Below are 115540 nucleotides of genomic sequence, written 5' to 3' on the forward strand. Positions count from 1 at the left end.
GCATCAATCATCATTGCTTCACTCCCTGAGTTCCCGACAAAGAACAGAGACGTTGATTATGAGGTTGTGATGATCTGGAATGTTGAGTTACTGAGTAACAAGCTGCTGTGAAGTCATTTCAAATTGAAAGATGGCACCAAAAATAACCCTCAAGTATAAATCACTGACTTTTCTGTTTCCTGGTGGTAAAGCATGACGTTATTTCTGAGGAGATATAACAAAAGATGACCACATAGGTTTCAGGTTGCTTTAGTAAATGGCTGTAAATACCAGGGTCACACCTGGGCAAAGACAATGATGCTACTCACTCCCTCCAATGGTCTATGGAGAGGCGGGAGGAAACCATGTGAGTGAAGAGGAAACAAAGAAAGACGTTTCCAGAGAAATGAGAAGTGTCCAATGTACATGTGGCGACCATCACTGAGTCATGGGTTGTCTTTCAATCAAGTTTCCTTAAAGACGTAAAATCCCGTAATTTAAGGAGACAGATGAATCAAAAGATACAGACAAAGGGAGTGGAGTGAGAAGGTGCTCTGTGCAGTAGGCTATATAATCTCTACCTGAGAACAGCTTGAGCAGTATCCAGAGCCAGGACTCACAGAGAGAGGAGAGGAAGATTTAACAGCAGACAGGTATGGAGAAAATATACTACTTAATGCAATAGTTACTTGACTTGTGAGCTTTTACAGGACTAAATACAAACAACTAATGCCAACTCTAAGTGTCAGTAGACGTAACATCTAATGGACTCGTTCAAAGTCTAAATACTGCTTATGTTTTAAAACTGAATTTTTTTCCCCACATATTACTGTGTTGTGTATTTTTATCTTAATCAAGTAGATTATGATTGGGAGAATATAACTGTTTCTTCACTGTGGTTTGAGGTTTTTATGTTATAAATATGAAGAAAAAAAAAAGTTGAATGTTGATATTTCACATGTTCATGAAGGCTACAGGACAGTTCTCCGTCTTTGCTTTGTCCATTGTGATGAAAGAAATTCTCTTCTCCTGACCTGTTTTAGACCTGTTTTCCAGCAGATCTTCTAACTTAACAAAGAGACTCTTAACGTGGACGATAGACTGCTTCACACAGGCAGTGAGGTGTTGTCACCAGGGTTATATTGGTCTTATAGAGCAGGTGGAACAAGGTGGTGTTCAGTGCGACCCACCTAAATGTGGTCAGATGTTTTCCCCATCAGGTCAGGGCATGCTCTCTCTCTTTTTTTTTTTATGTCTGCATATACAACTAAAGCTCAGCTAGATGGAAAACACAATCTTAGAGGGTATTTATTTCTGCCCCCTAACTTCCACCTCCGTCGCAAACAGACAATTCTCAAAGCAGAAGCCCCAAGGAATCATTCAATAGAGATGTCTACATCCACGGTTAAACTGCAGGACACCTACAACCAGCAGGGCTTCCTCTCAGCGCTGCCTGTGTTGAGTGACATCGAGCTGAGGGAGGCCAAGAACGCCTTTTCTGAGCTGGAGAGGGAATTTGGTAAGTGCCACTGGAGGAGTAAGGAGGATGAGGAGGGAAGGGGTGAACAATTAGACAGGCTAATGAGCATTAGTTAATAGATAATAAGGGCCTCATAAGAGTCCTTTTAAGATGCTTTTAATGAGTGAATAACCGAGGATTCAGTGCACAAGTAATGAATATAGCAGCAGGAGAGCATTATTTTTGTTCCTGTACTATTCTTCAAGGATTTTTAGAAATGTATGGGATTTCTAAAGGTAACTACTCACATTAGCTGCTGCACCTCCTGCGCATTGCCGTCATGGCAGGCAAAAAGTGTCGATCCCCGAGTGCGACCTGACAGGCACGCTCGAGGAGCGGTTCACCATTACTCTCTTGTCTGTCAGGTCGCACTCTGGGATCGACACTTTTTGACTGCCATGACAGCGACGCGCAGGAGCGCAGCAGCTAAAGTGAGTAGTTCAAAAACCTTCTTTTTCATAAACTCTGTGTACACAAACAATGTTCTCAATGCTCATGTTCATGAGTAGAGACCCTAGTGATGCTACGAGCAAAGTTTCATGTTGTGTCGAGCCTTCTTAGTGTTCTAAAAATAGCGATTTTGATGCTAGCATGTCCTGCCCCATGCACTCCCGTTCAAAATTAACTTGCCCAAAACCGAAACTATGGTAAATCTTAAAAGTGCCTCTTTCGTCGTAATTATGCTTTCACACGAAGGTTTGACTCATATTCAATCCCAAATAAAGCCTCGGTTGCTTTTTGGCGAGAGTTTCGCTTTAAGTTATCAACAGAATGTCAATGATAGTTTTGATGTTATGTCTATGTCTTTTGTTGCAAAGATATATACTGAAGTTAGCATGCTAACCAGGTAGCCAGACAGCTAATGGCAGCTATAGTTAGCAGCATTTAGCTGTCACTCTAGTGATATGTTGATTGAGTATGAAATCAACAGGTGGTCAGTTCCTACATACTGCACCTTTACTAATGATGGCCTTATTACCTATTCACTAACGCCTTTTAATTACATAAAGCGTTACCTTTTGGATGTTGTTTCTTGTTTGAAGTGTGTCCATCTTTCCATGAAACTGGATCAAATTATGGTTTATTATGTGTTTGGATGTTCTAGGTGAGGAGTACACCCAGTACAGCCTCCACAATGTTCACCTTCAGTATCCATGGGTGAGCGATCTGACCAAACACCCTCAAATCTTACAAGTGATCAAAGCCATCCTGGGCCCCGACGTCATCCTGCTGGACTCCCGCTTCATCTGTAAATACCCGGCACTCAAGCCTGATGGTAGCAGTGGAGAGAACAGACTACCGTACGTGGCCTGGCATCAGGATATGAGGTAGATTTACACTCTAAAGGAACAAAAAAAAACTTCAATGTTTTGTTTTGTTTTGTTTTGTCTGAGTGTAATTGTTTTGTTCTCAGGTATTGGGGTATTGATGGCGGCCCTGTTCTCTCTGTGTGGCTCGCTTTCGATGACTCACTGGAGGAGAACGGCGCCCTTCGGGTCATCCCAGGTACCCCAGCTACTCAAGCCTTCAGTCACTGTCCTGGTTGGACCTTAGCTCAATACAAGCAGACATCAAAAGCTTTTCCTCTACTCCAGCAACAACACCATTGAGTGTTTTTACATATACTTTCCATTGTCCTGCAGGTAGCCACTGTGCTGGCATGTTGCCCCATCGCCAAGCCATCCGCGCGGGAAACATGCTGACGGTCAACCAGGAGATCCCAGACGAGCTCGTGAAGGCTGATGAATCTGTGCTATGCCCTCTGTTAGCCGGGCAGATGTCTGTGAGTTTATTTTCTCCTTTGGGAGACGTCACATGTTTTGTTTAGAACAGGTGTGAGTGTGAGAATGGGTGAGTTAATTAGTATCATGTATTTGTTTTCACAGATTCATGACGGACTTCTTGTCCATGCCAGTGACGCCAACACATCCCAGAAGAGGCGCTGTGGCTTTGTGATCCGTTATGTTCCCACCTGTGCATATCCCATAGAGGTGAGGCGAACAGGAATACAGATGTATCGCTTTATTTAATGCCAGTTATAATTTCACGGTATTAATCCTGATTATTTCTGTTGTTGATAGGATCCTGATCGTCCGAGGAAGTTCCATGCAGCAGAGTTGGCCTGTGGAACGGATCAGTTCAACAATTTCTCCAATTAAACCATCTGAGAACTTCCTTCATACTTCCCAGTTACTTACACCCTTTACAGGGATATGTCTCATCTTCAGACCATATATACACTCTTTGTTTATTCATGATATAAGTTATTAAGATATATGTGTTGTTTATTGTCTTATTTTTACTATATTATATTCATATAGCCCACCTGTGAATTAGTGATTGATTAATAAAATGTTGTTTTAATGTCCAGAATGTTTTGAGATTTTGTTGTGTCATTTGGAGATCTAACTGGATTGTGTTTAAACCGCCTATAAATTGTTAAAATAACCTGACACTGGTCACTGGTTTACTTAAAATATGTAAAATATTCAGGGCTTTTAGAGATTTAGTATTGGTACACTACAGAAAAATAGAAATATTATCTAAAGGTTGGTACAAAAAGATACTCAAAATCCAACTCCTCTGTAATTTGAGCACAAAAACAGACTACCCTTTCTCCAAAAAGAAAATTAGGTTGGTATCAAAACTCAATGTCAACTCGACTTCAAATTTCAACTTTGGATTGAATTTTGGATAATGAGCACCATGACTTAAAATCAACAAAATATCAAAATCTGACAATGTTAAAATTTCACGTTGTGAGGATGTTAATTATGATGTTGGGTTTGGGTCACCGTACCTCACGACTAAATGTTACATCAATCCGACGTCGGCATGAGACATTTGGAAGATGCTGGATTTTGGATTCTTAACACCACAACTTAAACCAATAACATTATGTTGAATATTTGTCGCCCAGTGTCACGATCTACATTCACCCAAATATTGTCAACTAACAACACTGGTGTCAGCTGGGTGGTGTGAAATCTGTAAAACATCTTCTGTTAAAAGAGTAATTAAAGTGACTCGAAACTTTAACGTATTAGTTTCATGACTCACTCATATGTTATTTAGACTGGACTTGACAGATGTCCAATTTCTTACCCAAAGCATTGTCCCACTTGAAGTTTGTCCACTTGAAGTTTGTCTTCTTGCACTCAAAAGTTGTCCAAATTAAGCAAAATGTACTGTATGATATTCAGATATCTTAAGTAGGAAGATTCAGTATCAATTTTAACAGTACCATGGGTTATCTGGTATGACTAAAAGTGTTAATTGCCCTGTGGATTTTGAATTTGGCCTATTGAACCTTTCAGGGGACTCAAAAATCATCTGCCCTGTGTGATAAATGTTTTTAATCTCCTACATTTTGGATGGAGACCCAATATTCAGTACATATGATTGTATGAGAATATTATGCCACAGTAATTATATTGTGGATTTTTTAAATGATTTTCATTGTTTTATTTTTCATAAACACCGGAAAACATGAATTCAAAATTACATTTTGCTAGAAATAAGTGAATACAAAAAAAAGAAATCTTCCAATAAAACAAGTGACAAAAAACTACAACTCATCTCACTGAAATTCTGCTTTCTACATTAATATGTCTTTTATTAAATTAAATGAAAAATACCGACAACAAATTAAACAAATATGTAAGAATTATTTTGTGGTGAGGAATAAAAAATAGCCAAAGTATTATTTGTAGGAACACTTTTATTTGAATCTTGAAATAACACATTGAGGATATAACATCAGATGAATGCTGAGAGATTGTGAAGCGTCATAATTTGATATAAACACCAAACATTGAAATCACAGACATTTTGTCTTGAAGTAAATAAATACAAACACCCAGCATGAAATGAGAGACTTCTTAAGCCAGTTTCAGTGTCTCCTTGACCATGACTCCTACTCCATCAAAGACTTTGTGGATGGGAGCATTGCACATGAATGCAGAGGTGGTGACCAGCTTGTTTTTGACATCAACGTGTGCTTTGTCCACATCTGTGTTGACATGTTTGCAGCCCATCTCCTTCATGACGCCTGCAGTCTGAGCATACGGCCACCTGAAGACGAAGAGAGAGCGGGAGTTAGAGCTGCAGATTGAGATTTTCTTCACAGTGACAAACATCTGATGATTAGAGACCGTTTCACACACTTTTCACACTCTTTGTCCTGTCCCACGGTGACCTCGCAGCCGGGCAGGATTTTGGCAGCGAGGACGGGGGAGATGCAGCACATGCCCAGCGGCTTTCCGGCTTTGTGGAAATCCTTGATGATCTTCTCCAGCTGTGGCTGGATGGTGCAGTCCTTATTCTTCACCGCCCAGTCGCTCAGGTTCTTCGCCACACCGAAGCCCCCTGAATGGAGCACACGAAGCATTTGTTCAGCTTATCACAAAAGCAGAGGTGAAAAAAAAGAAAGACGTGGCAGATTTTACTCAGTCTTATGGCTGGAGGAATCCTAACCTGGGATGATGGCGGCGTCAAATGCTGACACGTCTAACTTGGCCAGATCAGTCACATCACCCCTGGCGATGCGGGCGCTTTCCTGCAGGATGTTTCTTTTCTCCTCTGTGGGTTTCCCCTCGCAGTGGTTCACGACATGCATCTGGTCTGCATTCGGAGCAAACATCTGCACCTGAAATGTGAAAGCTTCTGTATCAGATCAACCTCTGTAGCTATTAGGACTGTTTGTTTAGGTCAGATGTATTGCTACACCCCTCTATGTGGGTCTGGATCCAGATATTTGACATCAAATATCAGGTAAATACTCTGTAATAAGTTTTCTTCTCTTACCTTTGCTTCCGCACGACTCAGATGGACAAGGACGGCGGAGGCCTCGTGGATCTCTGTGCCGTCATAGACGCCACAGCCTGCGAGAATAACTGCGACACGCTTCACCATGGTTTCCTACAAAACACGCATAAAGCACATATGTTTACCTACAGTTTCCTCGGTTACAGAGCTTTTCTTCAATTTGACATCAGGAGGTGTTTACCCCCTATTCATTTCCTTATCAGATATGTGGATCGCTGCTCCTGTTGCACACGTTAACATTAAATATTTACAGTGCCAGGGGACGGAGGAGTGCGAGGAGTGAAGCTGCTGCCAGGTAACACATTCAACACCAGTGAGGAGAAATTACAGGAAGTGTTGATAGTCTGCTCATGTCCATCTCAGAACTTGTGTCTAAAATCAACATGTGTTCCTAAAGCATCAGGAAAAAGCATTAGATAAGTTTAGAGAATAGAACAGACAGATCTCACCTTGTATGCGTAGATCACCTGGCTTGACTCTGTGTGTGTGTGATGGAGCTGCTCAGCAGAGGTGGAGGTGTGCCTGCTGAGCTCTGAGACTCTTTTATAGCCCTGCCTGCCTCTCTGTCTCCACCCACAACCTGTTGTCCAAAAACGCTGACATCATTATCATCCACCTTAACGGTCACCAGGAACTCTGTTGAGGTGAAACGCTGAGTCACTCCACACAGTAATTTAGTTATCACTCAACAATGGACGTGACATAATGAGGAAATGTGCAAATATGGCCTCAATGACTTCTTTATTTTATGTTACACATTTACAGGCCCATTGTTTCCTTTTGGAATAATTTGACAGATAAAGACACATGCAATTATTTAGAATAAATACTGAAAAATGATCATATAAATGTCAGTCATTTTTTATTCATTGCATTTAATGGAGCACTGTTGAAGGAAAAAGATATAGAAGATATAAACTAGATAAATCACTTAATATGTGTTACTCAAATTGAATTGAAATAGACAGTTAAAGTATAACCTAGTTAGCATTTCACAAGAACAATTAGCGTTGATATTTAGACTAAATTGCGACAGAAATATGTCTTATCAGGTGTATTTTATTACAATCTAGGAAATATATCTGCCTGTATATTATCGGCTGTGGACGTGGAGTGGAGGTCACTTCTCAGACACGCTGCTTACGTGCAAGATTCTTTTAACAACTCCTTTTCTTTCCTGCTGTGACGGGCTGGACGGTTTTCCCCAGTGAGGGTGCAGCAGCAGCAGCAACATCTCAGCCTCTCGGCTCAGGTTTCACCTGCGTGCTGACGTCACACGCAGCCGTATAAAGCCAGCGCAGCCTCACGTCCTCAGATATCTCCTGCCGCTATGGCTCAGCTGCAGTCTCTGCATGTGTCCGTCGGTATTCTGAGCATCTCTGGCGGTAAGATTTAATTTCGTGTGTCGGCTACGATATTTTGAGATGCATATTTTTGTCTTTTACCTTCTGCTGTTATTTATGTTTTAGTTTGATAATTTCAGCATGATTATCCTAAAAAGAAAAGAAAAAAAGTTCAATCCTACGTTTTGGTGTCAAGAGCGTCTTGAAAATGTATTTTTTCTTTTTCCTTTTATAAATGTTTTTGTGTATTTCTATAATTGTTTTTTGTGGGTGTTGTTTGTTATTATTTGACGTTCGTTGTAATTTTCCCAAATGATGTTATTTTTATTTTTAATCATCTGATTTTATCTATCTAATTTGTTTGGGAAAAACATACAAAAAAATGACAGATCACTAATATTAGAGCCCAGATCTTTTCTTCTTAATAATTAAATGTCATGAAAATATATATGAGAATTAAAGTGATATAATAATAATGGTATCAAATTTTGAGTAGCATGTGATATGTGTTTGAAAGTGTAAAAACTTTTTTTAATTAAATTAATAATAAGCTTAATAAAACATGTAATCATGTGATGAAGTTAAAACAGAATACTTAACACCATGATAATAATAATAATAAAAATAATAATATTAATATAAGAGTTAATGATTAAAACATATGCATTTCAGCAATTAAAAAAAAAGGAAGTTTTGTTCTGCTTGTTTTTGTTTTTTCTCCGTGCTTTGTCATAGTAAGTGGTCTTTTTAACACCATGGTCCAGGGACTACAGATAAATGTATTGTCCCTACTTAAATACACTAAAGAGACAATACTGTGTGAATGCAAGTTGAAGTCAAACTGATCAACTAAGAAAGAGGCAGCACATGGGCTTACTTCAGGCACACTCGTGCCAAAGACTGTTATTTGTTTGGACACATCAGAGTATAAAAATGAAAAATGAAAAAATGTCAATTAGTTGTGATTCCCGATGAAGATCCAGTGCCTGACGTAAGCACTTGTGTTTCTTTTTTTGATGAAAACTTCTCAGTTCATCATATGTGAGGCTGACGCCTGCTCTTTCTATCTTAAAAGTAATCTTCTAAATGTTCATAAAGAAACTGTTGTAGCGTGGTCATGTATATTTGTTTTGTCTGACTTGTAGGTTCTCTCCTGCTGTTGGTGAACGACTATGCCAGCTCACCTGAAAGACACTTAATTCCCTACACTGCACTGGGGGTTCTGCTCCTCATCATTGCAGCCCTCTTAGCTTATGCAGGTTGGTTTTGATGAATGTGTGTCACAAGTTTTGTTTAAAGTGTGTAAAAAAAAAAAAAATCTCAATCCTCCCCCTGATCCCTTTCCTCTGTTTACTCTTTGTCTCGCAGGTATCCGTCGCAGTCTGTCCCACGCCCAGCTCTTCTCCACTCTGTGTCTCACTGTCTCTGCCCTGTGGTGTGGTTCAGGTCTGGTGTACATCCTGGTGGGGCAGGGTGTGCTGCAGACCACAGAGCTGAGAGCCTCTCTGGTCCCGGGTCTGGCAGCATTCACCTTAGCCCTGCTCATCATAGGCAGCGTAGCGGTCCTGGTAAAGAAAGCAGTTCTGTCTCTCATAGCTGTTGGCATTAGCTTAGCATGTGCCCATCAAATCGCAGGTTTGTCTGCTGCAGGTTTTGGTCAGTCTGCCACAGCTGCCAACTACCTTCTTGTCTGTGTGGTGGGTGTTTACTTTGGTGTTGGACGCCTACTGTCCACCATCACTCGAGGCAAAGTGGAGCCTCCAGGAACAGTCCTGAAGACCAAAGCTGAGGTGGGAGCAGAGCAGAATCAGGGCTGCACTGATGCACTGTCGGTAGGTCTGGTGATGAACCTGTTGTCCGCCTCTGTGCTAGCCTGTCCTCTGTTAGGTGTGGTCCCCCAGCTCTTCGTCGGTCATGTGCCCTGGCTGTGGACAGCTGGAGTCTTCCAGCTCGGCATGTGTGTCCTCTTCTACCGGGCCATGGACACACTAGCCGCCACTTTTTATGGGTTCACTGCTCTGCTGAGGTTTGCAGAAGGCTACAGCGCTCTCCTGTCGTTCTACTCCATTCAGCCTTACTCCCCTGTTCCCTTCCCTGTCGTCTTCTCTGTGCTTTTCTTCATCCTGGCTCTGTTCAGCTGTCAGAAGAGCTTGCTGGAGGGGCTCTACCAGCTTTTCTTTGTAGCTTATTCCATTGCCATTGCAGCCCAGCCTCAAGGCTTCTTCCAAGGGGGCACACAGGGTGTACAGGCAGCCATATTTGTAGTCTCTGCTGGCATGCTTTTAGTCACCACATTCAATATGGTGTCCAAGACAATGATTCCCACAGGGCAGGGTTACTTTAAGGCTTTGGTCACCAGGATGCGGGGTCTTACCCTCAGAGCCCATGATAAAGAGCTCCATTCACCTCACCTGGGTTACTCCAAGTATGCAGATGCAGAGGTGTTGGGCCATGCCTGCAGTGTGCTGGCTGCCTTTGCCATCACAGCCACAGTGGGTGGCAGAGATCCTCTGTCTGTGCTGATTCTGCCCTGGGTGGTGGTGGCTGGAGGGGCACTCACGCTGCTCTGCGGCTCAGTAGCTTTTGCCCGAGGTAAAACCTTTGAGAGCACAGTTTTTATTCTCTACGGGGTGATGTGGACGGTGTGGGGGCTGACACGATACGGCGGCCTTTATGGGGAAACCAGAAGCTTCGATGTGGCTGTCGGGATCATCAGTTTCATGCTGTTTAATGGTCTAGTGACAGTTGCGGCGCTGTTTTTAAATGTCGCCTGGTTTGCTTACGCCCTCACCTTCCAGCTCATTCTTATCAGCTTCCTCCTGGATGCAGTAGGTGCCCTGCCTTTTGGTTATGATATAGGAGTCACCATAATTTTTGGACTCATTAGTTTTTATTGCTTCCTGGCACACATTTTCAACAGCACCTTCCAGTCCCCGCAGATCCCCTTAGGAAAACCTCTGATAAAGCTGAGTGGGGTCGGGGGAGGTGCAGATATCTGTCCACACCTACCTGCACGCAAGGCCACGTCCGTCCAGCAGATTGCAGGTAAGAATCTGTCAATGAAATCAATGTCGATTTTAGAAAATACCCAGATGTTTTCATCCTAGACGTGAGTTTCATTTTTCTTATTCTTGCACCTGCAGAAATCATGAAAAATGGTGGTGTATGTGGAATGCCTACCGACACTGTCTATGTGCTGGTGGCAGCTTGCAACAGGCCTGAAGCAGTCGTCAAAGCTTACAAGTAAGTTTCCATTTCAAGAGCTTGACAGCCTTATCAATATCTGTTTATTGATTCAGTCTCATCACTCTCTTATTGATGTGTTCAAGGGTGAAGAAGCAGGCGCAGGACCGACCCATGTCCCTGTGGATCTCCTCCATCAAGCAGCTAGAGTCGGTGCGACACCTGCTGAGCCCTCTGCTCCTGGACTTCATGGAGGCTGCGTGGCCCTCCTCCATTAGCATGGTGATACCCAGAGGTGGGTGTGCATTTGTGCATGTATATTTTTTGGTACCTGCTGTTGCTTGAATGGGGTGTCATGAGCATTATGTTGATTTCTTGGCTTCCCACAGGCCCGTGGATGGACACCTTTGGTTTAGGAGATGCTGCCAAACACATAGGGACTCCACAGAGCATTGCCATCAGAAACCCAGACTGTTCTGTGGCCACACACCTCATTAATCAGGTAAGGGCTCTGGAAATGAATCACTTAAATAAATCACCTAAAGGAGACATATTTTCATTTACAAGTGTGTGCTCCTACTGCTATAGGTTTAAATGCTTTAATACTCAAAAAACACACCAGTTTCCTTATACTGTCCAGCTGGCAGGCCCCTGTCTGAAATGCTTTGTTTTAGCTCCTGTCTCTTTAAGACCCCCCTCCTAAATACCCAGTCTGCTCCGATTGGTCAGCTCACACATGCCTGAGCCAGTACCAGTACTGACAACAGAGCAGCTGTGCTAAAATAAATATTATGAGCCAATTTTTGTCTTGCAGGTGGGGCCCATCGCTGTAACCTCAGCCAACCCCACAGGAGAGGCAGACACGACTCACCACAACCAAGTTTATGCCAAACTTGGCAAAAAGGTGAGCACAATTTTTCGGTTTTATTAAACACAAGAGGTACTTGTGTTCTCATTTTTAGCTGTAAACTACATGTGCATTTTATTGGGTTAGGTTGATGGGGTGTTATGTGATGGAGCCTCTCCTGAGAACATCGCATCTACTGTGGTCGACTGCACTAAGATCGAAACAGGGCATATTGGATTCTTCAGAGTGGGTCTCATTCCTAAATCTAAGGTAATATAAATATCTCTTCTTGTTCTGTTTGCTCTTAATAAAGAATTTCAGTTCAGTGTGTGCTTACACTTCAACCTGCTGCTTTTGTTTGTTTGCCTTGAAGGTTCTTCAAATCTTCGAGGAGGTTCAGATGCGGCACAGACAGGGGCAGACGAATCCTGCTTTTGAGTACAATCTCGATCCGCCAAACACCCAAAGGGAAAGAAATTCAGATGAATCAGAGTCAGGAAGAGGAAGCGGAGACACAACACCATCCACAGCTTCGCCTCAACAGAGTCCAGTCCTCAGAAATGGGTCATAGAATGAATGTACTGTTTAAAAATGCTGCAGAATGTAACATCAATTCAGATACACACTAAAGGCGATTGTTCAATGAAATATCTATGCACAGTTGGAAATGTGATAGTTTCCACACTGGTGTTTGGTCCACCATTTGTAAGGACGACCCCACAAGCCCTTTACGTTTTGATGTTTTCAGCATGTTTGTCTGTTTATCAAAATTATTTTTGGAAGAGTTAACCTTATATACATTATGGTGTGGAATTTCTCTAGGACTATAAGACTAAAAACACTGTAATCACTTTTGATATAACTATCTGTATACATTAATTTATATTTCATGCTGTGTGCAATATATTGTAAATTATAAATTGTAAAATATTGTAAATTGAGGTTTTTTTTTTACATTGTCTGCCCTCTTTGTCTGAATATTGCAGTATTTTAATATGTACCTGTTTTCTATATATTTTTCATGATAAAATATACATTAAAATGACAATTATTTCTACAATGCTGTTAATATATCATTGAATGTGATTTCCACAGTTTTTTTAATAACTGCCCAATATGAAAGTTGACTTATTGCACTGTAGCTGCATATTATGTGAAATAAATAGTCAGTTGAAAGGAGCAGATGCACAACCACATGAAGTTTATATTACTCTTCCAAAATGAGAAGCACATTAAAAAAAAACATAGATTTATTAAAAAAAAAGTTTCTACATGATAAAATGTCAATTTGTGAAGCTGGACACCTTGTTGTTTATTGGAGCACAAGGGGCGTAAATAACATTTTAAAAATTTTACAGGAGAGCTAAAAAAAACTTTTCAATGATTGTAATGACTTGATTGAAAACAACACTTGTATGAATCCTTTAGTGCACTAAAGGTGTAAATGCACTTGACCTGCACTTATGCCTTTTGTGCGCCAAGCTCAGTGCACTTACGCCTATTTCGCTCCAAACTCAGTTGGAGTTTTTCACTTACACCTTTTTGTTTTCAGCCTTTATTTTAAAAAAATAACTATTATTGGGACCATATTTTTTACCATTGGATAGAGCTCATCAAGACCTTTAAGATGATGTATAAAACTTATTTTTGCCCATGTCACTTGTGCTCCAAACCATTGTGCACTATATCAGTTTTGAGGTAGTATCGTATGCCTGTTATCAGTGTCAAAATGTCATTCTTTGGTCAGCCCGTGAACTCATAATAATGATAATAATGACCAAATGTAAGATCAACAGGATATTAAAAAGTCCTATAAAGTCCTATATGAGTTTGTTTTTAAGTAAACTGGTACAGGTTTTCTTTTCCCATGGAACCCTGTAAAGATGCGCAGTTTGGGAAGTATTTCGAAGGGTCACCTTGAGACATGCTGCCTAGTCATTCACTTCTCGGTCACAGTGAAATAAGTTCAGTGGCGGTTCTAGACCAGTTTTAATAGGGGGGCCAGGTTTGGGGCGGCTTTTTTGTTAGGGGGCACACACAACCCGGAAAAAAGGATAAGTCCCTCATTCAGACAAAGCAGTGTTTACAATTTCAACAATTTTGATTGGGTAGTAAACTGCTGAGACACTTTATTTCTGCCTTTCCCTTCAGAACAAAATCATTGCAAGAAATCTGTCATTGTATTATTAATGCAGACTCCCTGTCAGGGGAGCCACAGGGGGGTCCAGACTCAGAGTTACGGGGGCATTGGCCCCTGTTGGCCCCCCCCCCCTAGAACCGCCCCTGAATAAGTTAGTTTCTCATGTTTCCAATCGACACTCTCTGGCTGAATAAAACAGTCACCATCTGGATTTAACAAAGCAAAAAGTTAAGAGCCTTCCATTGGATGATTACTGCTGTGATTGATATGTCTCAGCTGGCAACAGCTAACTAACTGATGCAGTGAGTAGCTTCTCATTTCTTAAACAACCATGTCTGACGACATATCCTGTGGTCATGGAAAACAACTAAGGAAGATTGCTGAAACTACTAAAAATCAGGTTAAGAACTGTCCAACTTGTTATCAAAAACCTGGAAGGATAGTGGTGAAGCGTCATCTTCGAGGAAAAAATGTGATCAGAAAAAAATCTTGAATGATCGTGATGGCAGTGCTCTTAAGCGGTTGGTGAAATCATGTCGTAAAAGAACTAACAAGTAGAACGCATGGCAATGTTTGATAGTGAAAGTAAGTGCAGTTTTCATGGGCACAATGTGAAGAGAACTCCAGGGATTGGGACCAAACAGCTGTGTAGCCTTAAGAAAACCATTATTTATCAGTTTCAATTGGCCTCTGCAGCGATGGAAAAAGGTCATGTGGTCTGATGAGTCTAGATTTACCGTGTTCCAAACTGATGGGATCACATCAGGGTAAGAAGTGATGCACCCATCATGCCTCGGCCTACCGTACACGCCTGTGGGGGCAGTGTCATGATCTGGGGTTGCTTCAGTTGGTCAGGTCTAGGTTCAGAAACGTTATGTGCCCAAAAACTGATGATCGAATACACTGAATGGCCAGGTTTTTCCATCAATGGATTTTTTTCTTTCCTGATGGCACGGACATATTCCAAGATGACAATGCCACGATCCATCAGGCTCAAATCATGTAAGAGTGGGTCAGGGAGCACGGGACATAATTTACACACATGGATTGGCCACCACAGAGTCATGACCGTAACCCCGTTGGAAATCTTTTGGATTTGCTGGAGAAGACTTTCTGCAGCGTCCCGACTCTCCCTTCACCAATACAAGATCTTGGCGAAAAATGTTTGCAACTCTGGACAGAAATACATGTTGCAACATCGCGTAAGCATATCGAAGCGATACCACGGCGAATGCATACAAATGCGTGCGAATGCATGCCGAACAGCTAAAGGTGGTTGACAAAATATTAGAGGGTGTGACCTTTTGTTTGACCGAGCATATCAATCATGTAGATTAGGATGAAGGTTGTTGATTGACAGACACAGACAACTCAAACACTGACTCTAGAGGGCGCCTTTATCTTTTAATCTCATGTTGCAACCACACAGCTAGATACCACCAAATCCTCCACACTGGGACTTTAAAGCAACTGTCAGGTGCCCACATGAACAATGGATCTTGCATTGTTTGCTATAATCATTTATTGATATTACAGCTGTAGGTTGAGCCATGACTATAATGTCCATCAACTGGCTTTGAGGTGGTGAGAAGGGTGTTGATTATTTGCAATTTAGGTGGAAACTCAGTCGCGTCATTGGTACATTTAAAAACCCGATTACGCAAAACAGGTGTCTATTATCAAATGATAGATGATTATCACATATCATATCATCTGACTGAAAGTCAATAGGTGTTCCCAGAAGAAACACCTACAATACAATAAAAATAATGCAACCCTAATCACTCCTTCTTGTTTCCTTCTGTAGAAACCCTGAGCAAACATCATATTCTTCCTCGTTCTATGCAGAGAAACCATTCTCTAAATATTTCCTGACTCTTTCGGACCATTTTCTGTGCAAGGATGTGTCTTTCAGGAAGTTATTATTTCCTCTCTCAGGGAGTTGTTGTGTAAGCAGCCTGTCTGAGCAGAAGGCTACAGTGTGTCCTTTGGACACTGTTCACTGGGGCGGCGCAGGGCAAGAAGACATCAGCACTCAGAGCCTCAGACTGTAGCCTGTCAGAACAATGACTCTCTCAGATGGGCTAAGGGTGTTTATGTAGACATGTGTCAGCACTTGCCATGCATGTGTAAATATTTGAGTGTGTGTTGACAGTCCCACCAGCTCTTACATTTTCAGACTGTGTGCAGGTTTGTTGCACTGCCACCAGAACACGACCGAGCATTTTCAAGTCCATGTTTTGCATGGGCCTGCAGCATGCCAACTTCAGGAAGTGCAACACAAAACAACACTCAACATGATATCACATCTATGATTTGAAGTCTTATGAACCTGGTGAAAGGATTGATATGTTCTCTAGCAACAATGAACTATCTTGAAATGTATTGTTCAACACTTTATCAGCCAGAGTAAACAGTTCCTGGTAATGAGTTACTCTTTAAGAGCGCTCTTTTATGTTTCATCACGTACCTATATTGATTCTTCATCAGGGAATATCTTAGTGTCAGTTTCACATTCTGTGTTTACTTTGCTTATCGTCATGGTAATATAGATAAATAACCAACAACTGGGAAATATAGGGATGGTTCCTCATTGCTGGACTGATGTTAGTGTCTGGAGAATGAATGACTTCAATAAAAGGTTTCTGTGTTCTGTTTAGGAAAACTTCAAGGACATGTCTTTTCATTAAATATATATTCCAAAATGACATTACTTTCTAGTGCCATATTCTCTATGGAAAGAGTGACACTACAATATATAATCAGACATTTTTCCTGATTTCATGAAAGCCTTTGATTGGATCAATTGAGATCTTTTTTGTTATGAGTTAATTTGCTCAGGTATTGATGGTAAATGTTGTAATGCCATCAGAGCCTTGATCAAAGACCTGTTTCCCTGTTGACAGTTTTCAGGACTTGATTTCCTCGTCCATTTGGGGTAAGGCAGGGTGATGTGCTCTCCCCCACTTTACTGACACTATGAATTTTGGTGTTTGTTATACGGCGTTGAATATGCTAGAACCTCAAATAAATGATCACATCAAAGAGATTATGACACAGAACCTTCTGCAACAAATTAATCTAAAGTGGTCTCTTTGTATCCAGTTATGAACGGGGCACATTTGGATTCATAAAATAGAGTGATACTGTACACACACTCCATGGACAGTGACTTACCGAGTCTCGATCTCAAATCTCTTATAGATAGTTTCACAACACATTATGTAAACAACAGCCTATGACTAACGGTACTCATCTTTCATAATGAGATGTGTTATTTATTCCACCACATCATTACCCAGAAACTAAGATTTCCCAGAGGGAACCTGAAAACTGAGCTTCCTTTGTAAGAAAATCTATTTTTAGACTTTCCACACACCTTACAAGATGCCACTGTTTTTGTGTCACCATGACGTTGAATTATGTCAAGTTTCTAACTTCCTTCCAGGATTGCAGCTCCTGATCTGAACCCTGACTCACACCTCAAGACATAAAGCTTCCTAGCATAGAAATCATTGTGTCAGCATTCATTAAAGTGTTACTTACTTGTAAAACTTGCAATTTTGTTCATTTCTGGGGCTCTAGGGATGACAGTGTGAGTCAGTCAGTCAGTCCAACACTGTAGTTTTAAACAAAACACCTTCCTAAACTAATGACATTCCCATCAGCCATGCTACCTGTTTGGTGCTAAAAGGCAGACGCTGATAATGTGCAAAACTAAGATTTGGGAAAATCGAAAGGCATTATACCACAAACCACTACATTAAATAAAAAAGACACAAAGTACACAGGTCCCTTATATAAAATGTAATTAAAAGAGAGGGCAGAGGTCCCTGTAAGATACATGGGATACAGCAAATGTACACTCTTCATGTACAGTGACGTGAGATACCGTCTGATATAAAACAATTTTTTTATTAAGGTGACATCTTGTCATTGTTAGTTATATCACCGTTATGTGAGGAAGCACCTGTTGCAACAATCACTCAACTGTAACAAAAAAACATACCATTGAAGTTAACTCAGATCAGCTATCAAAAGAGAGTGTTATTCAATCCACCACACCATTACCCAGAAACTCAAATCTCTCAAACTAAAAAAACTGAGCTTCCTCAATTCCTCAAGAATTACAGTGTCCGGATGTCCGGCTCTTACATAAACTCACCTTTGAAAAATAAAACTAAAATAAAACTGTTGATTTTTTTCCCAACTCATCAAATACCATCAGTTTCAGACAGAGGCCGAGCCGACCTACAATCCCAAAGCGTCAGTATTCGATGAGTTTGGAAACCCAAAGTGACAGTATCACTATCTTACCAACAGCAGCTGCAGGGTTGGCACAGGTGTGACAACCAGCAAGAGAAGCAACTGGTCATTTTAAAACAATACTGGTGGCTCCTCACGAGGGTAGCCTAGCTTCTATAGCATCAGTTGTATCAGGACGGGAGAGTATATTTATTTGAAAGAAGAGCAAAGAACAGCACAGTTCATTTTTCTTACATAACATGTTAAGTAAGGAGTCACCTGTTGCTATACTGTCTCAGTTCTGATAATAAACCACGTGTCAAGGAAGTTCTCAGATTGGCTATCATAACAGATGTGTAATTTAATCCGCCGCACCATTACTCGGAAACTCAAATCTACCGCAAGATGCGTGAAAACTGAGCTTCCTTTGTAAAAAGAAATTCCAATCAGAAGAATTTCCTCACTTACACAATGTCACCCTTTAGTTAGTGCCACCATGACGTTTGATTATTTCAGGTTTCCAACCGCTTGTTCAGAATTGCAGCTCCTTATCTGAACCTATCTTCACAATACAAGATATAACGTTTCTTAGAAAGGAAAGCAAATGTCGCCACTGAGGAAGGTTGACTTGAAACTTATGTCAGCTCTCATCAAATTGTCTACTTACATAATTACTTTGTGACAACCGTGCAATTTTCTTTTTTACTTGTTAACTTGGATGACTGGGGAGGACAGTGTGAGTCAGTCAGTCAGTCCAACAACTTGAGATACCATCTGATATAAAACAATTGTTTTATTAAGGTGACATCTCGTCATTGTTAATTATGTCACCATTGTGTGAGGAAACGCCTGTTGCAATAATCACTCAACTGTAACAATAAAAACATACCACTGAGGTTAACTCAGATCAGCTATCAAAGGAGAATGTTATTTAATCCACCACACCATTACCCAGAAACTCAAATGTCTCGGAAGAACCTGAAAATTGAGCTTCCTCGGTTACTCAAGAATTACAATGTCCGGATGTCCGGCTCTTACATAAACTCACCTTTGAAAAATAAAACTAAAATAAAACAGATAGTTGATTTTTCAGTCTCATTCCCAACTCATCAAATACCATCAGTTTCAGACAGAGGCCAAGCCGACCTACAAACCCAAAGCGTCAGTATTCGATGAGTTTGGCACAGAACTCTTATATAAAACTTAATTTAAAGAGAGGGCAGAGGTCCCTGTAAGATACATGGGATACAGCAAATGTACATTCTCCATGTACAGTGACCTGAGATACCATCTGATATAAAACAGTTGTTTTATTTAGTGTCTTGTTATTGTTAGTTTTGTGACCATTATGTGGGGAAGCGCTTGTTGCAATAGTCACTCAACTGTAAAAAAAAAATAAATAAATAAATAAATAAAACATACCATTAAAGTTTACTTTAGCTATCAAAACAGAGTGGTATTTAATCCACCACACAATTACCCAGAAACTCAAATCTATCGGAAGAACCTGAAAATTGAGCTTCCTCAATTTCTCAAGAATTACAGTGTCTGGATTTCAGGCACAAAAATAAAACACAGTGATTTACTTTCAGACAGAGGCCGACACAAACTACAACCGCAAAGCTCTTGGAAACCCAAAGCAACTATATCACTATCTTACCAACAGTCAGCACTAGCAAGATTTCATTGGAGGGATCCATTTTGTGCCAGGTGAACAGAACATCAGTGCAAGATTGTAGATTGTAGATTTCACCACAAAACCGCAAAACTGATGACATTCCCATTAGCCTAAGAGATGAGCTTAGTGCTGATTAGCAAATGTTAGTATGTTTACGTGCAAAATTAAGACTATTGAAAATGGTAGACATTATAGCAAAAACCATTATATCAAATAAAAACGGTAACTATCATGGATGGCACCAGGATTTTTTCCCTGCCAGTGCTGAGGTGGGTGACCAACACATGGGGGGCTCAGAAAATTGTCAATTAGAATGACTTCAGAGTTACTTTATTTGGAAATATTGAGTTTTTTATTGTGCTTGCGTTGCGACAATATCAACAGAGTAGCTACATTCAAAATGCAACAATTAAAAGTCAATTTGTTGCAAATGCATAATCACAGAACAGTGCATTTGTAATAATGTTCGGATGTTGGATATGAAAATGCCAGAGACTAAGTTAGTAATATCCATAGTGCAGCTACAATAAAAAGTGGGTGCAATACTACATCTTTAATGAGGAAAACATGAGTTATCCTCAATTAGCTGCAGTGATCCTCTAGTAGCAGCTAATGTGAGGGCATCCTCTGTGCGATTTTATGCAGAACGATTTTTTCCCCCAAAAAAACTGATTCTTAAAAAGAGAGAAAAGACAGAGCACTGTCAGGTCCATCAGTGACACCTGAACCAAGTGAGTTTTGTGCACATCATATGAACTGTGCTGGTATGTTGTTGAATACCTAGTGGTGCCTGATGGCAGCTAAGTTATGAACATAAAAACAATGTCCTCTGTGGTCTTTTAAAAAAAGAGGATCATCGTTGGTCAAGTATTTTCTTCCCCTATCAACGGCCTCACTGCTGCCTGTGGCCCTGTGCCTGTAATGCAGTCAGGGATCAGATGTGGAAAATAATGACTAGTTATGAACTTTTAAATAGTTTTTTATGTATAATGATTAACATCTGTTAATCAATGTAGTGACATTCCCATCAGCCTTAGTAATGTGTTAGCAACATGCTCACGTACAAATCTAAGATCTGTGAAAATGGTAAACATTAAACATCCCTGTTTTAACATTGTCACTGTGAGCATGTGAACATGCTGATGTTAGCATTTAGCTCAAAGCAGTGCTGGGCCCAATCGCAGCCTCACAGAGCCACTAGTGTGACCAATAACTACAAACTAAAAGTTGAAATGACAGTACAAGTGAGGTCACGTTAGCTGCTCAGTTGTTTTGTTTTTCCTTCCTTCTGTCTCTCTTTGTTTACTGAACCTATCAATTGTCAACTTTTGAATGCTACTATTGAATCTTCAAATGTATCTATTAAAACTTACACTACTGGTGACGTCATTATTTTGCTTTTATACACAACATCAGTCAATTTCATTGTTTCTTTTCACAGATTTATTCAGCACAAGATTGTTTAAATACATACAGCAACATGAGACTTTTGTGTTCCACCTTAAAATGAGCATAAATGCTTAAATCAATGTTAAAAATGTTAACACACGGTATAATTTAAATGAATAGATACATATCAATACAATCATTTACTATTTACAAGTCATTTCATAAAAATATTTGGATTTTCTTATAACTAAACATATATCCAAATTATTTTGTATTTGTTATTCTGTTGTAACATTTGCCAAAACCTCCACAGTTATACACACTGACAAACACTAATTCACTAGCTTTCATTCCGTTTTTCTCATATTGTTTATCAAGAGTCCCTGAGCTCACTGAGGGAGGCCGATCTTTTAGGGAACCAGGCACAAGGAGGCTCTCTGAAGAAACGAGGTAGGAGACAATCACACCATGGCACTTTTCACTCTGTCAAAGATCTGTCGGACTTTTACTGCAGGGACACAGCCTTCTCTCACAATGGTGATGGTTCCTGTGAAAAGAGGGTGACAGGCTTGAGTTAGATTCTGTTAAAACATAAAAAGAGAAAATGCAATGGGGATATTTTTGCATTTTACCTTCATCAATCTTTAGGCAGTTGACCACGGTGGAAGCAACAACTTCATTTGAGTTCCCGTCACACAGAACACCTTGGATCTTGTGTCCCAGTCGACTGTGGCAAACGAGATGGTAGGAGAGGGTGTGTGACTGAATGTGCATGTAGTCGCTATCAATTAACAAATTAACAACATATATTGTGATAGATGACGCTTTCCACACGAGGACGTGAGCAGAGCAGAGTTCTGTGAAGAGACACTTACTTGATGACCATGCTGTGGTGGGTGCTGTCTGGCTCTCCGCTGGGATTGGCTGAGGTAATAGCGAGGGGTCCAGTGATGTCACACAGGTGGCCGGTCACTGTGTGGTCAGGGACGCGGATCATGATGCTGTCCTTGGTACCAACACGGTCATAAGCTGGGCCCACTCCTACAAAAGATTAATTAAATGTAAGGTGAATATGTCAATGATATTTATGTAAAATAAACTGAACTAGTTCAGTTTATCAAATTGACCCCAGTAGCACAGATTTTAAGCTGCTATCAACAGTTTACCTAGTTTGAGGAGCCAGTCTCCTTTGCTGACGATGCAGCTGATGCCTCCTGGATACACATTCTTCATAAACTCCCAGAGCAGAGGACTAAAGGGAGGCTTTGCTGCCACCAGCTGCTCCACACTGGAGATGCAAATACAGACAGGCTTCTCTGCTGGTCTGTCCTGGGTGAGGTCACAGATAGCAGGTTGGTGAGTTTCACAACAAAGAAAATATTTTAATCAGCTTTTAATTATCTTTTTTTTCTTACTTTAATATTGTAGATTTTCTCTATAGCTTGAGGATTCTTGCAGGAGGCAGCCAGGGCATACACAGTGTCTGTGGGAATACCACACACTGCCCCTTCACCCAGAAGGCCAGCAATCTTCAGGAGACTGCTGGTGAGTCGTGAATCAACTGCAGGGCAGGGTAGCTCTGGAGCAGAATCCTGTTTCACTTTCTCCTGAGATGGGACACAGGGGGAGGGAAAACTCATTACTTAACACAATAGCTTCTTCTGTAGAACTGACAGAGGAATGCAAGAGGCATTTCCTGATTGGTTACCTTTATTATGGGAGGGCCCATAGGCAGAGATCTCTGTGAGAAGATGCAGTTCACCAGTGATGCAAGAGCTCCATATATGCAAATTATAGACAGTAGTGCAAGCATGGCCACTGAAAATACATAAACAGAATGCAGCGGTTAGCAGGTACTCTGGTGACATGTAGCCCCTATTTGTTTAGAGAATGAATTCAACAGGTGTTCTTACATGTTGCACCTTCAAGTTTTTCTTTTTAAAGTGCTACCCAAGAGGCTTTTTGTGCACTTACTCTCTAGTTCATACGGCAGTCGCTGCAGAGTGGAAAGCAGGAAACAGACCAGAACAACCTCCATGACCACTGTTAGAAACAGCAGAACCAGGTTCCTGTACGCAGCTGACAAACAATGGAAAGAATGAAAATGAAATGAAAACAAGCTCAAAACCGAACATAATAAAGTATGCTAATTTAAAAGTAATCTTGTCAGTCTTACCAATCAACATAAGGAACGCATTAATGACCAGGAGAGCAATGGCCCCTGCAGTAAAAGCGTAGGCTGCCTCTGTGGAAATCTGAAGCAGGTTCCCTGAAGAGAAAAACTGAGATCAGACTTTTGTGTAATTCAGTCAGAACAAGTCTCCATTTGAAACATGTTTGTGCTGACATACCTGCAAACCTAAACCAGGTCCAGGTTGCCCATACTGCTACATAGATGGATGAGATGACTGACCCAAACCGGCCACCTCCTGTGACTTGCAGCCGGCTGACATAGGCCTGGATGATGGCTCCAGAGATGAGGACCCAAGGGACAGTCAGATGAAGGAAGGCAGGATTCAAACTAAAAAATCTTGCATGAAGAGCTGAGAGAGCTGCAACCCCATTTGTAAGGTAGAACAGGGCGTCTGAAGCTTGGTCAGTTTGGGGCAGCGCATTCTGGTCTCCTTGCTTGGCCCTGCTGCAACTCAAAACCTTCTTCAACTGCTCTGTAGAGACGGGCTGCGGTCCTACAGGGATTAGAGACTTCTCTGCTATGGTGTTGATAAGACGTGAGAAGGTACCATACAGAGAGGCTGCGGTGAACAGGGAGCAAGCTACACCAAAGAAGATGTAGTATCCCTGGAGAGGGATCTGGGGGATTGTTGAGACTGTGAGCAGAACAAACAGCATGTTGTGGATCAATTCCAGGACATCTGTGTTCAGGCTTCCAACACAGAGCACCAAGCCTGCAGTCACAAAGAACCAATCTCCAACCATTGCTTTCCTGCCTGAGACCAATTCACTGTCCTCCACGAGCAGAACAGATAGCACAAACTCATCCCAAGCCTTGATGAGCCAATACGTGGCATGAAGGCCAAACTTAGTGGTGTGGTAGCAATCTTGGCGCAGATGGGCATAGTAGCTGGAGAACAGCTGGGCAACCGCAATGATTGAGACCCATGCAGATCCCAACCCAAAGGACTTCATGTACCCAAAGCTGTAGAACGCAAAGATGAAGGCAGCAATGGTGTCAGAGAAGAAACCTAAGGCCATGGGCTCTGCGTACTTTGTGTTTTTCTTCTTCTCTTGGCCAATGCTCTTGGCACTTCCTGAATTGGGGGTCCCTAGCAGGAGCACATTAAAGAGTGGGGTACCGAAGCCTTTGAGGACTAGACGTTGAGTCAGACCTTTGGCGAGCAATGCAGCTGAACCATAGATGGCAAAAAGAAGAATGAGCAACTCAAGAACTCCAGAGACCACAAGAGCCCAGGAGCTAGCTACAAGACCTACTGCTTCAAAAATTAATGTGGCTGTGATGGCCCCGAAGACAAACGGCATGATATAGTTGACTGTGGCAGAGCAGAAGGCGAGCAGAAAGGAGAGGAAGATATAGGGGACCAGACCGGCAATCGCGGACTCTTTCACGGACAGGAATAAATGGCTAATTGGGATCTCTGTGGTGGCATTCGAAGATATGTTGCTAGTCATGTTAGTGGACAGGGACAAATTGTTTATCATCTGCTGTGGCATAAACACTGTGATAGGAGTTTCAGGTAAGGCACCAAAGTAGATTCGGGTGGCACCAAAACTGCCCCACAGAGCCGCATAGCCGATGAAGGCAGTGCCACTCAAGTGATCGTATTTTCTAAAGGAAAGCAGTCCAGCCACCAGTTGGCATATGCCACCGATCAGGATGAGATGAACACCTTTAAAAAAAACCATGGAATTTAAATTACTAAGACAATTCTATATTACATTTTACCACATTATTTTAGCAGACACCTTAAAAGTTTTACCTGCAAGTATGTTCTCCACGCCCACTGGCGCAATACCAGTGCGTGCAGTATTGAAGTTCTGTAGAAGCACGAGGAACGCACTGATCCCGTTGGACAGAATGCCTAACACTCCTGGTTCACCATAGAAACTGGCTGGAAACCCATCCAAAGATGCCATAGTGTCTTTGTTGTCAGTCTGTAGTTTCACTGAGACATTGAAACAAATGATACAGGAAACATGAGAATGAATGCATACATACATGTACAACTCCCATGAAGCTGTGCAAAACATACATAAGAACAAAATGTGATCATTTTCGATACCTTTTTGACATACAATCAATTAAAAACAGTGCAAAGACAATATTTTTAATGTTGTATCTCATCAACTTTATTGTTGTTGTTTTTTAAATATATGCTAATTCTGAATTAAATATCAGCAAATTTCAAATAAGCTGGGACAGGAAAGTTGTGGAAATGTTTTTAAAAATAACACCTGTTTGGAACATTCCACATAAATGTGGTCATATGTTACAGGTGATAGTGTCATGATTTGGTATGAAAGAGGCATCCTCAAAAGGCTCAGTCATTCACAAGCCAATAAACACAGTTCATTACCCAAAATGTTTAATCCCAAATTGACTGTAGAAAAATTACAGTGTTGCTAAATTATGAATGCAATACATCGTCCAAGTTATTTGCAGACAAAGAAGTCACTGTTTGTGGATGGACAGCACAACTTGACTTTCTCAGTCTCAGGAAAGCTGACCACATACAGCAAAATTGCCTTAGTGCTTTCTATTTGTAGAGCATTGTATAAAAGACAAAAAGTCACTTATAAAAATATCAAATTTAAGGAATATAAATACACCATAAAGCATAGACAGTGACTGTTATGTGGTCGGGCTCTTTTCTGTCTCATCTCTTTAAACATTCTCAGCTGAAAGGATTCAGCCCTGCCCAGTCAAAGGTTCACACAGAATCAGGACACAGAGCAGAGTAGCTGTATTCAACTCTCCTGCTCCGATCCTGAACAGATCTCATAAATACCTTTACAATGTATCAAAGAGTATCTTTTCAACTCCTTTTAGATATTAAGCCCATGCATTTTAAAGGCTCTGCTTTTTTCCAGTTAGTAATAAAGAAAATTAAAGAGTCTTACCTGGTGAAGACGCTCAGACAGATGAACTGTTGCTCTGAAGCAGAGATGAAAGTTTGTCATAAATAAGGCCTGAGTGGTGGGTGTAGGAGGAGTTGAAAATTCCCCCACATTATCCTTACAGTGTGCAACCTGAGAGGTGACATCACCGCTCCCTACCTGAGATAACAAATCACCACTCCTTCCCCCTCCCTTTGTGGCAGACGTGATGCTGGTAATGCCAATGATGATGTTGACGATGACCACTGTGGAAATCCCTCCTTAATCTGATATGTTTTTTCTTTTGAATATTTATGTGCTTCCCTGTTCCTCCCAGGTCAGTATCAGCAGCCATTGTGAGCCCTTGACTATATAAAGTCAGGTACTCTGAATCAAAGCATCAGCATCCTTCACAAGCTGTTGACTGCAAGCCTCCTGCGTCAAAGAGAAAGAAAAGGGAAGAACAAGAGAAAACACTGACTGCCACCATGATCTCCACATTACAGGTAAAGACTTATTTATTATAGTTCTTTGTGCCTTAGACTCTAACTAAGGGCATACATCTTGTCATTGTCTGAGTAGGTCAGTTATAAATTATCTGATTAAGTGGTATGGAAGAATTTATAACAGAACTCTTGTTAAATGTTACAGCACCCGCTCAGCAGCACAATAGCTCTTTGAAAAGGGAAAAACAGGCTGAGTAACATTCATTTAAGTGATCTAATCCCCACCAAAGGGTGGTTTGATTAGATGTGAGTCTGACGAAGAAAAGGGAGGAGGTCACTGCATGTGCTCACTATCTGTAATAGATTTAAGATTTAATATAAAAAAAAAAAAAAGAAAGAAAAAGAAAGATATTCTGTATTTTTTTGTCCTGCAGAAAACCGTCAGACCAGTGTGGGCTGTCAGAGGGCTTCATAAATCTGCAGTGGAAGGTAAATTTAACTTTTTGGTACACTCAACTTTATTCAGACCTCTTGTCCGAACACAAGAAGACGTATTGCTCTCAGCCTCAGCTGTTGCAACATTTCTCCTCCACTCACTCCTGACCTCCTTCCTTCTTTCCACTCACCTCTTGATCCTTCCACCTGCAGTCCTGAAGCACCCAGCCCCTGAGGACACAGTCACGGCCAGCTATGGGAAGTTCATCAGTGAAGTAAAGCCTCAGCACTTGTCCTCCCTGGTGCTCCAGCGCAGCAAGAGAATGGTGCTCGACAGCATCGGAGTTGGTCTGATCGGCAGCACGACAGAAGTGTTTGAACTGGCCCTGCAGCACTGCCAGGTGAGTGTGACACAGAGGAAAGAAGAAAAAAAAGTTTCTACGGTCTACAGTTTGATATGAGGCAATAAGACAGATGAAAGTAATTGCGTGACCTTATACAAACAGTAGCCGTGAGTCTGTGCAACAGCTGCTTGTGGACAGATGAGACGAGGGTGTAAAAGATCACAGGTTATTATTATACTGAATGTGTGGTGACCTTTTTTCACAAAATGACTGTGTTTGGCATGTTTCAACTGAAGGGTGACATGTCAGAGCTTAAAGTTCATTTTTTGATGACACTTCAAAGTGTAAAAAAAAACACTGCTGTGACGACGCTCTGTGTTTACCCATCTCTGTCTCTTCCCCTGCAGCTCATGTATGCTGCTGACGACATCAGCTCTGTGTATGGACGTAGGGGCACAAGGCTCTCCCCGACACTGGCGGCCTTCGTCAATGGAGTGGCGGTGAGTGGAATTAGGCGGAACGAATGGGTCACCACTGCCCCCAGTACACCAGACAATTTAAGAACCCTTTACCACCGCCAAATTGCATCTATTTTATACTCTGCTATGGCACTGTCTGGGCTTCAAAACACTCGACTCCACTTTACCCCTCTGTGGAAATTTCCAACATTATGTCCGCAAACATTGCTTGGCTTCCATCCCTAAAGGAGCCACCAGGATGTCAATAAAAGGATGTCGAGTAAGCAGATGTTAGTAGAGTGCTAAACTGCAGCCAGTTGTAAACATGTTTTTAACTAGTGTAATTGCATGAAGCATAGAAACATCATGTTCTCGCTTGCAGCCCTTACTATTAATGTGTCTTCTTTTATGCAGACTCACTCCATGGACTTTGATGATACATGGCACCCTGCCACTCATCCCTCAGGAGCAGTCCTTCCTGCTGTGTTAGCGCTCAGTGACATGATGCCTGCTAACGGCAAACCTAGTGGCCCGGACTTCCTGCTGGCATTCAATGTGGGCATTGAAATCCAAGGCCGCCTGATGAGGTTCTCTAATGAGGCTCGCAACATCCCTAAGAGGTGAGTGCTACAGAGCACAAGTCAAATTGAGTGTATGTACTGCCATTCATTGGCTAAGAGGGGCATTGCAGCAGGTTTTTGCACTTCACTGGATCTCCCCAGGTGATCACTTAACAGGTATAAAGCCAGATCCTTGTTGAAGAGGTTTTATTTATATTCTATGTGGAGGACAAGTATCCACACGAGTCTACAGAGATCCGTGTTTGACTCTGCTGATCTCTGCAGTGTGGTTTACAAGAGGGCCGGTGCAGCGTAACGTGCAGCCTCTCAGTGGTGTCAATGAGCTGTGAAAGGCGTGTTATTATGTTAATCTCAGGGATAGCAGAGGCTCTGTGGGTAGTGCTTGCACAATTAGCCAGTGGAGGTAAATATCACACAGGACTCCCTTTGGCAAGTGTTTACACCACGGCAAATGTCCCACCGCATTACTTGCTTGTTTATCAAATACTGAAATGAAAAGGTTTCCTTGAACACCCTTGAAAGAAGCTGTCTGAGCATGTGGAGAGTCACGTAAAAGAGTAGCTGTTTGTGCGGACACCTAACAAGAGCAAATCATTCAAAACACCTGACCAAAGTCTCTCTGGCTCTTCCCCTCTGTTTTTCCATCCCCAGGTTTCACCCTCCCAGTGTGGTGGGGACCATGGGGAGTGCAGCTGCCTGTGCTCGCCTCTTGTCTTTGAATCCCTCCCAGTGCAGTCATGCCTTGGCGATAGCTGCTTCTCTGTCTGGAGCCCCGATGGCTAATGCAGCCACTCAATCTAAACCCCTACACATTGGTAATGCCTCGCGTCTGGGGCTGGAGGCTGCTTTGCTGGCCTCCCGAGGCCTAGAGGCGAGTCCTCTGGTCCTGGATGCCGTAGCTGGCGTGGCTGGCTTCAGTGCTTTTTATGAAGACTATATGCCACAGCCTTTAGAGTCACCCCATGATGATGGCCATATGTTCCTGCTAGAGGAGCAGGACATGGGCTTCAAGCGCTTCCCCGCCCATCTGGGGATGCACTGGGTGGCAGATGCTGCAGCCTCGGTCCATAAAATTCTTGTGGGGTTCGGCCCTGGCACTGTCTCCCCAGCTCAAATCCAAGACATCCTGCTCAGAGTCCCCAAATCGAAGTACATCAACAGGCCTTTACCTGACTCTGAGCACGAGGCACGCCACTCTTTCCAGTTCAATGCTTGCACCGCTCTCCTGGATGGCGAGGTGACTGTGCAGTCATTCACGCCGGCTGCCATGACGCGCCCTGACCTCCACGCTCTGCTGAGCCGTGTTCGGGTGGAACATCCCCAGGACAACCCAGCTAATTTCGACCGCATGTATGGGGAAGTCCAGGTGACACTTCTTGACGGAGACATGTTGAGGGGACGCTGCGACACCTTCTACGGTCACTGGCGCAACCCGCTGACCAATGAAAGCCTGAGGAAGAAGTTCAGACACAACGCGGGAGCGGTGCTTGCCTCAGAGAAGGTTGAGCGTCTGATTGATGTGGTGGAGGAGCTGGACAGACTCGGGGACTGTAGGGCCCTTCTGTCACAGCTGCAGTGAACACAAACTGAACCTATGGTACATAAATACTAGGGGTGGTGAAAAAAATCGATTATTGATTAATCACGATTATAATATTGAAGATTATGATTCGATTATTAAATTTCCAAAAATCGATTTAAAAAAAAATATATATATATATATATATATATTTTTTTTTTTTTTTTTTTGAAAAAGTAATACAAACTGGAGTCCTCCTCTTACTGGCTTCCGCTACATGGTCCACAGTCTGGAGCCAATATATGTTATTCCATCTCAGAGCTTTTTCACACTTAAATCGATTCCAAATCTTTACAAGGAGACAAACCTTTCCGTGCAAGTGTCCCTCAACTCTGCTCACAGGGTAGCAATAACCTGTGATGCCTGGACATGTGACCGTTACAGCTCATTATGTCAGCAGTTAATGGAAGCTAATGTCCTGCGTACTTCAGACGAAAGCTATGGATGATAGCCACACAAGCGCAAATATGTGTGAGTTTCTCAAAGCAATGGCAGACGAGTGGGGAATAGATAAACACGCCCTGGTTCTCGTCACCAACAATGCTTCTAACATGAGTCCGGCTGCTGAGCTTGGCAGCTTTCTTTTAACAGTGAAACACTACATTCAAAACAAATTAAAAAATAATAATTTTGATATTACAGTTACACTTTACAATATTGAAGGTGCTGTGAGGTGTTACTCAAAAGATAAGTAAAATAATTCAGCAGCTGACTGATGATAAATGGAAGATCAATAATCGTTAATAATTGAAAATCTAATTGATAATCGTTAATAATAGAAAATCGATTTGTAATCGAATCGAGACTTCAATAATCGGAATCGAATCGAATCGGGAAATTGGGCCGATTAACCACCCCTAATAAATACATTATCAGATCTTTTACTTCAATAATTACAGGAAAATGTTTTGAAAATTACACATTTGTATACAAATCAGTTCAGGAAAATATTACAAAAAAAGCAGTTTACCAATTGCACTAGATGTTACACTCATACCCCTCTCTTACCGGTGCTGACAGAGCTGTGTCGGCAGATATTTATCTGATGTACATTTTGCTAAATTATTTTATTGCATTATTCCATGATATTTTATTTTACCAAGAAATTAAAGAATTGTAAAATGTGATCTTGTTACATTGCAAAGGGAAGATGAAGGAAGATTTACATATCTGAATATTTTCAAATATCAAAATTATTCATTGAAGTAGTGTAAGGTACTGTACTGTTTTAGTGCCAAACAATGGATTGTTGAAATGTAAAAAAAAATGTAAATGCCTGATGCTTGTAATGCAACAGAATTTCCTCTTTGACATTTTAACCTTTCATTGTACAAATGTAGCATTTTGTGTATGTGTTTATGTTTTAATAAAACTTACAAAAGAAATAGAAAATAAGAAGTTGTTCTTCCTCCTCTCATCTTCACATTCCCTTTTACAACCCTGCTTCCAAAAAAGTTTGGACGCTGTGAGACAAAAGCAGAACACAATGATTTGCAAATGCTTTCTGACCAATATTTAATCGAATACAGTACAAATACAAGACATTTATTACACAGATGAACTTAATTTTGTTCTGCAAATATACACTCACTCATTCACATTCTGAATTTGATTTCAGCAAACACCCTTAAAATTTGGGACAGATGCAACAAAAGATTTGGAAACTCTGGAATGTTTCAAAACCACCTGCTTGGAAGATTTTACAGGTATACAGGTTGATTGGTAACAGGTGATAGTAACATGACTGGGTATGAAAGGGGCATCATCAAAAGGCTCAGTTGTTCACAAGCAAGGTGAAGTTCACTACTTTTAAAAAACGGTGTTGGTAAATAGTCCAACAGTTAAAGAACAATGTCTCTCAATGCACTTTTTAGAAATTACCTTTATTAAACTTGAAGATCATTGAGGGCAGACCGTCATTAAAATAAGGTTAAACAAAAACATGCAATGCAAAAATAAGACCAGAAATTAAAATTAAGTATATAATTGCAGGTAATTTAAGAATTTGACCATCTATGATCCATAATGTCATTAAAGTGAAAGCTCTGCATGTAAGGTGGATGGTTGAAAACCGACACTGAACCTGTGACTTGTGACCTTTGATCCCTCATGTAGCACTGCATTAATTAACCACCATGATTGTATAAAGGATTTTACTACGTGGGCTCAGAAACACTTCAGAAAACAACTCTCTCGTTGTTGCATCTAGAAATCTACCATGCAGAGCAAGGACCGTATATCAACAGCATGCTGCTGACTTCTCTGGGCCCTATCTCACCAAGTGTCCTGTGGTCTGTCCACATTTCAATTTGTTTTTGGAACATCAACATCCACATTGCTACCACTGCAAAGTTTAAACACCGGCATCTGTGATGTTATGGGAATGTGTTAGTGACCATAGCAACTGAAAACACAAGATAAGGTGTTTCTGTATTGATCCCCCTCAGGAAAATGTTGCAGGTAACACAGCAGTACAGAGAGAAATAAGTAGCAAAACATGCACAAATGTGAAGGCACCAGTCATTATGAAAGGTACATACAGGTTTTAGAGCAACATATTCAGCCATCCAGAGAATGTCTTTATCAAGAACATCCCTTTTTATTCCAGCAGCACAATGCCAAGCCACATTCTGCATGTGTTACAACAGTTTGGCTTCACAGTAATAGAGTGTGGGAACTCGATGGCCTGTCTGGCGTCCCAACATGTCTCCCATTGAAAATGCGTGGTGCACAAAATACGAGACACCGGACTGTTGAGGAACTGAAGTTGGACACAAATCACGAAAGATAAAAAATCAAGTTGATAAGACACAGAGGGGAAAAGGAAGTTTTTCAAATCATGTTGCAGACATCACATTTTTAAATAAAAGAATAAAGTTTATCAGTATAATTACTTTTTCAAAGTGTCCATACATTTATTCAAACACACATTAAAAAATGAAAGCACCACGAAAGGTAGGAGAAATCATAATATGCTGTATTTCCTCGGAAGAAAAGATTCTGTGGAGCAAGTTTGTGCCTAACGAGGTCACACACTGCAGCACATTATTCTGTCATAAACTTAATCACTGCCAGTAAATCATTCAAAGCCAAGAGGATGTCTGCAGCCCTGTTTCCACGATAAAGGACATACATCACCTCAGTTTGCACAGTAATCAATGTCACTTTTATGCACACAGGTGTCAACAGAAACTATTAAGGTGGAGCAGTGTCAGGAAATGGAGTTGTTTTCCTCATTCCAGTGTGTGGTCCTGAAGTTAATGTGTGGCAAGACGTCAGCAGACACAAGTCTAAACAAGCCCTAATCAGTTGAGAAGACACCAGAAGAATAACATACAGTAATGATTATTAACACTGTTCATATATTACAGAGAGAGGACTACCAGACTTTATACACTCCTCTCTAATTCAGCTTTATCTATTCAGTATTCTTTGGAAATGTTTTGGGTGAAACGACATACCAACCATTGGGATCAGGAAGGTAAAAGAGGTTCATCGTTGTTGGAGCTGCATCAGATGAGATGATGCTGGAAACTTTGAACTGAACTTTAACAACAATTGTTAGTTAAAAGCAGGGAATCGATCGGCTGTATCCACAGTGTTTAAATACAAAGAAAAGGTCAGCACAATGTTCTCAGTGTTAACAGCAGACATTATATTGCTTAAATGAGCAAAGTGGCAGAGATTGCACTCTGGTTAGTGCTCTTTGCTCAGTGTTTTCGCTCTGAAGCCGGATTGATTACAGCTAACACAGATGAGTGAGCCGCAAAGACCAGAGTTCTCTAAAAGCCAATTAGACTAAACTATTGCTAAATTTTTCCCTTTAGTTTATTGGAGTTTTTATTATTACTAATATTGTTGTTTTTATTATTATTATTATTATTATTATTATTATTATTATAAATAGTAGTAGTAGTAGTATTTTGGCCTTTGTATGGCTTTATTGATAGGATGGCTTCAGATATTAAGACTCTATTTTAGAAAATCTTTACTGCCTAATAACGATAAATGGTTGTTTATTTATAATGGAAATATTAGAGTGAATGAATGTAAGTGATCACCTATGGAGAAAATGAGATGAAAAATGTGTGTTGTCACATATTTTATCGTATACAAAGATCATCGTAACACACTTTAGGTTGTGTTTTACATGCACTGCAATTTAAGCTATTACTGTGGGTAGGTATTAAATTTCCCCATGTGGTCAATAAAACAACAAAGTCTTTCAGAATGACTGATGATATATTGACTAATAAGGAAATAAAGTCATAGATGATCTCAACGCATTTGTAATTTAGGAGAAGGAAGGTTTGTCACTGTGCATGGACATTAAAACATTCCTCAAGAATGCAGCAATAAGGAAAGACTGGAACTATGTCACGATACAATGACATGCAGAGAAGCAATAAAGAGGGCAATAAATGCAGGGACTCAAATTTCTCAGTAGCCAGGGAACAGAGAAGTCGCTCTTTATCCTATAAATCTTTATAAGCCTATGGGTGTGGTGCACTAATTTTGAAGAATGTTGGTATCATACACATCGATGGTATTTTACAAAACCGGGAAAGTTATGGTGGAAACTTCTTGTATATCTGTGTTTTATCAGAAGAAAAGACTTAAGACAAAAGACCCTGGGCAGCCAAAAATATCCCCTCAGATTTGTACCATTTCCAGTAAACTTTTGCACTGGGACACACCCGACAACAAAGGAGGGGCTACCACCACAATAAGAATGTACATTTTTCCGAGAGGACACAATAGCCGTGCAACCCCATCTGAAGGATCGGGCCTCTCTACAGCTCTATAGCTGTGACATAAATGGAGTTTCCATACAACAATGGTTGAACAAGTTGCTTTGGCCAGGTGCCAGAAAGGCTGTATTGTTGTTTAAAGTCAGAAAAAGGAGGAACGATGGTCCCTTTCATCTCATGATAACCCACCTTACATTTACAGGTCTCTCAAAGGCAAGTTTCAGAGAGTGTCATCAGTGGTGTGATTCTGTCGCTGACGAAACAGATCACAAAGATGAGAATCTTAGAAAAACGAATGTGGGAAATTGTGAACTGAAGATGTGATATTTAGTACATGGTTAGGGAAAACAAGTACCTACTGACCCCATATTTAGGCTACATTTATTGGAAATGATTAGTACTGTCACTATGTGGAGTGTTTTTTATGTTTTTGCACTGGGCATTATGTGTCTAAGCAGCAGAAACTTTTGAGGAACATTAAATATTCTCAAAATTTGGACGTAAAAATTTGCTATTTTACTGGAGGAGAAGCTGAATCATCCTGTTCAACTCATACAATGATTTATAAATAATGTGCAAAAGCTCTTTTCGGGGGAAACTTACTTACTTACTGTGTGTGTGTGTGTGTGTGTGTGTAAATATATCATAAATTATTTGAAAAGTAAACTGAAATACTGCAACAACAAATGGCTGAAGCAACCACATTATGAAGACAGGCTATAGGTCTGATTCTTGGGTTAAAGAGCAGAAATAAGAGAGCCTTTAGTACACGCAGGAACCTTTTATTTTCCGCTGAAGCCGCAGTTATTCTCACAAGTGTTTCATTTCTCTACACAAACTTAAAAAAAAAAAAAAAATCATGAGTACCCATTCGGTCAGAAAGCTCTACAGCGTTTTCTCGTATCATTAAAATAGCAACCACTGGTCAGCAGAACTTCACAGAAACACTCTCTGCACAGCCAACTGATGTTATCCACCCTGGTTGGAAAACAGTGCACATGTTGTTTGAATTACAGTAATTTTGGCCATAAAACTTCTTAGGTAAAACTCTAATTGTGCAAAGTGGGTGCAACGGGAAGGGCTGATGCAGTGACTAGATGCATTTAAGTACTCAAACAAGGCGAAAGAAGTCTCAAGAAGATCCCTCTGGTGACTGGTTATAGTTTGACACTTCTATGAGGTTGTGGTCTGGATCTCTGAAGTATAGAGAGGTGATGGCCCCCACAGCTCCACTCCGCTCCACTGGACCCTCCTCTATCTCAACCCCACAGACCTGCAGAGGATAAAAGACAACAGAAACAGACACTGAGCATTACAGCTGCACCTTAATCACCAAATGTGATAAAGTCGACCAGAGGTCAAGTGGTTTTAAAAGAGCAGCCATCTTACTGGATGAACACTGACATTAGTAATTCAAGACAATCTGGAGGAAATGGGTGAAAGACCTTGAGATGTGCAGCTACTGTAGCCAGAGGGGTTTTGGTGATGAGGCACAGGTCCACAGAGCCTGAGGTCGGATGCTTGGCTTTGGGCTCAAACTCCTGACCCAGCTGGTGAAGGTTAAACTTCTGCTGTCCGAATCCAAGAGCCTTACGATTTCCCTTGAAAATGCAGAGATGATAGGTGTGAGTGTCGCATGGAGAGCGGTGCTCTCAGCTGACACATAATCAAAGCCTGCCATCTAGTGGATGGTCTCCCAAACCAAAAGCACAAGAGCATTTCAAATTTCATTGTCTCTGTGTAAATAATGCACATATGAGGATAATATTACCATTATTAAATAATTCATATGCAATACTTAAAGACCCCCATCAGTTAAAGCATTTTCAGAGTCTCTGATGTTGAATCTTTGAGATTGACTCTGCAGAGTAATGTTTGTGCAAGTTTGGCTGTTTCCACATTCATTGTGTAGAATTAAGAATTTTCATTGTGCATATTGAACATCTGATTTCAAGACGTGGGCCTACAAGCATGACTTGTGACATAACAAATACTTTGGAAGCCAATGCTGGTACAATATTCAGCAATCACAGGTGTGATGTGGAAACTTGTAGCCTCCAGTGCACACAAAGTACTCAAAATCAGTAAGAGATACTTGGATATGTTAGTGTTACATTTGATTGTCTATTCTGTGACATAACCAAGTTTTTAAATGGTTGTGCTTTGTGATCATTTTTGGTAACCAAAGATAATGCAACTCATTCATTTGACATTTATTGCAAATCCATGCACACGCATGTATGCACCTATATCCCAATAATCCCTAATATTGAGGAGAGTGCGCTGAGAATTGAGTTTAATATGAAGTAAGACACATCCTGTGTTCAGCTGTTAAACTTGTGGAATGAAAAATATTTGCATATGAATATATTCCTGACTGTTAATGAGAGAAGGAGTAGGAGCCATTTCAAGGATTTTATTCCGGTGACCATACGTTTTTCTGTTAAAATCCATGTCATACAAATTCTATGTTGAATTTTACTGACCTATGTGTGGAGAGGAATATTGACTCTTACTATGCTCCTGATAATTAGAACACACTTTGTGTAAAGCACCTCTCATACCTTGAAAGTGATGACCTCCATGCCGAGGATTGAGGTGTAAAAGCTGACGGTGTCCGGCACGCTTTTCACTGTAAGGACCAAATGATCCAAATGGCTGACCTCAACTGGACAGGTTCTTTTGAATCTGACAACACCAAGTCTTTGGACGGAGAAGGTCTACAAGAGACAGGACAATTCAATTCAGCGTGTTTGGCGTCAACAGCGCCGCTGCGTGGACAAAGTGTACCGGCATCCTGTAAAGGTGGAATTCTCGTCTAGTTTGTTGTTATGACGTTAAGCGAAGACGTTGTTAGCCTAGCAACGACAGACAGTTCTAGAAATGTAAACAGAGCGGTGTCCTGTCGGATGTGCACATGTTTAAAGGCCGGTAGGTAGTTTAGCTGTCGTGGTTGCGATTTCTCTAATAACAGAAAGTCTAAACTGACGTTACATTGTACAGTTTCAGTCTTAAAGTATGACACGAGTGTTACCGACAATACAACGTTAGCTTTACCTAAATTAGCATTGAGATAGCTAGTTTACCTTCAAACAGTCCCTCTGAAAGCGCCACAGTCGATTCCCAGATGTCCGGAGCGCCATTCTCTTCGTCGTCTGACTCCGGCACTTCCTTGTTTTTCCGGCTCTGTGGACTGTGAACTACATGCAGCACAAGCCAGGTCGCAACACAAATTACGTTTAATGAGGCTAAATGGAATACATCTTTCAAAACATGCCAAAACGTGCGTCTACTAAATGTCACTAATGTTTGTACCTGACAACATTAACCAAAGTGAACGTCGCTTGTAGTATTCCAATCAAAACTACACTCCTTCACAGTTCATCAACTGTCCAATTAGTTCATGGCTATTCTTCTTCAATACCATGTCAATGCCTGCTGTTCAAGCAAAGATAATATCCATGAAGATAATTGTTTTTTTTATCTGACAGCTGTAAATGAAAGGGAAATTTAGAAAAATCCTACCAGTAGGGGTGCTACTAATGACACATGACTTCCCCAACTGCAGGTGTCAGTTGCCACATACAACATTAATGATCATCTCTTTGTATAGTCTCATATAGAGCACAATGTACTGATCTTTAAAGCAGTAACACTGATGGGAAGGGAAACACAGATTCCCTCTACTTGCACTTGCAGTTTAGAGGATCATGTAATGCAAAAGTCAGATCAACGCAAACATAGAAATAAAAGTATATTTGTATGGTTTAATATATAAAGGTATAAGTAATAATTACTAATAAAGTGTGCACCTAGATGCAGAATAAATGCATCCAAGAGCATAGTACTGTACAGACTGCATACCTGCAATACATTTTGAAGCATAACTTGTTTAATTCAGCGGTTAGTTTCATCTAACACCCAGTTAACATACTCCACTGGGTGGTCACAGAACGAGGCCAAAACTAAAGCATGGCCTAAGAGGGAACATACATTTAATTTACATGTTTCATGGTATTTAACAATGACAAGGTCTTGCATTCAAAAGTTCATGTCCCGCAAAGGGAAGTAATAATTGTGACAAAGTAATCAAACAGTGAAACAAGAAACATGACAGGGTGGCATTGATAGTGATGCCCTTCTCATCCTTTAGCCAGTGTTCCTGTTCATCAACAGTGCTATAAAAACCTACAGAACTTCTAAATAAAATAAAATGAACTTCAACACATTTTAATAGGTAATAAGTCTTCATTTAAGATTTTAGCCATTAACAACATATTCAATAACAACAGCATATATTTATATCATTGTTTGTGTTTCCCTACTTTCACTTTCGCATGTATTGCACTCTGATATGGAGCATCTGCTCATGAGGCAGGAGGGTACAGTGGGCAAGCATGTTGAATTTCTACTGGAGCCTTTCTAAGACAGAAGGTACAATGATGATTTTATTTTCAGCCTTTGTTAAAGTCTGACAGCCAAACCTTTGGATTAATAACTTAAGTTGTCACTTGTACAATGAGGTGCATGTACAGGTATAGTGATCTTGAGAAGGCAAGTCTACATTTAATTTAAGATCAATTTCCAGTCCTTTCATTATATGCAATACTTGCTTAGAGAGAGTAATACATCAGTCAATAATAAAAGACAATCCAAGATGTTCATTGCAAAATAAAGAATCAGGCCAGTATCTAATGGATGACAGGACAAAGTAATTATGAAATCATTGTTGTACATTAAAAAGTAAATGACACATTACATGTGGGGAAAAAGCAACAGCAATCATTCAAATTTTGACATGTCATGCCTGTTAGTATAGTATTTTTGAGGTGGGAAAATTAACATGCCAAGTACTTTGTATCAGCCCAATCTCTTCTACCAATATTGAGACATCCCTAATTTCTGGCATTAACACTAAGCAATACATTTTAATGATCATCACAATAAAGATGCCATATGACTCCAAAATAACTTGCACTTGAAAATGTAGCATGGTTGGATTAATCTTTCTCTTGTACCTGAACATTTTATTTTTAAGACAATTAAGCACACAGAATATTCAGGGTACAATGCCACTCCAAAAGTTTGTTTCTTTCAGGTGAAGAAAAAGAGTGAGTACAAGTCACACTGTAAATGGCAAACCCATTAATGTCCGATATTCTTAGACATCTCAAACTTTAAATAATTCCATTGTGTACACCCATAAAACCTATTGAGGGATGCTCTGATAGAGAGTGATTGCGGCCAACACCACCCTGATCTTCATATGAGATAATATACAATCCAAAACCAATTCACTGATACAAAGTATGATTCAAAATTATTTTTACAAGCTTATTTACAGCTAATACTTTGAACTGGTGTAACTAAGAACTGTCTTGTGTGTCCAATTCCCAACTTCTGGTACATAAAGGGCCATTCAGAGGCCAATACAAAGAGCACATGTGCCTGAACTACCTGCAGGTGTGCAGCATTTATAACCAGGGGATTCTTTAATGGACACTGGTCTGCCAGGGAGCTTGGCACAATGCAAAGAACTGCTTGGTCACCACAGGTTGATTCAAACAGCATGCATTGCTTGTGCCCAACTTTGGACTGCAAAAATAAATGTCTTATTAGAAATTGAATGTCCTGATGTCACTGTATGGAGCACCCCAAATCAAACCTGTGACTGCATTATGATCAAACTCACAAATGGTATGAAGAATGAACACATTTCCTCAAAGCCTTTTATGGGCTTGGGATATTGGATTACTTAGGTTGAGACAAAAGGCCTGTAGTCTTTCATGAGCTACACCACACTCTCTCGGTTGGCCGATACCAAGACAGCCCGGCGGCAGATGGGGCATGTCGAGTTTTCAGACAGCCAGCGATCAATGCAGTGCACATGGTACTCATGAGAACAGGGCAGCTTACGTAGCTTGTTACCTTCTGCATACTCTGTTATGCAGACACTGCAAGTCTTCAAGGCATCACTCTCACCAAAGTTACGCATGGAGAGGTTGTCAATCTGCTCTTTGGTCAGTCCTTGGGGCTGGTCCTCGTCATCATCATTTAGGAGGAAGAAGTGGGCGAGCCTCAGGAAGGGCAGCGAACTGGGCTCCTCTAGGCTTATAGGTGGTCTAGGTCGGGCCCTGCCACCAGAGGCAGGCTGACCAGTGGCAAGGCTCTCATCCACATCAGTCTCAGCTGTCCTTGCTCTGACTCCAGCAGCTACAGGTGGTTCATCAACATCAGCAGTAGGAGCAGCAGCAGGAGTAGTATCTGCATTGTTGAGAGCTTCAGCCAAATCTGCAGGTGTGTTGGCTCCACGGTTTGAATCTGAAGAATCGGAGTCTGAATCCATGAGGTAGCCAAGTTCACCAAAACCAGTCATTATCTGCCGAATCATAGATTGGAGAGCCATTGAGGTAGCCTCTCCAAGACCTGCATCAGAGATTCTACGGATAGGGATGCGAATTGTGCTGACGTAGGTCCTCACACCAGCACGCTCAGAGCGTGAGAAAGTCCTACGAAATCCACCACGTTCACTTTCATAAAGAAATGTGTTATTTGAGTTCTGAGAGCGTGAGCGGGTACGACTAGCAATGCTGTCTCTTTGGCGATATTCACCTGGGCGCACACGACGCACCTGGAGATCAAGCATAATAGTAGGGGGGCGCCGCCCCGCTGCACCCCCTTCACCCCCAGCAGCTTCTCCTTCCTGAGATCCAACGTTTGGGACCTCTGGGACCGATTCTACACCAGCCTGCAATGGCTGAACATCACTGTCAACAGTGCTTTGCCTGGAAAGAATGTGTTGTCGAGTCCGTGAACTGCCCTCCACTTGAGGCACAGGGAGGGCATTGGGGCCAGAGTTGGACCCTGGAAGGCTCTGAACATATCGTGGATTAGGGAGACCATCCAGTTGATCCAAGCTGAGAGGGGAGCGGCTCCTGGCTGTACGGGCCCTTGTCCTGCGTGGTTCTGGACTGCGGCTGCGGGGTCTCCGTTGACCTCTGCGTGGAGACGGAGAAGGTGGGGGTTGTACTGGCAGGACAGCAGGTGAGCTGGGAGGTTCCCCTAAAATCTCTTGTGACACAACCTCTTCTAGTTCAGGTTCTGGTTCAACTATGACTGCCAACTCATCTACAACTGGTTCTTCCACCACTTCTGTCTCCATGGGGACCTGTGGTTCAGCGTCTAGCGCCAAATCTTGACCCTCTGAGGATACCTCTGAGGACATCTCTGGAGCCATCTGTGAAGTCATCTCTGGAGCCACCTCCGAGGACACCGCTGCAGCCACCTCCGAGGACGCAGCTGCAGCCACCTCCGAGGACGCAGCGGCAGCCACCTCCGAGGACGCAGCGGCAGCCACCTCCGAGGACCCCGCGGCAGCCACCTCCGAGGACCCCGCGGCAGCCACCTCCGAGGACCCCGCGGCAGCCACCTCCGAGGACCCCGCGGCAGCCACCTCCGAGGACGCCGCCGCTGCCACCTCCGAGGACGCCGCCGCTGCCACCTCCGAGAATGCCGCTGCAGCCACATCCGAGGACACCGCTGCAACTACCTCTGAGGACACCACTGCAGCCACCTCTGAGGACACCATTGCAGCTACTTCTGAGGACACCATTGCAGCCACCTCTGAGGACACCACCTCTATAGCTTCATCTGGAGCTTCACCCGGAGTTTCCCCCGGTGCTTCACCTGGAGCTTCTCCTGGAGCTTGCCCTGGAGCTTCACCTGGAGCTTGCCCTGGAGTCTCCTGCTCTCCTTCAGCAGCAGCTTGCTGTTCAGCCAGGTTGCGGTTCACACTGATTTCCAGGCTGAAGCGAAAATCGCCACTGTTTGGGTTGGTCTGGCTCACTGCCCGCCATGACTGGTTTCCACGATGACCAGTTCTGGTTGTATTGCCAGTGCGCCTCACTGTGTTCAGCCAGTCCAATAGACTGTCACCACTGGCAGGATCTTCAGAGCTTTCTGGTGGCTCTGAAACACACATTACACATTATATTGGAATCTGATGGTAAATCACAATCCAAGAAAAAAAGAAGAAGAAATGACAAACTTACCAACTGGATCTTCTCCACTTTCAGTGCTGGGGGTGTTGTTCTGCGTTTCTGGACCATCTTTGATTTGCTGAAGTCTACTAAACAGCTCATCCTCTGTTACCTCGCCTGAAAGACACATTACAAAACAATAAAAATGGTCGATTATTAAAAACAAAGATACATTTTTGGTAAACCATGTATTCCTTTCTTGTAGTTTATTAAAGGTTTAGTTAACTTCCTCTTCTGTACCCTGACCACTAATGTAGGATTGGAGGACAACATTGCAGGTGCTGTATCTGTGAGGAGTTGAACCGATTTTCTGATGTATTGCATAGAAAGAGGAGAGGCTGCAGTATGGACAAACGTTAACAGCTACATATCTGGCAGGTAGAGAACGAATGTGAAAAAGTGAAAAAAAAAAAAAAACTTATTGTATATTGCAGAAATGATATACACGTGTCAGAAAAGAAAAGCGCTTGTGTTAATTTTTGTTCTGAATTAGCCCATAGAGCTGTTTGGTTGTCTTTGAACACAGCAATAGGACAATACTGAAAACCTCCAGACTTACCAGGGCATGCCATTGTCCATTCAATGCCCTCTCCTTGCAGGGTGCTCCGCTAAAGGGTGCTCCAAACTTACATTCCCCCTCCCACTGTCCTGGGACAGAAACGGATTGGGCGTCTTCAGTAGTCCATAGGATGTTGCATTTTGAGCATAGTGACATAGTTTTATTATAACCTTTAATTCTATTGGACAAGTACATGATGTGCAAAGATGGAGGCGGGCAAAGAATTTACCAATACATTTTTAAAAATGAGACGTTGATATTTTCAACTAAATTATGATTGAAAGTTTTGCCATTTTGCGTCTTGACATATTTCTTACAGGACTGGGTACAGGTAAATAATTATATCTGAAAGCTCTCCACATCAACAATATTTTAAAATCGAACAACTAAAGTAAAAAACATGTATCAGCTAATAGCTGATAATGTTATTGTGTGTCGCCTAAAAGTCTATTAGCACTTTTTGTACGTTCATGTCAGCAAGACAGTTTGAAACTTTGAAAGCGAGGAATAGAATTCAATAAAGCTCAGATCCTATAACACACACACACACCAAGTGCAATTAGTTGCTTGAACTTTTTAGCAGGCATCTGTGTGATGTAACTACCTTTTTTTAATATTAAAACCACCTTTTTAGTTGCTGGAGATGATAGAAATAGTGTTTCCACAGTCAAAGATTTCTGTTACAATCTAATGTAATTAGATTATTGGATTATTACCTGGGGTGCCCAAAAGATTGTTATCTCTCATCAGACGATAGTCCTCATCACTGAGATTGTTGACAAACTGATAGAAGGCCTCCTCCCTGCCCAGACGATCTTGCTGCCTTCTGCGCTGTGACTCCGGCTGCTCACCTCCACCTTGCTCTAAACTGTCAGACCCTTCCATTGATTCAGAAAGGAAGGGACGTCAAGGGATGTTCTCCAATCTTCAACAAGATCCAGCCACTGCAGAAAATAAAAACACAACATGTAAATCACACACACACAGATAGACATGCTTGACATGTTCACTCTTCATCTAATAAACAGGATTTAAGATAGTAATACTCAGATGTAGAATATTATAATACAACCTGGGCTGGCAAATTTAAATGTCTTATTTGTTACCTTTTAAGTATTTCCACTGTTTTAACTTAGTGTAATGGTCGAATCGGTATACTATCAACCGGGGGAAATGTCATCATGGGAAAACATGGGTCAAAATACAGCATCACAATGCGACACAGTCAATATTTACGAACATCGATCCAGTAACTACTGCTAGCATCGTCTACGACCACGTATTAGTTAGGTACACGTGCCCTTCCTGAACACATTGTAAAAAGTGAGCAGTTAATAGTTTTAGCTGATGTGGATAATTTGATGGTTTGAGCGTTTCAGGTCCTATGGGCTAGCAGTCTGTTGGTCAAAGTCGAGATACAAACAAAATGGCATCATCGGGCTAAGCTTACGTTAGCAAACTAGCTATTAGCATCATATGTTGTTGCTAACACCGACAACTTCAACCACTACTAACATGGATGTAAAGTACGACCCCGTGTGTATGTACAAATATGCAGGGTAAATGATTCACTGGTGATATGGTGAGTGGGATAGCATTTGTGTCGTCGGCTCAAAACAAATCGTTTTAAATGACCATACAACCCCGGTGATGTTGAGCTTCCACTACGCTAGTGCTACTTAGCTTCCATGTTAACTAGCCGAGTGGCTAACTAAATCATACGCTACCAACGGGACTTCTAACATTAGCTAACGCTAACTAAGCTAGTAACTTCATGCTCGATGCCTTCGATTACATTAACTTATATTCTTAACCATGTAGCAAAATGTCGGTTGTGTTAGGGAGCATGGCGTGATCTGGATATATGTGTGGTTTATTGTTGCTGAAAATTCATGTCAAAACTCGTGAGTTTCAGTAGAAATACATGGACGATACTGTTAGCCTTACCGCAAGCTAACACAGCGAACGACGTCAACCAGTGACGTTCACAACCTAACCAGAGCAAACAAGCTAAAATTAGCTAGCTCACGAAATCAAAGGCAATCAGGAGGAATATAAAGCCTGTCGCCAAATGTATGCGACATTACCTGCTCACTGATGTTAGTAGCAATGTAATCGTACAGCCCAGTTGTTCTTCTTATTCTCTACAAAACGCCTGACTGTTTAGCTAAGTACGATTTCAGGATTCCATTTTCTTTCTTTTAGGATAGCTACAATGATCTTCCGGAAACTGAGAAAATTGACGGCGTTTTTCCCTCAGTGGAGCCTCCCAGGCGCACACAGGCACTGCAATAACAACAGTCCAAATGGTTTGAGTTTGTGTCCGCCAATCACAGTGAGCGAGGCGGGGAGAGCTGTATGCAACCGCTCCACTGTGGCCTCCTGACAGGCCTCGCTCAGGGAAACAAACCCCCGCGCTTGCCTGGGAAAAGCCATATAAAAGGTGTTTGTTTGGACAGTGTGGCACTGTTCAGCTGTAGCGTCACGATGCGGTTGTAAATGCAAATACTCCTACCTTCTGCAGATTTCAGCTTGTAGGACAAAGATCTGCAGCCCAAAATGTAAATAAACATATATATACACACACATATTTTGGTCTGCAGATCTTTGTCCTACAACCTGAATACTGTACCTGTTTCACCTCAACAAAAGCATTTGAATTAAACACTGTTAGAGACACAATGCCTGATAGTATTATTCAAATGGCAATGTAAAAGTACGATCCTTTTTTACCATTATATGTTATCATATAGGCTCCAGTGTTTTGTGTATAGTATACAGTATAGTATACAAATGCACACAGCAGATAGTATATTGTACAGGCTGTTCAATACAGTATATACAGTACAGTATGTATTGCTCAAGGTAATGCTGTATGAAGCCCACATGTTTTAGTGTCCTATAAACTCACTCACTCATACCTTGGCTGAATTCCTTTTCAGCCAGCAGTGATGACTGACAATGACATTGTGGAGTTCCACTGATGAATATGATATTCAGCTATGTCTTTGTGATCATGTACACATCTGCAGATAACACTGTTCATGACACATTATCTGAGAATGTGCAATCAAAAAGGAAAAAGAAAGATAGAAAAAACACACAGTCTGTGTAAGGTAGGCTACAATTACCATAACCCACATTTTTCTAGGGGAAAGTCTGGGATTATTTTTAAGATTTTATACCAGAAATTACAGATGTTACACATTCAATATCATAATTTGAATTCCCTTTGAATAACAATTTAGTGCATAATACAGTTTCTTTCTAAAATATTATGAGATGAAGGTGTACTTTTCTTTTCCAGTTCCAATAATAATAATATTGCCATAAAATGATATTTTTGCCAAGTGAGTTGGGTACTATGTTACTCGCTTGATGTCAAACCTTCTTTCTGTTGTTGCTTTGTGTGTCAGCAAACTATATCAATTCTAATTAAATCTATCATAATGATAAATTCTTATTGACCACGGGCTTATATCTGGCCAGTACAATTTTGTGTGGGTGGAGGTGAGACAGTGTACTGCAGCATGCCTGAAGTGACCCGGTGGTGACCCTTTGATAGTAGGTGGCATCTACTTACAGGCCATTTGTTGCAGGGCAGCTGTTGAAACGGCTAAACGCTATTTTTCTAACAAAAAAGGGTGGTATTTACCTAACTGTTACATTATGGCATCCTACTGAATTTAACACATCAGATCTGTCTATAAAGGGTTGTATTTAAAGAGGTTTCTTCTTTTCAGAACAAATCCTCCGGCCAAACAAATCAAAACATTTTTTTTTTTTTTAAATGTGTCGATGTGCTGTTGAGTAATTGTGTTGGTGGGTTCCTGTGACTCAATAACTACACGCCTGCATTTAGAAAAAATACAGAAATAGACATGCTGGTTATTTAAAAAAATATTACTCTATAGTCTTCTCAGTAAAAACAAACACAAACATTTGCCCTAATGACAAACCATTGTTCTAATGAGAGAGTCTCTGACTGTCCATGCTGTGTGAGCACGCACTGACAAAACAGCTAGGATCTGATTTAATAACCACAGGTGTACCTGATCCGTTGCATTAGACATTCCATCGTATAATTTGCTCGCTCCCTTATCTGCTATGGGTGACTAAAGAACAAAAACAATGCTAATACCACCTGACAATTTTGGAGGCATACATCACAGGATCTGTTTATGGTCTGAGACAGTATCTCCAGCTCCAATTAAGCATGCCAGAATTAGTTGCAGTGTGGCCCACAGCAGCCCAGCTCAGAGTTATGGATGAGCAGTCACTCTAGCAATGCCTGACCCTGTGTGCTAATTAGATATGACATTAAAATAACATGAGCCAGAGCCAGACTTGTGCAGAAATTAAAATGCCTTTCGTCCAAGAACCTTCCAATATAACAAATAAGGACGGGCTAATTGGAAATATTAAGGTAGTACTTACACACGCACATTTTGTGGCGAGAACAAACATTAAATATAACAGGCTATATTCTTCACTGTTTCTGTTTTTGTAGTAGTACAACAAAGATAGGTGTAGGGATTTGTTTAACAGATACATTACTTCCTCACTTCTGACATCTCGCATCATGACTTGCTGTAAAATTAAGTGGTTTTTGCTTAACTGCACGCCATAACCTTTTGTAATTATTCTTCTTTGAATGGATTGGATCTGTTTACAGAGAAGTTAATAGAGTGGCGATTTTATGTCTCCTGTTTATAGTGTGGTTAACTGGCTACAGCAACGGGTGGGCGGTAAAAAACACAACCCAACGCTCTTCAGAAAGCAGCATTCAAAATCTTATTTTAATTTGTATATTTACTCCATAAACATTATTACAAAACTCAGCAAGTTACCAATATTACATTATCACCATACAGGCTTGATCACAAATATTTAAAACCTTTGCAACAGTTACAACAAAACAAAAAAACAAAATAATACTCAAATAATTTACATGAAAATCTATAAAACAGCAAATTGTTCACAAATTATATTTTTTTTCCAGGTTTTCATATTTTTTCTTTGCTTATTTGTGTTTTGCACAATAACACAACACTCTCACAACAAGATCATGGTCTTATTACAAAACTCCCAACAAAATGTAAATATTTCTAGTTTTTCTGTTGATACTTTCATATTTTGGTTTTTAAAACCAGAAACTTGTCATTGTATATCCTTTCCACTGCCCATAGAGGCGCATAAAAGGTTACTCACACACACAAATACTTCACAGCACTTTCTAAGAAAAATATACACTTACAAAATATGTTACAAATTGGCACACAAAAAATATACAAGATTTTGTAGTGTCAAGAGTTCATTAAGATTCCTTCTGGTAACAACTCTAGACAGTTTATATAAAGCTCGGTAATCTTTTAATGAAAAGAGCAAAAGTAATCCCAATCAATGTCAAAGAATCATGAAGTGAATACATCAAACATAACATTTTAATATACATTCATAAAGAGGGTTAGGTACCTAATCTATTTTGCATTTCTTTTTTTGTTAACTCTGGGAAAACAAAAAGAAAGAAAAGAAAAGAAAGAAAAGAAAAACAATTGTCAGCTTTCTTAGCACCATTAACATGAGGCAGCTCAACAGTGGCACATTTTTAAACAAAAAGAAGAAAAAAGAAATCTATGAACTCAGAGAAGTACATTCAATTTGACAATAGGCAGAAATGAGAGAAGGCAGACTAAATGGGCCTGCAGCCCATGTGGAGCTTCCCATCAGCAGCTTGTCTTGGTCCTAACCCTGATACACTGGAGAAAAGAAACAAAGGATCATGGCAGAGAGGAGAGAAAAAAAGAAGACAGAAAGATTGATTATGATTCTTGCCATATGCAAGCAATCAATTACTATCACCTGTGCGTCAGAATTACCATATCCAGTGTGACAAGGCCTGTTTTTACATCAAGCTTCAATTTACCCGCACATCTCCACGCAGTCTCGTGTAATTACTGCGATGCTTAAAACCTAACATTCAAAAGAGAGAGATGTTTGAGTATATACTTGTAAAAAGACACTCTTGTAAGCAATTGAAGGGGCTCCGCTTTTCTCCTGAAATTCATTTAGAACATAAACTCTTGTATCTGATTGTATAACCCATTAAAGATGAATGTATGGTTTGTTTTAAGGTGGATTTATTTCAGGGTAGCGAGGCAGTGAATGAGCCCAAAGTAATCAATACAAATAGATGGGGGGATACACTGGATCAGATAGCACCAATACTTTTTTGTTTTCAATTTGTGCCTTTATTTGGCCTTTACTTTATGGCGGTGATATTTTCTGTCAATACATTGACCTATTTAAACTAAGATGACAACATTTGAAAGAAAGTGACTTCAAAATAAAGAAGTTACATTAAGACATTATGTGAAAAAGGAAACCCAAAAATAATCAGAGACTGAAAACACCCGTGGTGCAACCTAAGATATGGCAGTGTTATGAAAGAAATTACATGATGTCAAGAGAATTACTGTTTCCGTTACCATTTCAGGTAAGATAGAAGTAAGATTCCCACGTGGAGCTAATGCAAAGACATGCTTTCCTTCATTTACAAGATTACAGATGTCATTTGTACTGAAAACTGTTTTCACATTCACATTAAAATCTAACTGCAAAAATGTCATGTCCATTCACGACTGATGCGTTGATCAGAATCTCTGTGAGTAACAAACTGCCATGAATTTCCAGTACAAAAACAGCTATTCAGCGAGGCACAGCCCCAACTGACAGATTATTTCCTTGCTTACCCTCAAACATCAGCACCAAACTCTCCTTGGTCCAGAAAAAGCTCATTTGAACATCTCTTTTTTCATCTCCTTCCTCTACAGTAGCCTTCAGAGCAGATCTCCCCTTTGCCTCTCTTTTGTTGCTTCTCAGTGCCAGGCGATGTTGAGGTAAATTGAATTTGGCAAACAAAGTGGGGGAAACGAGGAGAATTCAGAGTCTTTCTGATTTGGTTTAGTGAGTGGCGGTGTACCACTGCCAGCTGTTGGTGCCTTTCATCAGAGAAGAGAGAAAAGTCCCAAATAAAGAATTCCTGTAGTGGCAAGTGTCTGTAAGGAGTCTCCAACCCGAGCAGCCAATACTCCAATGAATAGAAAAGAGGAACAGCCAATATTCACACATATATAAGAGGTCATTTACACAGCATTGTTACTTTTGGCACATTGATTTTAAGATTATAATCATCTTTTTTTGCAAATATTGCATGTCCCTGTACAACAACATTGACAAAAATACTCTGAGGGTGGAGCTTTTATGAATTTGCAAGGTGTAAAAATGTAAATTTAGATAACCAGTTCCTCTAAACTCCAGAAGAAAAAAGAAATGCTTGATAAAAGGAAATGGGGAGTCATTCCAACCTTGAGGGAGAAAAAAAAGACAACGTCTGATATGTCATCAATACAAAATGGTCCCATCTTGTCTTTTCAAGATGTCTTGGGCTTAAATACGGCTCATTTATCGTAGGTTTCCCTCTTGAAATGAGCCAGGCAGTGTATGAAGGACAGCAACAACAGGACATCCATATTCTGCATACAAAAACAGATGAGGAGGAGAGGTGCGTAGATGTCACTCAATGCATTTGTGTATATAGCTACATCTTTAGGGAAAAAGGGGAATAAATACATAATTCAGGGGAGCTAGTTCTGCTGAGAAAATACGAAAACAAAGTTCCTCGTAAAGGCGACAGAATTGTTTTCAAGGCTTATTCTTTTTTTCAGACAAAAGTGAAAACAAAAACGACTATAAGAAGAACAAACAAAGCAGAAACAACAAAAGCAAGAAAAAAATGCAGCCATGGTCGTTTCAAATCTCAATCAAGCTTGACACAATCACTCAATAGGTAGTTTGCAAAGTACAAGAAGTTTTTCATGCAGATATTAATTTCCTCTTCGGGGGGGTTAAAAGGAAGTGGGAGTAGTCAGGGGGAACGTAGTAGTCATGCAGCTCTGGCATAGCGTCAGTGTAGGTATGCTTGGGAGGGAGGGCTGAGCAGGTAGTGGGGGAAAGTGAGAGGGGGTGCAACAGCAGCTGACAAAATATTACCTCAGTTTCTCAAAAGAGGTCATCAGTGCTATGTCCTTATTTGGGTCTCTCTCAGCTCGCTTCCCCTTCAGTGTCTCAATCCGAGGAAACTTTGCACTGGTCTTGTGACGGTACAGCTTTTTGTGCGCAGGCCCGGGGTTAATAAAGTTGGGTTTATCAAACACGTTACAGCCCAATGCTAGTTGAGGGAATAAGGGATGAGAAGGGTTGAATTTGGCCTGGTTTTTTCCTCCCTTGCCCCCTGCCTTTCTGCCTCTCCCAGCCCCCGTTAGCACGGCTCCTTTTTTCTTCAGGTCTGCCTCTGTGCCTGCCAAGATTTTGAGGGTCTTTAGGTTGAGGCTGTTGGCCTCAGAGGGCATGCAGGCCTCAGACATGGGATTCCACAGTGGCTCAATGGAGGCCATCATGAACCTTTGGACCTCAGCCATGCCAGATACAATGTTGGACAGAATATTGGAGGGCTCTTCGAATTCTCTCTGGTCATCTCCAACCAGGCTGTTGCTCTCTGACCAGCCAGTGCCAGACCAGTCCCCAGTGCTACTACTGTCAGTCAGGCCTGTGCCACAACCACCTGCCTGGTTCTTTGCTGCCTTACCCTCCAGCATGGCCTTGATCTTTTTAGTGGAGCGTGAGTTCTGTTTGGGCGTCTTGGCCTTTTCTGACTTGGGAGCTCTGGGAGCCCTGACTTTCTTTGGGCTCTGTCCTGCAGCTGTCTGTTTGCAATTGCCTTTCCTCTTTGACTTAATGCTTTTCGAACCAGCCATCATCTCATCAGTCTGTTCATCAAATTCTGTACCTCCCAGCTCCTTTTTATCTAAACACAACACATCCTGATTGTTGAAGTTGTGTAGCGGAAATTGGCCTTCTTCCACCGGATATGAATTTGCTGTGTGCTCTTGTTGCTGCATGACATCACAGTTCCACTTCACCTCCCTATTGCAGTCCATACTCATGTCATTCACATCCTGGTATTCTCCAACATTCCCCGCCATCTTCATCTCACGCCCCACCACTTGGGGGGACAGGTTGGGGGTCTCAGGAGGGGAAAGCTCTGACAGTGATGAGTGTCTAAACTTGTCAGGGGTGAAGTTGGAGATGTCCAGCAGGTCTGAGGACTCCCTGAGTGGGGTAAGGGAGTCCACACTCTGCTGAATCACCACTTTAGGACTGCAATGAGCTAAGAAGCTGTCTCGGCCCTCCTCCTCACCCTCTCGCTCACAAGACTTGAGGCTGAGGGAGCTGTAATTGCTGGAGGAGGCTGACAGAGAGCCCACTGAGTCATAGCTGATGAGCCTGCCATTGTCTGTGCATAGGGACCCTCTCTGGTATTGCACCTGGCCCTCCACACAAGCAGACTGACACACTTGCAGATCTGCCCCAGGCTGCAGCCCAGTCTCAGTCAGGTAGCTCTTCTCATAAAGTAGCCTGTCAGCCTCAGGGCTCAGCTGGCTGTAGTTAGACACTGGCAGGCTGTCATTCAGGGGCACAGCAGCTGGGAAGTTGTTGGGCAAGATGGGAGTTTCAGGGGTCTCAGGTCCAAAGCTCTGGCTGTGACTTGCACAGAGCTGTGGGTGCCACATCTGGGGGAAGCTGGGGCAGTTCTGGGGAGACTGCTGGAGCTCTGACTCCGAGGGAGGAGAGAGGACGCAGCTCTGAGCGAGCTGCAGAGAAGAAAACTGTTTCTCCTCTAGGGATAGCCCCAGAGGATACTGCTGCCTAGAGGGCTGCTGGGGGAAATAAGAGATAGCTGCCCCACCAGAGGAGTCTGTAGCATCTAACAGGGTCTGCAGGTAGCCCCCCGGGATGACAGGGACACCCGCCTCCACCTCCTCTGAGGAGGGAGCTTTGTCAGGAGAGCAGGTGGACGAAACAAAGGGGAATTTCTCCTCAGATGTGTGAGCGGTGGTGGCATTGTCAGAAAAATGGGATTTGACTGTAGTCGAGCTAATGCCTGCCTCTTCTAACCCAGCAGTAGGGTCCTCAATCTGTGCCGCAGCGACACAGGCATCCGTTTCATTTGTCACGCTCCTCCCCTCCTCTCCTTCTGCCTCTTTCATTTTCTTGCTCCTCAGCCTGGCTTCGCTTTTGAATTTCCTTATCCTGACTGTTTTATTTCCTCCCAATCTCCTCCCCTCCCTCTCCTCCCTCTCCTGGGAGCGGCTCTTGGCTGTAACTGTGTGCGTGATGGAGTTTGTGTCTAATGTCACTGGGAGGCCGGGGGCTGCTATTATTCCCCCAACCGTGGGGGTGGCCTCTTCTTTAGTGACACCTCCCTGGCCCCGATCAGAGAGAGGGGAGGCTTGTGCTGTTGCTGATTGCTCCACAGTGTGAATCCTCTGAACCTTAAGCCTGTTTGCAATCTTGTATTTCCTTTTGGGATGACTAGAATTAAAAGGGCGATGATGGCGTCCGTTTAGATGAAAACCGCGTTGTTGTTTATCTCTGGCAGCCAGCTTAAGCTGTTCCTGTCTCTCTCTTTGCCTCTCCTGCCAGAAATCCTTCAGAGGAGCCAGTGTCTCATATTTGCTTACTGTGTCTGTGTTTAAGCTCACAGTAGCATCCACAGGGTCCAACTTGCCCAATTTCACTGACATGAGCCTCTCTCCTTTAAACCTGTTGATGATGATGTACTTGATGACCACTGGCGGCTCTTTGCGACAGGATTTCCGACGTTTTTTCGGGCACCAGTCAACATCTTCCTCTTCTTTTTGACCAGCGGGAGCTTTCTCTTTTTTCTCTGCATTCTTCTCACTCTCAAGCGAATCAACATCATATAAGTAATCATCACTGTATCGAACCTTTCTCTTGGAGCGCAAACCATAGTTGAGAGGGTTAGAGGGGCTGAGCAATCTCTTTGAGTGGCCCTTATTAAACTTGCCCTCCTGCAGGGTGTCTGAGGAGGAGCCAGTGCAGGAGCTGTCATCACTGAATTCGCCTGACTCCTCTGTGGAATTGAAGTCCATCAGGTAGTTGACTTTGGGAGTTGACATGGGCGAGCCTTGTGACCCATCAAGGGGGCTCCTACTACTGCAGTCCCCAGCCTTTCCTTCCTGCCCTGTTTCAAGGATGAGCTCATCAGTTTTGGGCGGAATCTCCTCAGTGCTCCTCCTCAAGACTCCTGCTCCTTCCTCTTTCTTGGCACAGTTGGCCAGAACACTAGGGAAGAAGTTGAACTGTGTCTCCTCCTGGAGCACATTTGTTTTTTCCCTCATGTTGTCCTGGAAAGATTCATAACGAATCTTAAGCGAACAGACATCACTGCTTAAAGTCGAGTCATCGTCCTCATCATCAAATAGATTGTCAACGTCTTCCTCAGAAAAGAGGTTGACAGACAGTTCATTCTTTGAACAAAGGTCCAGCAGTTCCATCTTACTCTCACTGATGAAGGATTCAAAGTAACCCCAGTCCTGGCTGGCATTAGCAAGCAGAACCTCCTCTCCGCTCACTTTGTCCAGTAACAGTCCATCATACAGGTTCTTAGCAGTTGCATCATCCTCTGGGTCTTCACAGTCCTCTGTTGTTTTGTTTTCATCCACTCTCTTGCCCTCACCTGAGGCTTTCGGCAGAGGAAAGCTAAGTAGCTGGTCAGAGAGGAGTTGTTCTCCATAGTGACTCACTGCCTCCCCCGCATGGCTCAGGCACTGGATGCTGATGTTGTTGATGTCAGAGAAGTCCTCTCGGCTCACATCCCCTATCCTCACACTTAGCCCAGTCTCTGTGTCAGGGTTAGTGTTAGGGTCATGGGGTGTGCTGGGGATGGAATTAGGATCAGTAGCATCACGGGTCTCAATGAAGCAGCCGAGGCAGGTGCGGGTAGGCTGAAGAAGACACTCCTCTGTCAAGGCAGACACTGTGCTTGGCTCCATCATTGAAGCCGACAGAGGGAGGGCAACGGGCAGCAGGAGGGTACTCTTCTGGGTGTCTCCCGTTGGGCCCCAGGAGCTTACAGGTGGGGTGGGAAGTGATGTCGGAGTGGGAGTGTGGTGAAGGTGGGGGACTACTGTTGGAGTGTCATCGGAGGGAGTACAGGGCGCCGCTGTCAGGCTCAGAGTGGAGTCAGTGCCAAGGGGCAAAGGGAGGGTTGGTGATGTATGCGTGGTCCTCGGGTGTGTCGGGCAGGCTTGTTGCGAAGTCTCTGCGGCAGGAGGAGGTGAGGATGGAGGGAGAGCAGCATCAACGAGCCCACACAGACTCAGATCGCCACTCTGCTTACATACCCCTGCAGAGGGAAAAAAAAGGAAAAGATTTCAGCTCTCTCAGCTCTGTAAGTCTGAAGTTAAATTACATTGTTTTTGCTCTGTAGTTACACTGACATTTCTTCTGGGCTGCTGAAATGCAATTAGTGTCAATTAACCCCCTAGAGCTCAAAATGTCATTTTGTGATGCCAGCTTTAAACATTAATGATTCAGTTTTGGTACTAGCTTGAATAAGAGGTATTAGCGTTGTCAAGTTAGGCAAGGACAACTTCTTACCCATTACTGCTTGATGTTCAAATGTAAAAGAGGAGGGAGTAACACAGCCATAAAAAAAAATCCTGCCAATTTCTCAGAAAGCATTAAACACAAGGAAGGTGACTCACAAACTGAGTCCCCTGCTTCCTGTTATGTTAACAGGGTGGCATAAGTGAAACTGATAAAGAGCAAGAAAAAATGCTGTTGTATTAAGTACAACTAAATGAGCAATTGTATCAAATGCTTACAGAAACAGTGACTCCTGGATTGTCCTGAAAGTGGGTGTTTGTGATTAATGGAATGACTTCTGCTACTAAGAAATCCTTTATTTCATTGTTACTAAATGCTTTGAATTTTATGCTAAACAAAGCTTTTACCCATAGACAGAGAGTAGGAAAATTCAATCCAAAATGTTTCTAATTGTGTAACTGAAAACAACGTCCTCTCTAATATATAACAATGATACTATGGTATTATATGTTTTCCTTTACCAGTCCAAGAACAATATATGAGACCAATTTAATGCAGCTGTCTTGCATTCCATCCCCCTCTCTTTAGCATTTCATTTGTTTAGATCCAACTTAGCACTCAGGTAACAAGATACCACAAAATTACACAGATTTGCAGCAACAATAGCGGTAATGACTAAATTGAAAGTAGGTTTCAGTGATTTTCTTCAGGTCGATTGTGACAATGTCTTAATCAGTTGAAGACATCCATCTGATGAGTAACAATCAAAACCCACAGAAGCGGGCTTGTAGCAGCAGGCAGATAGCTTTGTTTGCTCTGCATAATTAGATGACAGCAGCCGAGGCAGGTACGTACACATGGGACACGACAGGCCCATATGCTGGAGACTGTATAACCAATATCATCTACACCTGCCTCCCTCTACAGTCCCAAGCTGCTACCTCACACATATTCTGTAAAATCCTGCCAGGGTAAAAAAATTAAAACTGAAAAACAAACCACAGCAATTAATGTGTTCACAGAGGTTAACTAGCAACATCGTCCATTTGAGAATGGATCTGCCTAATCATTACTGAAGAACTGATAAACACTTGAGGGGAAGACTGCCTGACAACATTCAGCATGGCTGTATTGATGATGAGTAAATCTTTGAATATGGATGTGATTGGGAAGTGATTCAACAAGGTAATGAAATTTGTGAGAGCAGGTCTCTCTGGGTCTGTGGCCTGCGGACACATCGGAGCAGCCATAATGCCTACTAAACGCATACAAGTGCGCTACTGTCATCCTTAATGAAGAAATCCTCAGGAGAAATAATACTTCTTCTCCCTTCCCCTCAGAGTCAGAAAACTGTTATGGCAGCAACTTGTCAGGGGCTGCAGAAGCATCACAGCGAGGCGTTTTGCCATTGGTTCCATCCAATCTGTGAGCCGATTGACCTCAGAGCAAAAGCATGTTACTGACACATGTTCTCTGTGGAGGGCTGAGACTGCGTAAGAGAATGGAACATACCACCATCACCTATTGGTTCTGTTTTTCCACACTAGCTTTCCTCGCCTTTCTGTTTCTCTCGCTACCAGGAAAGTTATCAGCTTCCTTCATCAGCACTAAGTTAATTATTAAGTTTGGGGGTTTTTTCACCCGCACTTTCATTTTCATGACAGCATGTATATCGCGTATGAAGCAAGCTTGTTGTTAATTATGTAGTGGATCGAAATCACATCACTCATGGATGGCGTTGTCATGGACGTATACAGAAAAATTATAGTATAAAATGCTAAAATGGGTCGCCATATGTATTTGGGCCGCTGCAAATATACCTAGGCGGACTGCCCAAGTAAAGCACACGTGTGGGAAACACTGTGTGGACTTCTGCTTTAAAGCATCAGATGACAACAGTGGACACAGTTCATTTGTTTTGTTTATTTAATTATATGTAAACAGTACCTGTGTTTGAAATCTTCCAAGTAACGCATAGATAAGGCAAATATAAAGAACTGATTACTTATCTCTTTCATTAGCCCTACAAAGCAGCAAAGCTGCAGAAGGAGGGAAATTACAAAAAAGGGGAGAAATTAACTTCCTTTATCCCCCCGTGCTCACATGAAACCTAAGCTGCCACCTAATATTGCCAAAAGATTGCTCAAAATTGCTGTGAAACATTAAACTCATATTGAAAAATGGGTTTCCTCAGGGTTTATAGTGGATTAACAATCTATCCTATCCAATGTGTGTGTGCATGTGATTTTATTGTGTGCGTAAGTGCGTATGTGAGAGTAAGTGAGTGTGTGTGTGTGTGTGTGTGTGTGCGTGTGTGCATGCGTGTGCATGGTGTGCGTGTATGTGTGGATGCATGTGTGTGTGTTCATGCATGTGCATGTGTGTCTGAGAGTGAGAGTGATAGAGTGTGAGTATTGGCTTGGGGGTATAGTGTTATCGAGAGGCCATCTGTCTCCAGCTGGACCATTAGCTCTTCAGCTGTTCAGAATGTGCCACAGATCAGTCAGTCAGACAGGTACACAAACACACACACTCACTCTCTCTCACACACACAAACACACACACACACATACACACACATACACACACACACACACAGGGTCTCACAGCGATGACTGTAGATGACAAATCGAGTTTGACATTAGAGGTCAAAGGGGGATCAGCAGCCTCATATTCACTGATATGGTACAGCATAATGTTACTGCTGCATCTGAGCTGGCAAATGTAAACAAGATAAACATCCAAAATGCTCACTGCTGCCGGAATTCAATATCGAGCTTACAGTCAGAGCCGCGCATATACGAATCAAAAAACAAGATTCATGCACTCTGAGATCATCCACAGTTGCGGTTTTGTAATTGTGTTACCATTAGATGTCCTCGAATAGAAGCCGAGGCTGGTTTTAACACAGCTCGTGCAAGCTGGCATGGACTTTCACCGGCGAGCATATGGAGGGACCCCGGCTGCTGGCAGGAGGTGGTGATCTTCTGATCCCCAGCCCTGCCAAGCCCAGCCATGCTAGACAGCCTGACCACCGCCAAACTAGACCAGACCAGACCAGACCAGTTAGTACTCGGAGCTCTCAGATTCTATCTTTCTAGCCATGACATTCAGGGCTCCGTCCACCTGAGGTAAACCCGATCTCCTCGATGCCAGGCAGCTCTGCGGGGAGACAAGCCCATGCCTTGGGACACGGTCATGGACATGAGGAGAGAGACAAGTTGGCTACTGTGGCCTCATCTATTAGTGTGTCACATGCCACACACGACCACACGTGCACATGCATGCCTTTTCCCTCTTCACGTACAGTCCACTTTCAGTCAGTTTACAAACAAAACAAGAAGGTCTAAGGATATTCATAAATGTCGACCCCCTTTCCCTGATATTAACAGGAATCAAGCACTACTCTGTGTGGCCGTGGAAATAAAATAGCTCAAATATCATCATGTGATTTACAATGCAAATGAAAACAGCTGACATGGCCTTTTCTTCCTTTTAATGGCTTTTTGAAATAATTCCTCACTCCCAGCCCCCACTTCCCATCCCCTTCTTCCTCCCTTTTCTGCTCACTATCTCCTTCCCTTCAAACCTCTCCGCTCCTTATCCCTGTTATATGGAGGCTTTTACAATCATAAAATGCCGAGCTAGCCGTTCTGCAGCTCAGCCACCCGGGGCGTTCACTCATCCAGCTGGTAGGCCAGCCACAGAAGTCACTTGCTACCTATTGCTCCATCTTCACTATATGACATTTTGTGAATGGTGGGGGGAAATCAATCCAGCCAGTACAGGATGTTCATAATAAGTGGTGAGTAACTGCAGCAATGATTCATGGCCATCCTCCTCAGAGAGATGCCCTATTGCTGCTCAGTGGAGCCGCTTTCACCCTTTCCTCTTACGCTCTTTTTCCTACTCTCATCCTCTGTCCTCGATATCTCTCTTTCTTTCTCTCTCTCTCTTCCTCTTTTCCTCTCGGGGCCTCTGAAGGAACAGGCTAGAGCGCTGGATAATCTGTGTGATTCTCACAGTGGGGGCCGGTCAGTCCCCGCTGAGCCTGACCGGAGCTGAAACACTAAGATAAACCTCATCTAAGGATCAGTGGCGCTTGGTAGAGGTAAACTTTTGGGGGCAGCAGGTAGTGGCTGAATGAATTTTGAAAAAAAGTATACCATCAGTGGGGCTTAGAATGCAGGAACATGAAGTGACTACACTGCAGACACAGCTGAACTAACTTTAATAAAGAGGAGACACTGCAGGTAAAAACAACATGTTTTTCATGCAATGGTCAATTTTGAGCTGTTTTGCTTCCACAACATATCTTCTTTCAGACAACTGAAGAGAAAATGTCCACGATACACATTTAAGTGTTAATATAACTAGATACCCACCTTTGTCTAAGATATCAGAAAACCTGAAAACATCTATATATATTAAAGACATTAAAGTGACAAAGGTTAACACGAAGTTGTCCCCGTGGTTTCCTCACCCCAAGCCCAAATGTAGCTCAACTCAATATGACTAATGTTCAGTGTAAATGTACGGAACAACCGGTGTTACATTAGTTTAATGGTGACATCTATTGGTTAAAATCGTTATCCTGTCTTGCCATTTTCTTTTAATAATGTACGGTACTTTTCAAAGACCAAAATTTATTTTTTGATTTTCTTGCAGAGGCAAAAAAATCAACTTCAGTTGCACCTACATACACCAAACATTCCAGTTTCATTCCTATTTCAATTCTGAAGGTTTTTGAAGAGGGATTTGTTCATATATCATTCATAGCCTGATTGATATAACATTTAATTCCTAAAAACATGGCGGATGATAGTATTACCTTATTTGTGATAAAAAGAGATATTCAAAATTCCCTCGGTAAAATCCTTTGACTCTAATATGTCAATAAAATGAAACAAGAAGTTTAAACCTGGCTATATCCAATGTCCAGACTTACTCTCTGGAACTTTATGCAAATTAGAGCATTTTGAATTAATTTGTTTAAATATTTAAACATATGTTTTCAGAAAACTTGCATCAAGATAATAATTATCTTAGTGTAAGTAATCAAGTGGGGTAGTGTCATGGTGATCTATTAGTAAAACACGGGTTATTCTCTTTACCTGCAGCGTCTCGCCTTAGGTTTTATTCCAAGCAGAGCTCGATCGATGTTTTCGTTGGCCAATATTATAGGCTGATATTGGCCTATTACACAAATACCGATATCGGTGTACGTGTTACCTGATATGAAAACTGTTTTTTAGGGATTATACTGCAGAAAAAGATGCTTGGGGTAATTTATAATCAATAATAACAACTACATTTGAGGGATCGTTGTCAAAAATGTGTGAGCATCAGTTGATATATTTATGTTGGATTTTTTTAAACTCCATAATATCAATATCAGCAATGGCCTCAAAAATTTACCATCGGTCAGGTTCTAATATATCATTATCATCTCATTAAGACGCATGGTTTGTGTCTTCCAAAATTCACAGAGAGGCAGCAGGTGCAACATGAAATAAAAATGAATAGCATTTTTACACAAACACACACACACACACACTCACAGAAAAAGACACACACTTTTGGTTATGCTAATAAAGGGGAATGAGTGTGAGAGAATCAACATTCGCACCCTCTTTCACATTTGCACCTTCTTATGAGACAAGGTAGATGTCATACTTCTGAGTCGTGGAAGCATCAGCAGAGAGGATTAACAATAGCTTAAAAAGCTTCATTTAATGTTTCTCTTCCACTTTTCATTTAAAAAGGACAGGATGTGTTACACGTTCCCTCATAACTTGACAAGGAGCTTAAAAACGGCAAAGTGAAAAGCTAATTCGAGAAAGCTACTTCCACGGTATGTCCTAATACTAATTGTCTTTTTCAAAGTTTTTAAGATGTTGTGAGAGAAACTGTTGCAGTCATTATTCATTTATTCCAACAAGTGCCTGATTATTCTTGGGAAAATTTAAATTTATGCTCTTAGGTCAACAAACGAATTGCATTTCTCATTTAAAAAGAACTTACATTTAATAAGTATTATGTTTACCATCTATAAATGTGAGAAGTTAGCGAATAGTTTGTCACCTGTGTTCTCCACCGCATTTGCATTCTCCGGTTCTGGAGTCTTCACGATCAATGTGAGACCGCTGTCTGTTAACACATCCATCAATACGGCTCAACGCTTCACCTCCTACGCATCATTTTGACTGTCCCACCTGTTGAAAGAGAGAGCGAGAGAGAAAACAGAGAGGACGGAGAAAAAGGGAATGAAAAGACATGTGAGTGTGGAAGGGGTGACGGCCATGTGTCTAATGCAGAATAACAACATCAACAGCAGCAGCACGTTGGATGCAAACATTAAGTTGCGGTAATTGTAGAAAAAGCTCCAAAACATAACAGAGGCATCAAAAGAAGCCCTCAGGGCACCAAGCAATCACTCATTTCTCCTCTGTATCACAGATTCCGTCTCTAAGATTAATTTCAAACTTTACCCACCAACAAAGTACACAAAGAATCACAGCCAAGATCACTATGGCAACTGTATGTCATACGCTCCTATTTTAAGCTTCATTTAACATTTATAGCAGAGCTGTTAACCTATGGGAACCTTACATAGGCGTCTCAGAGCATATTTGTTTATTGTAATTAGCTGACACGCTCCCTTCTGTGTGCACGAAAAAAAAAAACAACCCGGCTCAAAGAGGACAGATTAAAGAGATGTGACTGAGGCGGTGACAGCAAACTGTGAACACTGACAATACTTTTTTGCCGTAGCGAGTGATGGTGAAAGTGGGGGTGGGGGATGATTGAGCGTGGCAGAATGCAGTCGCGCCGGGTACGATGTAATACAGAGCAATACGTTAAAGGTGGAGATGCGACGAGATGAGAGGCCAAAGTTTTTCCAGCCTCTTGAAAAAAGGTGGCAGGGAAAAGAAAAAGGAAAAAAAGCAGATTAACCCGGCGTGATTCCTGAAAGAATAATGATGATACAAGAGACTGTGGGCCAGTAAATGATGAACATTTGATGTCGTGGCCTCCTGCCTGTTTATATTGTTCTCTTTTTTTTTTGTAGCTCCCGCAGTCCTCCTCTGGAGGAGCGCTGCTGCAGGATGACAAATGAGCCAAGGGAGGGGGATCTAATAACACGATCTCCTTGTGGTGTGAAAACGGTGGCTGGGAGATTAAGACAGACGGAAGACAATAAGACAAAGGTAGAGTGCAGCCGACTACAAACAACTGCCATCTCTTTCATCCTATTGCTTCTAAATGTCATTAGCTGATCGCTGACCTGAGCAGGAGAGCTTCCTGAAGGGAACCCCTGCTTCAGGTTACAGTTGCATACACGCCGGCTCAGTGGGTAATTATCTTGTGAGCCATCACATCTGCTCGTGTGTGTGCAGCACATACAAGGACCCTGTAGGTAGGCCCACCCAGACCCCGTTCATCTCTTCATAGAGGAGCGCTGTCGCTCCTAAAGCTGGGGCTTAAGAGCATGTGGCATTTACCAAGCTAAGAGATGTTTTTGAGGTCGTCCTGTTTTCAATTCTGCACACTGACAAAATTGAAATTCTACATCTGGCAATAATAAAAGCATCCTCCACGACAAATGATGAATTCGAATTGGATACCTCCTCCTGAACCGGCGGACCCAGATGAGCTGAGCTGAGACTTATCAAATGCAACAATATCAGGGACTCAGAAAAAAAAAGGGAAGTCACTGCAGCGGCCTATTAGACATAGGCTACAGCCACCGAGCAGCGTGTCTCAAGAGTGCCAGCGACAAAACACACAGCTGGGATGCTGGTGGGGCTACAGAGGTCCTGCCAGAGCTCAGTGCCTAGAGCTGCTCGTGGGTGTGTAGCGGGGGAGAAGCATGTGTGAGTGTGTGTGTGTTTGTGTGTATGTGTTTATGCCCAATTGCATGTGTGTTAGACAAAGCCCCAAGGCTGAGGATCCACAGCATCAGCATCCACTGGCAGGAGCTGCACATACAATCGCATGAAGAGAGGGGAGGGAGAGAAAGCCGTGCATTTCACAACACTCCCAACACCCCTCCTGCCAGCCGACTCCGGTGCCTCCAAACGTGTTTATTTTCCACATTATTCATGATTCTCCAGTACTGCTCCCCCTCTCCCTCCCTTAACCGTCTCCACCACTCTGTCAAGACCTGACGAGAGGCCATTTCAATAATGAAGATGGACTAACTGCAATAGAGAGTGCACATAAATTGGAGCTACAGCCAACAAGCATGTCCAATTTGCCAAGCGGTTAAGCCTGATGTCTGGGTGCAGCTTTAAGAGAGCGCCGCGGCTGCCGTCAACAGGTTAGCGCCGACCTGATTCATCCATCCACATCATTAATACTTCACAGAGGGCACCGTCATTTAACTCTGCTGCAGGAAACCGCGCTTTAAATACCACACATTAGGGCACGTAATCACTGTGCACTCATTTCTGGAGCATTCGGCAGGTGCAATGAAAATGGCTCGTACTCCTGACCCTTCCATTGTTCTTGTGTGTGTGCGCCGGGGTCCCTTTGCGCGATGAGAAAACAGAAATAGAGACAAAGAGCAGAGAGTGGGAAAAGCCAAACAGAATGATTAGGATTTGATTTATCCTTTTAAGCCCTCCTCCACCTCCTCCACACACCATGTGTTAATGTGCAAGCTGGATAACAAGATAAGAACATGTTTGCTCGCTCTATATAAAACTTATCAACGGCACAATCTAATTCCTGCAAGCCTCTTCCCCACATCCCCGTTTTGCTGCATTTCCCCTCGATTCAATTGGATTTTCTCTCCAATGAAGCAGCAACAAGAGGCATGGCTGGAGCGGGATCACGTATAATTGCTAAAAATACGAAGCAAGGTCCCGCAGCAGCAGTATGTGTAGGTACAAAGGGCCCATTGTGAGGAAAAACGTCAGGGGCCAGGGAATAGATCCCCAACAGAGGGCACAGCGCCACAGGGAACAGTGATCCAAACAGACAGCGCTGAAATGGCGACTCCTCTTTTCAGCACAGGTATACAGTTTCAGAGCAGGTTCACTGGCTGGCTGCAGACAGACTGAGTAACCTGCCTCACATGCAACTCACAGTAATACTCCTGAGCGTGTAAGCTCGCAGCAATACGTGGTAGGAGTACAGAGAAACACAAATCCAATACAGACAAAATACACAGTGTGTTCACAGACACATATTAGCAGGTATATGCACTTGTCTTGAAAGCCAGAATTTCTACATCTGGGAAGAAATCGTGCACCCAGAACTGCACACTCTGAGTGGTGGTTAGGGTCCAGGCACCCTTAAAGACTCTCTCAGGCCGAGTACATGTATTTAACCTGGCCTACTATTGTGAGGAGGCTGAATATTCCAGAGACTATAGCTGTAACAAAAGACCGCGGGTTGAATGTCATACAGACAGGCCTCGGCTGTCTTGATATCACGAGCTGTCTAAGCCATCCTACCACATCATTTGTCGCTCTATCCCTGCTATTAAATAATTGTTGACATTCTGTAGTTAAACGATAGGTGGACTGTAGAGCTCTCGTCATAGTCCTGCTATTGTCTGTGCTCAAGGGCGTAGGTTCTGTTTCAGCGTTGGAGAGGGCATATATGCTTTTCCACAGACATTTTGTGTGCCAAACTCTCCATTCTGGTGAGTTCTGGTGCCTTTTTTTATACATACATTTATGCTGGGAATGTCTTCATCTACGTGAAGGAAAACCAGATGACAATTCAAAATACAATGGAATAAAATGCAGTAAGGCTCTCAGTGTCCCCTCTGTCCTGCATGAAATCTATGCCCATGTCTGTGCTGTCTCTGTTGCAGGAGAAGCCCTCCCCTCCTCTGTCCCTTTCTGTTTCTCTCGCACAAACATGAGCATTGTTCTGTCGAAGGTCAACTGGCCTCGTCACAACTGGGATGTCAGAGCTCTCCTCTTCTGAGGGCACCGATGGACCGAGCCAACCTCAAAGACGCGGCACTGACAGATCAAACGCTTTACATCACCTTGCGTCCATTAAATGTTTCACTTAAGGGCATCACGCAGATGACAGCCGGATAACCGCCGACACGCTCGTGTGCTCCGTCTCTGCAAGAGTGCAAGTAGCACGTGAGGTGTCAGTGTTTGCAATCAAAGCTGGTGAAATCAATGGCATTATCATTATCAATATCATTAAGAGATTTTTTTGTATTGACCCTTTATCAACTGATTTCACTTGGCCACTTGGCGACAGCACATCAAAACTGAACCCTAAAATCCATAAGGTGAATGTGTTCTTGATTTTTTGGTGCTGTCTAGGTAGTGTGCAGTGAATGTACCAGGGCATAACAGTAATGTTTAAAGCTACACAGTGGCCTGACCTTGCTGAGCTTCTGCTGTGCTCATTCTATACACTGCATGTTTTGCTAGCTTGTTTGACAAGCCCAACAGGTAAACTGAGCACTACATTAGTTGTATGTAGGGTTTCTCTACCGCGGAACTGTTAACAAACATTGCTACTGGTTTAAAGCTTCAAGCGTTTTTTTTTCATGAGTTTTAGAGTCGGTTGATAATTCTTTGGCTTATTTAAAGGTGCACTATGTAAGAATATTAGTCGCAAACATTTTTAAATAAACCAAAATAATCAACAGAATGTATATAAATATTTGACATTGCAACGTCTTTGTGTTGCAGAGATATCTACTGAAGTTAGGATGCTTACCAGCTAGCCGTAGCTCGTCTCAGTCCAGAGCTCTTTAGCTAACGAGGTAAACAACAACACTATCCTGGCACTCCAAGCCCCCAGTTCTGACCGCTTTCTGCACAACTAACTGCGCTAACTAGCTAACAATAGCTTCAGTTAGCAGCAGTTAGCAGTTATCATGGTGATATGCCGCTCCTTATATGTTTTATCTATGAATTCAACAAGACACCAGTTGTTACATATTAAACCTTTTTTTAAATTCATTTTCATTATCATGTTCTTAATAATAATAATAATAATGGTGATTCATCAATCACATTGAATTTCGTTATATGTATTCCCATTTGTTCTAATTGAATTTGTCAACTTATTTCCAGAGAAACCAATGACAACAACAGTAGCACCTGGCTCAAGAAGTGGCTGTAATGTATCAGGACTAACAGATCTACAGTCATGTAGGTATTTTCCTGAATCGTGCCCATGTTCTGTTTCAACCACTTCTCCGCACAAAGCTCTGATTGACTGACTCTGCCATGAGGACTGCTTGTCAGGGAATATTTGTTCAGCCCTATCTGTATATCTTAATTCAATGGTGCAGTCTACATGTGCTTCTGCTACTGTGCGTCTCCTCCATCAGCTGTTTGGTGCTATATTTGATAACACAACCTCACCTAAAAATCCCAGACATGGCCACGGTGATGGCAGAGATACGGTATCCGCTTAAGATAATCATCGTCAATCACAGGCTGCTGAAGAGCTCACGAAGCATCTGATAGGTAGAGATTCACTATGAATCGGGATTATAGAGCTGGATCTTTATCAGCACAGCACAACCTGCACAGCCAGGTCTGGACAACTGTAACCACAGTTACCTCTGAGGCCTCTGCCTGCTTCAGGAACGAAGGTGCAGGCTTCTTTATAGATCTCAAAAATCCAGATTTTTCCCAGGAGACTGTACAGTCAATTAGTATTTTATTCTTAACGAGATCATAGTTCTGCTGGGATACAGTAGAAGACTGACATTTCTGGCAGGATTTTATCTAAGAATGTGTCTTCAGGGATGAGTGGATTTTAAATACAATTTATCTTTTTTCGCTAACATTTGCTAAAAGTTCTCAATTTAATGTTGCCTTAAGGATCATTTCACTACCCTTTAATGGGAGTTAAGTCAATGTTTTTTATCACTTATTGACAGCTACAGCAAATATTTGCTCTATAAATCATGCACAATGCACATACGACACCTAAATACAGCATGTGCTGTAATTTTGGGTTTACTGTACCCGCAAATTTCCCACAACAGGACAAATCACAGAGTTTGTTTACAATAACTTCCAGGTAGAAAGCCCCTGCATCACACACTCAATCACATTCAATTTAACTTGCTTTTTTAATGATTATATTTTCAAAGTGTACACATCTGATTCGTCTAAAATGCAGCATTAGGTTGTAGAATGTTGGGCCACAAACAAATGACAGTTTGTGTGACCCCAAATAAGTGCAGCCCAAGATGTGGCTGTTAATTTAACAATTATTGCTGAAGAATAACATTTATAACATAAATAAACAAGTCTGCAAATGTCACATATTACAAGGTGACTGCTGTAAGTGATTGGGTCTATTCTCTTGAGTCATTTTCTTTAAAGGTACCTTTCAAAATTCTATACTCGGGTTACAGATAGCAACTAAAGCATCTCCATGACAACGGGAAGGGAAATACATCCATTAAGGACAATGTGAAAAACAACAAGAAAGTTGGACCCTGTGGTTCATATGTCACTTACAGCTCCATGTACCAGCTTTAATTGCCGAACTGTATTGTATTTTATTGCATTACATTGCAAGACGTTTGCTGCTTTGTCTACATAACAGTGCTTATGACATACAGTTGCTGTATTGCGTTAGATTGCATTACATTTTCCGTATTCTAGAGTTGTTTGTGCAGTTGTGTCAATCATTGTACATTAACGGAGGAGATCCATTTCAGGTTACTCCTCCATTTCAGGGATGTCTATGTTAACTATTAAATATTTAAAGCAACATTATGTAACGTTTTTATCTTAAAATAACAGCTTCAAAATCATGTTGGTGGGTCAGTGTCTTGTAACAGGGTGAACGGTGTCTCTGTCACTTGTTTCTGCACTATGTAACTTCAGTGAGAGGGTCAGATCACAGCGTTACATGTTTACTTCAGCATACAAGTTCTGAACACATAACATTGTTATGACATAATGAGTTCTGTTTGTGGTTAGTTTGTGTTTGGTGTTGCACTCAGAAACTGTGGGGGGCGCCAAATCTCACAAAATGCATGTGTCTACATAATGTTGCTTTAATAGACAAAAACGTGATTTTCTTTACATCATCTTTTTGTCTTGTTTAAATAATATGTTCTATTTGGCCATCATATCATCATGGTGATATTTTTTCTATATAGTTATTATTTTCAGGATAGAAAATACACTTTCTAACAGAAGTCCACGTGGTTTAAATGTGTTGTTAGATTAGTTAAGTTTTACTTTACATACTGCACAATTTCCAGTGAACAAGAACCTTTTAAATTTAGTGTTTGTGTGCAGAGTTAAACACACAGTATGTATTGTCTTCCACTGGGGGGTCTCTCAGTCAAAACAAACAACAAAAATGACGTACGTAGCATCAGATCAATGGAGTTATTGTCTTCATTGTTAAATCAGCCATCGTTGCTGATGAAAATCGATTGAGGTGGTGCGTTAAAGTTTTATTCAAAGTGTGTTTATTCATGTTCACTGACTTCCGTCCTCACTGTCTGACTCTCTCATGGAAGTTATGGCAGCAGATGACCAAATGAAAATAGACACTGTGATCTTGAATAAATACAGATTTCTCTGGATTTGAATATTGGTGAAAAAGTTTAGGAGAATATAAAAGCAAAAGTCTGGTCGTTTTTAGACATGTTACATATCATATCTTTAAGAGACTGTATGTAGACATTATAAGAGACGTGATATATAACTCTAAAATTGTTATATATCAATTGATAACTGTGTCTGTTTATCTGTTTATCTTTTGTGCAGCCTGAGCCCTTCGACATCCAGGAGAAGAGGACAGAGCGCGATAAGGAGAGGAGAGAAACAAGCAGAGGGAAGGTCAAGAGTGTGGAGAGAGACAGCCGATTACAATACATCACCACATGCCTCAGAGAGTGCTGCTGCATGTGTTTACAATGCTGCTTCATTCATACGTGTGCAGATGATCAGTAAAAATGAGGACCCTGCCTAAAACAAACAAAGAAAAGTAATAAATGATGGAGCCTAAATGGCGAAGGGTCCCTGCCGATGAATGGCAGAGAGAAGAATGGCAATAAGGCAGGCAGTAGGCGAGGTGTTAAAAGTTGATTAGGTTGTTAAAGGTCACATAGTCAGGCCTCATCAGCTGTCCCAATGGAGCACAAGCAGCAGCTCAGGGCCTCAGCACTGCTGCTAATGAGACAGAGGCGAAGGCATCCTCACTAACATATGGATATATCCAGCTCCCATGTACAGCCATCTACTTATGGTTCATGAGAGTGCACGCCAGTAGCCAGTTAATGTGGTGACGATAACAAAAACACATTTCGACCAGCCAAAGGTTGCTGTGACAAGACCACCCAGCACAGAAGAAAACATGGTGAGGCATGTAAAGCTAAATTATTCCATCACAGAATTTGCACATTTTGGTTTAAACATGCGACTGTACTCCATTTAACACACATACAGACACACACATGGGCTAACGCACCATAAACTTTCACATTACAGATTCATTTGCAAATCTATGTTTGGTCCACCCACTGCTCTTGAAGGGTCAGTCTTATGAAACGATTGCGTATTTAATGAGGCTCTGCATACAAGCCCGCACACACGTTCACACACACGCACGGTCCCATAAACACCCATTACATACACAGCTCTCCCACTCAGTACAGTTAAAAAGATGCTGATGTATGAGTAACTGCTGATAAAAACAGAAGATGCATCCACCGCCCAGAAACAGAGCCAAAAACTACCAATCATGACCATGCCTCCGAAATCGTGAATGATACACACAAAGCCGCGCACGCATGCACACACACAAAAAACACATTTGCATGGCATGCGTCGAATAATCTTTACTGCAACAGTGAAAAAAAAGGTCAGCCATCAAAGATGCAATTATCATATTTTGAACAGGTGCATTTATTAGAGCTACGCTTCGTTTGCTTTGCTGAATCTAAATCAGGCTGGGAGGGGACCGGGGGCCATTACACTGCAGTGATCAGTGCTAATACAGTGACATAATGTCCTGCAGGTTTACATGGCTGCAAAGGCACTCTGTCAATGCCTGTTTCTGCCACAACAATGCCTGTCAGACACATTATGGGTTGAAGTGATCAATATTTTTTATTACCACCACTTTGTTCTACCTCGCGCAGAATAAGCTGCAGAATAATTGACATTTATGCAATTTTCAGGGCCACTGCCTTTCTTTTCTTCACAAGTGAGCCTATGCGTGTGTCTGCGTGTTCCCCCACGATAAACGAACATGTGCTACCATTTGGCTCCAGTCATGTATTGGGAAGATAAACTCCCGAGTGTGCAGGTTTGTGTACTGATCCGCGCGTGTGCTTGTCTTTGTGTGCGTACATGTGAACACCGAGCTCATGTAAGAACTTAAAGTTAGACTCCTTCGTAATGAGGAGCCCTTAAAGGTGAGGCTGGATCACACGGAAAGGGCATCAGAAAAAAAAGTGATGATAGTCGTTATGGTTGCTGGCCGCCATGGCAGCCAATCGACGCATAGAGAGAGAAAAAAGAACAGCACCAGTAGCAACACATTTGTTCTTCACCCATATTTTCAACCTCTGCAAGAACAGACCTGCCTAACGCTGGGGGGAAAGAAAAGGCAAAATCACACTCAATATCAGTGTTGGCTACAACTACCATCAATGGCTAATCAATAGAGCAGTGTACCTATGGGAGACATGTTCCATTAAGCCCGTGGGTCAATGTGTTTGCCAGCAGATAGCACTGGTTTATTTTCCCTGACGCTTGTCCCCAGTCCTGTACCCCACATGCTTTATTAGCTGCCCCTGCTTGGCTCAATTGATGTGTATCAGTGGTCACCCCCGGAGTCCTATCAGTCATTGACTCTCAGAAGGCCAAGGGAGGGGGAACAAGTGCAACCCCCGACCTCTGCCCTCTGACCCGGGATGACCCCCAGATAATTAGGTGTGTGTGTTTACCAAGCATCTGCTCTACGTGCACCATTACTCTGCTGCATGGATAAAAAAAATAATAAAAAATAGAAACACATTTACAGCACAGACACAAATACTATAAATGAGTTATGACGCAGAGGTGGGCTAAATATTGAGCGAGATAACTAACAGACAAAAAACTGCAGCCAAATTTTCAACCGTCCAATATGTTATTGGCTGCTTTAGTGAAACAGAGAAAATGTGGGTTTAATTTTTACATCAGGTCGTTCGGCTGATACTTCTTGTTTTCTTTTTCTTTTTTAGTCAGCAGTGAGCTCTTTTGTCAGCACGTACATGTCATCACTACACAGACTGACAAACCGAATGTGAGAACACGCACGCAACACAAGAGCTAGTAATTAATGAAATGACCTCTGAATGCTGCACCTACAGCAGCCCCCTCTCATCACAGCTACACACATACACAAACACACACACACATACCAGAATAGAAGGCCTGTGTCTGGTGGAACCTGCCAATTATTCTGTACTTTACTAGACCCTCGCTGCATCGGAGGTGTGATTGGAATAACAACCATCCTCCGAACCACGCAATTCTCCATTCCCAGTAGGGCAGCACTGAACCAGCAGGGGAAGGAGGAAGGAAGCGTGACGAGATGGTGGCGACGATGAGGAAGAGTATGAGACAGAGGGAGGAAGATGGGAGGGAGGGAAGAGCAAAAAGCTAAGGATTACATGATGGAGGACAAGAAGGGGTGGAGAGGGGGAGAGGAGGAAGGAGAAGAGGAAGAAGAAGTTGAAGCTGGGGCTCCCTGGCAACATGCAGCGGCAGAGGCAGTGTGAGAGTGAGTGCTGTCTGAGTGACACTCACTCTCATATCCCCCCCTCTGGGGAAATAACCCCCTTAATCCAGCATGCTCTTTCAGATAGACAAGATCGCCCTTCTTCTCCCAGCAAGGATATGAAACGCTCCCCCTTGTGATTCAAATACCAGGGATGAGGGCTGGAAATCGAATAGACAACAATGTGACGTGGCGGCTCTAGAGAGAGACATCAATGTCCCCGTCTCCTCCTCTCTGGCTGCTGACTCGCTGCAACGGAAAGGGGGCAGAAAGTCATTGGTTAACACTGGAGGAAGTGGCCTGCCATTGGCTGCTTTGTTGGGAGGTGGCACAACATTGGTAGTAAGAGGCACAATTTTAATAATGAGGTGCCTTTTTTTCCCTGTAAGCTACTGGTTTCAATAGGATAAAGAAATTCGATATTATGTGAGAACATTTGTGTGTTTGTGTTACAATATGCCGCACAGGTTTTTTTCCCCCAATGTATCACGGCTAAATGCGCCTTTGCCTCGGATTCAGAAAATCACTTACAATATCCTTCCTGCTGTTTTTAATGCCCAGTCCCTCTTAGTAATATCCTTTTTAATAAGCACACACAATGTGACAAACACTCGCAGACAGAGTTAATTAACAGTCCACAGCACTGGACGGACCGCGGAATCAATAAAGTAAAGGCGGACCCGGTCGCAGCAGGCCGAGCGGCAGGACCCGCCAACCACGCAGCCTTTCAGTGTAAACCGAGGGAGGTCTTTTTCTCTCCATACTGGTAAATCACTCCACAGCCAGGCTGCTTGGCACGCAGAGCGAACTGCAGTGCTAGGCCGACACAGTGTGATATTATATTAGCATTACAAAGGCTTTCCCACCATCTGTGACACGCAGTGAAAAAAAAAAAAAAAAAAAAATCACTTTTCTGTTTCCAAGCCCCAAGTGCTGATGTTTCCATAGGTTCTGTGAGGAGGGCTGATGGGAGGGTGGCTGGGGATGACAAACGAAACATGCGTTTATTGCAGCCTCTCAGGCACGTGTGATTCACCTCCCGTACAGTACATACAGTCAGCGTAACACACTCAGAGCCTTGCGGTCATTCTGAGCCTTTTAACTTCAGCTCGGGGTTAACAAATATGGTTATTCAGAGCCATTATAAGCCTATTAATGTTACAACACTGCACTCAGTTGCATTTATACTCTAATTCAAAAAAAGGTAGGCCGAGTTTATGATCGTTTCTCACATAGCGTAAAAAAAAAAAAAGAAAATCCATAAAGTGCTGTGGTCTCCTCAGTGAGTGCAGATAGAGTTCTGTGCTTCACTCAGCGGCCTAGGGGAATGAATAGACTTGGCTCATCCACACAGCTCTCCTTGCTTTCCACTGTAGCCTGTTGTCACTAGCCCCTGGTCGTACGCCAGTCGCCTACTTGGCAGGGAGAGGTGCCGTACAAAGCAACTGGCAGGTCTGGTAAATAATGCTGATGGAGTGTGATAGAGAGAGAAGCGTCTCCTTTATTCCACACAGCTACTCTATCTGTTTCAGTGAGGAGAAAGGACAGACAAACGCAGCCTGATTTTTTTTCTCCCAATCTATTCGACTGGAGAAGCAGGACAAAAAAAAAAGAAACCCGACCTACCTACCTAGCTCCTCTTTGTGTTATCTTTCATGATGTTTGCCAGCTTAAGAAAAACCAATAGCCCTCAGCCAATGGCTTACCAGCGCACAGAGCACTGCAGGAGCAGACAACCTGCCAACAGCTGGGATTTACAGTCAAAACTTCATGCATACAATTACGCAGATGAAGGAGGGACAAGTGGACAATAGCAATGCAGCGTTGAGGGGAAACACTCATCTAGGCAATCATGCAAAGCCCTCTACTTAGTTAGTGAAACAGGAAAGAGGGAGAGTGAAAGAGAGAGACTGACTTCAGCAGTTCGAGCTTCGGCGTCAAAACAGAAAACACCTTCCCGCGTGAATGCTGGGACATAAAAGATGAAGCAACATATCGGAAAGGGTGAGTTCAACCAAAATGTTATAACTCAGTCATGCAGATGTAGTCCACAACACATTCCTGGAGATTCAGAGCAAAACAGAGTTGTAACATTCTCCTAAACAACTGAAGCAGATGGGGAAAAGAAAAAATAAAGCATAAAATGGCTCCATACAGCTTGTCCCCCCGAGATCCCGAACTGATTTTAAAAGATCTTATTTACACTCTCAACATGTGGTTGAGCTTGTGCACCCACGTCACAGACATGGTGTGCACTAACGCTTTTAGCTTAGCAGCTACGGTGAAGATTTCTGCTTAAAAAGGGGTGCAAATAAAGTCTTTTCAAATCAATTTGGGATCCGGCTTCTGGAGACTTAGAAAATGCCACCCAAGCTGCATGGAGGCATCTTGTTTAGGAAAATGCTGCAACACTATTTTGCAGTGAAGCTACAGAAATGTTTTGCGAGCCACAGAACTTCAGCTGACCTTTCATCGGCATGATGTTGAGTAGATACTGAATCAATTTTCCCAATTCTGGGTGAATTTATCCTTTAAGCTGAGTCATTGTAGCAAAAAGCTCTGCAGTACAGAGTTTATATATGTGGCGCTTTGTGTTCTGAGGATGTGGCAGAACTGAACCAGGACCAGAAACATCCCATTGAAATATCTATCTCTAGATTATGGCCAAACGTGAGTGCCTGCTGTCATAAAGGTAGGCCTGTCACCACAATTACGTCATCGACTTATTGGATCTTATATTATCAAAATATCTTATTGACTTACTGATGTATGTACTTGACCTTGATCGTTTTGCTGACCTCTGTATTGTTGTTGTATCAATTTGTTGTCTGTTACATTAGTCGCCAACATGATGCCAGAATTAACAGCACGGTTTCAGCTACCGTTATATATAGCTCAACACTGACGGCCTGCTTCCTGAGTGGCTACGGTTCCATAAATTAATTTCCCATCAATTCAGTCTACTGACGATTCAGAAAATCGTTACATAGAGAGTTTTAATCCTGGAGTTGAGCCACCCAAACAACAGGATTAATCATGACCATAAAATGCTAGATTCAAAGCAAAAAAACAGCGAGCTTCACCAATCAGAGACATCGCTGTTACACTTTTGGATGGTGCACAGAGTCGTACTTATCTACGAATTCATGGATAACAACATGTTTTCTTAAAACAAGGTTGATATCATACGGACTTGGGGCTTCTACAGGAATATATATCATTGTTTCATAACTATTGGTAATACCTCAGCCGAGGAATCTCTTTGTTGGTAGGTTTGTAAGCAGCATTACACATAATCTAAAGCCCAGAATTTCTCAAATTTTTATGGATCTTAGGGATCCTTACGTGGCTGGTGACTATGAGTAAATACAAAAAGATGTGGATCCGAATAAAAAAGATCATTCTTGCACAACACAATGGAGATTATGATTCTTAATTATGGTTACAGGGCTATTGAGTTTGATATTGGATTAATCTTTATTGAATTAAAGGGAACTGCTGGGCGGTATTTATTATTTTGGTTGTATTGTTTTATTTTATTTATGTTTTATTTATTCAGGATTTTTTTTTTCACAATCCAGTTCGAATGTCTGATTACTAAGACGGTCATTGCCCTTGCATTATTACACTAATCATCATTATAACATTAGAATAAAACTGATTTAAGAAGGACAATAACATAATTTATCGTATGTATTCTGGGGACAATATTACATCCAACAAAAAGTGGTTATCGTGACGGGCCAACGTGAAGGAGCTGAGCAGCTTACCGGAGGCTATAATTGATAGGAGCAAGCCCTTTATAGTGTATGTGCGCACATTCATTGGACGTCAGTAGGTGAAAGAAGCAGGGACACTTCTAAGTGGAAGGAGGCATAAAAAAACCCTGTAGCTGACAGCACATGATCTTGTATGGAGGCTCTGTGCCAACCTGTAATCCATATTCAGATGAATACTCTACACATGTGGACCCCTGTCGTCTGAGGTGGATATTAACGGGGGGTATTACTGCATATAAAGAGCATATATGGCTCAGTAGCACTGTATAAAGACACTCTCATCCCTGTGGGAGTGAGAAGGGTCAATGAGGTTTCCAGCCTGGTGTAATATTCCTGTCACTGAGTCTAATTCCCGAAAACACCTGTAGATGCATCCGGCGTCCTCCCTTTCACTAAGCGTAATTCGCATTAGCATATGGCCCAGAATACCCAGCCTGGTGAAGCAGTCAGGAAGACAGCCCGGTGAGAGCGAAGGTAGCAGGGTTAGCTCTCCTGTCAAAACCAATATCCACCTCTTGAAGACTAGACTAGGGGAGAGGCAGCCAAAATCATCTGCATAAAGGAGAGGCACTAAAATCACCTCTCATAAAATACGACAGGGGAGCCAGCTCACACTGGTTAAAGCATGATGAAAGGAATGGAATCCAGCACAGCTCCCTGTCTGTGGATAATCAAACAACCCTGGCGCTAAAAGCATGGCATTCAAATTCAATTGTGAAAGCTGCTGCCGTCTGAGAAAAAGAAAAAGACACGCGCGAGAAAAATACATCCCTGTTGTTTTGAACTCTGTGGGAGCTTAAAAGGTGTGTTTTATAATGCCTCCCATTAGAAATAAACACACAGACCCTAAAACCAGACAATTAGTTAACTTTCCACTCAGTATACATTGAAATACAATTTTAAAAAATAATGCAGAAGTAATTGCGTCAAATGATGATTGACTGGCGATGCAAGGAAAACAATAAGGATTTATTAAAGTGTAGGCAGTGGCGTGATCTCATGATGTCTTCGACAGCCACTACTGATCCCCAAGGAAACAGCCGTACATATTAACCGGCGGATGAAGACAATGCATCACATGAAATTATCACATGTCAATGAACAACACGTCACCTTGCACAGCTGCAGCGGAGGACCGAAAGAAAGAAAATGCTCTAAAAGAAAGCCTTTAATCCGTAAATGCAAACAGGCTAACATGTATATCGATGGGGGATGAAATAACGTCAGTGCACATCAAAGAGCCAAAAAGCATTCACTGACACAACAGCAGGCTTTAACACTTGGACTGCAATGTAGTGGTGCGGCAAAACAGCCGAGGCACCAGAGAGACAGTATGAATGCCTTATTACAGTGTGTGAAGTGGAGCTGGGAGGCAGGGAGGGAGGGAGGCAGGGAGGGAGAGGGGGACGTCTCAATGACAGAGGCAGAGGCTGATGAAAGCCCCGCATGGAGCAGTCGAAAGCGTCGACACATGACACAGCTCATAACTGCTCACCATCCAGGACGGGATCGCATTCATGTAGCCCCCTCTTCCTTCATGTATATTTAAACACTCGCAGCTCCAGTTCAATTTCAGCTTTAAAAAAACAACACACACACGCATATATGTATGTGGGTAAAGTACATGAAGACGAAGACGCGGATGACCCCCCCCCCCCCCCACCACCCACCACCACCAAAATGGCAAGATTCACGCCATTGTTTCATTTTTAATTAATAGAAGAAAGAAAAAAGAAAAGAAAAAAACGGAGCAGGCTGTAGTGGCCCTGACACATTAAGACTGCACGATCTTCACACATGGGTGTATCTTCAAGGCCCTCGGTGTGTTTGTGCATGGGTGTCAATGTGAGAAAGTGCGTGGGCGTATTTGCTTGACTGTATCTTTGTGTAAGAGAAAAAAAGGCAATGACACGGCGATGAGAGCGACTGAGCGAGAGGCAGAGAAAGAGTATGGACACGAGGGCTCGGAGCGAGCGAGAGAACATGGTGGTGATGGTGGAGAGAGAGAGAGAGAGAGAGAGAAGGACAAGCGAGGTGGGGGGGGGGCCTCTCTGTGAGCCCAGGGGGTAGGTAAGATTACAGATGTACACACAATGTTCTGGAGCACAGGCCAAGGGCTGAATAACAGAGTGTTGCTGTTGCTCCAGAGCTGCTTGCTTCAGCTCACTCTGTGCCTTGTTCTGCTCAATGCCCTGGGCAGCCATTCAGAGACGCTCCCCCCCAGTAGCAGCACAGATACACTCTCATATCCCAAATAGTTCCTCCCAAAAAAAAAAAAAAAAGAACCAACAAAACACTCGGGGTAGAGACGTTCAAGAGAGGCTCGCATTTTTCTCCACTGCGACATTATTTGTCATGACGCCTCCTGCATACACCTCCGGCTTCTGCTTTAACGTATAGGTTTCACTATTATTGCTATTATCGTGTTCAAATGTAGGCCACTAGGTAATTGCTCCTCCTTAGCCTCCTTCCATTATCATTATCATTATAAACAGATTACGGTGACACTACAATTATCTCGACTGCGTTGTAAACACCCCGGCTCATGTTAGTCAAGTTAAGGTAGAAGTAACCTGATTAACCCGGATTACATGTCAATCTTGTGAATCGCTGTGAGCTTATTCTAACTTCTGATTCTGCCTGATTGTGGAAAAGTGTTTCTCCACACATGAGCATTGGCAGGAATACTGGACATTTCTGAGTGACAGCCAACAATCAGCAAACACCAAAACAAACAAAACAACGACCCTCCTTTCTTTCTTCTCTTAAATTCTGTACTATTAAGATATTTTCTGAAGCCTACAATTAAGCATTCCAAAACCCAACTTGGCAGAATAAATGGTTGGCATTTCACATTTCTGCAAACCACAAGTGCAGTCAAATGTGTATGTGTCGTCTGAAAATGTCGCCAATAATTCTTTTACAGTCACATTACATGTAAGTCCCATCCAGTGTGCCCCACGGGACCTTATTTAGAATAACATCTGTACAGTAGTCGAAAGGAAGAGAGACATAGATGTTTGATCCTGTTTCAAATTGTGCTGTGAATCACATGTTTGTCTTTTTGAAAGTTTATTTTGCAGGTCAAGAAAGTTGCAGTTTGTCTTTAAGATGGTAAAGTATCTTTCAATTTTGTGTTCAGCCGCTCAGTGAGGTTCATCCCTACATCAACACACACAGACTGAACACAAACACACACCCTTGCTCGCTTTCTTGAGCTAATGTACTGTTTCAGTATTGTTTAGGTTTGGAGCATATAAATCTGAGGTCAAACTGCAAGAAACGTGAGACAAAATTCACTTCTCTTTACGTGTGACCACTGATAGCTTTTTGAGCCTTAGCTATCTTGGCAGCTTACAGTTAGGTGGGCTTGTTTAACTAACACAGTCCACCTCTTTGCTTGCGTTTTTGATTAGCAGGAAGTTAGGTGGAGTCAAGCATTGCCAAGATGTCTATGACCAGATAGAGCACAATCTACGTTGGGCCACATTTATCCCTTCAGAAACCTGTGGGTGACGCCACGGCAGCTCTGCCCTCTATTTTATACATTTTACCCAGTCAGTGGTGTCAATCACCTGTAAACACGAAACAGCTGGACTTTTGTGGAGACATCAGTCTCATCTCTGGCCGTGTTTGTGACCACACATCATGATCGTTTCCTAACCTTAACAACGTTTTTGTGCATAAACCTAACCAGACCACAAGCAAAGTAATGTCACGACACAAGTTACAACATGGTTTCTAGAAATGTGAATTGCCAACATTTATTCGGGTGACCGGGGTGAACCTGATCATCATCTGAAAGTCATGTGAAGACATTAAATGGGTTAAAATGTGCATGTAAATACAGGCTGTCTACTATGATTGGTATCTTAAATATAATCAGTGAGTACTGGAGGTGGCAGTATCAGAAAGCAAGGTACAAAAACTGCTACTGTCGGTTTGACAGTAATGTTCTGCGCAGTGACAAAAGGTGCAGTGATTTCAAAGAGGAGGTAGCGATATCAAACCACGGCTCGCACAAACTGCACTTGTAAAATCACTGCTGTTGCCGGCTTGCTTCGCAAATGAAATATATCAAGCAGTTTCAACTCTGTTAATTTCCGTTTTGTATCCTCCATTCTTTCTTTCTCAAAGCTGCATTTTGTTTACAATTTCTCAAATAAAAAAACTGAGAGAAAATCTGCACCTATTGTTGTGAGGCACCAGCAGGCAGACATCCACAAAAAAAAGAGAGAGAGAGAGAGGGAGAAAGAGAGAGAGAGAGAATGGAAAACTCATTTCCCCCCGATGCAATTACTTACTTGAACTTTAAGAGATCTATGCTCCGACAGTAACCTGACTGGAATTCATACTGAAAAAACACAGGTATGCCACATAAGGCACTAGTGAGGCTGAGAGACGGTAAATGTCCACACAGTGTATGAAGAAACCAACTAACAAACGCTAGAAAAGTCAAAATAGAAAAACATCTCCTGTTGAAATTAGGCAGGGGATCAACTTCTGTTTTATTTTTTGATTCATTTGACCATAATTACTAAATTAAAGCATTTTATGTGTATTTTGTGAATCTCTTCCTTAATTTTAATGCAATATAGGCTTCTGATCTTTAGTCCTAGTTCGTGCTCGCTGGATTCCTTGCGGTGTAAACATGTTTTGCTTTAAAGGTCGTCCTTAAATTGGCCTCTGAAGGTGATTTGACACTCCAGTACTGGACATCACTAATGCAGGTGACTGTGGTGTAAACTGGGCCTGAGACTGTTAACAACGTGGATGAAGTTGTGTTTAGAAGGGGTGTGTCTGGCATCAGCGGGCTTGCGTAGTGTGTGAGTAATTGCCACAGAAAAAAACACAGAGTGTACTAGAAGCATCTGAGCAGCTGCTGCAATCAGCCGCACTACTTACTGACTGATAACATCACAGGTCAGCGGCGAGCACAAAACAGCAAGTCCGTTCAGAAGAGCTTCAAGGTACAAAGCTCTGACCAGTTGGCAGTAATGTCATCTCAGAGCGTAACTAACTGTGCAGTGAGAAAGTCCAGCATTATTGGTCCTTTTTCCGTTTCCACGTGTTTTTCTGACCACTCTGTCATTATACTATTGTTAACACGAGGCTAAAGAGCCATTTTTCTGGCATTTGTCGGTAGAGTGGCACCGGCAAACCTCTCTAGAATCACAGAAACTCATTTTATGCATATTAAGCCTTTAAAAAAAAATCTTAAAAGGCACATTCTGCCGCTAGGGATCTCTCAATCAAGTAAAATTCAAACAAAAGATGTAAATTGATGATGTCATCATGGGATCATGGGACCTACTGCCTCATTGTGAAACAACCACTGCTGATGAAAATCTGATGTGACTCAGGCAGTAACATTCATCGACGAGATAATGTTATAAAGTTTTTCTTCACGTTACGTTTAGTCACAGTCAGACTCCCTTCCTCACTCTCTCACTGTCTCCAAGTATTAGCGGCAGGCGACCAAATGAAACGGAACGTTACCTTCAATAAAATTATAGATTTCATTGGGTTTGATCACTGTTGTAAACACTTGGAACTCAAAATATAGCACAAAGGTATAGTTCTTTTCAAACATTGTAACACAGACATGTTGCACATTATATGTTTAAAGGGGCTAAATGTAGTTTAGATTAAGAATTTTTATATTTTCAACTCAGAAATATTGTTTTTTTCCCCTTAACTGAATAAACAAGCTGCTCTCAGAGGTAAATAAGCTCCCCAGAAGATTGTTTGAAGCCAGAAAGGTGTCAGGGTCCGCCAAATGTAAACAAAGCAAAACAGTATGTTGTCCTTTAAGGCCAGTTTGTTTATTCTGTTTATTCAAAAACTACATAGGTCACCTTCAAATTCAGTACAATCAAAATGCTTTTTTTTTACGTATTCATGGCATGGAGTCTGGTGAGGTCAGGTGATTTAACTGCTGCTGGGATGCACGGAGGCCTTATTCCTTTACTCGATCACGACATTGAGGCGTCAGCAGGACCAGTGCATGCATTACATCATCTGAAATTTTAAGGAACGGGCTCCATATTTTGACAGCGCCCCAGCAATTACACACATCCCATCCAGGAAAAATGAAACACAAATGTATGCACTTTTCTGCACAACACAGCTATCAGTAGAAATCACAAGCAGTGTTGTGGAGTCACAACAATGTCAGCACAAGCTGCAAAAATAATCTCTTAAAGATGAGTGAGATAAAATTTTGAAACATGTAAATAGATTCGACGAGTGCCGGAGACGCAATCATGTAAGCTTGCAAACTAAAAACCAGGCGATCGCTCTCACACAGGATATGGGTGTAGCTGTTGTATTGTCATCGTCATTATGTAATTGTGCATAAGTGCTGCTGATTTGTTTTGTCACTATGTATATTTCACATAAACCCCACAAACAATAGCTGGTGTGATACAGAATCCAAAGGGAATCCAAACACAAACAAACAGAATACTACCAGTAACCGAACGCTGACTGCTTATTAATCATTTTGCAATCAAAAAACCACAACAGACGGCTGTGAAGGCTTCCCTCTCTTTTTATAGTAGTGTCATCATTTCACATCATCCGTTCTCTGAAGCTCATTCAGAATGTTGCATGTTCCTCAGCTTTCTAATAAGAGGAGCCAACCTGGACGGTCCTCAGGAAACTATTCCCTGCTTTTGAATGGGATGAGAGGAGCTGATTTTGATTGGGGAAGCTTCCCTGCTGCTTACTGCATTCCCCACCAACAATCATCCTGTTGTATTCCTCTCTAGTCACCCATATTGATGATATATTTTGGGCCACACCCATACCTGCAGTTTGTATCTTTGTGTTCTCTCTGAGTTTATTGTTGTTCGGAGGAAAGAACAAAAAAACAGCTCCCGTTGTTTTATTCTTGCTCGAACAACCTGAGCAGCCACTCAAAACTGCATTTTTCTGTGCCTACAATTAACCCATGAATGGAATTCGTTCAAGAAAAAAATCTGTTTGCACTTTAGAGGTGTGTGACTGCGTGTCACAGTCCTTGGCATGTAAAAACGATAAACACGGATGAATATTTACAGTTTCCTCCATCTGCTTCATGGATTTTTCTCTGGAAGTGATCTGACAGAGGAACCTCGCAGCCCACACTGACCTGTAGGCCCGCCCCCTGACAATGAATATTTATGAGAAGGCGAAGCGAGAAAAGACATCATAATAAAAATCACACAGACCTTGAATATGTCTCAATTTAATGCTGCAAAGTCATGAAGCGTGACCCTAATCATCTCATGTCAAAGCGTCAGTGTTAATGTTGGTCTATCAATTCAGATTCACCTCCAAACAAGCTTAATAAAACAGCAGTAATGAATCATTACTACAGTAGTACGGTGTTTTTACAAGGTATTCATAAAAGGAGAATCGAGTTTTTCACTGGTTTTATAACCACAGTTTTCAGCGCAACCTCTGCAGACAAACTGATCTGGTATAAACTCGTAGTTTTCATCAGTGCAAACAACACAGCCTGACGCTGGTGTGAAAGGATCAACATCAACACATAATAGGAATAATGCAGGGGTCATGTTTTTTTTTTTTTACTTTAGATGTTTCCTGTGTTATTTTGTAATATTCATCCTCATGCATCTTATTGTGAATTTCCACTTCCTACCTTTGTCTCTTTCCCACTCTTTTTCTGTGTATACCTGTGTTTTATTTGTAAACAAGTCCCTCTGTATTCAAGCTTGTGTTTTGTGAATTTACTGAATTGTTATGCCTTATTTAAATAATAAATAAATAAATGTGTACCAGCAACTTGGTGAACAATCTTCAAAGTTAACATTTAACAGTAAGTACAACTCAAGTGTAAGTCCTTTAAATCTAGCAAAATAATGGTGGTGAATTAAAACTTCCTGTATAAAATAATAAAAAACTGCATGAGGACAAAATGTAACGTTACAACAAACAGACAGGAATTGAATTCTGTTAGTGCAAAGAGGTGTGTTTACATAAACATAAAGATGAATTGCGTAGATCAATCCAATTGTCAGCTGAGGGTGGAAAATGTATTGGTAAAATATCCTGATCATTTTCTCATAACTCCTGCATTGATTTTACAGTGCTAGCTCTTGGTCCATTAGCTCAACGTGAACACATCATCGGAATTCTCTTACGCGTGCTAATGGAATCCAACCATACAACAAATTGTCTCTGTGAAACATCTGTTTCAATTCACATACTTAACAATAAACGACATGTGTGCTCATAGTTGTAGTCGATACTGTATTTCTTATGCTCTGGAAATGGACTAAAAAACTGCTGATTTGACATTGTTAATTCTTTGCAGCTTCAACATGGGATAACAATATCGATATCAAATCAGGAGATAAGCATATCATCCCAGCCTCACTGTTACCCTGGCTCAGTGCAGCTATATGAGGCGGTATCGGACCGATATCCTCCAACCCTCAATACAAATCTACACAGTTGAAGATTGTTGTATTTGTTGGATTGTTTGTTATATTAACTTGTCATCTGCTGGATGAAATAAAGAAATTCTACTCCACACAGTGTTGAATATGTGGTGTAAACTTTGCCGCAATAACTTTTAATGAAGTAAAAGTCTTCATTTCCAATTAGCTGAAACAAAAGGGCGATGCACTTATTCGGTTTACTGGTGGTATTTATGGAAGTACAGCTGCTGACCTGTGAACGGTGACAACCAGGGATATCAGCAGGCTAAAGGGGTCAAACGCAGGTGGAGCGTGTGTTCATTATCTTGTGAAAAACACAGAGTTTCTGTGTGAAACTGCTGCGAGGGAGGAGAGTCTGACACAAAGCAGTTTCCCCAACCGTGCTTTTAGACCAGCAGCTCTGCGTGTCTGTTGGCAGCTCCGGTCGAAAGCTTGCTTCTCAGACCTCCGGGCTACCGCAGCAAATTATTTTGAATAAGATCAACATTTCTACAGAAACTCCTCTTAGCGTCTGGTCTCAAAACAAGCTCGTGGATGAGGATCACATCACTAAAAATATATACTGTACAAGTGAGATTGACTTTGTCACTAAAGACAATAATAACATATAAATGACTTGCATATTATCTGAGGCATTCACTTGAAATGTGACACTATAACACCTCTTCAGACTCCAGTTGTGCGACACAGTAATGTACAGATATTAATGCCCATCGCCCGATACACAGAATGCTAATGAAAACGAACAATGGGCATTTGTACAGCTATAACTAACAATTATCTCTATAAATGATTCATCAGATGATTATTCTCTTGATTCATTTGTTTTACAAATTGTTAAAAAAAAAAAAAAAAGTGAATCTTGCCAATTTCAGTTCCCTAAAGCTCAACAACCCAAAATCAGAAGGTGTTTAGTTGGACTGATTGTCCCCCTGGCCGATTATCAGGGCTTTTTTTTTTCGATAATCTGAGTTTTTTGTGTCCAATTGTCATAATATTCAAAAATTTCAAAATGCACTACTTTGGTGCAGTTGCAGCATTCTTCCTCTCTTTCTCTCCTTTGTCAAAAACATGTTGTGAAGTGAAAGTAAAAGGTAGCAGAAAACGGAAACACTCAAGTAAAGTAACACTAGTATCACTAGTTCTTCTTAATTCTGACATGAACGTTTTTATTTTTTACTGCATCTTTACTCAGTTTCCTTGATTACTCACAATCGGTATTGGCCGTGGACAAAACATTTTTTATCATTTATTTGTTTTACTCAAGTTGAACAACATCAACAAATTTTGCTATAAATTTCATATATGAAGCAAATATTTTGGTTTTCATAGTTTTCTTTCGTTTTCTTTTATATTATGAAAAGAATGAGGGAAAGCTTGAATGTGGTGTTTTATGGCCAGGGCTTGAACAAGTTGTTTCAGGGAAGGCTGATGTTGTTTTTCTATCAGAATGAACTGAATGCCTTTTGGTTTTTGACTGTTGGGCTTCAGGGAAATTGTAAAACCTTATGCATGTGTATTGTAACCATGACAAAGCTCTCCTAACAATGAATCAGATTTATAAACCTGAAAAAACATAATGTGAGGTATCCAAGTACATGGCAATATAAATCATGAAGTAGGAATACATTTGGCATCCTACATGTCAGTTTTATGACTACAATCACTCACTTATGTGACGATCTGCAGGACGTACATAGACACATACTCTATTCAGATCTCAAGGTACATCTGAGATGAGTCCTCACATTATCAACCAACCAATGTGAGAGCCGTGAGAGTATTATCAGCATTTTCTTTGAAAGTGCATTTGCTGATACAAATCAAGGCTACAGTGCGTTTTTGTCATTGGAACAGTTCATCAACTTCAGCACAGCGTCTCTCTGACCTTGTTAGATGCCCCTTTTTTCCTGACAATTACAGCCCTGTATTAGGCTTTTGTCCTGTGCCATGCTGTGGTGGCCTTGCAGCCCGTATCCAGCTTCTCCTGTGTGAATGACAGCTGATAAAAGCCCTGGGCTTTTGCTAGCGTCACCACCACTATGTAATTCCACTGCAGGGGAGTGTGCTTTTAGCTATGAAGCCCACTGCCACAAGAGCACTAAAGACACAGGCACAAGCCCGCGCCAAATTGCCCTTAAGCTCCAGCAACATTTCATCTGACATTTTATTGACAGAGACAATTGTCACTATTCCAACCGTGTGTTATTTCTTGTATTGCATCAGTAGCCCCGCGTACGCCGCCGCCAACACTGAGGCACAACAGCGAGAGATAAGGCTGGTAGCTGCATCAAATACAGCCACCCTAATTACGAGGGGCCGCATTAAAATTTCATAACAAAAAACAAGATGACAATAAAGCCTCTCAAGTCAATAATGCACCAAGGCGGCACAATACAAAATTATTTTCAACAACCCAGAAACCTCAAGTAAAAACACTGAACCCAGCCTATTTATGCTCGCGAACGTGTGTGTGCGCACATGAGCGCGTGTGTGTAAGAGAGAGAAAAGAGAAAGAGACCTTGAGTGCAATGGGAGGAGTAGATGCTGCAGCATTCAGAGAGGGAAAGCAAAGCTAACTGTGAGTCAGACTCCCTCTCTTTCTCTCTCTCCGGCCCTTACCTCCCTCCTTCCACTTCCACTCTCCCCTTCTCCTCCCTCTCTCAGCACTTAAGCAGCTGCCTCCACTTATGCAGGGCACATTTCAGATGACAGGAGGGAGGGGTGGAGCGAGGGGGGAGAAGAGGGGAGGAAGGGACGGGAATGATCGTGGTGGTGATGGTGGTGGTGATGGTGAGGGTGGGGGTGTAAGGAGGGTGTAAAAGGGGGAGGGAAACAAAAGGTTGCATGATGATTGCACAACAATTCAAAAGCTGGTGAAGGGGGACGTTCCAGCCTAGGTGAGGATGCTTCCCCCTCCTCCTGCCCTCCTCTTTCCTCCCCCCCCCCCCCGCTCTAAAAAACCCATGCTGCTATACATCAAAGAGGAGAAGGTTAACCGCTAGACACAGTAACCTCTGTAATAGAACTGTTCTCTAATGACCATCAAAGAGTGTTTACTACCTCTGGGCCTGTGATTAATGGCTGTATGCACGGGCAGCCTCCTCACTTCACGTCCTCTCTCCTCATGCTGATGGTGAAAGAGATGTGGAGAAAATGACAGCTGGGATTGGGAGAAAGTGTCTGAATGCTGGCTGTTGGATGCTTTAGGACATGGCCAGCTTGATCTCGGACCTCAACTGTGACAAATTGGTGTCTAATGGCCCAAAAAAAGAGTGTGTCACTATTATGGTGCCGGTTCAACCAGTGGATGACGATGCAAAAATTGGGACTCGTCCAAAAATCACTTCAGTCTGGTTCGATTATACTGTAGCTACGACTTCATCCAGCAATAAAATCAACGGTTACTTTTTCACTTCTAGTTCATTTTTGTGTCACAACACATGGAAATTTTCAAATGTTCTTGGTCACATCAAGCTGTCCTAGGTATTACTACACATTTTGACCTGTCAAACGTCTTCTCACATGTGAAAATCATGTATCTTCACGGCAGACTTTCACAATTTAAGAAAAACAACCCCACTTTTAAACTGTCCACTTGCTTTCGAAATGATTTTAGAAACCTAAAGGTCACAATAATTGTCTCATCCCATAAAGGATATTTTACCACGAACACTCAAAATTACCATATTTCAATTTGCAGCTACAAGCAGACTGTTGGATATTCCTAGTCTTCCACTCCTAAACTAAACAGCTTTCATCAACATCGTGAAGAAATACATGAAATTAAAGTTAGAGTGTTCTAAACGCAACGACTCTGTGGTCAAAGGTTAGGGTTTAGTCACAGAAACTCAGCCCAGTCGCCCTGTAAAACCACAGGCGTGTCACAGCCTATGTACCACATTGAAATGTGAACAAAACATGTCACATCACGTCCACATTGCATGTTTATTGCCTGACTTTCACGACAGGAGATGGATGGGGCGGTGGCGGAGTTACAGACGACAAGGCTACCAAGCTAGTGACCGCAGTTCAAGATGACATTTTGGCATTTGAAAGAGTGAATCTACTGGATTTTTCTGGTGAGAGACCTCGTGGTTTCAGCACTTGTACATGTGAAACCACTGGTTTGGGTATTTTTGACAGGAAGTTGGACCATCTCCAGTGGCGAGTGTGGCGATAAAACTTTAACAAGACCTCAGGTAACTTCCAGCCATGTTTGCAGTGACTAAGACAGGTATTTTAAGGCAAAATAATGTTGTTTTCCTGAGTATAACCAAGTTGGCTTTGTGCCTAAATATAATCAGAGCATAATCTCAGTGTTGTGACAAGATAGAAACAGAAAATTGAACCTTATGAAACATCAACTTAACTTATCTGTGGTTTTACAGAACATTTATTCTGGCGATTGGGTTGCAAAAACAACTTGATTAGGTGCAGGGAAACATCCTAGTATGGGATAAAAGACTAGTTTTGGGATAAAATAGGGGAGTTTTGTCATCATGGTTACAACCATGAAGAAAAACTAAACTGCTGAAATCTACATTGAATTTCTTTGCAATTGCAGTTTGGTGATCAAGCGTCTGCATCAAGTGCTGGACACTAATGCAACTATTGCTCATCCCTGATTGCATCAAAATGGTTCAGAAAAAGAAATGGCTAACTTTACAGTGCAGATTTAAACCAAACTGAAGGCGTGAATATGCAATGCAGCTGCAGCTCACCAATGTATTAAATATCACTTATTATTTGTCCTAAAGATATTTTCAGACTTAATCTTTTTAAATCATGACTGGCTGTATATCACTGATAAATGAAAGAACAACAACCTCGTATTTTAAAGCTGCGTAGCTTTTGTTGAGTTGTAAACAATGCAGTGAAACATATCACTGCAGAAGCATTGACAAAAGAACAGTACAGCTGTTATAATGTATGGTCTGGTTCCCCTGACAACTGTGTTGATGGATGGGAATTAAAGATGACAAACACTGCGAGTCCAGCAGCTACCAGAGAGGAAGCTGAGGTCATCCCCCCCCAAACGCCTCTATCAACTTTGTGAAAGCCAGAGTCAGAGGGGAGAGGGAGGCTGCAGGAGAGATGCAGGACAGACTGCTGCTGCTGCTGCACTGATTACAACTGCACAAAGCATCCCAAGTCTCTGTTAGCAATTCATCTAGAGGTTGAATACGTGAGATTTTTACTGTTTAGTGACATAAAAATAACTCACGCTAATACATATTATCTGTCAGGGTGCTGCAGAGATGCTCTCGCCTATAAATCTTGTTCTCCAGATGTAAAAAGAAAAATAGATGTTTTTAATACTAATTGTACATCACATTGCAATCATGTTATCAGTCAAAACAATCACAAATAACAGTAATTCGCAGTGAAGAAAAATGTATAATTCCACAGATGCATTATAATTACTACTATTAGGAGTGTCACAATTTTCCAAATCCATGACTCAGGTCACAATTCAATTAGATTTTCGATTTCAACAAATTTGAGCACTAACAGCCAGGCTGTTGTTGCCAACAACTGTCATTCACATTTTTCCAATTTCAGCAGTAACCTACAACAACTGCTTGACTTTATCCAGGTGCCATTTGCTGGAAGGGGTTAGGCAAGCTAAAACAAAGTTCACCAAAAGGAAAGATTCCAGAGTTCAACTAGAAACACCAGCCTTCAGTGATTCACAAGACACAAATTCAGTTTGTTACGAATTTTGCCGTCTCAAGTCTGTCCAGAGTTAACCATCTTCTCACGTGAATGAATCAAAGATCTTTGGCGATGTCATCAGTTTACTTCAGTCAGGTTTGTCTCTATGAGTGGACCCTCTTCTCATCAGTAAAGGATCTCTGAACATCATCGATACACTACCACCTGTACTTACATACTAAACTGTAAACTGTGCAGCTAGCAGAGCTTCTGCCAACATACCTCACTTTAAAAAAAACTTTTCTGTGTATAAAAGTGATTTCTTGGTTATCTTACATAAAAAGTTTTTAGTTGCTCAAATATTTATTGAAATCAAAATCTATGTATGGAATTAATCAAGATGCTTTTTAATTCAAGAGTAGAGATCATTCGTGCTACATCATAAATCGTGGTCAAACACTAATGACCTGCTCACTTGTTGATTGTGAGCACGAGTAGTTTGTTTTTGAACACAATATCGTCAAACCTGCACTGATCATCATTTTGATATCGGATTACACTGAATGGAACCAGTCTGCGTTCACTTACCGGTGCTTTAATCACCAAACTGCAGCTCTACTGACCTTTTCAGCCTCTATAAACATTATTTTGATTTTACTACTCGCACAACAACTTCATGGTTTGGCTAAAGTTGCTCCCACCGACCCCACGTAGGCAGATTATTCAAGCTAAAAAGCTCTGATACAACCATTGTATGTTTCAGTGGCACTAGACACTCGACAGAGGTGAATGTGGTGAATGTCAAGCCTTGAGTGGCGCTAAGGTCATTTTTCTCAGGAGCTGATGACTACAACATGACTACAGATGAAGACTCAGATGTCTGCAGGAGGTGAAAATAGATTTGTTTACTAACATGTTGGCAATAATAATATTATATAAGTCAGTATGTCAGTATTTGGATTTATTTATTAATTTGAATTTTTTATTAAATGGCTGGAGCATTTACCGAATGTTTGAGAGAAAGAATAACCAGGCGTTGTAACCGTACGGCCTAAATGAAGCATGAACGCTACACTAGTGAAGAGACAGCATCAGTCCCTAGTTGACAAGTCACACCATCGATAATGTCTCATGAATCATTTCAGCTCTTCATCTGTGTCCTCTAAAACCACTCTCACCAGTCGGCGTGTCCAGTTGTTTCCAAATTGTAAAAACACTTTCTTTTCTGTCTCTTCAATGAAGAACATCTCAGTCATTATCACAAGAAAGTCCAGCAGATCCAACAAGCAATAACCTAAAAAAGGGTCATTAAATCCTACTTGAGTGCGCTTCTTCACTTTTCTTTGGAAATAATTGCAAATATTATTTTTCAAAATATTTTTTGATGACTTAATGATGTACTTTGAGGTTACTTTCAGAATCTGGAATACAGAAGGGTCATCTGCTGATGTGTCCATTCAAGTATAATGGAGGCTCATTAAAATGGAAAAAAAAAAAAAAAAGACATTTCAGTAATATTTATTTCTTTTTTTCGCCAAGAGATGAAGCTTCTCTGGTTTCAGTTTCGGTGCACCATGTAGATAGCCACTGATGACGAAGTGAAATCTCAACATCAAACGATAAAAACATATTTGTTGAGGATGAGCTAGTGTTCTGAGGAAAGATCAGCTGCTTGATGCCTTCTTTTCCAGTGCGATAAACATCCTGCTAATGCGTCCAGAGTCTCTGAAGCCGAGACAAAAGCAGCTCATTGATAACAGCTCGATAAGTAAGAGTGGAGGTCTGTCGAGGTCTTTGAGGAATCTCCAGCTAATACGTGACCGTAATGGATGGCACATGTAACTTTCTTAAACTGTATTTTAGCCCTGTAGCCGAGATAGCTGCGATTCACCAGCTCCCACAAACCCCGCCAAAATACGATAACAGTGACGAAGAGTCAAAAATGATTAGCGTGTGCAGGATTTTTTTGCAAAACATATTTCTTTATAAGATGCTCTTTTAAATCTCAAAGTAGGACCCTGAGAAAGGGATGTATTTTATCCATCACACATCAGCCCCCCCCCCGTGTTATTTTTCTCTTTAAATCACGATCTTTCATCATCACTTTGTTTTTCAAAATGAGAGCCTGAAACGAGGAGACCGTTTTTCATCCACATCACAAAAATCCATTCCATTACTCTCGCAGTAAAGATTTCCCTTTGTTCTCTGAGCCACAAATTATTTCCCCGTCGCTTCAGAAGGCGACTCCTTTACTTGGCTTCAAACCAAAGGACAGGGGCAGGTGGGGCGGAGGGGGAGTGGGGGGAGGGCCGGGTGGGGGGGGGGGGGGGGGGGGGGGGGGGACAGAAGGAGAAGAAAGGCGATACAGAGGGGGAGAGAGAGAGAGACAGAGAGAGAGAGAGGTGATGGGAGAGGGAGGCCAGAGGGGAGGAAAAGGGCCGGAGAGACAAGACAGAAAAAATGCGGAGAGGGCTGTGAGAACGGAGCACGTGCACAATGTGTCTGTATGCGTCTGAGGGTAATTACGAGGAGGGCACAGGACAAAACAACAGCCCCGCTCTGCCCTTCAGATCGTCTGCAAACTCAAATCTCAATATTCACCCGCCATCTCTGGGTGCTAATACGCTGCCTCCCTTTGATATTTGTTTTCCCCTTTTAAAGTCATTGATGTTATTAGTTTTTGAAACCCCAGCTTAGAGGCTTATTGATAGGCTGCTCAGATGGAAATATAAATGGCCTCAGAATCTCTGATGAGGGAGAACAATAATTTCTTGTCTGTTGCTCGTGTGCGGCACATCCACGCCGCGCGAGCCACGCCGCGAGGGAGTCTCCCGTGTTTTTCTGTCCCGCATCGAGGCACTGGTTAAAGGCCGCTGAAAACGCACACTAAATAAATAAATAAATAAATAAATAAATAAATAGACAAGCATTTCCTGTGAAACACTTGATCAGGCTGTATGGAATCAGTGAGAGCGGCAAAAGGAGCACACTGTCACGGCTTTAATGTGAGTCTCTATGTGTTCGGTAGAGGTGGGGGTGCCTCTCTGATGTGCCACAGCTGAAATTGGCAGGCTATCAGTCACAACCCTGTAACACAATGTACAGCATTTCTAAACAGCATAAAGAGATATGACAGCCAAGAAGGAGGCAGAGAGACAGATTGAGGGAGAGGAGAGAGGGGGAGACAGAGCGCGCAGCAGAGAGCGAGAGTGAGAGAAATGCCATTTTTAGAGGGCTGATGTGTAAGTCTAAATGTTTTCTTTACAACTGGGTCACAACGGCACATTATCCCAGACTCAGAGGAACAAGCGTTTAGTCTTTTGACAGTGTCGGATCGAGCTGCAGGTGCAGCAGGTCAGGAAGCAAGGAAGCGTCTTGGCTGGCGTCTTTAAATGACACCATGTTGGGGCCGAACGAGGGGGAAACTGGCAAGATGTTTGGAAGGTGGCGACAAACGAGAACAAAGCCTACTCTGCCTCCCTGTTGGTAATCAGGCCTATTGATTAGTGGCTGTGTGGGTCTGTGAGGGGCCACGGAAGCCTGGGAGCCAGTGGCTGTGTGCATATGCACAGGGGTATTAGCAGCGCTTATTCTCCGGGCCTGTGGGACAATGCAGCCTCTGAGCGAGGTGATTAAAAGGCCCGTGCTATTGAGCTCCTCCAATCAATGCCGTCCTGTGCTGCTGGACAGAGCCGGAAGCCGCTTCCTTAACAACACACTCGCACATATGCTAACATACTATCACTTCCTCAACCCTCCCCCTCCAAATCTTAAACCAGCTTTGTTAAGTGTCGGGGGGCCAAAGGGGGCCAAATCCCCACTGCCCTGCTGTGTGGCTTGCCTTGACCACACTGCATTGCAAAGGGACTTGCCATTTTCATCATGCGCAATGGCCAATTAAACAAATCTAATAGTGTAGAGGAGACGGGGGCGTGGGGTAAAAGTGGAGCTTTTCATTTAAATGGATAAGGTTAATGAGTTATTTGTATGGTTGACGTATTCCGATGGTTTAAAAGGTTAGGCGCATCTACGCAGCTGCCCTTTGGAGTGATCTCCTTGGTTTCACGCTCCCTCAAGCGGTGGTAATGAGGGGTCACCGTGCACCATGAGCGCCCTTGGTAGCCAGCAGGCCCCTGCCAGACAACCACCGCACAGTTGCCATCATATTACTATTTCCTCCAAAGTAAACAGGCCTTGACGAGAGGAGCTGGTCATTTCAGCCCTTTCTCTTAACCTGCCTCTCTCTCCCTTTCTCTTTCAATATCCCGACAAGTGGTCTGCTCTCAGCTCGCTGTGACCGGAGAACACTCCTCCCGCTTGTTTTTTTGGAACATCCACTTTCATATTTTCAATAACTGCAGAATCCTATTTTTGTTTCCTAATGGAGCCGCTCTCTCTCTCTCTCTATTTTGTTTTAGTTTTTTTTGTTCTCTCTCTCTCTCATCTCTAAATTCCATTCCACAGAACCGGCCTGTCTTCTTTACATCCGCCGCTGCAATCAGAACTGCTATTTTTTGTCACCGCGTGTCTCATCAACACCTCGGTTAATCCGGTCGAAAATATCACATATTGCTGACATATAATTAGTCATGGAGAATATAACTCAATCACAGCATGATTATGGAATAACATACAGGCGCCAATGCCAATTTCCATACATACCTTGGCCCGTTCTAGGCATGAACTTGGACGGGTGTTTGGGAGAGAATCGCGAGAAAGGGACCTCGCTTCGCTTAATTCACAGCTATTGATTTGGTAATTATTTCATAAGCCGGTATGTCCAAATACTCACAGGCACAGAAAAGCCCATATCACAGGCGGCCAGGCGGCCTGGGGTGTGTTGCTGTCAGGTTTGCCAGTGCGAGCGGACAGAGGCGGTGGGCTCTGCTTAAGGCAGAGTATTGGACAAACACAAACAAACGAGGCAGCGGCCACTGTGACTCAGTGCTCTAATGAACCAGCGTATTGACTTGCTGGCTTTCTCTTTCTCTCTGCCTCCATGTCTCCCTCTCTCTCTCTCTCTCTCTCTCTCTCTCTCTCTCTCTCTCACACACACACACACACACACACACTCTCTGCCTCGCTCGCTCTCTCTCCCCCTGTCTGCTGTGTTTGTATGGATCCCAGCTGCCACTCGGAATACCAATTACTGTAGGCCCAGGAGTGGGGGAAGGAGAGAGGAGAGTGAGAGAGAGGAAAAGGGGGAATGGGAGAGAGAAAGAGGGACGGTAGGGAGGGGAAGTAAGGAGAAAGGGAAAAAGGGAAAGAAAGGGGGAGAGGAGGGAGGGTAGGGCCGCTGGCACGCGATCCAGGAGGTTTGTCCTCACTAGGTGGCCAGGAGAAGAAGCTCAGAGTCGTGGGCGATGGCGAGCAGAAGAGGGGGGGGGGGGTCTTCATCCCTGGTGCTGTGGTACCTCACAAGGAGGGAAAATCAAAAAGTGTCTCCATGTGAGACACTTAGATCCCTGATGCTGTGACACTCTTACAGCTGACGCACGAGGAGGGAGAATCAAAGGGGACCTTTTTGTGGTCCGCCACAAATAGGTGCACTCCTGCACAGGAGGGGAGGGAGGAGGGCGGCGCGGAGTGTTTCACAGGCAGAAGTAACATTTTCCTGGGACCAAGCTGGGCGCTACATCTCCCATTACAAGATACTCGTGTTTGATAAAGGGATTTGGACCAGAGAGAGCTTTTGGTTCCAATGACACTCTTTCTCTCCCTCTCCCTTTTCCTTTCTCTTCTCCAACCACCGCAACAATTCTCATGACAACCATAATGAGCATGCTCACATTCTGCACGATACCACTAATTTGAGAAATTTCCAGCACAAAGACATAATTAGACAAACTAATTAGACGAAGACTTCGCTGCACAGAGATCCTCCGCAGTTCAACTCATCCGCCTACCTGCCGATGACTAAAATAGGAAGCAGCCGTCAAGCCCATCCATGCTTATTCCCCTCAGTTAGTGCGGTGAGATGTTTGTGAGATGGCGCACAAGGGAGAATAACATGATCTCTCCCAGAGGGCTGCAGCCGCTCCTCAGCAGCAGTACAGCAGAGTCTTTGTTGTGGCTTTAGTGTCACATAGGGCTAACAGGTCTTACCCAGTCACAGATTGCCTACCTATTTATATCTGAAGCAGCGACATTGTCTAGATACTGTGAAGAAAAAAAAAGAAAAAAGAGAGACGACTGAGAACAATCTGTGCCCGCCCATAGCTCTACCTTAGACATGTTAATAAATCAGAGAGAGCACTCAAATGTGCCAACACTTAAATATACACAGAGTTCCGGTTGAGGTGTTCATAGCGAGCTATAGGTGAAGTGGAGGGTTTTCTAATGAAGAATATGAGGAGAGTACTTAGAGGGAGTTGGAGAGGCGAGGGAGGTAGAAAAGGTAATTGATTTTAAAAGTGATGGGAAAACCCACAGGTCTCAGGAGGGAGCAGCATGCCGTCTCGACGGATCCAGGAGCCCCGGCTGCCTCTAAGAATAATGGAATTAATTCTTAGTCTGATTTAAATACATTTCATAATGGGAACTTAAATTAACATTTCCTAAAACCCCCAGAGATGGAGTCAAAGTGTAAACTGTTACAAAATGTGGTACTTTTCTCCCGACAATGAAGCCTTTGTCCTCAGAATGTGTGTTCCTCGTAGGCACTCTGTGTTATCCAAATAACAGCGTTCGCTCGTTATCATTTTTGCACAGCGCAAGTAGGGGAAAAGAAACATAAATAATTTCATTATTTCACACCGACTGACTCGTGCATGCACAAAAACAAACTTCCGTGCCCACGTTAAAAATCTCAGGGGTCCAAATAGGCATGTGCACATGCGTACGTACACATTCATGTTTTCCTCTGCTTGGCAGGCTGTCACTGCGCTCACTGTGGAGACTCAGGAGTTGTAGGCAGAGAATAAAAGAGAGACAGACGGGTGTTTGTTATTGCTAATTTTCTGTCAGGTTACTAGGTCCAGGTGGACCCGATGCATCTCGGGATTAACAGTCAGCACGGAGGGCCTCTAGAAGCAGTGTGGTCGCCTCCAAAACACATAATTCACACACACGCACACACACACACACACACACTGTAATACATAGATACCTTACCCCAGCTCTCCAGAGGCCTCATCACTGGAGCCAAAACACTGCAGCATATATACATCTTTGATACTGAGTTTTAAACCTATTAGATCATATGGCTATAAAGTATGCATGCAGACTGTACGCTCGCTCTCCCCTGACAAAGAGTTTCTCTCAATGGAATTACCTGCATAAATAAACCATAAGCAAATCCCCCAAATAGTGCACACAAAAGGCAAAAAAAAAATATCGCAGTACTCATACACGAGCGCACATACACACCTCAGACACGGATCTCACAGGAGCAGGTTATACACAACGTCATTTGAATATAAAAGGAGAATACCTGGTGTTGTGATGCTCCCAAAGTATTTAGTCCATGGTGACAGAAACATCGGCGTAACACGGCAGAAAAAGAGACGCTCACACTGGCAGCGAGATTACCGGACACGGTGGACGAGGAGCTGGCATCTCCTTCTTTTATATTCATAGGTATCATGTTAAGCTGTGTTTTGAGCAGATATTTGCTTTCCACACTTTGAGGGAATAGAAAAAGGTTTTTTTTTTTTTCTTTTTCGACAAAAAACACTTTTATCTATTTCAAAAAAAGGGTCAAACTTCAACTCAAACTCAAATTCAGAAGTGTTTATGTTTGCCTGAACAAGGGCTTAAATCAATGATTACTTTCTCAGTTAGTCATCTAATCATAAGGTCCATAAAAACAGGCATCTTCATTGTACAACTAATGCTCCATAACCTTGAGATAATGTTACAATTATGTTTGCCACAAACACGAAAAAGCAGCATATCTTCACAAACGAGGTGCTAAAAAACTGAAAAAAAGGTTTATTTTTTTCTCTACTCACTAAGTAATTCATTGTCATTTTGACCCATAGTAACCAAACGAGAACTTTTCGCCATCGAATTACAGTCTAAAATGTGCTCCAGAATGATCCAACATGATTTTGACACCTCTAAGGATCTGACCAAGCAAACAGTGCCAGCCTTCAATACTTGTCGGCTGAGTCAGCACTCAAAAATCCCTAACCATAATATTTGGGACTATAATGTAATGATGACTATAATCATCATTAGAGAACAGCACTTTCCCTTTTCCTCTTCTCCTCCCTCCTCCTTCTTCCTCCCGTCTATCCATCACTTCCTTGTTTTTCACCAATAGGCTTACACATGGACTGAGAACGACCCTTCAGCTCAACTCACCAGTGTAACACAATAACAATACGTGTGTGTAAGCCTCTGCTGGCAATGACTCTGATGAACACCAATGTCACACGCACCATTTTTGATCGTCTTGTTTTTAACGTTCATGTTACATTTCAACAGATATTGCAATCGCAATACGAGTCATGATTTTCGTAGGAATGCTTTTTTTTTTGTTTTTCATTTTCACTGATAAAAATACATTTAAAAAATTTGATTCTGTGATTTTTGCTGGAGTCCGAACCAAACAAGCGTTTTCTTGATTCCTTACTAATTTGATCTGTAAGCCGGGGGCTAGGGTTGTTCACACAGTTATCATTATGATCATGATTATCAGTTGCAATGACCCTTAAAAGACTTAAACTAACAGAGGCTGAACAAACGCACCAATATAGTTTTATAAAACAATCTGTCCTGACAGACATGACACTTGATATAAAGTTGACATACATTAAATATATTGTTAAATAACACTGATATTCTTGAATTCAGTACCTTAGATAGTATGATGACACTAAATTCCCATACAACGGTTTACCTTGCAATAGGCCTGGGCAATTATAAATGATAGCAACATGTATCAGTCATTGAAAGCATCGAGAAAGTAGTTTGATAGTTTCAGGAGTGTGCATTGAAGCAAACACGCCCCGGCCCATAAACAGCCAGTCACATCTTTTGATAACGGAGGGTATGAAGAGTGACATGCGAACAGCCAATCATCTAACAGTTGTGCAGTTTGGTTGCACCATCGCCATGAGACAACAACAACAACAGAAGAACGTGCAGTGTAGAGAGGAAATTGGGAATGAAAAAATGGCAGGTCAGCTCGTAGGTATGTCTTTTTTTATTTATTTGTGTAATTCTATTTGTGTGTTTTTCATTGTCACATAAAATGTATTACCTGTGCACCTTGATATAAAGAGGTTAATTCAAAATAAAGAGGCTAAAATCAACTTGTTCTTTAAAAATGAGAAAGACAGTCCTGGTCATTAAAATGATCAATAATTGATGATAGACTTTTTAACCATATCACCCAGGCTTACTTTAAACCGGTAGATTGCTGCACTGCATATATACCCTAGCTGTAGCACCGTAATGCTTCAGTAATAAAGCTGCGGTATGTTGTGACACTTAAACCTGTCAAAAAAACGGAGCTCCTGTAAATTGGATCTTGCACTTGACCCTGTTGCAATTCCGACAATAATTCAATTAACTGTGCAGCCCTAACTGAGACTATATACCACTCATGCAGTGAGCCCTTCACAGTCCACCTGAAGTACACACAGAGCACCTGTGTGTGATCACCAGCATCACCTCTCCTCTATTATCATCACTACCCTGTCTCTATTCCCTTTGCCTCACAAAACATGCAAAGTATATACAAATGTTTCATAAATAATATTACATACGTATGTTGAAAATTAAACTTAGTACTTGATTCGAAAACAAAGCCAAACACTCTCACAGACAGCATGGAAAATATTCAGTAAACCCAGATCTCCTGAAGTCGAACAGTAGCCTATACAAGATATCACAAAGAATCTCTGAGGCTTTTTGTGACTAAATGATGAATTAGCTCTTCTATCAGCGGCAGCTACGCTGAGGTGCATATTTGACTCCTTCTGGAGAGCATTTTACTGGCTCAACTGTGATATATGTGGGCTGTATTCCTGACAGTGTCGCTTAATGATGACTTGGGGAAATGGGTTAGAAGAGCACCGAGAGATAGTGGGTTGAAAAATGTCTATTTGCGCATGGCGGAGCTTCGGTACGTCACTGAGCGCGGGCTGCTGTCAGGGGCGAGACCAGAATAAACGTGGAGCAGGCGTCCCGGCCCCTTCATGTCTCTTTACGCCACAATTAGCTGCTTCTACACGACAGGAAAGACTGGGTCACCGTCATCATGCAAAAACATATTTGTCTGTGTGTGTGAAATAACAAGGAGTCACAAAGCTGAGGAAAAACCCAGAGCCAGCAGAAAATTCTTACAGGGGTGTGCTGGAGCCAACACACAGACACACAGGGAAACAGGCGAGGATACACACAGCTGTACGTCCTAGATGTCAGAGAGCTGCAGCGCACACTTCATGCACTCTTCTGCAATGCATCAGAAATGAGAAGTCCTAATTATTATTTCCATTGTGCCCCACTCCTGTGACAAGGACCACTAGCTGTGAATGATTATAATCATTACTCGTAGTAGAATGGCAGTCATGCTGTTGTATCATCATCAGCATCATCCAACAGATCAGGGTCAAATCCAACTTGAAATTCATGTATGCAATTCAATTCACATCCCCTGTGTTAAGATATTCAAAAACATTTCTCATTTGACTTCTGCTTAGATGTGTCGCGCATGGATTATGTTTTGCCTCTGGCGTGCCAAGCTGAATGGGAAAGTAAAGCGCCATCCGTCAGCTGACTGTATCTGACAGGAAGACTATTGCGTCTGCTCAACAGGCTTTATATATCCTGCTCTCCCTGCATCGGCCGCGACGTATGATAAAACAGCTATTTGATTCAATTATGGGCTAATGTTTGATTAGGGCACAAATGGTGCAGGCTCCACAATAGCGGCGCAATTAAAGTGGAATGAATTACGGCGAATCTTAGGGCCCAACGCCGGCGATCGCCATAAATTCCAAACCCCCTCGACTCGCTCGCTGTGAAAAAAAGATTTACGGCAAAATATAGCCTGTCTCTTATTTGTACATAAATTCACAACATCGTTTAGAGTAGCAAACAAGCCCGTCTTGAATGGCTGGTAATTATGTACAGCAGCAAATAAAGCGTGGTTCCTTTCTGAGGCACTGGTGCCTTGTTAAGTGGTGAACAGACAAAACAGCATTTAGAAAATGAAAGGTGCAGGGAAACATCCAAGGCACAGCGAGCTTCTCTCCCCATTAGAAACAACGCTGTCTGTCTCACGCCCGTTGGTTTGTTCCAGCTGGCTGTGCTGGGAGGATGCACCCTGAACCCCCACCACCCACAGTAACTACGTCGCTCCCTTTTTTCTGTCCCCCTCTCTCCCTCTGTCCATCCAGCCCTTCCTCTAATCTTCCCACCATGTGCATCCCCCTCTCTCTCTCTCTCTCTCTCTCTCTCTCCTCTGCAGCTCCTGTTTCCTCCTCTCTCTCTCTTTCTCTCTCTCTCACAGCACCTCCTACCCTATGTTTTGCTCCTTTTCTCATCATCAACCCTCCCTTCCTTCCCCCTTTTTTCCATCCACCAAATCAAAGATAAGGCTAATGAAGGTGGCTTATTATTCCAGCGTTCAGAGCTCCTGACAGTTTATACACATCCAGCGCAACATGGATATGGGGCTCCTCCGGCTCCAACATGAGGAATAAAAACATTTTTTTCAAAACGACGAAAAAACTTACAATGAATCTATTAGTGATATTATATAACAAAAAACAGGGCTGGTATGTGCCATTACAAAGAGAACAATACATGGGAGCACGCTGTGTGAAACCAATTAAAAATCCAGCCCCGTCATATAGCTTCCTCCCTCCCGAGTCATGTTGAATATGTCGCCTTCACACCATTCACGTCGGTGCACCTGTGTCCACTGCATTACAAATCCCCACCTCTTTGGGCTCCTTTCTCAACATTTCCCAGCATAGCGCCTCACTATCTGTTTCAAGAATCCCACGAGTTGTAATGCAAGGGGGCCCCGGAGAGCGTGAGCAGAAACAGGGGAAATTTCACATTATCTATCCATCTGCAATATAAGGGTCTGATGTGGAAGCAGGAAATGAGCTATGAACGTCAAGCCCGCGTGCTTGTGGTCCCAGTGGCCACCAGCCTACATATTGAGATCAAGTAGGCAATGCGGAGAGTGGTTTAATAGACCCCGGCTTAATTGGACTTTTATTTGTTAATGGCAGGAATCCTGATGCATTACTTTAATTATCCTGGCAGAACTAATTCATGAACACAGCGCAAAAAACGTGGCTGGACTTGGCATTCAAACAGCATCCGACTGCTTTCCTCTCTTTTAAAAAAAAATAAATCCTCCTATCCTCAAAGTGCTCCTGCCTTTCACAGGAATCTCTCTGATAGGACTTGTAAGGCATGTGATGGTTTAAACCCTCGGTGTACTTTAACCAGCCAGCTGTCATGAATGAATTCAGGGAAAGACGAGAGGAGAGCACTGAGGCCATTTTTCCCCTAAAAGCGCTGGGGCCCACCCAGATCCTATATGTGAGCATGTCCATGTTTGCCAGGCCCTCAGAGTGCAGAGCAGCCCTCGTCAGTTTGGCTGCTGCTACGGAGGGAGGGAGGGAGGGACGGAGGAGAGGGATGGAGGGGAGGGAAGGGGGAGGCACAGCTCCCCCTGCAGAGCGCTGGTCCAAGACAACCACAGGCAGCCTCTGCTCACATCTACTCAGCCCAATCACACTGTCAACTGCTCTGTCAATGCCGAGCGGCAGCCAATCGAGGGAGCGATCCTTAATGTCTGTCTGATCGCGCTGTTTTTAATTCATTACATGACTGCGCTGTTACAGTTTTTGCCTCGGCGCCTCCTCACGCCTCTTACTGACACATATTTTCTAAAACGGGGCATTCTTTAAAGTAGATTAGCACAGTTTGCCTGTCAGCTACAGATGTAATTTCTGCTTCGCTCAGCCACTCTGGGTGTTTGGGTGTTTGGGTGTGTGTGTATGAGTATGCCAGTCTGTGCAACCACAAATGTGTGTGTGTGTGTGTGTGTGTGTCTTCTTGGAACAGCTCCCGTCTTGGGGGGGCAGAGCAGAGCAGAGCAGAGCAGAGCAGGCAGCAAAGAGCTCAGCAGCGCCTCAGTCCCTCAGGACACACTGCAGCTCTCTCCTCGCGGCCATGAAAAGCAATCAGAGCCCAGCCTTCTCCCCTGGACTTACCTCTGCCTTTAATTACAGAACTCAGCAGCAGTGGCGGCAGTGCAGAGAAAGACTGCCTCTGCTGGGCCACAGCCCAAACGCAGGGCTGGGGATCGACGCAGCAGGCCTCTGCATACAGTGGCCTGACATAAAACACAGTGTGCTTAAACATACAGCCGGTCCTGATGGGCTCCGCGTGCCGCTACATCGGCTGGGGCAGAGCCAAGGTGCTTCCATACTGTAGCAGAGACATAAAGCCCAGCAGGGCACCGTAGAGGCAGGAGAAGTCCCTCTTTGCGTTCTCGCATGTATTCTACAGACTTACAGTACAAGCCGCAAGGCTATGAAGCATTTTGGGATTTTGATGATAGCTCCTTTTCTTTGATAAAAGGGTGTATAGGTGAATCAAAAACATGACCCTCATACAAGTGTCCACTGCTGAGACAAATGATGATTGATGAGGATCAGATCATTCTCTATGGCCGGTGGTAGAGGCCCCGACACATGCGCCTCAGGCTGAAGCAGAGGAGAAGCCACAGAGCACACATGGGCAGGGGAAGATAAGAGACTATGTACACAAGCCGCTGGTTTTATTGCTGCAACATAACGCTCCGATAGCATTTTAAACACATTTTCGTTTAAAAAAAAAAAACAACCTTCCGGCGCTGTCCTCGCTACTGTGGAACAGAGCCACGGTGCTGAAATGTGTCACCGGGCTCAACTTCTCACCCAGTTATGAGTGAACAGAGGACACCGCTGGACCAGGAGGAGGAGATGCGGATGGCAAACGGTGTTCAGGCAAACCTATCCTACGCTCCTCAAACAAGGCCAAGCAAGGAAGCCCTCTCCTCCCGACACTTCACCCCGATGGTGTGACGGCACGCACATGACAACACGTGATAATGACTCCCACATCAACATGTCAACTCAATTTGGCCCCCTCGTAGGCTCCCTTTGACTCAATCGATGCATGGCCTTCCATCTGGTTTCAGCTGCTGTCTTCACATTAGAGGAGGAGAGGGCAGTGACAGGCAGCTCACTACAACGGCCCAATCAGTTTTACATTACATTTCATTATTTTAAAGCCCCCTCCAGTTAAAAGAGTGTTTTTCCTTCTTGTTCTTACGGTTGATTGTTTTGAGCTTCACTGTGCAGAGTTTGACACCTGAAGGCCCTATTTTTTTACATTCATCTGCTGACAGTGTACATTTTCTCCACGCTCGTTCAACGTCTGATCTTAAGAGGCGGGGCTACAAACATGATTTGTGACATCACAAGCAGTGAGAGGATCTCAAGTGTGATGTGGAAGCTTGAAGCCTCCAGGTCACATACGCTGAACTTTACAGTTAAAGTTGGAGACATCTTGCGTCCAACAGTCCACAACATTTATATATTCACATATTAGGGGTTTTCTTTAATGAGGGGGGAGGAGTAGGAGCCATTATAAGGATTCTAATGTGGTAATTATACCTTTGTTTCTGTCAGACGCACACAAAAGGAAAGACAATACATGATTGGAGGGGATCTTTAAGCATATCTATCAACTAGTATCCCCAGTGCATCCTTAAAAGTCCCAAAACACCCTGTCAAAAACCAGCTAATCAAAGCTCCAAAGCTCCAAATGATAAATCAAACCATGTCAAGACAGGTCATTAGCTGATCATTAATCGAAACGATAAACTCACCATGTTCCTATTTTGAAAAATCCCCATCTCACCAGGCATTCCAATAAACATCAGCCAAGCAAAATGTGCAGCTCCTTCAACATGTAATCCAATTAAAATCCTAGTTGAAACGAAGTTAACAACTGATTCCAACACCTCCACACAAAAAAGGACAGCACAGAGGCTGTTATAATAATAATAATTATTATTATTATTATTATTATTATTATGGTCTGCATCTCATTATTCCCCTGCATGGCTTGTCTGGCTGGCAGTGTGGCTGACTGGGACATCCAGTAAACATCTGTCATGAGGCATCCTTAAAGGGGGAGCACAGACACAGTAAGCTACTGATCCAGTGACCCGACAGTGCTGGCATTCACACATGCCTTGGTGCACCTGTGTGTGTGTGTTAGCGTGTGTGTGTGTGTGTGTGTGTGTGTGTGCGCGCGCGCGCGCGTGTGCTGCCATCACAATGTTTAGGCCATTTGTGTGTGTGTGTGTGTGTGTCAAGAATGTTGTGCTTATAAACCGTTTATGAATCATTTATCCGCCTCATCACAGTGGAGGGGCCTAGCTGTAAGATGATGTGTTATCCCATTGGGTTTCAATAGCCCATTCATGAATCATTCATCATTTTGGACTATAGATTATTCCCCTTTTATTCATGTCTTATTCATTTTTTTGGGAGGGGGGGCAGCAGCATTACTGCTCGGGATGCATAACGTTGATTCAAAATGACGTCCACACAGGCCACTGTTTGTCTCCCAAAACATACAAACAACAAGGCAACTGGGCTTCAATATGAACAACCACACGTGGCATCTGTATATGTGGCGGATGCCCGAGCCTAAAGCGAAACGCTCCGTGCCTGTGCTTTTCAGAGAAGTGGGGGTATTATTTATTTAATTTTTCCTTTTTTCTTTTTCGCAGGGAGCGGGTAATCGATGGAGCAGAGACGGATGAATGTAGGCTACGACAGCTGTCCCAAGGAGGCAGGGCAGCCACTACCACCGCATGCTTGGTGCGTTCTCTCTCCATTGGAATAATAATAACACGATCACACGAAATCATGGATATAAATCAGCGTGTGTGTAAATCAAGCTGTCATGTGCACAGACTTAGAGACACACAGAGAAGAGGGAGAGAAGGAGAGGGAGAGAGAGAGCTCCCTATTCACACACACGCCGAATAGCAGCATAATAACGATTTGACTGCCTACCTCCAGAGCGTGTGCGCCCGAACTGCGTCTTTCCCCCGTCGCAATGGGATCCTTCTCAGCCGCTGTGGACGGTAGCAGAGATGCGTCTTTCCCCCCGAAATGCAAACACTTCCCCTTGCATGTCTTCCCCCCCACCCTCCACCCGCCACCACCACCACCAGCACCAGCAGCAGCAGCAGCGGCAGCGGTAGCAGCAGCAGCAGCAGCCCGGGCCTCCAGTAATAGCAGGTGGACGCGCCTCTCAATGATGGAGACAGCGCGACTCTCCTCTCCCCCGCCGCTCCATTTTTTCAATTACGGGAAGAATTCGTATTCCAGGAAACGCGCTTATCGGGCAGCCAGCATGTCCTAACGTCGCCTCTTTTCTCGGGACAAACAGGGGCCGTCGCCTCTCTCAAAAAAAAAAAAAACTCCCGATTCGCGGCGCCCCCACGCCTCTCCTCTACCTTTTTTCTCACGAGATGCTTGATGTTGCCATTGTCGCCGCGTATTTTTTCTCTTCCTCCTCTCTCTTTTTTTCTTTTTTTCTTTTTCTTTTTTTTTTTTTTTTTTTTTGCAGCTGGACCTCTCCCCCTCCTTGCGGCGCGCAGTCTCGTAGGCGCGCACTTTGCCTGCTCTTCCCCCCCCCCACCCTCCGATTCTTCTCCGTCCGACCTATGAGCGCGCAGCCAGCCGACGCAGGGCCACGCACTGCTTTGACGGACGCGCTGAGCAAATCAGGTAGCCCACTCCAAATAGGACTGTATCATAACAGGGCAACTGCAATGACATGAATAATGAATACTACTCTTGTACGTCTGTGCTGGATGATAGGCCCACTCATAACACTTAGCTGCCGGACTGGAGGCAGTATTTGGATAGTGTGTCTCTACCCCCCCCCCCCTTTCAGTATGAATTGGGATCTGCAGAAGAAGAGAGAAATGAGGGATCAATGAATAATTGATTGAATGCGTTCAAACATTTTGAATGAGAAAATAATGGCATAGTCAATGGATCCTGTCACATCATCTTAAGTTGTGGTGTTACGTCACAGGAGAGCCTCATGATGTAAACACGTCGGTCAGTGGAGGACTGCACGCAAACACCACCACTGTCATTCCTGTATAGGATTTCGGAAAGCATCAACTCACATTCTGCCCCTTTAAAGTCAATGGCTGACAGAAAAGTTGGAATAAATGATCAGTTGATTAACTGATTAATCAATAGACAAAAAATAGCTTGACTGATCATTTTAAATATGGATTATTATTTAACCATTTGATTTCCTGATCCCTCAGTACGATGGTTCTAGTTTTCTAGTCTTGTTTGTAGGCTGATGAAAAAAGAATTCTGATCCTTTCTCTAAAGCAACGTTATGTAGAAATTGCCATTCTGTGAGATTTGGTTCCCCCCACAGTATCTGAGTGCAACACCACTGTCATGAATACAAATCCCAGCTCTGTCAGATGTAACGTAGGTGCTGACTACACACTAAACTCATCACATCATAACAATGTAATGTGCTGAAGACTTGTCTGTTGAAGTAAACATGTATGTGACGCTGTGATCCGACTCTCACTGAAGTTACACAGTGCAGAAACAAGTGACAGAGACACCAATCACCCTGTTTCAAGACGCTGACCCACCTAGATCAAATTCAGAATCAGAATCAGAAATGTTTTATTGATCCCCGAGGGGAAACTGCTTACGTTACAGCTGCTCCCGTTCAAAAGTCTTAGAAAATATGCAGAAAAATAAAAACTATATACAAGCAAGAATTTAAAAAAATTAAATAAGAATACAAATATAAGAAATGTACATTCTACTGGTAGTATATCCCTATATACAGTTTAATAAATAATGCTACAGTTGAAATATGGGTTATTGCACATTATTTGGTTGGTAAACACAATTTTGAAGCTGTTATGAGTACAGTAAGTGAAACTGTTACATATTGTTGATTTAAGTAAAATACCACAACATGAAATTCACTCCAAGTAAAGGACCTGCCTTCAAAATTTTGCTCTGGTAAAATTATGCAAATGTCATCAGTGGAAACCAGAGTGATGTTGTTTGAGACGTGTGAGGTCGTGTCACAGGTGCACAGACTATTCACTTTTTCAGGAAATCTGGAATGCAGTTACCTTTTTCTTTGTATTCATCATGTTACATATGGAGCCAGAACGGTGACTTTAAAATTTGGCATCCAAAAAAAAAAATTGGCATTGAAAACAAAACCAGTACTGAAAAAAGAAACATTGTCATTGAAACATTTGTATTGAAAACAGTTGTATTGTCATTGAAACAAGTATTGGCACTGAAAAAAGAAACTAATTAAAATAATTCCAATCCGAAAATCTTATCATTTTATTTTGTTGGGATTTTTTTGTATTTTTCAATGACAATCTTCAGATTTTTTCTTCATGTCACTTTTTTTTCAGTGACAGATTTTTTTACAATGTCAGTTTTTTTCAGTGTCACTGATTTTCAGTTTCAACTTTCTGTCACTGTTTTGGCGTCAAGAGGGAGGGGCCTGAGGGGAGGGGCAAGTAGAGCGTGGTTTGCATATCATTTAAGAGGGTAATGGCAGCAGCCTGCGGGAAGGCGGGGCTGGACGGTTGTCAATGCCAATTTTTTTTTTGGATGCGAAATTTTAAAGTCACCGTTTTGGCTCCATAAAAACTGTTCTTCCACCGCACCACAGTTTCATATGTAATAAAACAGATTGGTCTTCGCTGTTAGTGAACTCGATCTGTGTGTTGATGGATACAAAGAGGCATAATGGCATGTACTCATGCTCTCGATCTGCAGTATCTATAACTCTGCACACACACACGGCAAATTACCTCAGAAATAGATGGTTAGCATTCATTTTATTAACTTACACGACTCAATTGTGCCTCCATAGTAACAGAAATCACATCCACGTTTCCCAAAATACCCCTTCAGCCGCAGTCGTCGTTGCAGATGTCTTTAAAGTAGAGATAAAATGGCTCACAGCTTCTCTGAATTACAACAAGTTGAAAACAAAACTGAAGGCTGACAGGAGCAGAACATTTTCATGCTGCTTTAATTACAGAGTTTCTTTGTGTCTTTACAGTAAACAGAGGTAATCACTGCAGCAGTGCCGTGAGTGTGATATGAAATGATAGGCTCAACTATACAAATTATCACTGAAGATGTTAGCCATCCATCATCTGGGTGATACGAAGCATTGATCACCAGAGATAATGTAATTATCATAAAGGCTGTCATAACATGTGTTGCAGCAAACGTACACCAAATTTCATATGGCTAAAAATATCATCTGTAAACAAAAGGAAATTAACATATTTTTCTCCAGCGATCTTGTGGTAGAAAATGGAAAGTTTCAGCACATCCAACATTTTTTCTGGCGACTAGGCTGCGTGTAATAAGTAGATGGTTAACATATTGAAATCATCCTCATGAGTGAACGTCGCTGTCAAGACTGTATTTAAAATTAAACTAAACTAAAAAATAATTGAATGCAAGTAACAGTAAAAATGAAGTACTTAACGATAATTCACTACATTTGATTATAATGCTGTACACAAAAGAGTTTTAATTCAGCACTTTTCATTTGCAAAATGATCATTTTCATCTGTTCGGTGCAAAAACAATTCCAGTACATTAAGTACAATCAAACCTACACACCACGTACATGCCTTCAGTAACATAACATACAAACTCACAGTTTACTGTAGAATTTTAAAAACCATGTTATCTTACAGAAATTAGAAATAAAGAACTGTTTGCACCTCTGTGTTTTCATCGCTAACAAGCCCAAACATCTGTCCATGGCAGCTGAAGGCTTTCCAAGTACTCTTTACACAGACGTGAATTCATCGTACCGTCCATGTTTCTGTGTTTCTGGTTTCTGCTGTGTGTGACTCATATACACACATTGTTTCTCCTTTATTGTTGCACAGCCAAACAAGTTACGATGATGTATAGCTGAAGATGGAAAAGAAACACATTGCCTTTAGTTGTTTTACAGTGTTGTTAATATACGTATGAAAGGGGCTGTGTGTGGTAATTTACATGTATAAATCACTTTTTTTATTTATGTGAGCAGATTTTTTCTCTCGGTCGTCTATACAGACCTGTTTAAGATGTTTAATGCTGCCGGACTGACTTGACAGAAGTTCCACAGAGCACCTTTAACTTTTGTATAGTATTTCATGATTTCAGGTCCGGTTGACTTACTGCAGTACAGATAACTAGGTCAGTGTGTGTGTGTGTGTGTGTGTGTGTGTGTGTGTGTACAGCTTATACAAATACGTTTGATTACGTTAAATTATCAAATGCATTATATATCTTGTTCCAGCCACTTGAGTGTCAAGAAGAAAAACAAGCTTTCCAGACTCCAGACAACCTACATTACATGCTGCTTGACTGAATGATGCATGTTTTGTATGTTTTTAATAGTTTGTTGTGTTATGTATCAAATCAAATCTCTACATTAATTATTTTGTTCATCTGATTTATTTTGACAACGTTCCGTTGGGTTTTAATCATATAAAATGCAGTAAGACGTGGGAGAAAAAGTCTGTCCGTGAAGCTTTGTGACCAATTGTGACAAAAGTGAGTCGAGGCTGAACTTGAAATTCATGCAAATGCTGAATAGAGTTAATGTCAAGGTGAGGACATGCACCGAAAACCATTACGAGCCCGCACAGAGTGGCAGGAGCGTTTACTGACAGACTTTACATGGCGATGAAATGTTTTACAATAGTGAAGTGAGGTTTCCAAGTTAATCTGAATTAAATGTGAAAAAGGGGCTGATTCTCTGTATAACACTGTTTAAAGTTTAAATAAATCGGGGGGGGGGGGGGGGGGGGGGGCAGACAGGCCCATCTAAAATAACAGGCTGAGCTGAGAGCAGAATGTAAATGCTGTAATTTTCAGGCTTCGACACTCACCAGGTCCGACAGTCAGTGCGAAACCTCCAATAACATTATGACAGTTGCAACCTGCGTGCATCCATCTTTGTATTAGCCTGACCAAACAGTCTGAGAGAAGGGGTCACTCAATTCAAAAAGCGGTCCTGAAATGTACACACGGGTTCACGCTGATTCATGAGGATCCATCTTAAAGTCTTAGAGATGACTGAATGACCAAAAACAAACAGATATCCTCCTCGCCTCGACTTGTCCTCGGGGCATTTGATCCAGTTTTATAGTTTCCTCTTCACCAAATCCAGACATAGAGCTATGGGACTTTCGGGCACATCTGACACACCAAGCTTTTAGGTTTATAATTGGATTTTAAAAGTGTTTAATAGATGTATGACTTATCATGTCAGCAAGAAGGGCAGTTTAAAAAACAGCTGTAGACATGACTTTTTTTTTCGGGAGATTTTAACTTGCACTGTGTAGTTTTGGAGAAGAAATTCAAACTCGGAATTGTAATATTTACAATATTAATTGAATAATGATACGTAACTGTAAAAGGTCCCCAGAACACTGTATGAAGCTAGAAAAGCAGCAGGGTCCTCCACATATAAACAAAGTAAGATAGCATGAAATTGTGCTGTCATATAAGGTCAGTTGATTCAGTCACGGAAGAGATAGAGAGAGCGATTAAGAGAGAGTGAGAGAGAGAGAGAGAGAGAGATTGTTTATGTAATTTGTTTAGGCATAAAAATATCAGTCAATGAAGATCTTTCCCTTTGATTCAAATGTCTTCCCCAAAACTACTTCCAATCAAACCCCTGAATAGAAAATCTCTCCTAAACTGAAAGCGATTCCTGTAATGCTTAAATCTGTGACTTTGTTCGATTCTCTCATAAGAGCACAGAGACAGACAGGCGTGATGATGATGTCATCCAGGAACAGACCCCAGAGCTGCTCCGTAGATGGTGAATAATGGAACAACTCCTGCGGGACTCCTCGACAGCAGCCACAGTCATTTTACTGGGACATGGGGACGTTTTCTGATTCACAGCTGGCAGAGTTACATTTAAAGACGTTCACAGATTTAGCCTCCAGTTCAGTGTCAGGTCACCTGTGATATCTGATGACATCACCAGCTCAGGTCTTAGACATGGACATTTTGACATTAGTGTACAAAAAACTTTTTTTTTTAGCTTATTTATATTTATCCCTTCTTAGAGTCTCTTGTGTGCAGCACCTGACACAGAATAATAATGGAGTTCACAATGTTTACAAAGCATTCAGATTCATCCATCCATGAGGATAAGATGGTGCAGTGATTAGCTATTCAAAAATCTTGCATCTGAAGCAAGCACGCATATTACAAATATGTGTCTGTGCTCTAAGGCTGCATCATCTGCAGCTTCCCGTATATGTGCAGAGATGGTAATACCAGAATTTCTGTGTTTATTGACTTTAGAAAGATGAGCTGGTGTGTGTGTGTGTGTGTGTGTGCGAGTGCATGCATGTGTGAATATTCATTCTCATTTTGACCAGGAGCATTGATATAGTACACAGGGATTACGCACATAAATTTGCACTCCCACACAAAACGGTGGAAATAACTACCTCTTCTCTGAGGCAGGGATGCATATTTATCAAGGCGTAGACGCCCTTGGCCACGAACGAGTTCCATTGTAGTAGGCTGGGAGTGAGCTGACTGTCTGGTGCAGAGGGATGGCCCTGAGTCTCAGCCTGCTCTGCCTGTTATCATTATGAAAAAGAGCCTGGCGAACTTCAGCAACAGGCCACGGAAGGGTCGGCGGGGATTTGACGTGTGTGGCTGAACCCCACTCGTCACCTGCGCAGCCTTCATGGGAGCAGGGATGCAGTGTGTTTAGAGCATCTACATATTAAATCCATCACAAGGCAATAATACAGTATGATACAGCCGTGTGTAGGAAGAAAGAGTGGGTTCAATAAGAAGATATCATCCAATCTGCACCTCGGCAGTGAGTTCTTTGAAAATCTCTCCTTCAGCAGAAGGTTGTGCTTTGCATTAGGGGCTGATTCTCCTGCTGGGGTCCATATTAAGGACGTTATTAAAGGCCTTGTGTGTGTGTGTGCCTGCCTTCCTCGGCGCCCGCAGAATGCTGCATGGTAAACAGGGCGATGGCTCCCTCATTACCTCCTGACGACATGCACAACACACAGCTCACAACACCACTAATCACATGCACGCCACACAGAACAATTAAGGGTCATTGAACGTTAGGTTCTGGGATTTTTGAAAACATAATAGCCAGAAAGCAAACGCCCTCCCAGTGTAAGTCTGTCTCAGACTGCTCTGTAGCGTAGATACTTGAGAGCGGTATGTCCTTGACCATATCAAACACCCAAAAAGCTTCGCCTCAGCAAAAGAAGAGGAAAACAAAATATTCTGCAGTGTGTTCAAATCTAAGGCTCTCACTCACAGAACTGGGCAGATCATAGTGAATTACGTTCACTGAATAATTAGCGAATAACCTGTTAGGGGCAGCAGCTGAACATTGTTGGGAGCCACTAATGAATAGTCTCATAATCTCTTCCTAGGTTAGATTAGAAGGACGCCATTAACATCAACTCATCTGCCCGGACATCAGACGCATGAAAGGAGAGCCATCCAGCCAGTAATCATCCAGTTGCTGTCCTTTTAAGCAGGGCTCTATCAAAGTCTACTTTCATCTATAACGCGTGACCTCCTCAGGAGGTGGTGGAGGCTTCACTATGCAGCGCAGCAGGGCTCGGCCCGTCACGCTGTGTGAATGTTTTTGTTATCGTCTGTTTCTATCATAATCCAGCCAAAAAGGCTTTGCGTAAAGTGTCGTCTAATGTATCTGGTCCCAGAGAAGGATCCGGGGAGCTGCAGTGGTTCTTGAGGAGGATCCACTGTCATTCTGTCCACTGGAAAATTAACACAGTAACAAAGTGTTGGGATTCAGCAGAAGACAGATCAATAGCAGGATCAGGATCAGGGTCTAAATCAGCTTCTTTGACTGCTCTCATGGGTGACAGGCTGACTTTATAGCCTATGTTACTTTAGATACACACTTTCACGTCAGTTTTTATGTATTAAAACATGGCAACATCATTACTAAATGTAGAATATGATATTAACATTCAGATACACTGAAGTGTGAATTTATTATGGTAAATGTATTGTTAGCTGTGTCATTATATACAGATAAAAGATCAAATGACAAGAGAACATCTGTTTCTGGTTAATCGATTGAATTAAGTCAGTTAAAAAGGAGATATTAGATTTTTATGAAACTGTAATTTTATCCGTTCTGTCTATATCTACGTTCTCTTTTTTCATGAGCTTGTTGTTTTGTTATAAAATTCAGTATTGCCAAATTTCTCGCGATTGTGTGTCCATTTCAACTTTGACCACTTGCTAAAGTTTACATGAACTTCTATGAACTGTCAGCTTTTCAAGAAAATACTATTTTTTACCTTGTCCAGTAGTTTAATTTAAATATTTTGTAGCTTTTTAGCATTGAAGTGTAACTCATATAGCGTGTTTACATGTCTTGGGGAGAATTACTGCACATGTGGAAAAAGTAGTGTAAAGCCTTTTGTGGCTCCTGTTGAAGCTGGATGTAATCTGATAAATTGCATCCAGTATATTCACTTAATGGTTAAATTGCATTGTGGGTAATGTAGGCATCAGGTTTTGAAAAAAGCAGTCGACTGGTCTATCACTGTCAGACTTATTATGGAGAATTTAAAAACAAATAATCCAAATCAACAGAGCAGAACCAGAGATTATCACCTTCCCTCTTCAAAGCATTCTCCCTCCTTTTCAAAACCTGGCAACAACATTAACCACAATGGAACTTGGCCACTAAGAGAGATCACTGGAGGCAATTTGTCAGATAATCGGAGTTACTCTACCCCAAAATAGGCCTACTGCCACCTTAAAAAATTGCTTAGATCAACCTTGTCATTGGCCAGAAATTTCAGAGGTGTATTTCCCAAAATGTTGAACTATTCCTTTAAATACGTAATGTTACCCCTCAGGGCCTATAAAAAAATTTTAAAATTGAGAAG

The 115540-nt window shown here is 42.3% G+C and overlaps 8 protein-coding genes across 10 annotated transcripts; 3 read left to right on the forward strand and 5 right to left on the reverse strand.

Moving 5' to 3' along the window:
* The first annotated feature begins 450 nt into the window (after positions 1 to 450).
* On the forward strand, positions 451 to 3943 carry LOC115568483 (probable alpha-ketoglutarate-dependent hypophosphite dioxygenase). Of its 2 annotated transcripts, XM_030395792.1 has the most exons (8): positions 451 to 632; positions 1023 to 1199; positions 1327 to 1498; positions 2604 to 2826; positions 2913 to 3004; positions 3142 to 3281; positions 3385 to 3489; positions 3580 to 3943. In XM_030395792.1, exons 3-8 carry the CDS (start codon positions 1369 to 1371, stop codon positions 3655 to 3657), a joined length of 768 nt encoding a protein of 255 aa, XP_030251652.1. In that variant the 5' UTR covers positions 451 to 632; positions 1023 to 1199; positions 1327 to 1368; the 3' UTR covers positions 3658 to 3943. The 2 variants fall into 2 exon arrangements, with proteins under 2 accessions (XP_030251652.1, XP_030251651.1); XM_030395791.1 differs by lacking the exon at positions 1023 to 1199 and having other exon boundaries at positions 452 to 632.
* Positions 3944 to 5199: 1256 nt separating this feature from the next.
* On the reverse strand, positions 5200 to 6882 carry LOC115568305 (glutamine amidotransferase-like class 1 domain-containing protein 3A, mitochondrial). The gene is made up of 5 exons (XM_030395474.1): positions 6775 to 6882; positions 6305 to 6418; positions 5975 to 6146; positions 5665 to 5866; positions 5200 to 5572 (listed from the first exon to the last, which is right to left on the reverse strand). The coding sequence occupies exons 2-5, from the start codon at positions 6410 to 6412 to the stop codon at positions 5380 to 5382; spliced, it is 675 nt and encodes a 224-aa protein (XP_030251334.1). The 5' UTR covers positions 6413 to 6418; positions 6775 to 6882; the 3' UTR covers positions 5200 to 5379.
* A 770-nt stretch (positions 6883 to 7652) lies between these two features.
* On the forward strand, positions 7653 to 12826 carry LOC115568304 (uncharacterized). The gene is made up of 9 exons (XM_030395473.1): positions 7653 to 7710; positions 8814 to 8927; positions 9037 to 10713; positions 10812 to 10911; positions 10998 to 11146; positions 11241 to 11353; positions 11666 to 11755; positions 11846 to 11968; positions 12072 to 12826. The coding sequence occupies exons 1-9, from the start codon at positions 7656 to 7658 to the stop codon at positions 12267 to 12269; spliced, it is 2619 nt and encodes an 872-aa protein (XP_030251333.1). The 5' UTR covers positions 7653 to 7655; the 3' UTR covers positions 12270 to 12826.
* An 8401-nt stretch (positions 12827 to 21227) lies between these two features.
* Positions 21228 to 26297, reverse strand: LOC115568472 (uncharacterized). The gene is made up of 11 exons (XM_030395779.1): positions 26248 to 26297; positions 25107 to 25292; positions 23502 to 25016; positions 23327 to 23419; positions 23125 to 23229; positions 22859 to 22968; positions 22566 to 22757; positions 22317 to 22479; positions 22026 to 22191; positions 21783 to 21877; positions 21228 to 21697 (listed from the first exon to the last, which is right to left on the reverse strand). The coding sequence occupies exons 2-11, from the start codon at positions 25261 to 25263 to the stop codon at positions 21612 to 21614; spliced, it is 2682 nt and encodes an 893-aa protein (XP_030251639.1). The 5' UTR covers positions 25264 to 25292; positions 26248 to 26297; the 3' UTR covers positions 21228 to 21611.
* A 336-nt stretch (positions 26298 to 26633) lies between these two features.
* Positions 26634 to 30103, forward strand: irg1l (immunoresponsive gene 1, like). Its single transcript, XM_030396966.1, has 6 exons — positions 26634 to 26729; positions 27104 to 27158; positions 27318 to 27505; positions 27856 to 27948; positions 28321 to 28526; positions 29139 to 30103. Exons 1-6 carry the CDS (start codon positions 26712 to 26714, stop codon positions 30064 to 30066), a joined length of 1488 nt encoding a protein of 495 aa, XP_030252826.1. The 5' UTR covers positions 26634 to 26711; the 3' UTR covers positions 30067 to 30103.
* A 5480-nt stretch (positions 30104 to 35583) lies between these two features.
* On the reverse strand, positions 35584 to 38351 carry glod5 (glyoxalase domain containing 5). Of its 2 annotated transcripts, XM_030397389.1 has the most exons (5): positions 38133 to 38351; positions 37904 to 38017; positions 37382 to 37537; positions 36263 to 36418; positions 35584 to 36090 (listed from the first exon to the last, which is right to left on the reverse strand). In XM_030397389.1, exons 2-5 carry the CDS (start codon positions 37958 to 37960, stop codon positions 35950 to 35952), a joined length of 510 nt encoding a protein of 169 aa, XP_030253249.1. In that variant the 5' UTR covers positions 37961 to 38017; positions 38133 to 38351; the 3' UTR covers positions 35584 to 35949. The 2 variants fall into 2 exon arrangements, with proteins under 2 accessions (XP_030253249.1, XP_030253247.1); XM_030397387.1 differs by having other exon boundaries at positions 37904 to 38134.
* A 340-nt stretch (positions 38352 to 38691) lies between these two features.
* rlim (ring finger protein, LIM domain interacting) lies at positions 38692 to 45713 on the reverse strand. Its single transcript, XM_030397386.1, has 4 exons — positions 45503 to 45713; positions 44132 to 44359; positions 42869 to 42973; positions 38692 to 42785 (listed from the first exon to the last, which is right to left on the reverse strand). Exons 2-4 carry the CDS (start codon positions 44298 to 44300, stop codon positions 40609 to 40611), a joined length of 2451 nt encoding a protein of 816 aa, XP_030253246.1. The 5' UTR covers positions 44301 to 44359; positions 45503 to 45713; the 3' UTR covers positions 38692 to 40608.
* A 2473-nt stretch (positions 45714 to 48186) lies between these two features.
* On the reverse strand, positions 48187 to 106715 carry nexmifb (neurite extension and migration factor b). Its single transcript, XM_030397385.1, has 3 exons — positions 106575 to 106715; positions 61974 to 62104; positions 48187 to 55686 (listed from the first exon to the last, which is right to left on the reverse strand). The coding sequence occupies exons 2-3, from the start codon at positions 62053 to 62055 to the stop codon at positions 51464 to 51466; spliced, it is 4305 nt and encodes a 1434-aa protein (XP_030253245.1). The 5' UTR covers positions 62056 to 62104; positions 106575 to 106715; the 3' UTR covers positions 48187 to 51463.
* Positions 106716 to 115540: the final 8825 nt, after the last annotated feature.

The sequence above is a fragment of the Sparus aurata genome, chromosome 18 (genome assembly GCF_900880675.1).
Source record: "Sparus aurata chromosome 18, fSpaAur1.1, whole genome shotgun sequence".
NCBI classification, from domain to species: Eukaryota; Metazoa; Chordata; class Actinopteri; order Spariformes; family Sparidae; genus Sparus; species Sparus aurata.

Excerpts from the sequence above, each read along its gene's own strand:
- LOC115568305 (XM_030395474.1), bottom strand. The coding sequence starts at position 6,412 with ATGGTGAAGCGTGTCGCAGTTATTCTCGCAGGCTGTGGCGTCTATGAC. Across the intron at positions 5,867-5,974 it reads TGACGCCGCCATCATCCCAG|GGGGCTTCGGTGTGGCGAAG; the intron begins GTTAGGATTCCT and ends TGCTCCATTCAG. Across the intron at positions 5,573-5,664 it reads CAGGACAAAGAGTGTGAAAA|GTGGCCGTATGCTCAGACTG; the intron begins GTGTGTGAAACG and ends CTTCGTCTTCAG.
- nexmifb (XM_030397385.1), bottom strand. The coding sequence starts at position 62,055 with ATGGATGTGTTAACAGACAGCGGTCTCACATTGATCGTGAAGACTCCA. Across the intron at positions 55,687-61,973 it reads AAATGCGGTGGAGAACACAG|GGGTATGTAAGCAGAGTGGC; the intron begins GTGACAAACTAT and ends TTCCCTCTGCAG.
- glod5 (XM_030397389.1), bottom strand. The coding sequence starts at position 37,960 with ATGGCGCTCCGGACATCTGGGAATCGACTGTGGCGCTTTCAGAGGGAC. Across the intron at positions 37,538-37,903 it reads TTCAGAGGGACTGTTTGAAG|ACCTTCTCCGTCCAAAGACT; the intron begins GTAAACTAGCTA and ends TGTCTCTTGTAG. Across the intron at positions 36,419-37,381 it reads TGGAGGTCATCACTTTCAAG|GGAAATCGTAAGGCTCTTGG; the intron begins GTATGAGAGGTG and ends TGCATTTTCAAG.
- rlim (XM_030397386.1), bottom strand. The coding sequence starts at position 44,300 with ATGGAAGGGTCTGACAGTTTAGAGCAAGGTGGAGGTGAGCAGCCGGAG. Across the intron at positions 42,974-44,131 it reads CAATCTTTTGGGCACCCCAG|GCGAGGTAACAGAGGATGAG; the intron begins GTAATAATCCAA and ends TGTGTCTTTCAG. Across the intron at positions 42,786-42,868 it reads AAGTGGAGAAGATCCAGTTG|AGCCACCAGAAAGCTCTGAA; the intron begins GTAAGTTTGTCA and ends TGTGTGTTTCAG.
- LOC115568483 (XM_030395792.1), top strand. The coding sequence starts at position 1,369 with ATGTCTACATCCACGGTTAAACTGCAGGACACCTACAACCAGCAGGGC. Across the intron at positions 3,005-3,141 it reads CGCCCTTCGGGTCATCCCAG|GTAGCCACTGTGCTGGCATG; the intron begins GTACCCCAGCTA and ends ATTGTCCTGCAG. Across the intron at positions 3,490-3,579 it reads CCTGTGCATATCCCATAGAG|GATCCTGATCGTCCGAGGAA; the intron begins GTGAGGCGAACA and ends TGTTGTTGATAG.
- irg1l (XM_030396966.1), top strand. Across the intron at positions 27,159-27,317 it reads TCATAAATCTGCAGTGGAAG|TCCTGAAGCACCCAGCCCCT; the intron begins GTAAATTTAACT and ends TTCCACCTGCAG. Across the intron at positions 28,527-29,138 it reads GCTCGCAACATCCCTAAGAG|GTTTCACCCTCCCAGTGTGG; the intron begins GTGAGTGCTACA and ends TTCCATCCCCAG.
- LOC115568472 (XM_030395779.1), bottom strand. The coding sequence starts at position 25,263 with ATGGCATCTTTGGATGGGTTTCCAGCCAGTTTCTATGGTGAACCAGGA. Across the intron at positions 22,480-22,565 it reads AGAAAATCTACAATATTAAA|GACAGACCAGCAGAGAAGCC; the intron begins GTAAGAAAAAAA and ends GACCTCACCCAG. Across the intron at positions 21,698-21,782 it reads CTGCCTAAAGATTGATGAAG|GAACCATCACCATTGTGAGA; the intron begins GTAAAATGCAAA and ends CTCTTTTCACAG.
- LOC115568304 (XM_030395473.1), top strand. The coding sequence starts at position 7,656 with ATGGCTCAGCTGCAGTCTCTGCATGTGTCCGTCGGTATTCTGAGCATC. Across the intron at positions 8,928-9,036 it reads AGCCCTCTTAGCTTATGCAG|GTATCCGTCGCAGTCTGTCC; the intron begins GTTGGTTTTGAT and ends TTTGTCTCGCAG. Across the intron at positions 11,969-12,071 it reads GTCTCATTCCTAAATCTAAG|GTTCTTCAAATCTTCGAGGA; the intron begins GTAATATAAATA and ends TTTGCCTTGAAG.